The 117692-nt window shown below is 39.9% G+C and overlaps 6 protein-coding genes and 1 long non-coding RNA gene across 8 annotated transcripts; 4 read left to right on the forward strand and 3 right to left on the reverse strand.

The window, feature by feature from the left end:
* The first annotated feature begins 2731 nt into the window (after positions 1-2731).
* Positions 2732-9780, forward strand: kifc1 (kinesin family member C1). The gene is made up of 17 exons (XM_039821275.1): positions 2732-2835; positions 3799-3885; positions 4409-4508; positions 4630-4683; positions 5054-5095; positions 5528-5726; positions 5828-5993; positions 6350-6517; positions 6730-6843; positions 7062-7148; positions 7254-7451; positions 8058-8222; positions 8359-8497; positions 8742-8881; positions 9046-9119; positions 9365-9440; positions 9602-9780. Exons 2-17 carry the CDS (start codon positions 3802-3804, stop codon positions 9644-9646), a joined length of 1851 nt encoding a protein of 616 aa, XP_039677209.1. The 5' UTR covers positions 2732-2835; positions 3799-3801; the 3' UTR covers positions 9647-9780.
* An 864-nt stretch (positions 9781-10644) lies between these two features.
* Positions 10645-22730, forward strand: zbtb22b (zinc finger and BTB domain containing 22b). The gene is given in 7 exon segments (XM_039821185.1): positions 10645-10708; positions 11025-11214; positions 15255-15485; positions 18136-18915; positions 19930-20208; positions 21465-22263; positions 22266-22730. Coding segments are annotated over 5 exon segments (2373 nt in total). The 5' UTR covers positions 10645-10708; positions 11025-11214; the 3' UTR covers positions 22550-22730.
* Positions 22731-28960: 6230 nt separating this feature from the next.
* On the reverse strand, positions 28961-44878 carry daxx (death-domain associated protein). Of its 2 annotated transcripts, none has more exons than XM_039820649.1 (11): positions 44699-44878; positions 42666-42930; positions 41112-41543; positions 39145-39276; positions 38907-39023; positions 37978-38209; positions 35597-35766; positions 34976-35141; positions 33728-34292; positions 32364-32499; positions 28961-31546 (listed from the first exon to the last, which is right to left on the reverse strand). In XM_039820649.1, exons 2-11 carry the CDS (start codon positions 42909-42911, stop codon positions 31487-31489), a joined length of 2256 nt encoding a protein of 751 aa, XP_039676583.1. In that variant the 5' UTR covers positions 42912-42930; positions 44699-44878; the 3' UTR covers positions 28961-31486. The 2 variants fall into 2 exon arrangements, with proteins under 2 accessions (XP_039676583.1, XP_039676582.1); XM_039820648.1 differs by having other exon boundaries at positions 44504-44874.
* A 1037-nt stretch (positions 44879-45915) lies between these two features.
* tapbp.1 (TAP binding protein (tapasin), tandem duplicate 1) lies at positions 45916-52645 on the reverse strand. The gene is made up of 8 exons (XM_039821144.1): positions 52317-52645; positions 51041-51229; positions 49509-49757; positions 49048-49407; positions 48342-48665; positions 47289-47390; positions 46989-47017; positions 45916-46821 (listed from the first exon to the last, which is right to left on the reverse strand). Exons 1-8 carry the CDS (start codon positions 52375-52377, stop codon positions 46810-46812), a joined length of 1326 nt encoding a protein of 441 aa, XP_039677078.1. The 5' UTR covers positions 52378-52645; the 3' UTR covers positions 45916-46809.
* Positions 52646-56313: 3668 nt separating this feature from the next.
* Positions 56314-117083, forward strand: LOC120571264 (major histocompatibility complex class I-related gene protein-like). The gene is made up of 11 exons (XM_039820121.1): positions 56314-56391; positions 58791-59054; positions 60015-60293; positions 61627-61929; positions 93388-93654; positions 96621-96899; positions 97527-97829; positions 98318-98419; positions 98916-98926; positions 99100-99172; positions 116274-117083. The coding sequence occupies exons 1-10, from the start codon at positions 56340-56342 to the stop codon at positions 99130-99132; spliced, it is 1893 nt and encodes a 630-aa protein (XP_039676055.1). The 5' UTR covers positions 56314-56339; the 3' UTR covers positions 99133-99172; positions 116274-117083.
* LOC120571271 lies at positions 90514-93488 on the reverse strand. Its single transcript, XR_005641210.1, has 2 exons — positions 93396-93488; positions 90514-91614 (listed from the first exon to the last, which is right to left on the reverse strand). It is a non-coding gene; the product is annotated as an uncharacterized LOC120571271 (long non-coding RNA).
* LOC120571270 (H-2 class I histocompatibility antigen, D-K alpha chain-like) lies at positions 103127-109877 on the forward strand. The gene is made up of 3 exons (XM_039820127.1): positions 103127-103583; positions 106130-106396; positions 109585-109877. The coding sequence occupies exons 1-3, from the start codon at positions 103526-103528 to the stop codon at positions 109875-109877; spliced, it is 618 nt and encodes a 205-aa protein (XP_039676061.1). The 5' UTR covers positions 103127-103525.
* Positions 117084-117692: the final 609 nt, after the last annotated feature.

Here is a 117692-nt window from a genome sequence, read left to right on the forward strand (position 1 = left end):
ACGTGGTGTTGTCGTGAAACTTTTTTTTGAGAGATTGCTAATGTAGTGGAAGTTTCCTTTGCAGCAGGGGGGGAGTTTTTCAGAGTTTAGTATAATGAAACAAATAAGACATTCTGAGACTAGAACCAAATTGGGTTTTTGTATTTTATTAAAAGATATATTTGCAAATAGGAGCAACATGATTTCACAAAAGGCCGCAGCCCAGTGTGGAGTCAGTTTCTCAAATGAGTGGACAAGAACACCAGGCTTATATGCATCTTCAGAGTGACAGCACACACGCACTTGGATTATTATGACGCTACAATTCTTACAGGCAATCTGATACACATGAAGACAATCAGAAAAAACATAAGAGACATCTCGGAGCCATTTCGCCTCCTCCTCCCTGTACGATAGTTTTAGGGTGACCTTAGCCCCTATCTGTTCAGACAAACAGTGCTCACATTATGTTCCAGACTGGACGTCTCACAAAGTTAGAATCAAAATCTGCATGTGGGAAATGAGATAAACTCTTTCAGCTTTTGTGAGAGAAGTAAAGTACGAATTAAACATAAAAATATAAGGAATTATGCTTAAATGTAATTTTCCCATTACACTAATTCTCAACACTACTCTTGTGTAGATCATCATCTGCTGTAGGCTAACATTAACACGCAAATATCTGATCAAAGCCTCTGGAGGTTTGATATTTTGTGTCATGCGGTTTATGTAAAAGCAAATGATCTGCAGAGAATTTACTGGCCTAGAAAGCAAGTAAAGAGCTGGCATAAACACTACAGCATGCAGGCAATGAAAATATAAATATATATAAGCACACCCCATTACATCAAAAAATCCTATTCAGTGTGAAAAAATAAAAAGCCATGTATAGCCATGTGACAGTTATGTAAAAAAATGTTTTAGAAAGATGGTGTAATTACACCATCTTTCTAAAACAAGGAGGGAAGATAAAAAATTATGATTAATTAAATTATTCAATAATAGAAATTAATAAAAGAATGACTAGTGAATCTAATTTCATTAATGACGTAGCTCCAGTGTAGCGTCATCGACTAGAATCTAGAATAGCTGTGCGAACAGCACATTAACTGTCCCACCAGAGACAATAACACATCGGATCACTGCTACACAGTTCTAAAAGGGGCATAGCCTACCACTGTGTTCCCCGCGCGGCTCTTGGTCGCTCTGATTGCTTGATTCATCTCATTCCCACTGAGTAGGCCTACCCAGGGCCTTCATGTGAGGAGGGGGTACTTTTTCTTTCACCTTTCTCCTGCGCAGCGTCAACAGGCTGGCACCCAGTCAGGAGGACCTGTGATCAACCCTTATTTTCTAAAGATGTGTGTGTGTGTGTGTGTGTGTGTGTGTGTGTGTGTGTGTGTGTGTGTGTGTGTGTGTGTGTGTGTGTGTGTGTGTGTGTGTGTGTGTGGTTTCTGCACTTGTAAATAGTTTTGCCGCACATATACATGCACTTGTAAATAGTTCATATGCACATACGTGCACTTGCTAAAAGTTCATATGCACATGTAAATAGTTATTATTGCACTTGCACTTTTTAATATTGTATTAACTTCACTGTTTAGCATGCCTTCTACTTTTTAAACAGGTCTTAAGTCTAAAGTTGGCTGTGTTGTGTTTTACTTTGGTATAAATAAAATATTTAATAGAAAAGTGGGTTATTACAGTTATTTGTACATGCACCTATCTTCATTAGGCCTACCTTCTTGATTAAAAAGAGCGGCAGCAGGCTCAATGGCTGTGGTATCATAACAAAATATTGTGGTGGTTAGATGGCTATGTTACAATAATAAGGTCTGCACTGGCATTCAGACAACTTTGCTCATGATGCCCATTCAATTTCCAAGTGTAGGCCTTTTGTGTTCACACAGCCATCTAATCACTGACATTCTTGGGAAATTTTTGTGTCATCATCACAAAAGGTCACTCCCTTATTACCCCTTCTACCAGTTCCTACGGTCACTTGGCCAGTGCGAATGCATGGAAAAACCAGTTTTGGGGGAGAGTAGCCCAGTAGAACTGTCTACAGCAGGTTTGAGAGGGAAACACTCACACCCTTTCCCCCACTCCAGACCAACTGCAACCCCCACCACTCATCTGGCTCAGATTGGCATGGTTTTATTTCAGTTAACCTATTAGGTAGTTTGATTTGCATTGAGAGATGATTTTATGGAAAGTACACCATACCAATCTCTAGGTATGGTGAAGAGTATGTGATGATGTGGGGCTATTTTAATTCCAAAGGCCAAGGGAACTTCATCAGGATGCATAGTATCCTGGATCCATGAAATAACTGGCTTTTAAAAATAAAAACATGCCTGCCTCTATGGGAATTTAACATAGGGATGTATTTGCCCCCTGTATTTTAAAGGAAGAACATTTATTTATTTACGATACATTATTCATTCACAAAAACATTTGGTGTTCTTAAAGGTTGGATTTTTCCTATTTTTTTTAATTAAGGCATTAAGATCAATTTCCAAAAGAATATTTTTTATTCCTCTTTTTAGTCAACTTTAGCATGGGTTCATAAACGTATGAGTGCCACTGTATATTAGTTAACTCCTACCGAAGTCAAATTCCTTGTGCACGGACAATAAATCTGATTCTGAACTACGTGTATCCCGCCCAAGCGGGACTCTCCGTACGCCGTACCAAGCATACATAAAGACGGAGGCGGGGTCTACGCTGGCTCAACCAATCACGGTAGTTTGTCCGAAGAGCCCACCATAACAGTTCAATTTCAAAATTTCAAATTCAAACGGCCGGAGACAGAGGATTGCAGACGCACTTTTTCTAAACTCAACTTTAGTTAAGGTAAATGTTTTGATAATTTTGAGCCAATTACTTCGTTCATCTCGTTTTAAAGGGGGGTTGCAAAACTCTGCTCAGTAACGATACAAAAACGATAGTTCCTTTAGTTTAACGTAGCTAACTATTTATCTTTTATGCTCAAGCTTACGGCAACCACTAAGCTAGCTAGCTAGCTAGCTAGCTAGCTATCTAACGTTAGTGACAATAACATGAACGTTGGTTTGTCAGTGTTAGCTAGCTACATGGCAAACGGTAACGTTAATCCAGTCGAAGCTAGCTAATGTAATATTTAACATGCTCATATATGACTCATTTTGTATTTGAGTCGACCGATATTAAATGGGCATGTTTCAGTAGAACAAATCAATCAAGTCTCTTGTAAACTCACGCAACCTGCACGGCTCTACAGATACCGTAACGTTAGTGGTTGTAGTTGTTGTGTTTCCCTGTTTCCTGGCGGTTTCACAAAAGAAGAATTTATAAATCCAGGATAACCGGTACAGAGAGGCTTGACCTAGCTAGTCTAATCAGTGTAACCTTGGTGCGTTTCACGACGGCCAAGCCACTGCTTTCCTTAAAAAAACAGACCGCGGGGTGATCATATAGACTCCTTCATTTGTAAGTCTTTTGTTAAATAAATCCTCTACTCGTTTTACCTGACAATATGGGCTCGACTAGCTCTCTTTTGTTTTTCCAAATAGTAGAGATGGGCGTATTCGAGACATGAAGCTCTGAAGCTTGTTTTACTCCAGTAAGCGCATAGCTAGTCGTTAGGTGTTGGAAAGGATCATGGATGGGTATTTATTTCTCAGAGAAAGCGATGCTTATACTAACGTTAAAGAAAAAGAAAACCGGGAATAATATGCTTCTGATTGAGACTCGTGTGACAGTGAGATGTTAATGGTTGATATTTTCTGTAATATTTTGTTTTTGTCTTGATCATATTTACCTCTTAACCCTCAATAGATCATGTCCCGCTTGCCGGTTAGTACCAGTAAGAGGGCTCTTTCCAGCAGCAGCTCAGAGAATGGCCAAGACTTTGGGCCTGCTCAGGTTTGTACTAAAATTCATCTACATCGTCTCTTTTCTCTGTCAGTTTTATTCTGCTGCTAAACCTCAAGCTGCTCTGCATGTAGCACTGCAAAGTAACCTGTTAACCAGCTCATAAATTCCATCACACAGATGTTGTCCTATCACTTTTCCACATAAAATCTCAACAGTAAAATGGAGTTCTTCTCTTGGCCATGAAGCCAATTGTAATGTAATTATGTTGTACACTGTTAAGGCATGTTAAACAATTACACAGCATGTTCAATGTAATAAAGAAGGTTAAGTTCTTGTTGTGACTATGTCACAAGATGTTGATTTAAAACTAAACTACAGTATCATTTTTGTTGGTGCTCTATCAGGTTGCATTCGGTTGTCAAGCATTCATGTTGTTGCATCTATAATGGGAGTCATCAATAGAGCCTATATAATAGACTTGGTAAACATTTCTGTGTCCCTAGGTTATAGTTACAGCTCCAAAAAGTGAAATATTGCTCTAGTTTTATGCTGGTGTTTTTTGTGTTTGCAGAAGAAGATATGTAAGGACAAAGAGCCTGTTAAACCACGTGCCGCAGCTACAATCATCGGTGGCAGGCGACCAGCTGTTGGAGCAACGAAGGCGCCTATTTGTAAGTCACTAGCTCTAACCTTTTTAGAAAAGAAATCTATTCTTGAAAAGCGTAATCAAACACATTATCAACTCTTGAGACAAAATCTATACCTCTCTTTCTCACTTTGTTCCCCGCACAGCTAGGCCAGTCAGAGCTGTAGGAGCTGCCACTGTGGCTGTCGGTCCCTCCAGAGGTAAGATGAGCTGTCTGATTGGTGATGGATGAAAGTGCATACGCTGCATTCATTTGTCAGGATTTCAGGGAATGCGCATTTATTGAGCAGTTTATTTGGGGTATTATATTTTAATGTAATTGTGTACTTTTTATTGAGCCCCAGTGGGGAAATTACAATGTGCACTCTGTTTGTTAGAAATCACTACACACAGGCTAATATAGACATTATTTCACATGTGGCGTAGCTTACGAACTGGTAGTAAGAAAGTGCAGAAATGCTTTGGATGTCATAAGGACAGGGTTTTTATTTTAATAGATTCTGGTGTTGCATGTATGATTTTGATGTGATTTCTCACATATTGTTCTTAACTATGTTCCTGTTCCATCAGGTGTCCTGAAACAACCGGTTGCATCCACTGTCCCAAAAGCAGGTGAGAGATCAATTCCACAAGGTTCTTGTTCCTTAGTAAATTATGACACATTAAATGTGATTTAATGTTTACGTAATGTAGTTAATGGCTTTATTTATGTCAGAGGATAACTAGAGCTAATTGTCCAAACCATGATTTGGAGATGGGATGTAATGTTAACCGTCTCTATGGAATGGTAAAACTGTGGATGACAGTGATTTCAATTTTTTACCAACCTATATTGGTGCAAGGGGGGGGGGCAGTTTTTAATGAATGTAGGATGAGATGTTCTCCAAGTGAATGATTTTATTTAGAGTAGGCCTTTTTCACAGCAGATACTTTTCACAGGTGTTACAAATAATATAAACGATGGCTCTGCTCTATTAAAGTGTCCCAGTGAAAAAAGGAAAACATGGGAAGGCTCACACTTGTAAATTATTCTGTTGTGTACAGGTGGGGGTGGTGCCACCAAACGTCAACCATGGGACCTGAAGGGCAAGGTCAGCGACATGGAGGGGAAGGTTCGTAACTTCCAGACCAAGATCAAGTCTGTAAACCAGGAGAATGAGGTCCTCAAAGATACAGTGGTCCAGAGCAACACAAAAGTGATTGAAATGGAGAAAAATCTTGCGAGACAAAGGAACCAGATCAGGTACAAGGAACGTTTCATTTGGATTAAATTCATCACATTGAAGTGTTCCTGATTTGACATTGGAACGACATTAAATGTCCTTTTCTTTTCTGTGATTTCAGTGAGTATGAGAAGGAGCTGCAGGCATTGTTGGGAGTCAGGGATGATTTGGAGAAAGTGTCTGGAATCAAGAGCCTTCTTGAAAAGGAGCTCTCCAACTTAGAGGGAAAATACAAGGTGATGGAGACTCTCCGAGACAGCCAAGAGACAGAGCTGCAAACTCTCAAGGTATAAAGTCTGCTGCTGGAATAGCAACTAATACTGGTCATTTTGGGTGTGTGGTATCAGAAGATGAAGAAGACATATTTTTTATTAATCCCGCAAGGGGAAATTAATTACATAATATGCTATTTGGCAGACCTGACCTGGCTAACTTCAATGAAACTAGTGCCATACTCTAATCGTCTTGTTTAAATTCAAAAGGTATTTATTCCAGCAAACAACTGGGTATTTCACAACCCATAAAGGACTTAGGAGTTACTTCCTAAAATTCAATCAAGCAGTTAAGATAATCGAGATAATATGATGGCCATATTTTGGAACAGACGAGATTTAGCTGTATGTTTTCTTCTGTCTCTGTCCAGATGAAGCTTTCAGTGCAGGAGTCGGCTCTGGCCCGCCTGCAGACGACCCTCACAAACGCCGAGGAGGAGGTCTCTCTTCTCAAAGACACAGTGGTCCAGCAGAAAGACGAGCTTCATGCTGGGGAGATGGAGCGCAGGCGGCTCCACAACACCATCCAGGAGCTCAAGGCAAGTTACAATGTGGTGTAACCGCTCAACACAGCCCAGTAACGGCACCTTTAAAGGCCTTTCGGCTATTCCATGATGTTGTTTCCTTTTTTATTTTTTTGGTGATTTATTTTTGTACTTTGTTGTGTTGTTAGCACTAGACAGCCAAATCATTCTGTGCCAAACAACCAAACAAATGTTACTCCTCTCACTGACATTCTCTTTTCATGCAGGGCAACATCAGGGTCTTCTGCAGAGTGCGCCCACTGGTAGAGGGAGGCCTCAGCAAGCACATTCAGCTCCCGGTCAGTGACAACAAGACAATAACACTGGCCAAAACGGAGGAGGTGAGAATCCTGTCAGCGTATCAGATCTATAAATAAAGGCATGTTTGTGGTTAAAGTTGCAATCTTAAAGATCTCCTGTTTGTTCTCTTTGGAGGCACCTTTGGCAATAAGTGGTAATTGCAGTTGTTTTTGGATCTTAGATTTTTTTTTTTTTTTTACTCCAAGAATGTCACAATGTCATAAAAATAAAATTCTCTCTGCCCTTTTCTTCTTTTTAGTCTCACACAGGCAAAACGTCTGATACTCAGAAGAATTACAATTTCAATTTTGACCGGGTGTTTGGCCCCCAGGCTTCACAACATGAGGTAAACCAATAAATACAAACCGTTTTTAAAATAAGACACACGTGAATAATTTGTGGCTGTTATTAAAAAATCAAATTCATGGTGATTTTTGTGAACTTGTTTTAGGTCTTTGAAGAGATCTCGCTGCTGGTGCAGTCAGCATTGGATGGCTACAATGTCTGCTGCTTTGCCTATGGCCAGACAGGAAGTGGAAAGACATACACTATGGAGGGAAGCGAGTACGACGACTACAGGGGTGTAATTCCCAGAGCTGTGAAGCAAATCTTCAGAGCAGCAGACAAACTGGCAACACAAGGCTGGGAGGTTAGTGTCTAACGTCTCTAATGGAGGTCATCGTATTCAAAGTATTCTTTTTTTCTCCTTTGCCAATTTTGTGCAGCAGTGCAGCAACAACATTGACCTATCACCTTTTTAAATTGATAGCTGCTTTTTGTCTTGATTTCAGGTCTTTACTGTGTTAGTTACTTGGTAATACTTTGTTTGCTGTTTACTTGTTTGTAATGTATAGCCAGTATTAAATACACCAGTTATTCCCCAAAACTAAATACTCAGGACTTTGATTTTACACTGATTCCGATACTTATGCTTTATATGGAAAGTACATTCTGACACATTTATAGGACAACACAATGTCACAATATAGTACAAGACAGATGCACAGAGACGAGCTCCTCAAGAGAATTTCACGCTAGTGTGATTTCTCCCGGAGCACATTGCTGTAGATTTATTCTCTCTGTGCCGCTGCTGATGCCAGCCACCAAAACAAACCAAGACGTTTAATTCCACAAATGTGTGTATATATCTTATTTGCACTCAGGGACTGTGGTATACGGTGTGGAGGAGATCCAGTACGACTAGGGCAAGTAAACAATGTTATAAAAGCCTGTAACCATTTCTGTTTTATCTCAGTTTACCTTCACAGCCAGCTTTGTTGAAATTTACAACGAGACTCTGCGAGACCTCCTCTACACCGGCAAGGCCAGCAAGAGGCCCGAGCACGAGATCAGAAAATCGACCAACAACGAGGTGACGATCACCAACCTCACCTACCAAAAGGTGTCCAGCGAGGATCAGGTACATATATCAGTCGCTTGAGTTACTGTACTAAAGAAATACTCAAGTATAATATACATCAGTTAACGATGTACATGCCATGTTGTTTATACATTCTACTTTACAATAAATCTATATGATCCCCTCCACCTGCCAGGTTCTCGGCCTGATTATGCTGGCCAATCAGAATCGCTCCACAGCCCAGACTGCCCAGAATGACCGCTCTTCTCGCTCCCATTCGGTCTTCCAGCTGGATATAGAGGGAGTTAACGTTGGCAGGGATGTCAAATGCAAATGTGAGTATAACCTCGCTAATTATGCCAAAATCAGAAATGTGGTTTCACTTGTGTATTTAAAATATCAAAACTCTGTGGTTAAGATGGGATATCTTGTTCAGTTGTCTGAAATTGCTGCCATTTCTGCATACGTGATATGTGCTCTTTTTATAAGATTATTTAATTGCATGTGTGTAATGTAGTTAAACCTGCTTTTTTTAAATTTTGATTAAAGATATAATTTGTTTGTTTTTTGTGTGCATAGCCACTTTGTGCCTAGTGGACTTGGCTGGCAGCGAAAGAATGCTGAAGAGTCAGTCTCAGGGCGAGCGTTTTAAAGAGATGACGGCAATCAACGGCTCCCTGTCCAACCTGGGCATCGTCATCAGCGCGCTGGCCAACAAGGTCTGTAAGCAGCAGTCTGACTCAAACAACAATGCTGAGTTCAGAGAGGCTGTGAAGCCTAAGCTATATGGTTTTATTTACATGGTACAAAATGCTAAACATTCATTTTTATTTTTATTTTTTCAGTAGTCATGTGACATAAATTGAATTTGTTTGTGTTCCAGGAGAGCTACGTTCCATACAGGAACTCCAAGCTCACCTACCTTCTGCAGGGCTGTTTGGGAGGAAACAGCAAAACGTGAGTTCTTCAACAACATAGCTTTGAGATTTCAGCAGGTGCTGTGTTATCGTTTCTTCACAGTAAGGGGTGTTATCTAAAAGTCAGAAGCAAATTAAAAGTAAGCTCAGCTGCCATATTATAGCTGGTTACCTCCCAAATCAGGGCAGACAAATTTATAACTGTTAGCTTATTTTTATTTAGTCAAGGAGGGCTTTCTAACTTATTTTTTAATGCTTATTGTATTTCTGTTTTCCTCATTCCAGCCTGATGTTTGTCAACATCGCCCCAGAGCCGGACAGCTTTGGGGAAACCCTCAACTCCCTGAGGTTTGCCAGCAAGGTCAGTTGCATCTACGGTTGTTTAATGTTCTTTCTTGATGAGACAGCTGGTATAAGATGACAAGAGCACATTGAGAACATTAAACTATCTGAATGTAGCAATTCACTGTACCAACTTGGATTTTTGACATTTGATGTTTTGTGTTTCCTCTCTCTTTACAGGTGAACGACTGTGTAATTGGGACCGCAAGTGCCAACAGAAAGTAGACGGTGCTTAAAAAAACTTTTGATTTTATCCCATACTATTTACCAAAGTGCTCATATTATGCTTTTTCCCTTTCCTTTATTGTTCTATATCTCTTTGTGCTTGTTATAGGTTTATAAAGTGAAAAAGCCCAAATCCCCAAAGGGATTTACCATCTCAGACTGTTCTGTTGGTGTTTTACCAACAGAAAACACTGTTCACAAACTGCTCCAAACAGCTCTATTGTAGTCCAGCCTTTACTTCCGTGACGACCGTGCCTCAATTTGTAACACACTATAATGCTCGCCTAGCTGCTAGCATGGCACTCCCTCATACTCTGCTTCTGACTGGCTAGTAGTCCTAACCTAGGTACTGTGCATGTGCGACTCCCAACAAAGATGGAACAGAAGTGAGATGCCTCACTCTGCAGCTAAAACAGAGAGCTCAACACACAGGGTGAAAAGGGGAGCTGCAGCAATGTGCAGTACAACAACAATGAGGTGTTTTTTAAAAGATTAAACCATGTAAACCTATTCTGATCCAACCTGTAAATACAATGATGAACCTGAAAATGAGCATAATATGAAGTCATTACTGTAGATAAGATACTTTTATTTCTGTTCAGTGTAATTTTATTTCCTTGTTTTTTTCTTCTACTTTTATCTTTTATCTACTCTGGCCCAACAAGAGGTAAAAAATAAAGACTGTAAATGAGCTTCTTATATTTCCTTTGCGTGTTTATTTCACCAAACCATTGCAAACTCTTTTGTTAACATAAAGCAGTGTATGGCAAATGTTGTCTACTCTACTCAAACCTTATTCCAAACCAAATGATAGGGTTACCTTTTTGGATTGGCTGTTATACTGACGACTTATGATATTGGTTGTTTAAGGAGTCTGTCACAGCTAGTTGCCTTCATTACATTGCAGTTATGACACGTCAATCCCGGAGGACAAACAATAAATAAGATGAAATGAGATTGGTCATATACGCTACATTTCTAAGACTTAAAGTGGCAAAGGATGGATGTTCATTGCTTGACCAGCATGGCAGTCTCATTAGTCAATGTTTGCTTCAGTCGCAGGTTGTACACATTGGACATGATGTACTTGTCAGTGTCATGATTCTTTTTCTTTCTAGTTTTACTTTAGTCATTTTTAAAGACTGCATGTAAGTAAATCAAGAAAATTATGGGCTTTAATGTTGCGTAATATGCAACATATATTTACAATGTATGTTAATGTTCTGAGATAACTAAGGCAGGAAAAAGGAAAAAAAATATTTTAAAATCAATTCTTGTTTAATATTGTAAATAATACAACGCTGTATTTAAATAATACAATGCTGTGTTTAAATGTGTCCATTTCGTTGTGTATTGTATTTATTTGTGTCGGCCAAAGTCTGGCTCGTATGTCTGGAATCCTTTTAAAGGCGACGCGTCGCTGTCTGCCGCTGCAGAACCGATCAGATGGGGAGAACATTCTCTAAAAATGGTCCCCAAACTTAAGGGCCTGCAGAAACTGGCAGGACACACTGCCGTCAGCTCGGACAGAGACGGTACTTCTGAAGGCTGCAGTGTCAACTAAAGAGGTGAGTTTAATGTCCGCAGCTGCTCATGTTTTTTTTTTTTATGGTAGCCAGCCGTCTGAGCTAGCTAGCAGGCTAACGTCACATCTGTAACGGCATGACTAGAGTCTGAAGCTCTGATGGACTGCAACTGTTGGTGTCTGCTGTCTGAAAGCAGAAAACAACCAGCAGCGACAATTTCACAACAACGCCAGTTTCAATTTTCAGTCAACAGCTTTGCTTTTGTAGCTTGCCAACTAAAAGTGTGTTTGTACTCCAGCTGTTGATTTTTCTCATGCAATAATACAACACAGCAAGCAAATATAAGTGGTGTGGTGGGGAGTGGGGGGCTTTTCTGTTCGTTATTTACGTGATGTGTTTACGTTCACTGAAAAATACAAAATGACATTCTTGATCTGAGCTTTTCATAACTATCATTATGTTGTCAAAGAGAAATCAGCTCACGTGTCATGAGTGCAGGGGTAGTCTGATATAACCCACACGGCGCATGACATACAAACATATTCGGTGCATAGAACTAAAATTGCAAAATAAAACATACTGTGTCGCTTTTGGGTAACCTGCAGCAGAGGCTGGCTGCACAAAGACACTCTGTGACTGATATCTAACAAAGAGACTTCAAATAGACACTTGCACAGGGCTGCCTAGTTCTTGACTCTCTCAAGTAGGACTCATTTGCAGTGTATTCTGGGTAAATTAAGAGTGTTTTCTAGTTAACAATTACATCAACTGCTTCTTTGATTGGCAACTGTTCCCTTTGTATTTACCATCTTATGCTTATACATACTATGTCATACTGGATAAAGATGTGATTACACACTTAATTGCAATATTAATCTTGGGGTCCTCTTACTGTTTGAGAATTAGGTTGACAAATAACTTTGAGTTATACTTAAACCAAATTTGGATAGTTTGAAGAGTCAAATGAACTGGTAAATGTGTTACTGAATGGTGAGATCAGAGTTACAGCTTCATGTTTGCTCAAAGTTGTCTTGTCTGACAAAATCTGACTTGGACATACTGTATCTGGAATTGAATGCCTTACTGAGAGGTGGATTTGATCTACTATCAGTTTGTTGCCAGTTAAAACTAACCTGCTGTAATGCAACAGCCCTGCATTAAACCCTATCTCGATGACACTTCTAATCACTTGTAGAGAAAGTTTATTCAACTTTATAGTCATTTCAGAAAGCTGCAGTTTGTAATGCTGTTAAATGGTTGTAGTGGGCTGGGAAATATATCGCTATTATATCAATATTGTGATATGAGACTAGATATCGTTTTAGATTTTGGATATCGTAATATTGTGATATGACATAAGTCTTGTCTTTTCCTGGTTTTAAAGGCTGCATTACAGTAAAGTGATGTACTTTTCTGAACTTACCAGGCTGTTCTAGCTGTTCTATTATTTACCTTTTCCCCACTTAGACATTATGTCCACATTACTGATGATTATTCAAAAATTTAAGTGTGAAGATATTTTGTTAAAGCACGAATATTGTCAACCCTAGAATATCGCTGCAATATCTATATCGAGGTATTTGGTCAAGAATATTGTGATATCTGATTTTCTCCCTGTCGCCCAGCCCTAGGTTGTAGGCTATTATACATACTGAGAGGCGTTTCTAATATTTTGTCCTTCCTATTTATATTGGAGTGTAATATAAATATATTAAATCACTACTAACAGCACCACAAACTATAGCCTCCAAATTGATAAAGTTGAATCAAAAGCTGCAGTAATTACTTGACTTGATTGATCAGTGGATTGACAGATTGATCAATGATTTCTTTTGAGTCATTCTCTATGACAAAAAATGCCCAAATTCTCTGATTGCAGATCCTCCATTGTGAGGATTTCTTATATAATTGTCTACTAAATGTTTAAGGGTTTTGGACTTTCGGTTTGATAAAACAAGACATTTAAAGATGTTCAACTCTGGGAAACTAAGTTGAACATTTTTCTCTATTTTCTGAACAATTATGATTGACAAAGATTGATCAAGAAAATAATCGACAGTAGTGATCAATAATAATAAAAAATAATCATTAGTTTCAGCAGTAATTAACACCTCTATTATTATTATTCTTTATTTTATAAAGGACAACACATATTAATCAACATTTCTGTAAATGTGCCAGTGTTAGCCGGCCGGCTAATTTTCAACCGTAGTCCTTTAGCCAGATGATTTCAGACCAGAGCAACAGGAAACAGCAAGACATTAGTACAGGTTAAACTATACAGACAGAAGTCAACAAGCCACCATACAGATAGCTAGAGCCACAAATAAGCTGTCTCAGTAAGCCATGCAGCGCTACAGGAAGCAGCAAGACATTAGCACAGTTAAACATCAACAGTATCCCTATTCAGTATAAGAAGCCATGCACGCATCAAAACACAGGACACTTCTACCAAGTCCAATGTGGTTGTTTTTTTTGCATCCTCCTGATTTCTTTGTTGGATCAACAGATTCAGTTCACATGCATTATCATAAAGGCAACATTCCAGTTTAAAATGGGGGTTAAACAATCCCCAAGAACCATAAAGGTTTGTGAGTGCGTAAATGAGAACTGCTGCTAATACGCCCGTCCTGCCCGCCGCCATTTTTCCCATGGTAATGGTAATGAACATCATAAATCATATAACAAAAACGTCCCATGGCATGAAAATTTCACTTTATGAGTTTTTTTAACATTAATATGCGTTCCCCCAGCCTGCCTATGGTCCCCCAGTGGCTAGAAATGGCAATAGGTGTAAACCGAGCCCTGGGTATCCTGCTCTGCCTTTGAGAAAATGAAAGCTCAGATGGGCCGATCTGGAATCTTCTTCTTATGAGGTCATAAGGAGCAAGGTTACCTTCCCTTTCTCTGCTTTGCCCACCCAGAGAATTTGGCCCACCCATGAGAGAGAGAGACATCATGGCTTTCAAACGAACAAAGTGGCAGTTGGTCAATGCCACACCCCCACCCTCCACCTTGCCCCCACCCCCCTCTCTCCTCCTCAATAGCTACAGACACAGAAATGGCACATCCTAAGGAAAGCTCATTGTGGGACTGGCTCTAGTGGCTGTAATTCTGCACCAAGGCTGAATTTTGGGAAAGAGACTTCAGATACAGTTTTAGGGGACCACTAAGGTCTATCTAAAAGAGACTTCAGATACAGTATTAGGGGACCACTAAGGTCTATATAAAAGAGACTTCAGATACAGTATTAGGGGACCACTAAGGTCTATATAAAAGAGACTTCAGATAAAGTATTAGGGGACCACTAAGGTCTACATAAAAGAGACTTCAGATACAGTATTAGGGGGTACTAAAGGTGTATAGAAAAAGACTTAGTATTAGGGGACCACTAAGGTCTATAGAAAAGAGACTTCAGATAAAGTATTAGGGGACCACTAAGGTCTACATAAAAGAGACTTCAGATACAGTATTAGGGGACCACTAAGGTCTATATAAAAGAGACTTCAGATAAAGTATTAGGGGACCACTAAGGTCTACATAAAAGAAACTTCAGATACAGTATTAGGGGACCACTAAGGTCTATATAAAAGAGACTTCAGATACAGTATTAGGGGACCACTAAGGTCTATATAAAGGAGACTTCAGATACAGTATTAGGGGACCACTAAGGTCTATATAAAAGAGACTTCAGATACAGTATTAGGGGACCACTAAGGTCTACATAAAAGAGACTTCAGATACAGTATTAGGGAACCACTAAGGTCTATATAAAAGAGACTTCAGATACAGTATTAGGGGACCACTAAGGTCTATATACAGTATTAGGGGACCACTAAGGTCTATATAAAAGAGACTTCAGATACAGTATTAGGGGACCACTAAGGTCTATATAAAAGCATCCAAAGAGCACCATGTCATGGGACCTTTAATAAACTGCGAGTATCTTGCTTACTGTATTTTAGGATTTTTAAAATACCCTGAATTTACAAAGCACGTACTAAGTAAAGATTAGTTGACAATGGCAAAAACATAATTTAACTGCCAAAACTGGGAGTCATGAAAGTGTTTGTACCACCTAGATGCAGTCCCTGCCCATGGAAGTGGGAAGCAGCAGCAGCTCTGCTCCCAGCGACACATCTGGCCTGGTGGTGCAGGTGTGCTTCCCCAGCGCTCAGGCCTCGGTGCTGGACAGCCTCAACCGGCAGAGGGAAGACGGCCGGCTATGCGACCTCTCCATCCACGTCCAGGGACAAGTGTTCAAGGCCCACCGCTGCGTCCTGGCCGCCTCCTCGCCCTACTTCCATGACCAGGTGGGAGCGTTACGCTACTGATGTTTTCTAACCAGCATGAGCACATGGTACATGCTACATGGAGTCATATTCGTTCATATCTGATCTGGACCATGTATAAAATGTTACTCTAAAATCAGTGGTGTAGTCTAATGTATTGTAGAGGGTATACTGTATATGTATGGGCCTATATATATGGGCCAGGATGGGCCTGGGGGGGGGGCATATCATAGTGGGGGGTTTGGGTGTCCTCCCCCAGGAACATTTTGAGCATCAAAGACTGCTTTTCCTGCATTCTTATGCACCAATTTCCGGTGGAAATACCTTTATTTAGCCTATACGAAGAAAAAGAAAAACAGAGATGACAATTCTAAATATATCAAAATTATTATGGAAAGTATGTTGTTACGTGCCATTGCACATATTTAAAGGAACACGCCGACTTATTGGGACTTTAGCTTATTCACGGTAACCCCCAGAGTAAGACAAGTCGATACATACCCTTCTCATCTCCGTGCGTGCTGCAACACTGTCTGATGGCTCCAGCATTAGCTTAGCCTAGCACAGATCCTGCAGGTAACTGGTTCCAACTAGCCTACTGCTCCGAATTGTGACAAAAGTGACAAAATAACGCCAACATGTTCCTGTTTACATGTTGTGATTTGTAGAGTCACAGCGTGTACAAAAAACAACGTAACATGAGACACCGCCATCTTCTATCCGTAAATAAACCAGGAACTATATTCTCAGACAGGCTTGCTGCAAGCATATCACTCCGCCCAAGTACTATATTCTTCCGCCTGAGAATATAGTTCCCGGTTTTTACGCGTTAGAAGACGGCTGTGTCTCATGTTACGTTGTTTTGACTGACTCTAAAATCACAACATGTAAATAAGGACATGTATTGGTATTATTCTTGTCATCGAGCAGTAGGATTGCTGGAACCATTCACCTGCCTGTTCTGTTATGGGCTGATGCCGCTGGAGCCATCAGACAGCTTTACAGCACGCACGGAGATGAGAAGGGTATGTATCGCTAAATTCCCAATAAGTCGGCGTGTTCCTTTAAGTGGGTATATGGAAATCCTGGCGCTTTCTTAGTGGGTATACTGCGTATGCGTATACCTGCGTTACCTGCGTATCACGTAGACTACACCACTGCCTAAAATCAGATTCAGAGTCATGCAAACTGCTTCTACATGCAGCTTGTACTTGAGAAATGATATTGAATTGTGCAGCAGCTGTCTCAATTTTAAGACCTATGACAGTTTGGTTTAGCCAGACAGCATAGAGGATTTTGAGACACAATAATGGATATGACTAGGGATTCAAAGGGAGTTGGCCTGATTAGTCTTTGTGGATGCAACACACTTCGTCAACACAAAAAACAGGGAGAGGGAAGCCTTTAAAACCACATTTAACACATTTCTGACATAGCTGCCAATTTATATTATCAGGTATAGGTGACATCGTTTTCATTTTTTCACAAGTTTATACTAGATGTACAAGATCTAAGTTGTATGTCTCTTTAAAAGAGGAGTAAATATACGTTGTAAATTATGGTCATAAGTACTTTATTGCTGCAAAACGCAAGTTTAGATGTGCCAGACACATAAAATCTGTGTAAAATGGGTTTAAAATGATCTGCTTATTATTATTTCTTTGGAAGAAAATGAATGTAGAGCATATTCTAATAGATATGAAGAGTCATTCAGATTAATCAGATAAAAGCACAAATTTAGAACTGAGGAAAAAAAGCCCTTCAGCGTGACAGCAGCTCCACACAGACACTTCAATTATGTGTCTGTATTTCTTGTTTTTTATGTTTTAATTATTCTGTTCCAAGAAGGTGTTACTAAAACTGCCAAATTCCAGTTTTACTGACAGTTTTAGTAACCTGTCTGAGGGGCTGGCAGACAGATTTACCAGGGTTTGGATTGTGACCAGAAGGTTTAGTTTCCACCTTAAGTGTGTTTAAGAAATAAAGAGACAGAGACATGGAGAGAGTGGGGAGGAGGAGATGTGAAATGTTTACTTTTACTCCACTACATTTCCTAAATAAAATGTTTACTTGTACTCCACTACATTTCCCCTAAGCATCTTAGTTACTCGTTACTACAAAATAAAATCCGAAGAAATTTATTACACTGAAAAAAAGGAAGTTTGGCGAATCACTGCTCCTAAATTGCCAAGATAATACACGCTCCATTCCAGTTGGTGACGTGATGCCTGTTTGTGGCCAAGCGGCAACAAAACAACAACAACCATAGGCCAAAACTGAAGAAGAAGAGGAGGAAGCATAATGACTGATAGTGTCATGGAAGCACCTGGTGCAGGCTCTGCCGCCATGGTAACAGACGATGACCACACCGACGACAGTGGTGATGGAGATAATGTGACAAACCTTTGGCCATAAAGTTCATAATCAAAGTTTTTTTTAAACTTTTACTTCTAATTTACTTCTAGTACATTTAATATCAGAACATTGCTATGGATACTTAAGTACAGTAAATATCAGATACTTTAAGACTTTTACTCAAGTTATATTCTAAAAGGAGACTTTAACTTCTACCAAAGTCATTTTCTGGTAAGATACTTGTACTTTCACTCAAGTATTGCTTTCGAGTACTTTATACAAGACTGTTGTGATGTGTCATTGTGTCCATCCCCAGGTACTACTGAAGAACATGTCCACGGTCTCCATCCCGGCGCTGATGGACCCGCTGGCGTTTGAGAGCGTGCTGAGCTGCGCCTACACCGGTCAGCTCCGGATGCTGCGCGAGGACATCGTCAACTACCTCACGGTGGGCAGCGTCCTGCAGATGTGGCACATCGTGGACAAATGCACCGAGCTGCTGAGGGAGGGCCGGGCTGCAGCGGGAGGAGGAGGCAGTGGAGGAGGCGGTGGCGGTGGCGTCCAGGACGGAGCCAGTGGTGGAGGAGGAGGAGGAGGAGGAGGAGGCTCAGCTAACCTCGGATGCAGCAGCAGCAACGGTGACGGTGCGGCAGGCGGCGGTAACGGAGCCGGAAGCGACGGTGATGGGGTTGTCGGAAGAGGTCAGTCCCAGGTGGTGGGGTCCAACGAGCCCCAGCGTGCCCCCCAGCCCCCCAGCCGGCCCTCGGTGAGCGAGAGCCAGTCTCCCAGCAGCACCAACTACTTCAGCCCCCGGGACGGGAGCAGCTTCGGGGGAAGCGGCGCGGCCGCAGCGGGGGCTTCGGCGGACGGGGGCGGGGCTAGCAACACCCCCAGCTACTGCACCCCATCAGGAGGGGAGGAAGCCTTCCTTATCGAGGAAGAGGAGGAGGAAGTAGAGGAGGAAGAGGAGGAGGAGGTGCTGTACCACCAGAGGAAGAGAGGAAGAGGAGGCGGCAGCGGGAGGAGGAAGAAAACGAGCTCGGCGTCGGAGCAGGAAGTCGGGGTCAGCGACAGCTTTGGCGTGTCTTCCTATCAGGTGTGAGCAACCTAACACAAACGTTTCATTTTCATGAAGCTGCAGTTATTTCAAAGATCAACTTTGTTTTTATATTTTATATTTCTTTATGTCAATAATTGATGTACAGCAGGGGTGTCAAACTCAATTTTACTAAGGCCCACAGTAGAAAATGAGAATCACATTAAGGGCCAGACATGTTTAGTTTATTGACATGCTTTTATTTAATTGAAAGTCAAAAAATGTTGACTTTATTGTTGCATGTCTCATACAGCTTTGTCACTTACAGTTTGGTTGACAAAAGTCAGCAAAAAAGTTCCTTCATAGAGTTTTAGTAAATGATTTATGAAGGTCAAAGTCGGCAAATCTGCCAAATTCTGTTTTGAGTGTCGCGTAATTACAGTTTGAAAACAGTTTCTGTCTTTTTGGTTTCGGCACATATAGGCGGGCCAAAATTTGTTGTGAACCTAAACTGATATGTGGGCCGGATGAAAACTGGCAAGGGGCCGGATTTGGCCCGCGGGCCTGGAGTTTGACACATGTGATGTACAGTATTTTCATCAGCATTGTCATGAGCAGAACATAAAGTCATAAAGCAACTTCCTAAAGTTTTTTTCCAATTGGAAAGTAAAAGGAGATTATGTATTATTTTAGACAGAGGTTTTTATTTTTTTGGGGGCATTTTAGGCATTTAATTTCACAGGACAGATGAAGACATGAAAGAGGAGAGAGAGAGAGAGAGAGAGAGAGAGAGAGAGAGAGAGAGAGAGAATGACATGCAGCAAAGGGCCACAGGTCGGAGTCAAACCTGTGGCAGCTGCGTCGAGCAGTAAACCTCTACATATGTGCGCCTGCTCTACCAACGGAGCTATCCGGCCACAGACAGAGGTTTTTTATTGTATTATTTTGATCTTAAGCCAGCAGGAGCTCTGTTTTAACACGAGGACGATTCTGAAAGTACGTAAGTTTTCACTGACAACAAAGACTCGATATCCCTCGTCTACTGTATTATAAAATGAAATGTCTCATTTGAAGGACGGCGAGGACTCGGCGTTGCCGCTGCTGAAGCGTCCCACCTACAGCCAGCCCAGCATCATGCCGCGCAAACAGTGGGTGGTGGTGAAAACCGAACGCATGGAGGACGACGACCTCATCGTAGTGTCCGGGGAGGAGGGAGGAGAAGACGAGGAGGACGAGGAGGAGAGGGAGATGGAGCTGGCCAGAGAGAGGGAGAGGAGCGACTTCAACATCTCCAACGTTAGGAGCCTTTCAGGCGACCTGGGGGGCCGAGCTGAGAACGACATGGACTCACAGGTGAGCTGAGACCTGTTTTAAAGGGTTTTTCATGTGATTATCACATCTTTCTACGGTACATATTCTGATAAGCAGAAGTTTTTGTTTGTAGAAAAATGAGAAAGACCCGGTGCAAACTGATGCTGTGTGTTTTTATACCACCACCAGGGGGCGCCAATGTTGTATAATTTTAAATTGTACACAAATAGTTTAAAACGATTTCTTTCTTAAACAGAAATACAGCCATCTGAACCTGGGTGATGTTCAAAAGAAATATATATATTTTTTTAAATTTGTGCGGCTATTTTGCGCTGCCCCTTGTTTTTCTTCTCCATCTCTACCTATCTCAGGTGCTCCTGATTGGGCCATTAGTGGGTGGCCCCGCCTCCTGTACATAAGGAAGGCTGGGAGACTGAAGCAGCCCTTGCACTAATGTGTCTGTTCCTGTTTCTTTCTTTCTGTTTTTTTTATGTCTTTTGAGGATGGAGGTCTGGTAGTCTACAGTAGTTTTCGCGGCTTTGTTTCTTTGTTAGTTTAGAGACTATTTTGATAGTTTGGGGGGGGGAGTTCTGGGTCTCAACGGCCCTTTGTGGGTTGTCCCAGGCCTTCTCCCTTCTTTTGTTTTTTTTGGCCAGACCACCAGACTCCTAGCCTGGTTGACACCAGAGACTTCTCAGTTGTAACTGAGAGTGGCTCTGGGGAAGGTTCATTCACAGCCCATTTCCAAAGGGACGTCACCAACGGACGCCGCTCAAATGCCTCTGGCCGCAATTGGATAGTCCTTCAACCAATCAGAGCGATGAAGGAGATGACGTATGGACAGAAACGGAAAAACATCTCAACCAGCGAGCATGTTGCGCTATCGTCATCAACGGTTGTGATTGGTGCCTCGATTTTGAAAAATTGGAAATGGGCTTGAATGGAATCTTGGCCAGACTTGACTTGCAGAGCAAGTCTCAAATTTGCCGGAAGTTCGTCTACCAGGCTCCCATTATTATCCTCGGGAATGGTGTCCATTAATATGTTGACGGTTACAGTTGACTTGAGTTTTTCTGGTGTGGCCGTGACAGCAGCATATGAGACTTGCACCGCACATTGTCTGTCCAACATTCAGGTTTTGAGGACTCTGTGCGGTTCTATAGAGGAGTCTGTGTAAAATCCCTGAAAAGTATTTCTAAATCACTAGTTTGAAATTTTGCAAATTGTCCTGATGCAGCAAAATCCCGGCATTTTGCATTAATCGCAGATCTAAAACCAGCTTCTGTGTCTGTCTCCAGGTGGACTACTGCCATTCTTCAGAAGACTACCTCAAGTTTGAAGGCAGTTTAATGGACCAGACTTTAGCGCAGCACCTTCATGACAGCGCAGCAGGTCAGAGCCAGAGCGCTAACCGCGCTGTTTCAGCGCTGCTGGGCCAGGTTCAGTCCGCGGCCTCGGCCCGGGCCCAGCTCTTCCCCCTGGACATGCAGGGGAACCAGATCCTCCTCTACAGCCAGGCATCCGGACTCTCTCTGGACGCCGCCGCCGCCCCTCCCCTGGGGATGGCGGGCGCCATGATGGGGGGAGCCTCTTTCAAAGGTCCCAGCCTGGAGCACGGTGCGGTCCACCTGTCGGTCCAGGGCGGCTTGGGAGCTGACGGCATGGACAGCGGGGGGATTGGGGGTGGGAGTGGTGGCGTTAACAGCGCTGGGGGTTCTGGGAAAGTGTTCATGTGCCACTGTGGTAAGACCTTTACCCACAAGAGCATGAGGGACCGCCACATTAACATGCACCTGGACCTGAGGCCCTTCCACTGCCCCGTCTGCGCCAAGAAGTTCAAGATGAAGCATCACCTCACGGAGCACATGAAGACGCACACGGGCCTCAAGCCGTACGACTGCCTGGGCTGCGGCAAGAAGTTCATGTGGCGCGACAGCTTCATGAGGCACCGCTCGCACTGCGAGAGGCGCGGCGGGCTGGGAGAGAGCGGAGAAGGCGGGAGCAGCAGCGGCGGCGAGGGAGGGAGAAGGGGAGGAGGCGAGGATGGGCCGGATTTGATTTCCTCCCCTCACCTCCTCCTGTCCGCAGGTGAGGGAGGACAGGGGGTATTCTGGGCGGGGGAGGGAGAGGAGGAGCGTCAATTCCTTCTCCACATCTTTCCGGCGCTGTCATGTCGCCGCAGCACACCGGCGTCTCAGCCACGGGAAACAGCAGCAACAACAACAGTGTGATCAACAGCATGGCCGCCGCAGGGTCGCTTCTAGGGGTCGTCTCCCAGAGTCCCGGTCAGGGATCTGGGATGTTCGCTGGTCTAGGTTTAGGCCGAAGTGTGTGCGATGAAGACGTGTGTGAAGTCAGTGCCAATGACAGCAGCGTGACTTAAACCAGAAGTGTGTGTGTGTGTGTGTTATGTCCAACGGGTGCCTCTTTCTCAGCAAAACAGTCGTGCTTCTCGTCCCTGCTGCTGTTTTTACAATAGTAAACTTAGTAAATAAGTAAACTCGGAAGAAGCTCTTGTAACTGCCAACACTAAGCATTTCAAGCAGAAAGTGCGTACTTTGTCAAGAGGGGGAGGGGGGGGGGGAGGCAATGCTCCCGTTGGACACACACGCTGAAGAACCTGTACGTGTTTAATAGAAAAAAAAGGGTTCTTAAAGTCGTGAGGTCATGCTGATGCCATCTCTAATCATCCATAAATATTTTGGAAACTTAGCCTCCTAAAAGTGGCCTCATTTAAAAATGGACCTTTTGTCTCAGCGAGTAAGCTATTGTTTTAAAGTATCCGAGATGTTCTAGTCGAGATTATGGTTTTTGGTTCTGCGGGAAACTGCTCTGCGTGTCGAGAGGAAACCAAAAATGAAGAGACAAGTGCTTCACTAACTGTTGCTTTCTGTGACAACATTATAGTATCAGTATTCTAAATTGCTGTGATTTTCTGCAGTATTGAATTGTAACGTATCACTGTCATGTGATTAGAAAAACACAAATCTGCAAGAGAAAATGTATCTCAACACATAATTCATAGTCCAACTCAGAAAAGATGAATCTAAAGTTGCAGATTTGTGGTTTTTTTTTTTTTCTTCCGTACTGCATCTAGCAGTAGTGCAACTTTTCCTCAGTGTCCCACTAACAGACTTACTGTCAGCACTGCCATGTTGATGTGGATGATACTACGGTGCTGCTCTGCCTGAAGCCCGAGCTGGATTATCACAGTAAAGGCACAAACATGTATCCTCATCACACGTGAACCCTGATAGATCCCAGACAGATGTTTACCAGACAGGAACAAGTTTTGTCTTTTTGCTGCTTATTTACGTTCTGTTTTCAAAACGTAAAGGTCCAATATGTAATATATTTACTGTATTTAATAATAAAAAAATAAAAATATGTCATCAGATATTGAGGAAACATGATAAATTGAAATACTACCTTCTATGACAACAGTGCTGAAGGCAGTGTTTTCTTCTTTTCAAATTTCCATTCTGGAACACAATGTTTTTATATTGACCCCGGGGTTGCCAGACATGTAACGCAAACACGCAAAAACAACGGGCTGCAGCGATGGCAGCAGCAACTAAATTTACTGGATTAACAGAGTTAGATTCATTCTACCCGACCTAAAGAAAACTCAGCATTTTGTTAACATTTGCACGACTAGAGACGCGGTAAATAACCGGGGTAAATATTGGAGATGCATTTAAGAGATGGAGACAGCTTAGAGCCCAAAATGATGCTCACTTGTCTAATTTTCCTCCTTGAAGGTCCCATGGCATGAAAATTTCACTTTATGAAACTTTATTTAACATTAATATGCGTTCCCCCAGCCTGCCTATGGTCCCCCAGTGGCTAGAAATGGCGATAGGTGTAAACCGAGCCCTGGGTATCCTGCTCTGCCTTTGAGAAAATGAAAGCTCAGATGGGCCGATCTGGAATCTTCTCCTTATGAGGTCATAAGGAGAAAGGTTACCTCCCCTTTCTCTGTTTTGCCCGCCCAGAGAATTTAGCCCACCCATGAGAGAGAGAGATCATGGCTTTCAAAACGAGCAAAGTGGCAGTTGGTCAAGGCCACACCCCCCCCGCCCCTCCTCCTCTCTCCTCCTCAATAGCTACAGACACAGAAATGGCACATACTAAGGAAAGCTCATTATGGGACTGGCTCTAGTGGCTGTAATTCTGCACCAAGGCTGAATTTTGGGACAGAGACTACAGAGACCAGTATTAGGGGACCACTAAGGCCTATATAAAAGCATCTAAAAACAGCATGTCATGGGAACTTTTTTTCTCTACAGGTCACTCTGCAATGTATGTAACGTTATGTTATCTTATGGAATATTACTGTGGCTAACGTTACCATCGCCAGCCTTAAGGTGATGTTGTACAGTAAAATTATTTTCTTCTTTGTTACAAACTGGCATGCAACCATAATGTGTGATGTACAGTGTATAGACACGCTGTATAACGGGTCTGGAAAGTAGTAGTACTGAAAATCTCCCTGCCGTAGCCGTCAGGCGGTGACTGAGACGTGGGCTGTTGCATTGACGTTAAGCCGAGAAAGGGTGGCTGTCGGTCGGGCACAAAGCTCCGCAAGCTCGCGGTCTTTTGCCACCTGGCAAGCCCGCGAACTTCAACGCTGGGTCAAGAGCGTAGAGGAGAGTCCGGGGGGAGAATTTTTTATTTGGGCTGCACTAACCATTTCAAACGCTAGCTGTCAGTATTACATATTGGACCTTTAATGTTTTGTTGTTGAAGTAGCAAAAGATGAAATTCTCAGTCTATTTTCCAACATCGTCCAGCCCTACACAAACACTACCTGTAACTGATAAGCTGCAGAACGTCCCGTCTGGAGCTTTTAAAGCATCTAGGGGATTATTGATGAATCCCTTCAGCAGTAGAAGCCCCTGATGCTTTCAGTTTTGCTGCTGTTACCTGCTTTCACTTTCTTGTTGTTCACAGAGTTCTCGTGCTTTGAGAAGTATATTATTACTGTAAATATATAGAAATATATGTCCTTTTAATCATCAGACTTAGAACAAATACTAACTTGTAATACTGATGCGTTTGCTGCCATTTGATCTGCTTTGGAATGAGTTAATCAGTTGTAGAGAAAGTATTTGAAAGTGTTCTGCATCCAAAACATCACAATAACCTCCAGTGCGTCTCCTCGATAATGATGGAACATGGTGGTCTTATCTAAGCTATACAGTGTATAGTGTGTTTACAAGTGTACCTCCTCTGAACGGTTGACAGAATAGAAGTTATGGGCCACAATGAAAAGAAAACCTAATTTCTCAGTAGCTGTTATGCCACATATTTCATTTACTTTCTTTTTGTGGAATTATTTGTCTTTGGAGTCAAATATTTTCCGCCGGTGGATTTTTCTTCCTGCAATTGTTTTCAAAGCATCAGTGAGTCACGCAGGTCCTCACCTCCCAAAAGTTTGGAAATGTTGAGACACGTTGTTTCTTCATTGAAATTAGAGAAAAGCATCGTTTCCCTCTCTGTTCACATTAATCAGCGGCGGTGGTTTTGGTCCCAGATGTGAATGCGTCAATAGTCCAAGTACTTCAGTTTGAAATATTGTCCAAAGATTGGTTTGGTTCAAATAAATGTAAGTTTTCGGAGACGTCCAGATCGATGGATGATGATTTCAGGTAGAGTTAAGGTCAGGAATGCTTTGATTTCACTCTTTTGGAACCGTCCGATTCCAGGAAAATGTGAAAAGTAAATATCTGACTTGTCAAACATCCTGAAGATTGTATTATCAGTAGTAGTTTTGGTAATCGTAAACTACCAATTGATTTCTTTTTGAAATAAAGTGTTACTTTTAGTTCTAGTAAGTTGCAAAGGACACTAGTCATTATTTTAGACATACAGTATATATATATATATATATATATATATATATATATATATATATATATATACAGTACAGGCCAAAAGTTTGGACACACCTTCTCATTCAATGTGTTTCTTTATTTTCATGACTATTTACATTGTAGATTATCACTGAAGGCATCAAAACTATGAATGAACACATGTGGAATTATGTACTTAACAAAAAGTGTGAAATAACTGAAAACATGTCTTATATTTTAGATTCCTCAAAGTAGCCACCCCTTGCTTTTTTGATAGTGCTGCAAACCCTTGGTGTTCTCTCAATGAGCTTCATGAGGTAGTCACCTGAAATGGTTTTCACTTCACAGGTGTGCTTTGTCAGGGTTAATTAGTGGAATTTTTTCCCTTATTAATAAAAACAAAGCAAGGGTGGCTACTTTGAAGAATCTAAAATATAAGACATGTTTTCAGTTATTTCACACTTTTTTGTTAAGTACATAATTCCATATGTGTTCATTCATAGTTTTGATGCCTTCAGTGAGAATCTACAATGTAAATAGTCATGAAAATAAAAAGGAAACGCATTGAATGAGAAGGTGTGTCCAAACTTTTGGCCTGTACTGTATATATGTTTTTTTTATTTATTTATTTTTAAGATTATTTTTTGGGCATTTTTAGGCCTTTATTGATAGGACAGCTGAAGAAATTAAAGGGGAGAGAGGGGAAATGACATGTAGCAAAGGGCCGCAGGTTAGTGTGGAACCCAGGGCCTGCTGTGTCGAGGAGTAAACCTCTATGGGCGCCCGCTCTACCAACTGAGCTATCCGGGCGCCCTACTTTAGACATGTTTTAAACAATTCATTTGATAGTCGTGTTTAAAATGTCTTCAGTAGGAGTAACCCCTTCACATGCAGCATCTCGTTTTCAAGGGAGTCCTTAATGTTGTGTTAATCATAATGATAATAATAATAATACTATACTACTACAGATAATATGAGTTACTTGTGGGATCTCAGGACTTGAAGTTCATCGTTGCTCTCTCACAATAAAACTAAAATGAACTCCCTCTCAAGATGCCGAATTGAAATGCAGGTCGACCTGTCCACTTTGAGGCTGACAGGAATGTTACGTCATAGTTTCTCTTCAAGTACCATATTCTCTTCTGGGCCCTGCTGCTGTTAAAATCCATTTTGAGTTCTGTGCTGTATCCATACTGGGACCATACTGAACATCAACCAACTACTGATACACAGTGTAGTATACTTTCTGCTTTGGTTTTCCATTAATACACTCAGTAGTTCTGCCTGTTTAGGAGGTACTTGTTGCCATATCAACATTTTTGTCAAACAGGTTCAGGTGCCTTACCAGTACGTTGACTTACTTGCTCAACACTTTCTATTTGTGATAATCTAATCTTACAATGAAAACAACATACAGGCCTAGAAGTAACATGATTTAAAACCAATATTTACAGGTGTTGTAAAGTATCTCTATACCACGGAGTTCTTGTTACCTAGTATTGGGACACCCTAAACACAGTTCAACCACCATTATCTATGCGTGCACAAGATCTATTAAACTGGAGGTAACCACAGCAACAATACTAATGCTCTACACTACTTCAGTGTGCCAGTGTAGCTGCAGCACAGGACAGTTTGTGGTGGAAGAATTATTATGACATGACCTCTTAGACATTTTTACCTGTAGAGCAAAGAGATAAAGGATCGGAACATTTTATCTTCTGTGAAGGCAATGTTTGGATCATTTTTACATGCAGGTTTTGGAGCGCTGACTAAATGAAAGGACTGTTGGCTTTTGTATGCGTTCGCTGATCTGTGAGGCGCGACCTCAAGTGTTTCCTCTACGTCTGCTTCAGTTGTGTCTGTTTGCTCCTCTGCCGAACAGCTAGAGAGAAAACACTGGATGTATAAGCAGTGGATGTAGGTGAACAAGATGAGCACATTTATTTTCATGTTCGTATTCCTCAACAAACCAAACACACGAAGAGACGGAGGTGTTTTGTGTTCAGAGAAGGCTCAGTCAGAAACATGTGAACTCTTGGTCTCTACTTGTGAAACCAGTCTGATTTCTAAGCACTGGAAGACTCAGAATCAGTTCTACTGTTTACACCCAGTAGTTGAAGACGTCTCCTCTAGTCAGCCCTGATGGGAGATTCTGTTATGAATAACAATTACTCAAATAATCAATAAAACCTCAACAACACTTTATGGAAAGTATACAAAAGGCTGATAAAAAAGGCTGTTATAATTTGACGTTTGTTATATCACCTTCACATCCCTTATATTTTGTCTTTTTTTTTTTTTGAAGACCCAAAACCAAAGAGAGTTCACATTTTCTCTAATTGTTTAAGGCCCCTGGGTGGCTGCGGGGGCCCTATAAGCACCCTGTTATTTCACAATGCCTTCTGGTAAATAAATGAACATGATGGCTGTGTCTCCAGCAGCTCTGCAGCTTCACCTGCTGCTGCAGCACCAACACACTGAACAGTTTCTGACAAACAGTTAAACACCCTAAACTACAACCACATGGTTTCTCTTCTTTTAAAACGAGTGATAGGAGAGCCAAACATTCCTTAATCAAGAGAGAGTAAAGCTGTACAAGGATCTGTGTAGAGAGCTGAAAGCTGCTGCTGAAAACTAGACCGAGGTATTTCAATTATTTTTGTACATTCCACAAACTGTGTTACACAACTTCTTACACGGCTTCTGATTGACCAGTTGATTGTTGAACAGAAAATGACAATATACATTTTTTATGTAAATCCTGAGTGGTACTAATAATGTAATAAACTGCAGTACATCAATATTCACCTCTGCCCTGTATCAAAATGGATTAATAAATTATTTGGTGCAATGATGGATTTTGTCTGTCTCTAATCTCTGTTCAAGTCTGTCTGTCTGTCTGTCTGTCTGTCTGTCTGTATATATATATATATATATTTTTTTTTAAAGACTAACAGAAGCGATGCAGGTTTAGGCCTGATTTTTAACTGCGCAGGTTAAAGAGCATCTTCAGGGTCTAAATGTTCAAAGAAAATTGCAACAGCAACATTAATGCTATTAATTGGCAATATATAAATATTACAATGCGGCAAAGAAACTACAAATGCCACGATCCAACTTTTTCTTTCCCGATACCATAACTCAGGGTATCTGCTGATAACCACGTACCAATATGATGCCAGACCCTCTTTTATCCAGATTTTAAAAAACAGTATACCTCACAGTGTGTAACACATCAGAACATTTGTATCGTGTAACGTGTTAGGGAACATGAGGCCAAGGCTTGCTATGATCCCCCGCGATGTAATGAATGGATTAAATGGATGATAGTGGAAACACTGACATTTGTATTAACCTGCCAAAGAATTAATAGTCACGTTCAGTCACATCATTAAGGCAGTATTGGTGCAATTCGTAGCTATCAACTACAAATGTCGGTTGAAACAGTGTGATCTGTGAGATTATCAACCTGAGGAGACGATTACAAAATGATTGGAATTAAATGAGTAAGAACAGCCAATTTATTTAGTTTAAGAACTAAGTCCAAAATCCAAATCAGCAACCCAGAGGCTGTATAAAAACATATTTTATTTATCAAAAATTAAGAAGAAAAATTTCACAGTGAACGATGGATCACTCCTCTGCATATATGAGGCCCGATAGATCGTAGCTACATTCCAGGACTACATTTTCGTGAAATTGAAAAGGCTTTTTACCCCTAAGATATAATTTTAACCTGTGGTACAATTTAATAAAAATGGGATTCGGGAGGAAAAAAAAGTTAGAAAAAGGATAAAAGTTGAGAAATGACCCTTCGACAAAAGACTTCTGTAACAGTGCTCAATTACAGAGGGACCAGCCAGACAACTAGATATAATTACACACTGGTCGGTCACACACACAAAAAAAAAAAACTCAAATGCTAGAGATCTTAAAGTGCAACACTATATTTAACTAACTAGAAAAAATTTATTTTATTCTAAATGTAGAAACTATAACTAATGCCAAATTTATCTGAACATGCGGTGTATCGACAGGAGGGGACAGAAATTTAATAGCTGCCCCAACAGCTCTGGAACATATTTTTTATGAAAGTGAATCATTGCAAGTCAGACTAACATTTCCTTCTAGTCATTACACTCGGGTGTTTAGGATCCTTAACCGGGCCAGGTTTGGTTAAACAAAGAAAATGGCATTTATGGTTTGGATTTATACAAATAATTCCTGTGGGGAGTTGGGATTTGGGCTGTGCTTAAACTGTAGGGTAAATAAAAGTAGTTCTTGTAGCCGGGCAGAGGCAAAGGTCAGCGTCATTGGGACACAACTCTGTTTGAGATGCATTAAACAAGCTACTTCAATCCTAACTTCCGTTCTCTCTCTCTCTTTTTTTTTTTTAAGCTATCTGGAAACTATCCAGCTATCCTGCAGCAGACAAAAGTCTGAATAAAAAATAGAAACTTTATTATTAGAAACCTGAAAATAGAAATACGTTTTTTGGAGGGGAAACATAAAAAGAAAACATTAAAAAACGTCAGGCTCCAATGTCACTGCTGCGGTCCACACGTTTCGCTGACAGTAGAGTACAAACCACCGCACAGCTCAGCGTCAACGCATCATAAATAGCGGGTAAAACAAAGTCCTCTCAAGATACCTTTATACAAACCACTACCTCCCACTCTTTCCTTTATGAAAAGAAATGCATCTAGAATATAGAAATGTAAACAAACTGGCAGTGAGCTAACGAAGCCCTTGCCGGTCGAGTGTCTGTGAAAACAAAACTCCCCCCCCCCCGTCTGGGCCACACGTCCAGCTGCACAGTACATGTTTTCAGGCACTGGGTTCTTACCTAAAATCACACTAACACACGTTTCGAGATGAGGGACAATCACCCCAAGATAAGTGTTTTTAGCTCTGCGTTCAGAGAAGCAAAAAAAGAACTAATTTCAACGCTACGACCGACTGAAACGTTGCACTGACGGCAGGAAGACGCGGTGACGGAGCGTTTGCCTGCTTGGATCGTCCAATAGTCATCTTTACCGCAAAAAGATCGAGACTTCCGAGGTCAACATCAGCCAACGTTTCTCTGGTCAGACTAAAGGACTGCTGTATTCTCTAGGGAACACAGCAGAAGAAGAAGACTCCTTGATTTTCCTCAAAAGATATGGTAATATGGAATCAAGTGACACGAGGTACATAATTAATTGTTGTCCCTGACTTCCACAGTCAAGAACAGCTTTGTATTTTGTCAAAAATCATTTACTGTTAATATCATATTTATAACAGAAATTTGACAATTGTTTGGAAAAAAAAAAAAAAAAGTATGACGCTTTTTTTCCCCTCTTCTTACACGCCAGCAGACAAAGACGGTCCTTAGTAATGCGTCCTCTCAGGAAACCTGTCCCAGGATCCAGGCCGGATGTGGAAGAGTCTCGGAGTTCAGTGAGAGGTCAGAGGTAAAAAGGTTATTCTGAGTCTGACAGGACGATGATCTCATCAGGGTCACACTGGGTGGCCACGTTGACCTGGAGACAGACAGACAGACACTTTTAAAGAAAATCTGAATTTATCACCATATAATTTGAATAATAAACAGGTGAGAAATTTGTTAAACTAAGTCTCGGAAGTAAAAATCTGTTTTTAATATTTATGAAAATTCGATTTATTAAGAAAGAAAGATACCACCACCATTATTTCATTTTATTCTTAATTTGAGGCCATCTGGAGCACGCTCGTAGGCTGAAACACATTTTATCTCCAATTCTGTTGTTTAAACATTTTTATTCTTCCAGAAGGAAGCCTATTCGGAGCTGTCCTGGCTGTGAAAAAAGTTCCTTGTTTGCAGTAAACTTTGTAGCAGGAAACAAGTTTGGGGTCGACAGGAAAATCGAATCTGTGTGAACATCAGTTTAAATTGATTTGTTTCTCTCTTTAAAAAAAAAAAAAAAAATAGGGGTATTTTTTGGGTGAGAAATCAGTAATAAAATAGCCTCAAGTGACAATGTGATCCAAGATAAGATTCTTATGGAAAATCACATTAGCTGATGTAGTTGATGTGACCCAGATACTGCTGAGAAACACCTGTATAAACATACTGTGTGAACAACCTGAGGAATTATATATTTTAGTAATATTATTCAGTTAAACACATTGTAAAAGGAGACACAGGGTTGTAAACAAGATCATGTCTAACTAATAAAGAGGTACGATTTTACAAACTGACACAATTGTAAAGTCAGGATCTGCACACCTGAAAGGACCAGATTTAGGTTTTAAAAAGTTGTCCCTACGTGCAGAAATATACCATTTACACCCAGAATTCCCTTTTCTCTGTGCCCCCACCTTGTTTTTCTTTGGAGGCGGTGTCGACTGTGAGCTGCTGACCATTTCCTGGGTTGGCGTGTCTGCTCGGGTCGACTCTGCCTGCTGCGGAGAATCGCAGCTGAAAACGCCCATTTCCAGAGGGATATCTACCTCACTGAGGGGGGAGGGGGCACAATGGTTGGATGCAGAGTGGGGTGGAGGGAGAAAGAGTTGAGGAGAGAATATAAGAAGTACAAGAAAATCAACAAAAACTGAATATGGTACAAACAATGTATCCAAACCAACAGAACTATTAATCAAAAGTGTACTACGGCTTTAACTAACATTTTATATGAGCCTCGATCTAGAACTGCTTTAAAGTGGCATTTCAAATTTGGATTTGCTGCTGACTAAGTTAAACAAACTTTAAAATCAACCTGATTTTAGTCTTTGCATGTCAACACAGCACTAGGTTGAGGGTGCTGAAACCAAACTAAAAAGAGAACCAAAAGTCCATGATTTGAGTTGTCTGGCTAGTCGCCGATTACCGAACAAATCCTCGTTTCCTCATTCCCTCCATTCTGCTACATCATACTCAAGTCACACAACCCACTGCAGTGTTTGCCTGGACTACTACGTAAACAGCGCCTGCTCATTTCTTTGTATACATTTTTTATCTTACAGTTTTGAAGCTGGTTGAAGAATATTTGGGACGATTTCTTTTTTTCAGTTTACCAGCCATTAGTAGCTAGACCAAAAAGTTAATTTTAGACCCCTTTTGCATTACTCATATTGCCATCACAATATCTTATAAATGTACAGTACAGGCCAAAAGTTTGGACACACCTTCTCATTCAATGTGTTTCTTTATTTTCGTGACTATTTACATTGTAGATTATCACTGAAGGCATCAACACTATGAATGAACACATATGGAATTATGTACTTAACAAAAAAGTGTGAAATAACTGAAAACATGTCTTATATTTTAGATTCCTCAAAGTAGCCACCCTTTGCTTTTTTTGATAGTGCTGCAAACCCTTGGTGTTCTGTCAATGAGCTTCATGAGGTAGTCACCTGAAATGGTTTTCACTTCACAGGTGTGCTTTGTCAGGGTTCATTAGTGGAATTTTTTCCCTTATTAATAAAAAAGCAAAGGGTGGCTACTTTGAAGAATCTAAAATATAAGACATGTTTTCAGTTATTTCACACTTTTTTGTTAAGTACATAATTCCATGTGTGTTCATTCATAGTTTTGATGCCTTCAGTGAGAATCTACAATGTAAATAGTCATGAAAATAAAAAGGAAACGCATTGAATGAGAAGGTGAGTCCAAACTTTTGGCCTGTACTGTACATGTCAGGTATTGTCCATGTCATGCAACTAACAAAGCCTTCCGGTACCTGTCATGGATGAGTATGTGCTTTCGGGAGTTCCCTGGCGTTACTTCCCCCCTCTTCCTCTTCCTGTTCTTCGTGGCCTTGGGGCTGGGCGGCGGCGACGTCGACGTTCCATTGGTGGTTTGTGTGTCACAGTTTTCTACGACGACTGCTGGCGACAGGGGCTGAGACACTCCATTGGCCGCTGCGGCGGAGACAGCAGAGTCCTTAGCGACGTTGCTGGTGCTTACCGGCACGACCGGAACGTGATTGGAGGAATCCACGGGCTCCTCCGATCCTGCAGGTTTACCATTAGACAACGGCGTCTGGGTGCGTGTCTGCGCTGGCTCTGATTGGCTGGGGCTCTGTCTAGGGGAGGGGAGGGCCGACAGCGGGGGGATTAGAGACTCGCTGTCATCAGAAAGAGGACTGAGTCCACTTGTGACTGGCTCCTCGTCCTCATCTTTGGCGCTTCCTTCCTCCCCTGGAGAAACGCTTCCTGTCTGCTGATCCGTGGGATCCTCCTTGTTGGTACAGTCGCATGCTGGTTCCGCCTCGTTGCTGTCTTCTTCATCGTTCTCATCATCGTCTATAGAAAGGGGGAAATGAATGCAACGAATGAATGATTTTGCCGATGAAGTGAGAGAAACTGCAACCGTATAACTCGTTATGAACATATGCAATAGGGCTGCACAATTAATCACAATTTTATCGAAATCACAATACGGACTAGTGCAATAGCCAAATCACAATATTTGGTAAAGGCAAAATATGTGTCAAACCATTCTAAAATAAAGTATTGTGGTGCTGCAGAGACATCCCGGCCTACAAAATCGTATCCTACAGACTAAAGAAAAAAATTATTTGTTTGGTACAGATCCTCGCAAAAAAAAAAAACTTATTTTTCTTCTTTTAAAATTTTTTTTATTTTTCAATAAAAATTAGAATAATGATAAAAAAAAAAAAAATCATTCCCTCCAATATCGTGAACCGCAATATCACTCAAAATAATTACAATTATGTATTTTCCTAATATCGTGCAGCCCTAATATGCAACAGAGCTGCCCAGGAGATACTCATCACCAATGGAGATGTTCTAAATAAGACTTTCTTAATAACCCAATAACCATCTAGAGAATCAGGTGTTCAAAACTAAACCAAAATATGTTTTATTAACGTGCTGACATTTGTTTTTTTTACCAGTGGCAGGTTTAAGGTTTAGCGGTGGTTTAAATAAAAAAAAAAACGAAGAATGATGAACTCTGCTCTGACCTGGTCCATCCTGCTGCGTGCTGGCCTGGATTTCTTCCTCGATGTCTGGGTCTGATGATTCATCTTCTTCATCTTCATCCTCCTCTTCCTCCTCCTCCTCCTCCTCCTCTGCCGCCGCCACGCCGTTCACATCTTTTTTTGCTTCTCCATTCTCTGATTTGTGGGCCTGAAAAAATACGGCGCAGCAAGAAAGAGGGAAAGAGGAAGAGAAATAACCGTCAGGTCATACATTAATATTCAGGGCATGCATCACGTTCTGGTGTTAAGTGGAACTAAGTCATGCTGCACTTCAATTTCCTGTTTTATCCAAGTCGCAACAGCCGACCATTTTCCAAAAAATTATTGTTTCTTTTTTCCTATCGTGTTTTTCCTTCATCTTCCAAGGCAGCTACTGGCTTACATTTATTCTGAGGATATGATTTATATATAAAATTATATAATATTGTTGAGAGGGAATGCAGTTGAAAAGCTCAGATGGATCAAACTATTCTGCCACTACGGTGTAAGCATGTTTCGAGTGAAAGATCGGTCATTTAAGACAGATTCAGACATGAATAAGAAACCCAAAAACATGAAATGCGCTGAAAGCAGAAGATGCCTGTGATGGCTTTCCTCTCATACCTCTTTCTCCTTGCCGTCCTTCTCCTGTCGCTTGGCCCGTTCGTGCTCCTCCGTGTCATCTTGTTTGACGGCAAACTTAGTAATGACCTCTTCCAGGCGGGACAGAGCCACTTCTCTGTTCGTCCGGAGCTTCCGCAGCAGCGACGGGTCCGACAGAGCCGGGTCCGTGGCTTCAGAGGGCGGGGGAGGAAAGAGAGGAGAGCAAAGGGTGAGTAAAAGAAGTGATATCACTAAATTCCCGAGCTTAAAGGTGGTATTATGTAATATGTAATATATTTACTGTACTAAATCCAAAAATGACCACGACATGTCGCAGATATTAAGGTACCGCGCTAAACTGAAATGCTAGGTTTTCTGGCAACAATGCTAAAGCCAGTTATTTTCTCCTTTTGAAATTTCCTTTCCGTGACGGAACGGCCGGTGGCGTTTTGGCCTGTGTGTCGGTATCAACTGCCCGTCCTGACAGCCGGGCCAGGTTGTCGGGGTTATCACGGCTACAAGGCGACAGGCGTTTTTAGTCATTTCAACGTTTATGTACTCGCACTGAATTTTATAGAGTAGCGTTACTTGAGTTAGTTACTCGCAAAACATTGAAGACACAGCCAGTGAAGTGATGCCGACTGGTCACGCCATAACTGCTAACGTCACCGGAGGACCAGGCAAGCGGGCCACGGCCGTTTACAACGTGTAGCCTGTTAGGCGGCCGTAGCCGACAAATGGCGAGTAATTTTAAGCCAAGAAAGGGTGGCTGTAAATCGGTAGAGAGGACCGGGAATTTTGCTGTTTTTAGCGGTTGTTTCCGTAATTTTAAGTCAAGGAAGTGTGTCTGTCAGTGGGGTAGAGAGGACGGCGAGGTAGTGGCGTTTTTAGTGGCGGTTGCCATAAAGTTTAGTCCAAGAAAGTGTGTTTGCCAGTTGGGTAGAGAGGACAGGGAGGTAGTTGTGTTTTTAGCGGCTGTTTTTAGCAGCTGTTTTAACCCAAAAAAGTGTGGCTGTCAGTCAGGTAGAGTGGACGGCGAGGTGATGATGTTTTAGCGGTTTTTGCCGTAATGTGTGGCTGTCAATCATGTACAGAGCTCCACGTGAGCGCGGGCTTTTATGACTGTCAACATAGCCAGCATCTAACGTTAGCTACTCCGCTGTGCTGTGGAGTAATGTCTGGCTATGTGAGACTAGCGTCTGGCAACATTGATGCTGTGTTCTCAACCTGGCAACCTCCGAGGAGACGACTCTGTCCAGTTTTTAGAATTTGGACTGCAGTAACTATTTTAAACGCTAGCTGTCGGTATTACATATTGGCCTTTTAACAGTTATGTTACAACCTTTTTTTACGTTTTTGTATACAGTCTTTTGTATACTACCCGAAAGTATCCAAAAGCTGTTTAAATAAGAGAGCCAATGACTTAAGTTAAAAAAGGGTTGTTAATCATTGCATTTATATAAAAGTAATTTATGGCCCAGTGAGGAACTGAAGACGAGTAGCTGCAGTCTACAGTTTTTCTCTCTGTTGAAAATCTTCTTGGTATGATTCTGTGTTAAATGGTTGTTTCTAAATAACTGCAGTTTTAATGTATGACAAAAAAGGGTCAACTATAAACACTTTTAAACCCTTAACTAACTGATCTTTAAAAGGTATCTTTTTGGTGTATCACCTATGTATTTGTGTTGATAACCTCAATATCTCTTACCTCTTGTCTTACGGGGCATTCAGACAAAAAAAATCTGCCGATTTGCCGCAGGGTTGTGCGGCAGGGGAGTGTCAATGAAACGGCCCATTTGTGTGACGTCCTGTTGTGTTATTTAAACCCCCCCACCCCACCCAACAAAGCACAAGTAGACTTTTTCACAATTACTGTTTCCCGTCAGATCGTTTATAGATAAACACGTTTCCGACCGCACTTGAAGGCAGCTTTATTTAACAGGAGAGAGAGAGAGAGAGAGAAAGAAAAGAGACGAGCGAGACATAGCGAGTGCTTTGTTGTTGCAGGAAACATTCAGCTATTACCCAAACTCCCGGGCAGTTCCGTGCTTGGGTTTCATTTTTTGACCCTCATAGGGTTTTAAAACTTTCTTGTGGCAGGGATAGAGGCAGTGATGTTTCCTGTTTACTGTACAAGACTCTCACACCACCTCAAACCATAGCTGAAAACACACCGACAAGTGTGATCTCTGGTTACATGATTGGCCACCGCAGCGTGACGTGGTGTTGCGTTTCTCCAGAAGTTGAGTCCGTCTCTACTTTTCGCCGCAGGCCCGCTGTGGTTTTTTGAGTGTCCCCCACCGCAGCCTAAACGCACTACCCCAATTTAAAATGAATGGAAAGCCCTGCGTTTTTTCCGGACCGTCAGACGGCAGACTCAGGCAGTCTGAACGCGGCCTTACCAGGCTTGTAGGGGTCAGTGAGGCGCGAGCCGAAGTTGTACACCAGGTCCAGGTGACGTCTCTCCTGGATTTTGCTCCCGGTCTCCCTGAAAGCCTCCTGGGCGTACTGGTTCAGCTGTTTTCGGCTCAGGGACAGATTGTGGCGCTCATTGGCACGCAGCACCTGCTGGAGGATGTCTGGGTAATCCGGAGGGTTCCTCAGCGCCTCAGGACTGTTGATGAAACGCTCAATCTGATACGAGGAGGGAATGTGGGATATAGGATCAGGATCAAGTTTGTACTGTGCTCTGGGTGTTTTTGTAAACCTAAATAAAAAGTTCTAATAATCCGGTTCATGCGAGATTAAGGTTAGAAAATGATCGACATTCAATACCAAGGGGAAAGATTGAGCTTGACATCTTTGATTTCATTAAAGATAAATTAGCTAACACTATAACAAAACCTGCATTTTATTATATTCAAGCATATGAGACGAGTAACGAGAACACAGCACTGTGAATGAGTGAGAGGTGGCGGGCTATGTGGGCATGTAAGCAGTGTGTGTGTGTGTGTGTCAACTCAGTGATAGTCAGACAATGAGGATGTAAACCGTTTTATAATATGTATGCATCGCAAAATTGATATTTTTGACAACACTACTCCATACCAAGAAGCGCTCGAGATAGGCCTGAGAGGGTTAGAGGACATTACTTAAATCTACTATGATATATATGTCTATGGGCTTACAGTAACTCTACAGGAATGACATTGTAACTGTATAATTGTTGTAATCTGTATAATTATTGTAATCGGTGTTCATGTTTAGAGTCAGATGTCCAGTTAGTTCTGGAGTTTGGAGCAGGGCCCAGATAAAACAACGCAGTCACACCATTAGTAAAAACAACGTTTGTTACTCTCCAGGACACAAACAGTTCAAACAACTAGCTCACCCTCCTGTTGATCTCAGGGTAACGAGTGCCGCTGTAGTGGATCTTCTGTTCAATGACTCGGCCCGTTAGCGTGCTGCAGTTCTTTAGTTCACACAGCTTTTCATAAATCTTCATCATCTGGAAGACAAGAAGGATAGGGCCGAAGAAGAGGTGTGACTAGGCGTAATGGCTGTTTTTACAGCTTTGGGCAGCGTTTATAACCAGTGGAGCCCCACACCACATCAGATTCCAGTCTAACCTTGCGTTTGAGCTTGTGTTCCTGGATGTACAGGGAGTCCTCAGTTCCCAGGTCGTCTAAACTCAGCTCAGCCTGCTGCAGGCGGCAGATCTCGTCGTTGTACACCTTCAGTAGGTTCTCCAGGTACGCTATCTGAGAGAAATTGAGGACACGTGTTGAGAAAAGACATGATGGGTTAGGCGTGTTTGCCTAGAGAGATACGTTTAGGCGTATAATAACTCTGGTTGTTCTTTAAAGTCTTAAGTTGTACGTCTAGAATGAAAGGAAAAACATTTTTTTTGTCGTAATGGGTTAAAGGTGCTCTAAGCGATGTTGAGTGATGTCACTTCTTGTTGACGTTCAAAATATTGTCAAACAAAACGGAGACTAGCTCGTCCCTCCCTCCTCCTCATCCCGTTCCCTCCCTCTCCCTTCCGCGTACTAACCCCCCCCCAACCCCCCACCCCCAAATCCTTCTTGTCAGTCATTGGCTGGAACACTGTTTGTTATGTTTGGTGGTGCAGGTTGGCGCAGTTTCTTTTTGTTGCCGTTTGTGGAGCCTGGGCTGTCTACAGAGACCGCAGTTTTCAGGGGACAGGCAGCTCGCAGATAGTGAGGAGATGTTTACTGTATGTGACAAAAAATGCGTGACATCGCTCAGAGCGCCTTTAAGGGTTTCTAGGCTACCGAGAAAAAATATGAGACACCTTGGAAAAAAAAAAAAAAATTTTTTTTGGCAAAAAAAAGATGCCTGTCTCGTCAGTAACTTGAATTGAAATGGGAGCATACTAATCCTTACAACCTTTCCTTTTTCCTATTTATCTACCCGTTTACAACTTTAAATCACTGACTCAATTTATAATGATGCATAAAGTGGTTTTTGTTTGCCTTTAATAATGCTCTTTTATTATTGATACTTTCATTCTCTTTCGCTATCCAACGCTGTTCTACTTTTATAAAATAACACTTAACACTAGTCACGATTACCGGTGTAACGGTAAACCACGATAAAAATGTTGACGATAACAATTACCGTTTTCATTTAAAATATCCTTATTATCGAGGTGGATTACCACGGTGTGGAAACCCTGTTTTTTTGTTTTGATTTTAAAGATTCTTTTTGGGGCTTTTTTAGGCCTTTACTCGACAGGACAGCTGAAGACAGGAAAAGGGGAGAGAGAGGGGGAACGACATGCAGCAAAGGGCCGCAGGTTGGAGTCGAACCCGGGCCCGCTGCGTCGAGGAGAAACCTCTATATATGGGCACCCGCTCTACCAACTGAGCTATCCGTGCGCCCGGAAACCCTGTGTTTAAACCTTCCCAGCTTCATCCGAGTCTCCTGAAGTTGCCGCGCGAGCGCACTGCGTAGCCTACAACGTGCGTTTCTTGAAGTTGGAATCATGGCGGAAGGAGGAGATGACACCTTTGATGTTAAAAGTTGCACTTTTGAAAAGGTTTTGCCTATATTTTTGTAATATAATAAACACTGTTACACTTTTTGAAACTAGTTCAGCTTGTGTCAAGCAATCCAACAGCACATTATGCAACGTAAACAAAGACACGTTTTGTTGCCGGGGCCCTTTATGAAATGAGCAGGGGTCAAAGTTATGACATCATGTTATGATTGAGCGTAGCTAGCGCGTTAGCTATATATATATATATTTTTTTTTTGTCTTTTGAGAGGTGATCTGAACACTTGTGGATTGTAAAAGAGAAAACTTGACAGGCTTGTACGGCAGCTCTATAGAATGTGTGTTTTGCCCTCCAGGCTCAGCGACAGTCACATGACTGAAAACTATGAATAACCGTGAGGTTAAATTTTCATACCGTTACATCTCTAATTAACACTGAGGAAACTTTAGAAAAGTGACATTCAAATAACGTAAAGTAAAAAATAAAGTTTTAATTATAAGAATCAGCAGCTTTATTTAAAGATCATTATCAGCCCAAAACAATACTAATCACATTTAGTAGTGTTCAACACTGACCTGTTTCCTAGATGCCCTCTTGGCCTTTTTCTCTGCCTCCTCATTATTGCCATCCTGCAGCCCTGAGGTAGATGGCTTATCCTCCGCTGTCCTATTCACTCCTTCCTCTTCCTCATCCCTCTTAACCTCAGCCTCGTCTTCCCTTTTGAGCGTAACAGAGACAGAACTTGATGATGAGGTAGAGGGCCCGGGGTTAACCTTGGTGAGGGTCAGCCTCCGCTTGGCTGCATGCTGCTTGAGTGCAGTGCACAGTTCACTGATGTAGACAAAGGTTTTGGAATGGTTGGCTTGGGCGCGAGTCAAACATCGCCCCAAGGTGTTCCTGAACTCCACGGACGTCAGATAGTCAGGGGAGGCCTTGTCGTGTTTGGTTTGGAGGAAGGTCAAGACCTCGGGGCACGTCTGGGTGAGAGCTGAGCAGTGTTCCACAAACTAGGAGAAAAAGAAAACACAAAGGATGAGAAGGCAAGGTGATGGAGCTGGGACACAGGGAGACAAACAAATAATCAGTGTACACACACACACACACACACACACACACACACACACACACACACACACACACACACACACACACACACACACACACACACACACACACACACACACACACACACACACACACACACACACACACGATTCAGGTGTTTCCCAGTTCACATCCAGTTACAATGTATTGGGTCACTTTACTTTAAGTTTTCTACATAAGAGTGACATGACACTGTCATGAATGTGTCATAAAACATTATAAACAAGTCATAAACGTTTATGACATAACTCTTTTTTTAGTAAGTGTCATTCGGTTTTGTTATGACACGTTATGGTTAGGGTTCATGTGTCATGACCGTGTCATTACAGTGTCATGTGAGTGTCATGTATTCATGACAGTGTCATGTCACTCTTATGTAGAAAACTTAAAGTAAAGGTTTACCGTATTGTCAATATAAGTACAACTCTGTAGTATTACAACCATTGTCAATAGTTAACATGTACGTTTGCACATCTACAAATACTTTATGGGGTCAGGTGCTGCTGCGTACAAAGATCAACGCAATGGAGAGCAAAAGGTATTAGCACACTGGAATAATTTCATGACTTCAACACAAAGCGTTTAATTCCAGCATGTATATTCAGTTTGATTTCATACAGAAAATAACAAAGCTACCAGCCAAAGGAAAACATACTTTGGACTGGACATGTGCATTTTGTCTAGTGTTTAAGCAGAAAACCAACTATCATTTTGTGATATTTCTAAATAATAATCGTTTTGTGGAAGAGTACAAAAACCATGTTAAAGGACAATTCCGGCCAAAATGAACCTAGGGGTTAATAACATATGTGTACCGAGTCGACCGTTCTCTGGGATATGTTCTCATGCTAATCGAATGTGTCTCCAGCTTGAAAAGAGCTAGCGTAAACCAGCGATTAGCTTAATGGTTGACTCGGTACACGTATGTTATTAACCCCTAGGTTCATTTTGCGCCGGAATTGTCCTTTAAATGACCAACCACTTTGGACGAAACACTCAGTTTGTGCCCCTTAATATAAGCTCACCTCAGCGAACAACTTTTGATTCTCTGCCTGCAGAACGTGAGTCTGCTTCTTCGCTGAGGCAAAAGGGGACTGGGTAATGTGGGTAGGGGCGGGCTGCGGAGCTTTGATCGGTGAGACATGTTTGGCTTGGCGCTTAGAGGACGAGGCGGAGGTGGAGGCAGCACAGGAGGGTTGAGGACTCTCCTCTTCGTCGTCATCGTCAAGGACTATGATCTTATCCGCCATCCAGGAAGGGGCAACTGCCATCCAAAAACGATGGTGCTTTCTGCTTTCAGAAAATACAAACAGGGAGAATGTCGATCAGGCCTGAACTGAAAGATCAAGATGTCAAAGAAGCAGTAGGAAATCTAACAATATGAAATTGGCAGTGTTCTGGTGAGACATGAGTGATGCTGTGGGTTCAATGATGACCAATCACTAATATAGATTTTGTTTTAATAATCTAAATCTGCTAGTAACTAGAGCTGGGCAATATATCGATATTATATTGATATCGTGATACGAGACTAGATATCCTCTTAGATTTTGGATATCGCAATATCGTGATATGACATAAATGTTGTCTTTTCCTGGTTTTAAAGGCTGCATTACAGTAAAGTGATGTCACTTTCTGAACTTACCAGACTGTTGTAACTGTTCTATTATTTGCCTTTACCCACTCAGTCATTATATCCACTAGGGGTGGGAATCACCAGAGGCCTCACGATTCAATATCATCACGATACTTATGTCACGATACGATATTATTGTGATTTTAAACATATTGCAATATATTACCTTTTTTCCAACTTCAAATTTTTCCCAATTTCAAAATATGTCCCCAAAAGAAAACTTTAACATCTGTTTTACCTAAAAAGATAAATTTCTCTGTCTGTTCATCTCACTTCAATTTTATTGCTGCAAAATGGGATAGTCAAGCAGACAGACTGACCAACACATATATCATAAAAGATCGATACTTGGCGTCTGTGTATCAATACAGTATTGCCACAAAAAATATCGCGATACTATGCTGTATCGATTTTTTTCCCCAACCCTAATATCCACATTACTGATGATTATTTATCAAAAATCTCATTGTGTAAATAGTTTGTGAAAGCCCCAATAGTCAACACTACAATATCGTTGCGGTATCGATATCGAGGTATTTGGTAAAAAAATATCGTGATATTTGATTTTCTCCATATCGCCCAGCCCTACTAGTAACTAAAGCTGTCATTAAATGTAGTGGAGTAAAAAGAAACAATATTGGATTTCAAGATGAAGAAGTGTAAAGTATCATATCATGGAAATACTCAATACACGCACCTCAACTTGTACTTAAGCACAGTACAGTAAAGTTACTTAAGTAACGATATTATTTCTAGTATCAGTAAGGTTAAACCAAGAGTTCCCATACTTCCCGCACATGTTGCTCCCCGGTATTAACACACTGAAACACGGCCATACGCTTGGGAATTCAGCCATGATGATCTAATACTGCTCCTTAATTCATGTTATGATGTCTGTGATTTCAGAAATGAAACTACCGGCCAGGCATCAATAAGGGAAAGGGAATAATATTATGATGTCTGTGGTTTCAGAAATGAAACTAACAGTCTGGCATCAATAAGGGAAAGGGAATAGCGACCCGATCGGAGCTTGATGAAAGTAAAAAAGCCACGTAAGTGTAACTTAATGTGGCAATAAACCCTTTTTCTGATTCTGGTAAGGTTAACAGATGGGGTTACATTAACTTAGCTACAGTTGGCAAATTAGCTAGACAAAAGCGATCGTTAAGAAATTAAGCGTTGCACTATCACACATTATGCCGCACTCACTCACTCACACATACCCACCTCTTGTTTATCAGCTGCTTAACGTGACGATAAGAGAGGATAACGTTCCACCACGATGCACCATCAAAATTATGTTCTACTTAGCTGACGTTAGCATGAGCTGGCTAGTTAGCATTGCGACCGAAAAGTAAGCGAAGTAAGAAAATAACGAGACTTAAGAAAAGCCCGCATGTTGTTTTTTATGACATAACTTACTAGACAAACAAATCCGCGGTGCCGTTTGAGCCCGTACTTTCAATCGCACAGACTTTCTGTCTACCAAACGATGCTTGTAAACTTCGCTATGCTATCGAGTGGTGACCGAAACCTCTTTGTCGAAAGTGTACCCGCTAAAGTCATATCAGCACCAACGCCTCTTCTGATTGGTCGACGGATGGTTTACAGTCAGTAATGTCGTTAGCCATTGGGTGACTTGATCTTCTTTTTCTTTGGTTTGTAACCGCAGCTGGCAAACCATCTTATAGGTGCATCACCGCCTACTACTGGACTGGAGACCAGAACATAGAAATAGACGTTAAAGTGGCAAGTCTTGAGATTTCAGTCCTTGTTGATTTGGAATTTCAATTTGAGTGAAAACAGTGGAATTGAAGTTGTTTGAGTTCAGAAGTCTGGAGCATAGCAACAGAACGCATCTCATTATATTTCCTTTTCACAGATGTAAACATAAACATTCTAAATGGACCAAAGATGATTTCCTGTTGCAGTGTATGTGAATGGCATCAACTGACAGGCTGTTGCCTAGCAATGGAATTCCATTAAAAAGGTCTGGAGTATTGTTGTTGATACACAAGCTTCAAGTTTTCAGAATTGTGCGCATAGTTTTATTTGAACCATGTCGTTTTATTCTGTAAAGGACAACAGAAGTCACACTTAGTTTGAGTTTTACTTTGTTTGATAATCAGATACAGGTCAATTCCAGAAAACTTCTGGCATGAAATAACAATTTCACCAAAGCATCAAAACACAATTTGTCCAACTATTCGGACATTAGGATACACAATAACAGTAGCTAACATGAACATTACCACATCAAGATATTAATTATATATACTGTATATCTGTGTGTGTGTGTGTGTGTGTGTGTGTGTGTGTGTGTGTGTGTGTGTGTGTGTGTGTGTGTGTGTGTGTGTGTGTAAGTATGTTTATACCAGTGGTCCCTTTGTATTTTATTACTCTCAAACTTTGCAGTATGGTCATTAAGAAGAGTTGTATTTAGAAACATGTCAGCAAGTTAAAAAAAAAAAAAAAAAGAACCACCACAGCCATTACAGTCTAGTAAAATTCTTCCATGTACAGTACATCAATCTAAGAAGCCACTTTTTCTGCACACTCCTATAAAAAAAAAAGTTTCCAACAATGTGGCACACCAGCAGACTTGACGATCATTAATAAAGCGGAAACTGGAGGCAGCATGTTTTAAACAATGGTTTTTATTTCACTTCAAATGCATTCAGAAGTTATTACAGATTTTTCCTGCAGTAGAACTATGCTTTGTTTGTACCATTTCCTTCACACCTTTATTTTAGTTTAATTTTGCATTACAGGCTGTTAGAGAATCATTACTACCAAAACGTAATGAGAGTAAAACCATGACACACAAACACACATTTAACAAAAAAACGTCAGAATATCAGAATATACATAAATTATATTCTCTGTATTTACAAAAACAGGATTCAGCTCATGGGTTTGGACAGTTTAGTCTAATATTAATTTTACTGTCCTGGGTCATAAAAAGTAAAATTATTCTTTCTCTTTCTTAAACACACACACACACACACACACACACACACACACACACACACACGCATAAACAAAGGAGCTCATCTCTGGTCCACAAAGATTGAAATATTTGGCTTGTACACGTAAGGGCAGCATCATATGGAAGCATTAGCATTTCCAACTTGAAACTGATATTTATTCACATTCCTATTTCACAATTCCTCAAAGTTTCAGGCCATTTTACAGTGTCCATGACAAGATACAGTATGTACACAGTGGGAGCCCAAAATGATATGACAAGCTATATCGCTTTAAAGAAAAAGAAATATCACAACAAACATGTTTCGACTGAGAAGAAGCCCCTTCAAAAAATGTTCACTGTTACACTAGCAAAACAGTATGGAAATCCCTACATTTTATTACTATTTGAGCAAAATAGTGAAAATAACCTCTAACGCAAGCAAGCTTCTCTCAGGATCTGTGGAGGAAAAAAAAAAAAGACTCAAAAACCCCATCACCAAGATACCAAAACAGACAGGGTTGCTGGTTCGGTATCCCACCACAGCAGCTGACTTCATCATTCTTTACTTGTCTTTCTATAAGTGGAAAAAGTAGAAAGTAAGTATTGAGAGGAGACATGCACAAAAAACAAGAGCAGCTTCAGGGTTATAAAATAGAAGTGGACGCAGAAGTGGTGCATTTATGTAATATGTACAGAGATTCAGAATTATAAATTGTGTAGTATTTGAAAAAGTAACATTACCTTGTCTTGTTGACCAGCCTCATTGGAGCCTGTGTACAGTGAACAGACAAAAAAAGTCATATACAGAAATGAAAACTAAATTGAAATATCTTAATGTATCTTTAATCGTGGTCAGTGTTTAAGGCACAGCATTCATCAAATACTATGTTTTAAAAAAAATCTTATTTAATCCTAATGGTGAGATAGTATTGGTCCTTCTTGCAGTTTTACATGATTAAATGGGTGCAGACAATTATTAACTTCATAAATTATTATTATTACTGTCAGTAAACAAGGCATTTCTTCTGGATTATTTGTTACCTGAGCTGGTGCAGGTCCAAGAGACAAACTTGATAAGACCGTAGAGGACTAGCGCTACACCGACCATTGCCATTGAGTCCTCAATGGAGGGAGTACTGAACCCTGAAAAGAAAAAGAATAACATTCATAATTGATTCCCATTTATATGACTTGCATTTTTGTTGACAAGCTTGATGACAATAATTAATTTAACCTTCAAGCCATTAAAGTGATACTTTGCTGATTTTAATCCAACTCTGTGTCATCAGTTTTTTTTTTTTTTTTTAAATCAGCTAAATATCTCTTATGCCCATTCATATGAGTATGATTTTTATTGTCTCACAGCATAAAATGGCAATAATGAACGAGTAACAGTCCCTCTACAGCATATGTCAGAAGAGACATAAATGATTTACATGATGATATTCAGCATGAAGGTGCGAAAATCCTGGTTAGCTGATTGGATAAACCATCTTTCTATCACCACCTATGTTAGCGATAGACGGGCCAAATCAACCAATCAGATCAAATTATTGCCGAAACCAGTCGGGAGAAGAGCAAAAACATCTTCTCCTCCGAGAAAAGCCTCCAGTGCCGGTTTTTGCTCTTCTTTCAATGAAGGAAAACTTTCTAATTCGGATATAACTTGCGCGATAGCTACGCTCATCTCATCCGTGGAAGCTGCCATGTTGTTTAGACTGAACAGTCGCTTCTCGTTGCGTGACACCTAAACCCGCCTCAAAACCAACGCTGATTGGTCGGTTGTTTGGCGAACGGCTCCAAATTTTCTTTATCTCAAGATGCCAGATTGATCTGCGAGTAGAAAACTGGAGATCGTGAGATCAGGACGGTCTCAAGAGGCTATGTTACTGGTGCTTTTAACACTTTAACAATCTATTTTAAGTTTTCAAAAGTATCATATGTAATCAAATGCAGGGGTAGTTAATATGAAATGTTAACTTAACTACATATCCAAGCAGGTCGAGACTTTCATTGAACATTGAAAAAAGTTCAACCCATTCAAACCCCATTACCAAGATCTTGATAAACAACAACACATTTCTTCCACATTACCAATGGCGTTGAGGGTCACGCTGGCCCGTCGTGTGCCTCCCAGATGGACAGCCACACAGGTGAGCTCCCCTCCTCTGCCCAGGTCCAGCTTAGTCGGGTCAAGCTCCAGCCGGCTGCTCTGGCTATAGGTCCCATCCCAGGCCTGCCTGTGGCCCGTGACGCTGCCTGATCCCAGAGGGCTGGACTTCCCATCGGCGCCTTTTAACTCCCAACTCAGTTCCAGGGAGAGGGGGGCAAAGCCGGACGCCTCGCACTCGACGGTCAAAGTCTGGCCAGGAGCAGTGAGGGGCAGAGGGGAGGGGTGGATGGAGAGGGATGGAGGCTCTGGGTAAAAGGAAAAAAAAGGTAAAGGAGCAAAGAAAAGAGGAAGACAATGAGAGAAAGTTGATATAATAATCTGTAGTTTCCCCAATTATATTTTACAATAATTAGTTTGTTTCAATGTTGTTTGACAGCAGATACTAAACACTAGCAGGCTATATGTGACAGTGCATGAATGCTAACATAGACAGAGACTGATTAATGGTACACTTGAGCACATTTCCTCCGTGTAGCATCATTTCCAGTCCCGACTCGAGTAATGCTTCAGAGAGTGAACATTCTCTGACAGCAGAGGACCAGGGTTAGAAAAATTATTTTACAATAACCATTTTAAAGCATGCTCGTCTTAAAAACACACAACACAAAGTCAAATATTTTTCCTCACCTACAATCTCAAGCTCCACTGCCACCTGAGCCACAAGGTACGGCAGGTACACCGTACAGATATACATCCCGGAGTGATGCACTTTAGCCTCCTGCAGGATCAGAGACGCATTTCCCTTCTTGTGCAAACCCTCAAAGTCCAGTGTGGCCCCTTCCTCTCGTGTATCAGCCAAGCGGTCCGTCTTGCCGTCGTAAGCCAGAACCAATCGCCCGTCGCCTCTGAACTGGTAGCGCCACTCTACGGCAAAACCCGATCCAGATAAAGGAGAGGAGGGGTCAACCCAGAAGCTGCAATCCAGCAGAACTGGTTCCCCGAGTCTGGACTGCACTGAGACCGTTTTACTGGTCACACTGAGAATTACTGAGGAGACAGAGAGGAGGAGAGAGTCAAACTTTCACATATGACTGAGATGAGATCAACGTTTTTTTTTCTACTTTGTCTGTGTCAATATAAAACATTACCATTGTGCTCTTTGGTTGCTGTGGGAGCACGCATGATAGTGGAAATGGCCAGCTCGTCATTGAGGCCCTGAAGGGCAGTTGAAAACCAATCAGCTTGCAGGTATGCGGGGCTTACGGCGGAGTCTGTGAGTGGAGCGACCCATTTGAGGGTGGAGGGCTGCGGCAGGTAGGGGTTGATCTCACACTGGGGCTTCTGGACAGATCCTCTGGGAGGGTTCAGAGAGCGCTGGCAGAGAGTGGCAGCCGGGTCTGAGGAAAGAGGAGTCAGAAGGGTAACATGGATACAGTGTTGTGGTCTAAGTAGATCACAGATGCTGGTTTTTCTTATATGTAAAAGATATGGAATTTGACAAGAGAATGGTAGATTGATCTAAAAAGGGAGATGGTGAAGAGATAGATATTAGGCCTGATTAAAAAAGATTTGAAGAATTGAAATCACAATACTTTTTTTCTTTTCTGATAAATATCTAATCAATTATGCTGACAAATTAGTTTAGTTTAAGCCTGGGAAAAAAATTATTTTATTAAATTTAAAAGAGAGTCTTTCAGTCTTTCCTAAAGTTAGATTCCGGACCAGGAACGGGTCACAGACTTGTTTTTCTTGGGTCAACAATCAGCAGGGTAAAATGCATAACAATGCTAAGATATGTGAATTTATTTTCCTATTAAAATAGAAAAAGATTGTTATTTTTTGCTACGCTGGTCTGTTGAGCTCAGATTCTGTGTGCGGACTAGAGCTGGGCGATATGGAAAACAATCTAATATCACGATATTGTTGACCAAATACCTAGATATTGATATTGCGGCGATATTGTAGGGTTGACAATCGGTGCTTACAAAAACATATTTACAGAATGAGATTTTTGGTAAATAATCATCATTAATGTGTATATAATAACTAAGCGGGTAAAGGCAAATAATAGAAAAGCTAGAACAGTCTGGTAAGTTCAAAAAATTACATCACTTTACTGTAATCCAGCCATTAAAACCAGGGACAGACAACACTTGTGTCATATCACAATATCACGATATCCAAAATCTAAGACGATATCCAGTCTCATATCCCGATATCGATACAATATCGATGTGTTGCCCAGCCCTAGTGCGGACCTGTTTTTTAAACTCTTAACACATTCACCTCTGTTTCAATAACTATTGTAAGGATATCCTTATACTGGGATCAGCCCCAAAAGTCATACTGTGGCTCAACCAGATGTGAATGTATGCAATTCAGAGAGACATCAGGAAAAGTGCAACAATGCTCAGGTATAATAATGATTTGATGGACCAATAGCACTTACAGTATATATCTGTGAAGGCTTATAATTTACCTTAAACTACTGCTGGCTCTGAAATGTTACACATTTGCGTCACTGACTGTATACACACACAATGAACAACAGCATGTGGACAAACACTTGTACTTGCATGCAACATTATACAGAAAGCATTATTGCACACACTCATTCTCATTCACATCTAGATAAAATGTGTGGTTACACATCCGGTTCAGTGTGTCATTTTGAACTAACCGGTAATAAAGTAGACTCTGTCGGGGTTGATGTCGGATGGAGCCTGGTTGAAATCTGCACTGTGGCTGTGTGCTGTTCTGATGTGAAGCAGGGATTTCTCCTGGCTCGTAGCTGCAGTTAAACCTCCTCCCCGACCAGCTTTCTCCTGCACAAACCAGCACTCCAGCACTGGACAGCTACTGCTGCAGGCTAGACAACAGATTAAACAAGGAATTAAAAGTATTTAGGGGAAAAAAACTGTGAAACAGGAGCATAATAATACAATTACACAGTATTGTGATATTGTAGTAGATAGCATTGCGTATTCTTTAGTGACATTCCCCTAATATTTACCAATGAATCATAATTTTGTGTATCTAGTATTCTTCCAAAAACTTACAACGAAATGAATGTACTATAGTTGCATTAAATAAGGTATGATGCAGTAGTTAAATACAAAATACACAAGGAATTATGACTGACATTGAGTGTAAGGCCTTGTAGGAATTAAACAATGAGAAATAAAAATAAAAGTGCAAAGTGATTATTTTCGGTGCAACTAATACGTTGTGGTTGACTGCAGCGTTTCAGAGTTTTACTTTCATTTTTATTCTCTTGTCTTTTCATGTCAATGTTTGGACTTTAAACATGAATTCTGCTAAATGGTCAGTAGCCTATTCTGTAGAAAGTCTAAGAAGGTTCAGGCATGTTTTCCAATGTGTTTATGTATCTGTATTATTATGTATTTTAGTTGTCTCACATGTATGAATTTCCTGAGGTAAAGACACCGTGAGTTTGTTTCCACTGTTGATGCTGGGTGGAACAGTTTCGGCCATGAGAGTGCGCTACTGCAATGGACACTTCACATCAAACTCCCTTTAGAAATATACGTGATTTAACATAACCTATATTAGGCTAAAAGTATACGATGTATAGGAAATGACTGCTAAATTCGGCATGTATGTTTAATGAATTATCACATACAATAATTAATAGCCTGAGATCTTAAGTTAAAGTTGGACTCGTGGCACGGTCATCCATTGTCAAATTATAAAATGTATTTGGATTTTCATGAAATAAATAATAAATATTCTCCTAGTGCAATAGTCTACAGCCTACAACATCACGTAATTTATGTTCTAAAAATTTGCTTTCATATGCACATAGGCTACAGCTAACTATGACCATTTTTTCCACAGAGTTTTCAATACACGAGAAAAGGCGCATCCGAGTCTTTTTCGTGTATTTGGACAGCAGCATAGTTTAACAACAATCGACAGATAGCGTATAACCTTACCTTTAATGCAGCAGATTACGGCAACCAGGGACAGTTTGTAGATAGTAGAGAAGTCAGTCATGATTGTATGTCTTCCCTTTGCTGTCAGGTTATGTTAGTAGGCTACTATTCGCTGCGATGGCACGAACAAAGTAGAAATTATTGTTGGTTTTCCCCTTCAACTCCGGGTCGATTTTAGTTTCACTTTCACTAAGTCCGTCAAGTCAGCCAGAAAACATACTAATTCCGGTCACAGTTTCAAAATAAGTCGGCCATAAGAGCGACGTCAAAAGATAAGGCTAGGGTAGGCTATATCTGAAATTAAATTGACTTGAAACTCAAAGACAAACTCTTTATCAGAACTTGAAAGCAAACACTGCCTGAAATATTTCAACCGTATAGCCTACAGAAGTTATCCAATCTGACTCTGCAGGTAGATGGCGCCCTCTGCCGACAAAAAGGACCAGACTTGGTCTGAATCATAGGTCTGAACTTGTGCCACTATGTGTCCTTCCTTTGCTCCCTTGATCCATTAATCTGCTAAAGCTGTCCTGCGATTTACCACAACTACGATTGTTTAAATACTGTAGGCTACACAACTGGTTTGTGTGCACCTAGACTAAGCGACTTTGAGTCCATGAAAAGCGCTATATAAATTCAATTTATTATTATTATTATTATTATTAATCCAGAAAATGCAGATCAACGTGTAGATGGACATGTGAGGATGCAGACTTTCAGGAGTACAGGCCTACTTTCAGAGGTCAGATGAGGACAAGAGAAACAGAAACAATGAACTAACTGCACTTGAATGGACCACTCACACATACAACCATTGTTTTGATCTACCTCTTAGCAAGATGATGAGCTACCATCACTCAATTTAATACAACATATCAATGTCGTGACCCCAGAGGGCAAAACTTGGGTATAGGTCCAGTTCTATGCCGGTTGTGTAGCATGTGTTTAGTGCTTTTAACATATGTTGATTCAAATTTTTATGATAAGAACAACTTTTGCATTCAATGTATTCCCCAAATATGCTATTTTCCTTTATATGGTGCAGTTTCTTGTACATTTAAAGCCAACTGGACACACTTTATTAATGACTTTTCAGTCTAACATCATTGAAGTTTTGCTGATGTTCATCTTTGGTTATATTTTTGCAGAAAGTGTTTACTCTGACAACAGACGAATGTGGCAACTAGGAGGACCAGAAGCTTTGACGGCCTTGTAGGAACCAGAATGTGCAAATCATACAAGGTCTGTGTCACAAAAACAAAAACGAAACCTAATAGACTCATCACGTGATTTACCAGAAATGGTACAGAGGGATGTGCTGATGCTGCCCAGTGGAGGAGCTCTAACACTGTTCCTGAATAGAAATAGAAATATATACAGCAGAAATAGAAACAGCAGGTTTGTCAGGGTGACATAAGGAAGGAGTTAATCAAGTTGCATTCTGGGAATGTTCTTTGTGACTCACTGCTTCTGTCTGATACAGATAATTAGTGTTATCTGGAGGGTTTTATAAAACAATTCATAGCCCCAAATCAAAACCTTTATCTTCCTATATTCTTGTATCTTCTTTACATTTCCATAGAGTAAAATAATAAGGTCTGTGTCTTAGGAATCGACTATTGATGCCTAATTTGTCCTGAAGTGGCTGCCAGGTCAGAGCGAAAGAGTGCTTGTGCATCTGCCATTTCAAAACAACAAAGGAAGACACAAAATGTCACTACACAGGTGTTCTCAGAGTGAAGGGTGTGGCGTACTGTGGCCATCTTAGGAACTGTACAAAACCACACAGCGCTGTGTCTTGCAGAGCTTTGCTATATTTCTTTCAGTGTAAAAAAAAGAACAATAAATTATGATTATGAATCTTAAAGGAAATGCTCTTTACAAGCAGAAAAAAAATGACTTGTATGACAGACAGAAGCTTCACTGACAAATTAACAGATTAAATAGCAAAATAACACTACAGGTTGTTGACTTAATCACCAGTTCTTTCAGTCCAGTTATGTTTGTGTAAATTCTTTCTACATATCCTCCAACAGTGAAAAATATGGGAGCAGCTACTTCTGTGCATGTAAAAAAAAATTTTTTAAAGATTATTTTTTGGGGCATTTATTTTCAAAGGACAGATGAAGACATGACATGCAGCAAAGGAGTTGAACCCGTGGCCGCTGCGTTGAGAAGTAAACCTCTATATATGTGCTCCCGCTCTACCAACTGAGCTAACCCGGCCAGGTAAAAATAACTTCTTTAATCTAGTTTTAAACAGAGAATGTTTGTGTATGTGGTGGTCTTGGTATTTTGGAGACTTAAAACTGTATTTCTGAATATTTTGGGAAAAAATAAAATAAAAATTGAACACAAAATATTGTCCACTGTTGAATTTGAAACCTTTATATACCAAATGGTCAACAGTGGATGTTCCTCCAACACTAACTCAGCGTCTGTCCTGACTGCAGCACTGAGTCAAATTAGCAGGTACTTGTACTTAACTTGAGTATTTCCATGTATTTCTTCTACTCCACTACATTTCAGAGGGAAATATTATACATTTGAACAGCTTTAGTTCATTTTCAGGTTAAGATTTGACATTTAAAAAACACAAAATACTTTTACAAAATACTACACATTGTCAGAGATTAAACCTGTGGTTCAGAACTGTTTTTTGGCCTGTGACATCTTACAAAGAAGCATTGTCTTCCCCCTCTGAGTGGCTTTAACTTACTAACACGGCCAACATCATAGCACTTCTTCATCTCTTAACTTCTCAGATGGCTTCATTTAAATAACTGTTCAAGGCTCACAGAGATAAAAGTATCCAATATTGCAGAAAAAAGAATTCGAGAAAAGTCCAAAAAATACAATACAAACATGCAGCATAACTTTTATTCTTTTCTCCTCTAGGACCAACTCCAGGTTGGGAACCACTGGATTAAAACTACTTACTCTACATTATGAAGTAGAGAAACCAACTACACATGGGCCAGCTGCAACAGTGAAATGCTGCTTGCACATTAGTGATGCATCAGTACTAACAGACTTCAGAATCAGAAGGATTTCTAAGTTCTTCTTCCACTACTGCTGATCAATTCTTTTAATTTCATTTTTTCAGCTTTGATTACTCCATAGGTGTGTTCAGAACAAGTTGCAACATGAAACCTTGTCTTGTCTAACTGTCTGGATAGCTTGGTACAGTGTATTATGGTCAGGCAAGTCCAAATGATCTGTAAAGATAAAGAACATCTGTAAACATGTCTATGGTGAAGTTACTGTAAATAACAGTATGTAAGCATATCGTAACATAATTGTGTTACAGTTATACACTGTCTTTACAAAACCTACACATTTGATGAAGTCACATTTATGATTATTATGATTATTATCCCATTGTAGTTATGTATGTATGTGTAGGCCTACATACACCTTGTGCTGTTTGTCTCTTATTCTTTGATAGTCTTCTGGCTTAATTAAGTTTCACTTTCCACTACAAACCTCTGCTTTTTAATTCCGCCCAGTATAACTGATGACGTTCAACCAATGTTGAATTCCAAATGGTCAGAATCAAACTACTGCGCATGTTTCAGTCACCGAACCGAAGCTGTGTGGAAACGAGTCATGATCGTGGCGAATGATTTCGAACAATTTTAAGCTTATTTTGTCCATAATGTAGGCTAGTGGCAATCTGACCACTAAACATGCCACTGGAGAGGGAATTTGAAGCCATTTCCAACTCTTTCCAAAAAATGAGATCCGCCATCGTCGTACGGTGAGGCCTAATCCCTTATTGTATGGTATAAATGTAGCCTATTTAAAAACACATACAAAAAGATTGACTTGAAAGATTACAAACGAGCAGACGAGATCTAAAAACCATCACTCTCACACAACTGAGGTTGAAAAACTGTGTGGCTTCCCAGATCCAGATTCCTCCACCCCTCTCACCTGTGATTCCCTTTCTAACCACTGATTAGCACATACACAGGTACGCAGGTGACAAGCAAACCATCGCTGCCGCTTTATGAAACCATAATGTATGCTATTGTTATTTTACTACTGTTCCACTTCCACAATACATCTGCGGGTAAGTTTTAAACGTTTTGTAGTTATAATAGGCTAACTGTAGTAACTTTGAAGATAGGCCTACTGCGTTGGCTGATCAACAAGTCTGTTTCGGGTTATTGTATGCCTTGTGTTTCCGGACAAGTTAGTGTATTTAGATTAATTGAGATAGGCCTTCATTCATTTATAACTAATCATGAGTAGTAATATATTATACTCATATTTAGAGCTTATTTTACAGATAGCCTAAATGTTGTTAACCTGATATTTGAAGCCATTCATCAAATAATTCCACAGTTTGACTCCACAAACTGAAACATGAATATAGTTGACTGAGTTTAGCTGTTTAGAGCTTGAAGATAAATCCTCCATCCATATTATTAGCTGATATCATCTTATAGCAGATATATATTGGTATCAGTGGATATGTTGGCTGATAACAGGAAACAGTAAACTAGGTCTGAGCTCATTTAGAAACGAGTCATCATTACATAGTTTGTCCACCAGAGAGCACAAGTTGATCTTTAAACTGGGAAATGTTCTGATCAGTGTGGATCTGGCTCAAACTTATTATTTATTTCATGTGTCCATATATATATATTACCTGTTATATCAGATTTTAAAACCAAACTAAAAGTATTGATATCCGTATCAGCCTCAAAGATCCAGCATCACCGAGCTAAATATTTGATCTCTTCATTTATTGATTCTGGGACAGATTTGTAAGAGATGTTTAGGTGACTAGTGGAGAATTGTAAAGACTTTACAATTCTCCACTAGTCACCTAAACATCTCTTACAAATCTGCAGCTCCAGCCAGAAATGTGATGTGTGTGTTGATTGAGAGAGCAGAGGACAGTGGAGGATTCTGAAACAGACCATCCCAAACTCCCAGACACCTGCAGAAAGTTGACTCTGTTGATCCTGAAAATAATGTCGAATAAAGTCTGAGAGTCAGGACTGAGAGAGAACAAACATCAGCTGATGGTGGAGGAAACGCTGGAGATGAATCCAGTCTAGAACTGATACTAATAGAAACTGAACACAATGACTACATGAGGAATAGAAAGATCTATCACTTTCTACAAAGAGAACTTTCTCAAATATTAAGTTGTGTCCGTTCACATTTTTATGAGATTGCCTTCAAATTCAGAAGATTTTGACACATAATTGGTTATCAGAGATATTTAGAGTTAAATTTAAATATGATTCTAAAGTTAATATATAAACATAAAGATTAAAATAAGAAACTGAATCAGATATTTATTTCTTGCTGGTATTCCTACATCCCAAATTCCCAAACCCTCTGACAACAACAACATCCAAAATGTAGAATCCATTCTTACTGGAATATGAAAATTGAAAGCAGCAAGAAAAGAGCAAAGAATCCCATTTCTTAACCGTAGAAAGAGTTCAGAAAGTGAAGTAGAAAGTGCTGCAAGTTTTATCTTCAAAAAACTCTCTCCTTAATAATCCCCTGCAGTGGGCCTCATGTGGACTTATTGATAAATGTGCAATAACAGTATATTTTTCTTTTTTATATGCCTTCATTCAATATGTGCAATAATAATATTAATGCTGCTTTCAAACTCCTTTTTTAATTATTGTAATGTCAAATTTAAAATTTAAAAAAGTAACTAGCATTTGTATTTATTTATTTTATTTTTTTAAACTTTTTATTCTTTGTTAAAGCAGTATTTATGAGCCGAAACGTTGTTGATATGTGCATTGTGTATGTACAGTTAAATAATAAAAAGCGATCTATCCATCTATCTAAAAGCTATATAGTTGAAACTTGTTCTAAAAACCTCAGAAGAAGGAACAGAAGTTGTCATTGGTCACAATTTATAGAATCAAATAGAGACCATAAGAGACTAGGGATATTTAACCTCACGGTTATAGTGACAAAAATTATCACGGCTTTTGGTATCATCACGGTATTTTTAAAAGTGTGTTCAATATGTTCACAAAGCACTAATAGGCTTACACAAGCTGAAATAGTTTCAAAAAGTGTAACAGTGTTTATTATTAACGCCTGCAGTCATCAGGTGTTACGACGTGTTTATTTATGTGAAGAGATTTTATTTTATTTGAAGATTTATTTCTAGTTATTTTGAGATGGGATTTGTTTTAAAAATCTAATTACATTGTTTATTTTTTATTTCATTTATTTTTTATTTGAATTTGTTATTTGAGATGAAATACAATTTCAGTTATATTTTTGATAAGAGGACACATCTGTTATTTAGTAGTTTGTATAAAGGAATATTTCCCAGTCATTTATCTGCAGCTCGTTCTGTTAACACATCGGGAGATAATCGTCTCCTGAACTTAAAATGGTGAATCAGATCGTGAGTTTAGTGCATCGTTACATCCCTAGTTCTATAAAAACTGACATTATTACATTCATATTTTCTTACAGTGACTCACTCTCTGAAGTATTTCTACACCGGGTCTTCTGGAGTCCCAAACTTCCCAGAGTTTGTGTCTGTTGGATTGGTTGATGACGTTGAGTTTGTTCACTATGACAGTAACACCAAGAGACAAGAACCCAAACAGGACTGGATGAGCAGAGTCACAGAAGATGATCCTCAGTACTGGCACACGCAGACTGAGGTCGCTTTGGGTCACCAGAAGGTCTTCAAAAACAACATTGAAGTTGCAAAGCTGCGCTTCAACCAAGGGGGTAAGCTTCGCTTCAGAACTCGAACCTCCTATGGCGCCATTTTGATGCTACAAAGCGATCACCCCCCCGTTAGCATTCCACTGACTGCGATTCATTTTGACGTCACTTGACAGCGAATAACTTTACATCTGAAGTGTTTAAAGACTCTACACGACAACGTATAAAAGGCTCCATTACCTTGTATCTCACGTTATGGCTCCGTAGCAGGCGCTTTTATAAAAATAGGCTAATGATTCTTCTTAAACTACGGAGCAGGGGCCTGTAAACGGGCCACAGGCTGCTTCTGCTGGGTCCTCATATGAGAGGAGGAGCAGGAGGTTTTAATGAAGCTGCTGACAGGAGCGCATGCTGAATGTCTCCTTCACATCTCAGCTTTAAGGAAAAAAAAAAAAAAAAAAGGTTCAACAGGCACCACTCGCGGGGCCACTCGACTCTCAGAACTTCTGATCAACATTTTTCTCTATTTCATTTTATGTTGTAAACATTTATTTGATTTATCAAAAATAATCCTTACATAATCAATGATGACAAGTTTAAACACTAAATATTTAGCAGAACTACAGATTAGATTATATGTAATTGACCACAGTGTGTCTGTGTCGTAATAAACATATAAAGTGACGAAACTATTAGTCAATAATCTATTAGTTGATTACAGAAAATTAATTTACATCAATTTTGGTAATCAAATATTTATTTAAGTCTTTTATTAAAAAGAAATGTGAGAATGTTGCTGCTTTTCATGTTTAAATTTGTTTGGTTAATTGATTAATACAAATAATTCTCTCTCTCTCTCTCTCTCTCTCTCTCTCTCTCTCTCTCTCTCTCTCTCTCTCTCTCTCTCTCTCTCTCTCTCTCTCTCTCTCTCTCTCTCTCTCTCTCTCTCTCTCTCTCTCTCTCTCTCTCTCTCTCTCTCTCTCTCTCTCTCTCTCTCTCTCTCTCTCTCTCTCTCTCTCTCAGGTGCCCACATTTACCAGAGGATGTACGGCTGTGAGTGGGATGATGAGACTGGAGAGGTCAATGGTTTTTATCAGGATGGTTATGATGGAGAAGACTTCATAGCATTTGACCTGAAGACAGAGTCATGGATCTCTCCAAAACCACAGGCTGTCATCACCAGACACAAGTTGGATCATGACAAAGCTTGGATAGCTCAGCAGAAACACTACCTGACCCAGCAGTGTCCTGAGTGGGGGAAGAAGTATCTGAACTATGGGAGGAGCTCTCTGCTGAGAACAGGTAGAATCACATGACCTGTGATGTTAACATTTCTTCTTTTGTTTCTAACCAACAGTAACATTACAATAAATATGGAACAATGTATTGGTCATATTATCAGTGATCAATATCATAATCTCATCTCTACATTCTGTGAATAATTTAAACTAGGTCCTGTGTTGTAGTGTGTTGTATTGATGTTATGTCTTGTTATTATTTTGGTTGTTTTTCTTTCAGTTATGTATTGAATTGTTGTTTTTTGGTGGTTATTTTAATGTAATAATGATGCACGGCAATGTATGGCTGCATAAGCTTTGGGTGGACTCCAGGAAGAATAGCTGTACCTATGGCCCCAGCTAATGGAGATCCCAATAAATCAAATCAAACATACAGAGACCCACTGCGTCACAGTTTACACACATTCATCTTTCTCTCATGTTCTCACATCTCTTCATCTCTCTGCCTTCCTTTACTCTATTTTTTCTGTCAGTTTCTCCTTCACACTTATCACCACTCTTTTTCTTTATTTTCTCTCTCTTTCTTTCTGCCGTGTTTGTCTGTTTTTCTCTTTGCCTTTCTCTCTTTCTCACAGCCACTGTCCTCCATTTGTAATTCACCTTGCCTTTTAGTTACACTTCAGTGAGAATTATTTGCATTATGTGTGTGTGTGTGTGTGTGTGTGTATATATATATATTAAAAATGTGTGTATGTACAGTACAGGCCAAAAGTTTGGACACACCTTCTCATTCAATGCGTTTCCTTTTTATTTTCATGACTATTTACATTGTAGATTCTCACTGAAGGCATCAAAACTATGAATGAACACATATGGAATTATGCACTTAACAAAAAAGTGTGAAATAACTGAAAACATGTCTTATATTTTAGATTCTTCAAAGTAGCCACCCTTTGCTTTTTTATTAATAAGGGAAAAACTTCCACTAATTAACCCTTACAAAGCACACCTGTGAAGTGAAAACCATTTCAGGTGACTACCTCATGAAGATCATTGAGAGAACACCAAGGGTTTGCAGAGTTATCAAAAAAGCAAAGGGTGGCTACTTTGAAGAATCTAAAATATAAGACATGTTTTAAGTTATTTCACACTTTTTTGTTAAGTACATAATTCCATATGTGTTCATTCATAGTTTTGATGTCTTCAGTGAGAATCTACAATGTAAATAGTCATGAAGATAAAGGAAACGCATTGAATGAGGTGTGTCCAAACTTTTGGCCTGTACTGTATATGTGTTAATACATACATTAAATCAAACGGAATTATACTATTGATATAGGCTACAGTAAATTAATTAATAAAGGACCTCTGTCCTTGTCTTTGTCTTCACTGTGCAGATCTTCCCTCAGTGTCTTTCCTCCAGAAGTCTCCCTCCTCTCCAGTCAGCTGCCACGCTACAGGTTTCTACCCTGACAGAGCCATGATGTTCTGGAGGAAAGATGGAGAGGAGCTTCATGAGGACGTGGACCTCGGAGAGATCCTCCCCAACCACGATGGATCCTTCCAGATGAGTGTTGACCTGGACCTTTCATCAGTCCCAGCTGAAGACTGGAGGAGGTACGACTGTGCGTTTCAGCTCTCTGGTGTGGACGACGACATCGTCACCAAACTGGACAAAGCAGAGATCAGGACCAACAGAGGTGAGACTGGAATCAGACGTGATGAAGGAAACACACATCTAGTTTACTCTAACAGTCCTGTAGTTCATGTATTTGTATGTGTTGGATGGGAAGTTTTGTTTCCTTAAATGGTTTTGTTGTCAGTTTCTTTTATCTAGTTTTTTTTTTTTTTTATATATATAACTTTAAGGATTAGATCATTAAACCAATCTTTACTTTTATAGTAATGTAAACTAAAAGTTTTAAACTGCTTTGGAGAAATGACTGTTGTCCACCACCATGATGTTTGTGCTGTCTGCCCACCGGTTATATAACTTTGATTTAATGAAAAAGAAACATTTCAATAATGAAACATACAAAACACTTATTTTTTAACCTCTTTCTTTCACCTTTTCAAATGTAACATAAAGTGTCTGTATACAGGTTAGTGGTCTGGTTGATAAATGGATGTTCTTCTCTTCTAACCTGCTTCATCTGTTCAGGTTGGGACTATTGTTGTTGTTTTCTGCTCAACAGAGGAGCCCACTAACATGACCATCCCCATCATCGCTGCAGTGGTTGTTCTGGCTCTCGTCCTCCTCGCTGTGATCGGAGTCCTAGTTTACAGAAAGAAGAAAGGTGAGAGACTCAAACAGAAAGATTGCCTCATTTCTTTCTTAGTATTTAGATTTTAGACTTCAAATTAATCATTTTATTTTAAATGTGAATCGAACTTCAAACTTCAGAAGTAAGCGGTGTGAGGCTCAGTGCATATCATTATGATATGACTAGCAGAGACAAATATATATTTTAGTTAAATGTTTATTATTTGTTATTTCATCATATTTGCTTATATTCTTCATACATTATTTTTTATGTGCGTTTACTTTTAGATAATCCAGTTGTATTTTATGTATTAGCGTTACTGATAATCCACTCAGAGACATTTCTGTCCCTTTCAAGTCAGTTTGATGGCCCTCAACCAACAGCTGAGTGTGGATAGAGTTTGGTTTGGTTTTGGAACTTTAGGAGTGCCATAAAGAAGAATAAATCTGTAAAAGAGAGAAACAAAAATGTGGAAATATATTAAGAGAAATGGGCTAAATAAGTAAATACAAAATTGTAAATATAACCAAGAAATAAAAGAATAAATAAATGTGGATATTGTAGCCAAGATTATGATTTTGATACTTAGAAATTATTTTTGGATGAATTGTGCATAAACCCATTGATATTGAGAGTAAACCAGACTCATTATGAACTAGTCAGTTGTGTTAATTGATCTTGGTACGTGGTGTATCGTCACAGCCTTCTGACAATCAGCTGATTGAGGCAGTGATTGTATCAGCTGGTATATAACAGCTGAGCTCTCATTCACTTTTTCTTTTTTGTTTGTAGCCACATGGTTTTTGACCGCTCTACCACTCAGTACCGTTAAAGGGGTGATAGAATGATTATATAGATTATTTCACACTGTTCCTTATGGTCTCCTAATTGGATATGTAACATTTGTTGGGCTGAAAATGGCCTGGTTGATATTTTACTGGCCCTTATGCATCCCTGTGTTTTGGCTCTATTTGAAACAAGAGCTTTTCTTCCACATATGGTATGCTCGTGAATATTTAGATGAACTGCGCGCTGATTGGTTAAGCGAATTGCCATAGGCAGACCTTAGAGATGCGCACTGATTGGTTGAGCGAATCCCCAATACACACATTAGAGAAGCGACAGAATCTCATATTCCAGACACTGCAATGTTTCATTACCAAATTCACTTCTGAGACTTTTTTATGTGAGAAATCAACTATATAAAGCTCAAATATGGGCCGTTTTACGAAAATTGATGGCTAATTGCAAATATGGTAAGACTGTGTGTCGGACTTCAGCGGCGGTGCTGCTGCCTCGCTGCACGGCCTGCCTTCCTTCACAAACCCCGGTCTGCTGTGAGCTCCGTTAGGCTGGCAGCCCTGACAGAGCTCCAGGGCCTTCAACTCCCCTCTTCCTGCTAGCTAAATGGCCCGTTGTGTGAGAGTGAGAGCGCGGGCAGAGAGCTTGTTACACCAGCAATCTCTTACCAGATGTTACACACAATGTCACGCCACTTAGCTATACAACATCTAAATGTCTTATAAAGCTTACAACGGTGTCCGATTTCAAGTTAATATTTGTGAAGTTTAGCTAGGTGTTTCGTTAGCTGCGACTGTCCCTTCAATCCATATTAACAGTCTATGCTTCAATCCTATCTATGTGTAGCTACAAATCACGGCTAGTTAGCTTCATTTTTGGTCGTAATTCGAGTATATTTACAGTTTGAATTTCGTCACGCCACTTACACATCTAACTAAATGTCTTATAAAGCTAACTACGATGTCCGATTTCAAGTTAATGAATATTTGTGAACAGTGGGGGTTTCGTTAGCTATGACTGTCCCTTCAATCCTAGCTATGTGTAGCTAGCTACAAATCACGGATAGTTAGCTTCATTTTTGGCGTAATTTCTGTATATTTACAGTTTGAATTTCATCACGCCACTTGTACAAGATCTCCCTAAAGGTCTTATAAAGCTAACAACAGTGTCCGATTTCAAGTTAATGAATATTTGTGAATTTCAGAGGAATTCTAGGAGCTAGCTCTCATTGATAGAGCTCCATCCAGCCACAGGCTCTATCAATGAGACTCGCGGACAAGCGGCGTTTATTTCCCCAATCGTTTGTTTAAATAACTCAACACATTATAATTACAAACTTCACAAATATTAACTTGAAATCGGACACCGTTGTAAGCTTTATAAGACATTTAGATGTTGTATAGCTAAGTGGCGTGACATTGTGTGTAACATGTGGTAAGAGATTGCTGGTGCAACAAGCTCGCTGACCGTGCTCTCACTCTCACACACCGGGCATTTAGCTAGCAGGAAGAGGAGAGCTGCAGGCCCTGGAGCTCTGTCAGAGCACCAGCGTGTAGTAGTCCATTATCCAAAAAACGGTGACTTTGCGCGGGTATGGAGTGCTGTGGGCTGCCAGTCGTGACGGAGCTCCAAGTACCTCAGAGCAGGCCGGTGTGTGTGAAGGAAGGCAGGTCGGGCGGCGAGGCAGCAACACAGGCAGCACCGGTGCTGAACTCCGACACACAGTCGGACAACATTTGCAATTAGCCATCCATTTTCGTAAAGCGGCCCATATTTGAGCTTTACATAGTTGATTTCTCGCATAAAAAAGTTTCAGAAGTGAATTTTGTAATGGAATAGCAGAGATCTGCGTGACCTAGCTAGATTCAGAAGACTACCTGATCTCAGGTCAGTTGTGTAGCCTATGTAAATGTTGGGGCGTGACTGTTCTCTTAAGGTTCCGGATTTTGAGATGCTTGCGCAAGCAACTCAGCTTTGTTGGGATTCGCCCGTTTTCAGCGGAAGTTTCCAAATATGAGATTTTCATAGCAAAGGGGTGTCAGTGGGACTTTGAGCTTCTATGTATGTCCTATTTACCCACCGAACTGTCGTTATTCAACTATGACAGGGTAAAATCGGTTTTGCATTCTATCACCCCTTTCAGGGATTGTGAATTTGTTTCGTTTTAAATATATATATATATATATATTTTATGTTTTGCTGTTAATCCCTGTACACCATCTAGTAGGGACAGTTAAACAACAATAAAAAAATGTATCAATACAAAGTCTGAATGATAAAGGAAAATAAATGTGACAAACAAAAGAAATCCGTGGTTTTTGAGTGATGTTGAAGCGTGTCGACCAAGACGCGTTCCAAGGGACAAGAAAGGGAACAACGCTGCTCCTCTGGTGGGAAATATAAAGAGAAATAACAATATAAAAGAATAATTATAAGCATTGAATAATTATAAGCATTTTCTTTTATTTTCACATTAATTTGTTAATTTATTTCCATATCTGTATATTTTATTTATACATTTTTGGACTTTTGGAAAGTTTATTTTTTGAACAAGGGACAGTGGATTAATAAAAAGCCTTTTTGAGAGATATGTCTGAGAATAAACGCATATCACCTTAAAGTTTACACTCTGGAGGTGCTTTTGGATCCTACAATGACAATGACACGATGATGTAGTAATAATAATAATAATGACTTCATTCAGGACACAAATGGAAGGTCCATAGTATTTACAAAAATATAGCAATAAATATATAGTACAATTCATATACATTAATAAAAGGTCAACAACCTTCACCTGTAATATACAAACAGGAGTGCCAATGTCTCCACAGTCTAGATGTTTTCCTGACAGAACTAAAATCTGTGTGGGCTAAAGCTGGAATAATTCTGTTTTCTGAGACCGACATTCTCCACATATATCGATAAATAAGGTTTCTTATTAAGGTAGAACGGGTAGGCACACCAGCACTAACAAACATTTGGCTAGCACTACACCATCTTGGTTGTTTCAGAAGCAGTCTCATGCCATCGTTATACACTACATTCAGTCTCTGCATGTTCCTTTCATCTGAAAGAGAGAATTGATAGTAAAGAAGTTAAGTGAGATAAAAACAGAAAGGTAGAAGAGATTTGAGTGACTAGAAGAGAGGATCGTATCCACTGGGAAGGTGTTAGACGATACTCTGCCAAAAAATAAATGACTTGTTTTTGCTTTTTATTTCAGCCAAATGCTCTCACAAATGCCTACAGTCTCCTGACAACAGCTCTGAGAAACTGAATCCAGAGTCTGAATCCTAAACCCATCACCCTGCACACAGTGAGTAGCTTCATACGGGACATGAACTATTATCAGCTGTTTTTAAACAGAGCTGCCTTAAAATCTGTGAAACCTTCTGGGATTGGTTTTCTATCCACTGGGAAACCTCTGGGACACATCGGAGCTGTAAAGAACATCTCTGACTTCCTGTTGATTCTCCACAACAAAGGTCAAACTGTTTAATAAGAAGTGAAGTGAGATTATTAAGAGAAAGGCACAGATGCTTTCAGAACCCTTCACATCAGCAGATAAAATGTAATATTAAAAACTTAAATATGAACCTTTAGAAAAACAGTGAGACCAATTTATGAAATGGTGTCAAACCAATTTAAAATAAACAATTGTACTTCTAAAAAAATATATAAATACTTCCAAAATGTTAACACTTACATGACTGAATCGTGAATATTTTAGGTCTAAATGATACTGTATTTATGTGGAATTAAACTCAATATTTTTGGTAAATAATTTTGTTTACTATTTTATGTAATTTTTTTTTTTTTTTTGTGTGTCTTCAGGTTTATTTTGCAGAGGGTCAAGAAGCGGAGCCTTTTTTGGTTTTCCATTACAAAAAAAAGTCCCTGGTACCTAACAGGTCCTTTTTTTAGTACCACCTCAGTTGACGTTCCAAGCGAGCTGAGGCGAAAGGTGACGTAAAAACCTGCAGACTACAGATTGGTCGGAAAGAATCATCACTGATTACTGCGTCATCATTGCTAGCGACAGACGGGAGTGTCCTGAACATGTATATGTTGTATGGGTTCCATACAACGTACATGCATGCATCCAAGTTATTTTGGGGCAATTTGGTTGAAACCCGTATTTCTGATAACTTTGAAAATGGGAAATTTGACCCGAGGACAACAAAGGGTTAACATAAAACAGTGGTGATCAGAAATATTTGACACAAGAAGAGCTTCTCAAGGGGTTGGATATTCATCATTTCATCAGATGTGTTTTAATGTTACACTTAAACATTTAAACTCCACAAAGCTGCTGTGTCTCTGTGGACACCATGGTGGAGGTCCTCTCTACCAGTCCTCCTGATGCTGCTGTGTCTCTGTGTCCTGTCCTGTCATCAACAGCACTAATAAACTCTCTGGATGGTGGAGAGATCATCTGCAGTCTGTGCAGCTGGCTGAGTCTTTAGAAGAAGGTTTTATTCACCAGAAGCTGTTTTTATGTGATGAACTGGATTTTATTCTTCATTTAAAAATGACACCAGTCAGACATCATGTGTAAATAAAATATAAAGTCTAAAAAAGAATTGTCTAATGTGGAGTTGTAATCTGTTTATTTGAATTTATGGCTTATGATTTTTCTTTAGACTTTTTCTTTGTGTGTGTGTGTTTTTTGTTAAAGGGATTTTAAGGTTCCAGGCAGCAGGGAACCTTCATTGACACTAAATCCATTCTACATGGATCTGATTTGATTGGTCTTAATTTCAGAGGAGATACAAGAATCCTCCACAGGGGGCGCTGGCACTCTGCTGACTGCTCTAGAGACAGGTGTGACATAGACTCAGGTATTGATCAGCAGTGATATAGACTCAGGTATTGATGATGACCTCAGCACATTTACTCATACAACATCAATGAAATCACTCTTGGAGTTGGTTGTTGTTGATATTTTTGATCAGGACTGTTTTCAATCAGCCACACAGAACACAAGAAGAAGAAGACACTACTGCACCCCCACAAACTGCAGAGTATCTGATCTGTAGCTGACAGTGACCTCTGACCTCCCACAAGATTTAATACATGTCTGCACATTACATTAGATTACATTAGGCTACATTACATTATAGGCTACATTACATTACATTAGCCTATAGATGATTCTAGAGGATTTGAGCAGCAGAAGGTAGAATACTCCTTTCATATGTGAACACAGCAGAGAAACCAGAATAAAACCACGCATGTCTCTCCCTCCTCTCACACAGGATAAAATTATTATCGGAGTGTCTATTTGCACCCCCGGTACGAATATCCTTGGCCACACAGCTGAGCTATTCACACCCTGTGACGTAACAACAAAAACATGTTGCTCCTTATATATATATATATATATATATATATATATATATATATATATATATATATATATATATATATATATATATATATATATATATATATGTCAATCATGGATGTATTAAGAGAACTGGATACAGTGTTCGGCGGGAAGCCCCGTACGTTCCAATGAGAGTGCTCAAAAGCGCATTAAGACAACATGGAGCTCGGCTGGAGATCGGCAAGATGGCGGAACGGGCAAGCAGCACTTTCTAAGCTCTCGTTCACCTGCCCCGGAATGTTTTACTTAAAAATTCAATGTGATTAGTTTAAAGGTTCAAAACAGTTAACTGAACTTTTTAATAAGAGTTTGAAACTCTTTATTCCAGATATTTAAAATCGAAGTTTTAACCGAAAAAGCCATACGGAAAGTCAGACGTTAGATCAGCCGCTAACGTTACCACAGGCCAAGCAAGCACGGAGCACGGTTATGTGCAGATGGATGTTACAACCAGTGGTGGTGGGACAAAGAGAAAAGTTCCCCTCCAACTCCAACGAAAGGTGCAGTGCCTCCTTCGAAGGTAAAACCCCCACAGCATTTGTCTGAAGTGCCAAACGCGTCCCTTGTTGATGCTATAGAAAAGTTCACCTCCAGAATTGACCGATTCGGTGAACAGCTAAGAGAAAACTCTGTCATGGTGGCTAATGTTACCAGACTTGTGGAGCTGAATGCCACTGAGATTAAAGAGTGCAAGGTCAAGATTCAAGCGATAGAAAAATAAATGCCCCATCTTGTAAAGGATAACGAGGAGCTGAAAGATAAGGTCACGGAGGCGGAGCGTTACAAGAGACACTGGAACCTTAAAATACATGGTTTGTAAGAAAAAGTTGACGAAAACACCCGAGATGTTGTCAAGAGTATCCTGTCTAAGTTAGCGCCGCAGTGGGACACATCGATGGATTCGGTAGTTGATACTGTGCACCGCATCGGGAGAAAAGAAGAGGGGAGAGACCGTCAGGTTATTATCCAATTCACCATCAGATTCCACCGTGACGCCATCTGGAAGCTTTCCAAAAACTCTAAGGTTTGCAAGGATCTGGGGATTCATTTCAAGCAAGACTTCTGCAAAGCTGACAGGGAGGCTCGTGCAGCTGCATGGCCGAAGATGGAGCAGGCCAGGGCGGCAGGCCACAATGTGTATTACCGAGGACATGTGGGCTACATCAACGGTAACCGGGTTGTTTAGACAGTGCTTTGGTCAAAGGCATGTCATAAATTTCTCAATCTAACAGATAGAGATTTATCCCTCAGCTCAGCCTTCATATTGATAGGTTCTGTCCTAACCAAAATTTATTTTTCTGTAGAAATATCTGTTCAGTTAAAAGGGCATTATTATATTAGTGAGTTCTCAGTTAATAATCACTAAAGAAGGGAGGTAAAAATTAAAAAAAATAACATAAATCCTTAATGTTAGCTTGTTAATTCAACATCAGGGTTTTCTTTAAAGCTTTAGAAAAAGCCTTTAAAGTCTGTTCACTTTAGATCCTTAATTTTAAAAAAAGGGTTGTTTTATAATTATTCTGATCACATATAATAATGATCGATAGGGGCCTTGCAAGTCAGTTTACCTCAAGAAATCTAAACCCTTTCTTTACTTCTATTTCTTAATTTCTTTTTTATGTTTTCTCATAACCAGATGTTTTCTTATGTTTCACTTAACACTAGGGGTCTAAGACATTTTGTTAAAAGGAAATCAGTATTCCTTTTTTGTAAAAATGAAAGGGCACAATGCTTTTTTCTCCAAGAAACTCACTCTCTTGATATTGATGAAAACTTCTGGTCAAACCAATGGGGAGATAAAATACTTTTCTCTCATGGTTCTAATAGGTCAGCAGGCGTTGCTATACTTTTAAACAACTTTCCTGGGAAAATATTAACCACTGCCAAGGACAGTTGTGGTCATTGGATAATATGCGTTTTTGAAATAGAGGATAGTTTATTGATTCTGGGAAATATATATGGATATAATAATCAAAACCAAAACAAAATAATGATTGATGATGTTATTAGAGTTGTAAAAGATTTAGGTAAAAGGTATCCAACTGAAAACTTTATTTTCGGAGGTGATTTTAATATGGTAATAGATGACTGGCTTGATAGATCTCCCTCAAAATATACAAGACATCGTTACAATCCCATATTGCTTAATTTTTGTAGTGCGTTTAATTTGATAGATGCATGGCGGACTAAAAACCCTTGTACCCAAGTCTTCACTTGGTTTAAACCTGATGGTTCTGTGAAGTTTAGATTAGATTTCTGGCTGGTCTCTGATTTTAGATCTGGTCTGGAACCAAGCTCTACAGTTTCTGCTGCCCCTTTAACTGACCACTGTATGGTTAAACTTATTCTTAAACCTGCTAATACATATCATCAAAGGCCAAAAGGATACTGGAAATTTAATTCAAATCTTCTAAACAGTGAAATATTTTGTCAAAAAATTATAGCTACAATTAATAATGTTACTGGAGATTCACATTTTACAACGTATAGCGGAAAATGGGAGTATTTAAAATATAAGGTGCGTCAGATCTCTATATCTTCGGGTAAATTATTAAGCAGGAATTGCAGAAAAAAATAATTTGAAATTATTAAAGAAATTTGTAATAGACCTTTAAATGAAATTAACAAACAAAAACGTATTCTTTTACAATCTTCACTAGACCAAATTTATGTTGATAAAGCCAAAGGAGCGTATATAAGATTGAGGGCAAAGTGGATAGAGGAGGGTGAAAGGAGCTCTGCATACTTTTGTAGATTAGAGAAAAAGAGACAAGAGCGTAATGGTATTAAATCTTTGCTAATCAATAACCAAGAATGCACAAATCCTGATCAAATTTCTAAGGACATTTATAGTTTCTACAGTAAACTTTATTCCTCCTCTTATTCACACTCAGATGCTGATGCCTTCTTTGATCTTATTAAAGATTGGATCCCCAAAGTAGATGAGAGTTTTAAAAATAGTTGTGATGCAGATAATAGTATGCTTGAAGTTGAAAAAGCCATGTTTATCTTTAGACAAGTCGCCTGGTTCAGATGGCTTAACGAGTAACTTCTATAGGCATTTTTGGAAGGATATTAAAGACCTTGTTTTTCATATGTTAAAAGAAATATCTGAATCCCACATTCTTCCATCCACTATGAAACGAGGGATTATTACTCTCATACCCAAACCTGGGAAAAATTCTAAATTAATAGACAACCTTAGGCCTATAACCCTACTTAATAATGACTATAACATTTTAACTCCTATTTATGCAAACAGGTTAAAAACTGGAATTTCACAGATTATTTCAGAGACACAGGTTTTTTAAAAGGACGCTCAATTCACAATAATATAAGACTTGTGCTCGATTTACTGGATTATAATTATTTAATTGAAGATGAAGGTTTTATTTTATTTTTAGATTTTTTTTAAAGCTTTTGACACGGTTGAACACAATTTTATGTTTCGCACTTTAGAATTATTTGGATTGGGAGAAAATGTTATTAATTTTGTCAAATTAATTTATAAGGACACTAATAGCTCAGTTATTTTACCTCAGGGTACATCTTCAAGATTTTCAATTGATAGAGGAATAAAACAAGGTTGTCCCATTTCACCTCTACTCTTTATTGCTGCAGCAGAAATGCTTTCCATTCTAATAAAACATTCTGATTTTGAAAAATTTATAGTGTTTGGGAAACAGTTAGTCATCATTTTTCATGAAAAACATTAACCAAGTTCCAAAAATTCTCCAAACTGTAGAGCTCTTCCTAGGGCATCTAGTTTAAAGTTAAATCTGAAAAAATGTGAATTATTAGCAATTCATAACTCCACTCCACTCAACCTTTTATAATATTCCTGTTAAAGATACCGTTAAATACCTAGGTATGCACATTACAAAGGATAGTGCCTCACTTAATAATCTCAACATCTGTAATAATATAGATAAGTGTAAAACTTATCTGAATTTGTGGTCTCAACGAGACATTTCTATCATTGGCCAAATTTTACTTACAAAAATGGAATGCATTTCTAGACTCATTTACCCTGCTTACTCAATCTCATTTCCTAAGAATGCCATTAAAGCTATAAATCAAGCCAATTTCAATTTTATTTGGAAAAGAAAATGAAGGATGATGAAGGAGGGCTAAAAGCAATCGACACTGACTACGTTTACATGCAGCCAATAACCCGTTCAAAACCGGAATATTAGCAATAACCCGGTCGCGCACGGCCATGTAAACACCGGCAAAAACCTGAATATGTTCATATTCCGGTTTTTAAAAACCCGAATATGCTACCTGTGTTACCCCTTTTCTAACCCGAAATTTTGGTCATGTAAACGCGCATCGGAATATCTCCATCAAAAGGAACATTGATTTGTGTTCTGCGCATGTTCTATTCGCAAGGAATCTTGGTCTTTTGAGTAGAGGAACTTCTTGTATGCGTTATAATAATAATTATATACTATAATAATATATATATATATATGTGTATGTGTGTGTGTGTATGTCAATGCAGAAAACCTGTATACCGGAAGTAAACAAGAAGTAGAGGTAAACATGGCGAGACGCAGCACAGCACCACACTTTTGGAGCGAGGAGGAAACCAATTTCTTTATTAGTGTGGTGAAAACCATGATTATAATGGCTTTTGTTGACGGCAGAAAGTACAGAGATAGTGAGATTTATAAGAAGGTGACCGAAAAGTTATTGCATCTTAAGGTTGTCCGTAGGCTACGTCCAGACGTCGCCGTTTATGTCGGGATATTGCCATTTGATTACAAATGCCATGTATACAGGAGTAACTCTCTCTGCTCACACATGTAAACGGGTTATTCTGAATGTTTCAGAAACCCGAATAGTGACCTTAACCCGACCATAACCCGAAAATTGACAGCTTGTAAACGTAGTCATTGAGTGTATTAATGGTACTATTAAAATTAATTGGCTAAGATCCTTTTTAAAAAATGAAAATAGTTTTTGGTTTCATATTCCCAGACAAATTTAAAAAAAATTAGGAGGCGTCAATCTCCTCCTTAGATTTGATTATGACTTTAAAAAACTCCCTGTTAAGTTATCAGCGTTTCATCAACAGGTTTTACTTTACTGGAAAATGATCTACAAACATAATTTCAGTCCTCATAACATTCCTTTTGTGGAACTGTAGATGTGTGCTATTTAGGAATAAGTCTTTATTTTACTATAATTGGTGGGAGAAAGGTATATGGTCTGTAATGCATATTTTAGACAACACCGGAGTCATTATGTCTTTTGAGACTCTCTGTTCCAAATTCGATTTATTTGACAAAAAACAGTACGATAACATTATCAAAGCAATACCACAAGCTATAATCCAGATGTCTTTCAACGCTTCTCAAAGTATTGTTACCCCATGTCTTCCTATGCTTTTGGTGAATGGAGTTTCTCTTACTCACATAAATGTACCCAATATTACAATTCGGAAAGCCTTTGTGAAAGAATTATATCCTTATTCTTCAAATAAAATTTAAATTTTTCAATATTTTTCCAGTACTGAAGTTAAAATGTTAAGAACAAGATTTCTTAAATTTCCAGTTGCACCAAAAGCAAAGGACATGCATTTTAAAATTTTTAATGGACTGTACCCATCTAGAGAATTTTTAAGATGTCGATTCGGATTTGATGTGAACTGCTGCTCGTTTTGTGCTGATCAGATTGAAACAACAGAACATCTGTTTTATGAATGTAAATTTGCTTATACCTTCTGGGAGGATTTGCATTACTGGTTATTTCCTAAATTTGAAGATTTGCCTGTATTTACAAAAGGAAAATATAATTTTTGGAATGTTTATGAAAAATGAAGCGCATGACTTAGCAGCTTTCTGGCTCGTAGCTAAACTGAAGGGTTCTATCAGCTGAGCGGGGTCCATCGAGTCTATATCCAAGTTTTCGTGCAGATTGGACTCACGGCCCAGGAGGAGTTAGACAAAGTAGGTTTCCCATATATCGCAATGTGAATAATTAATAAAAAAAATTCTAACAGCGCCATCTAATGGCCGATTCACTCTAAATTTGGCTTGGATGGTCAAGCCCCTATGCGGAACAACTTTGTCGTGCTTGGTGGCAATCGGAATAAGTTTTGGTAAGATACGCAACTTCCTGTTTCGACAGCCCCCTGCAGGAAGTTGGTCCTCTGTAACTTGCGCATTGTGTCAGCTATCAAAATTCTTTTGATATGTTTTTGTCATGAGGGTCCACCGAGTCTACGTGCACATTTTTGTGCAGATGAGACTCACGCTCTTGGAGGAGTTAAAAAAGGAGGTTTTGCTCAAAGCGAATTTGCTAATTAATTACAGAAATTAAAACCGCGCCATCTAAAGGCCAATTGACGCCATATTTGGCAGACAGCCTCATTGGCACATGAGGAACAACAGTTTTAAGTTTTGTGTCCATCGGAATAGCCATTGGCAAGATACAGCCATTCCTATTTCCACACCCACCTACAGGAAGTTGGTTCTACATAACTTGCACATTGTTTTAGCTATCACAATTCTTTTGATAACTCTTTGTCACGAGGGTCCTCCGAGTCTGTATGCAAGTTTTTGTGCCGATCGGACTCGCGCCTCAGGAGTAGTTAGACAGAGTAGGTTTCCCATATATCAATATTTTGCGGATAAATTAAACAAAATTAAAACAGCGCCATCTAATGGCCGATTGCCGCCAAGTTTGGCAGAGATGCAAATTCTACCATGAGAAACGACCTTGTCAAGTTTCGGGCCAATCGGAATAATTGTTGCCAAGATAATGCAACTTCCTGTTTAGACAGGAAGTTTCTATAACATGCGCATTTTTTCAACTATCAAAATTCTCTGGATAACTTTTTGTCATGACGGTCAACAGATACTACCTGCAAAGATTCAAGAAGATTGAAAACACGGCCTAGGACAAGTTCGAAAGAATGTAAAACACCTGAAAAATGCCTAATTAAAAATGGCCGCCTTCCGGTTGGGCGGAGCTAATGAATGTAAATGGGAAATATGTCTGCAATGATTAGAGCAATATGGGTATTAAATCTGGCGAAGATCGGAGCAACTATGTCCAAGTTAAGGCCTTCTACGCATTAGGGGGCGCTATGGAGCCCGCTTACAGGTATGGGCCAAATCGCTGTACAGTCTCGCAAAGCCCCCAGGTGTTTATGTGGGTGCCAACTTTTGTGAGTTTTCGTATATATTGAGGCCGTTAAAAATGTGCCCAAGGGCTAAAACCAATTAGGGGGCGCTATAGAGCAACCGTACCACTCCCAAGCCTAAATGTGAATTCAGATGAAAGAGTTTAATATTCTGCACATGGCTGCAAAAGTTATAGAGTTTTCGTGCATCCTAAAGTCCTCAAACAAGTGTTCGTATAATGAAGATTTTTACACGAAAACCAAGATTTTGGAAATTTTTGAATTTTGAAATTTTTTCTAAAAATAGCTCCATGGAGTTCAAGATGAGACCTATGTTCCCTCAAAAGTTGGTATATTAACTTCTTACTTTTTTCGGAATTAAGGCGCACGTTAGGGGGCGCTATGGAACCCCCTGGCAACACCCGACGGCCAATCACTACAGAACTTTGCGATTTTCACCAGTTGTGACAGGTGAGTTTTCGTGCATGCTAACGCCCTCAAAAATGCGACAAAGGACTCGGAAAAATAATAATCTGATGAAAAACAATAGGTTCCTTCGAACTTTCAGTGGGCCTTGCACTTTCGTGCTCGGGCCCTAAAAAGAAATATCGAGCTTGGCTTTTCCGCATTCTTGGCCCATGACGTCACGGTGGACACGCGCACTAGCAACAATTTGTTTGTGTTGTCGTAGCAACCATATGTCAATGGTAGCAACATGTAACAACGTTAAACATTGGGTTCTCTTTGTTCCCGATCGTTTACATGCTTAGCTAAAGAAACGATAGATGTATTTAGCTAGACAACCAAGGAGATTAATCATTCCGTCCGACGCCGAAGTCCATTAATACCTGACAATGGACACCTCGAAGGGCATTAACCCGCTTATATACGACTTAGATACGACTTGCCTCCCTTAGCAACCGGAGATATTTATATAGTCCGCTCAGCTGATAGAACCCTTCAGTTTAGCTACGAGCCAGAAAGCTAACGCTATGCTAGCAAGATCCAAAGTCAATAACATTGTGTACGGTTGGCAATCAGTAAAAATTATTTGACAGTATGTTGAACAACAAGACAAGCTAGCTATCCAGCCATGTCATTGTCCCTAAAACAATGTAACGACTTTTACGAAGAATTAGATCCGCGATGTGTAACGTTACTGTCGGCTGGAGCGGCGCAGCCTGAAGCAGCGAGCTGAACAGTGAAAGGGATGTGAGATAACGTTATTCGCTGTGAAACAAAGTCAGTCCAGAGGGCCAGTATATAGCTTACTTCTTGCATCCTGTGTGTTTTAGCGCCATCCTGTGGTGTTCAGAGGACGATTTGGAAATAATAAATCCACATTTCCTTTTTGATTTAATGTAGCGCATTAATATAGAACAGTAAACAGTCAGTTTCACCGAACTCCTTTAGTAGGTGTCCTATATCACTTTTTAATGGACACCCTGCAGCCAATCAGAATCGAGTATTCACCCAGACCATGGTATAAATCCACGTGCCCTTTCTCATTCCGAACTCTCAAAATAAGTACGTTTGGTCAGTGTCCTTCAGCGTGTGATGCAACGAAAAAGGCACCCTTCGGCGTATTTGTGTAACGTACTGGGGAGAGCCGCAGTTGGATGAGATTTAGTGAGTGGTATGTAATGGGAAATTGCTGAGTAAGGACGGTGGTTGGGGTGGCGGATGGGTAAAACATCGGACTTTCACTCAGGAGACTCGGGTTCGCGCCCCGCGTTTGGCGTTTTGTTTCCCCATCTCCGGCGTGTGTTTCCCGGCTTTTGAGTCGTCCTTTCTCCGTTGTTTTTCTTTTGTTTCCCCCGTCTATGGCGTTTTGTTTCCCCGTCTCCGGCGTGTGTTTCCCGGCTTTTGAGGCGTCCTTTCCCCGTTGTTTTTCTCCTAAACCCAACCTCCGCGATTCCGTTATTGTCGCGCTTCACCCGCGGTGTGTTTCCCGGCTTTTGAGGCCTCCTTTCCCCGTTGTTTTTCTCCGAAAAAGGGACGGCAATAGTGGTGACCGAGCACGTTTATATGAGACGCTAAAGGAGACTTTTAACGTCAAATAAGAACGAGAGAGGCTCCTGACCGAACGTCCTTATTTTAAGAGTTGGGTGTGAGAATGTGTTGAACAGGCTTTACAACATACATACATCCCTTGGATGTATCATAACTTCATAAGATAATACCGTGGACGTATTAATAGAACACATGGTGAATTACAACCATTAGCTATATCCATTATTACAGCTAGCTACATGAGCTCGGGAGAACAGTCATGTGAGCGGACGTGCGCAGTCCCGTGGGTCTGCTCGCGTCCATTATGTGCGTTCATCATTTCAAATTTAATAATTCTGTATTCGCTTCTAGTGAATGTTAAAAATGTTGAAAACGTAACGTTTTAAACAATGACCCTTTCAGTGTTCGGGCTGGTAGGTTGATATACCCCGAAACAAATTATCCGCTGAAATATAGACGTTTCTTTCGCCATGTAATGTCTATGTGAAAAGTCTTTCTGGGCCATGGGGTGCAGTACCACCGTTATACGCTAAGCCCATGTTGGCATATAGACTTAGGGCCGTTACAGAGTCAACGCGAACAAGCAACGCGAACAAGCAACGCGAACAAGCAACGCGAACAAGCAACGCGAACAAGCAACGCGAGCGACGCGCTCCCTTTCATAGTCTAAGCAGCGGACGCAAGTAGACCCAAGCGTCATGGCCGATGCGTGAAATGCAATACACCGCCTACGCTAACAGGGTCGAGCGTCCCACGGTATTCGGTGTGCGAAGAGCAGAGGACCCCTCCCGGAGAGTGGCTCTTGTCAGGGAGCAGCTGGCTGGCTGATTTCTTTTTATCAGAGGCTGGCGTGTTACCCCACCAGTACAGTATGCTACGATTGGGTAGCACTGACCAATACATTGATACAAGGTCGCTTAAACATGGCTTAGCAGGTTTAAAAAATATATACATACATTTGGGTCTCTCTCTCGCCTCTTGAGGAGGGCACACAGCATAGACTACACACAACGTTGATACATACCGAAAAGTGTGACTCAGTAGTCCTATGTTTGATGAAATTGCACAGATATGTTGATTCAATATTTTTAATGTACAATACGTGCAGTGTCGCCCCCACCGACAACGCATAGTATTGTGCGCATCGGCGCGTCGCTTATCAAAAACTGGGACGACACATTTGGCTACGCATCGACGCATAATGGCGGCCCGAAGCGTAGCGATGCGTTGCCTTGCGGACGATGCGTTGACTCTGTAACGGCCCTTAGCGCTCCTCCTGGGGGCTTGATGTCAATGCGTTGCTCGCGTGCACCGAAATCATGGCGGACGTTCATCTTCCATGACCGCAGAAACTGGCATATTAGGAAAGTTTTGTCTCTAAAGTTTATAACAATTGAATTTCTAGTGGAAAATGGATACTACAGTTGCTCTTTCTGTCTTCAGTGAAAGCATACAACCGTTTGTTAGTTAGTACCTATTTCTTTTGTATACAGGCGTTCATTTTGGCCGACCTGACATGTTCGGTTGGCGGCAGAGAAATCGGGACGCACCAGGAAATGACGAGCGCAATGAGGTGACTACAGTCTCTCAAAATCTGATAAAAATCTTTTAAACTGACCTTTGTTGGGCTGAAATGAAGACAGATTCAGCTACTGCATGGCCTATTTCTCGCTTGAAATGTTTTCAGAAACGTGTTTCAGTTAACTATTTTAGTACAATATGAGATCGTATTCTGAACGGCCGCCATGACAGTCTGGCTCTCAATATCCGGAGAAAATGTCAGTACCCGATCCGTTCCACCGGCACAATCCGTTCTGCGCATGTGCAAGATGACACGTATGCCATGACGTATGCGCAGATGATAATACTGTTTTACGACCTGCCCGATCTGTTCCACGCTAGCCTCCACCGGGATAGCTAACAGCTAATTCGGCTAACAGTTAGCCGACAGCCTTCAGTCTAAAACAACGCATGCGCAGAACGGATCGTACAGGCAGAACGGACAGCTAGACTCAGTCTAAAATAACGTTAAGTCAAACATAATGGGAAAAGCAGGCTACAGCTAAATTAAGACTTTACAGTTATAACAATAAAGACAAGTATTGAGTGATTGTACTTTAAATGAGCACAAGTAGAACTGACGTAACAGCTGTTATATATGTTAACGTTTATTTTCAAGTTTTATTTTGAGGGTCTTTTAAAGTTTACATGCTGTCTCAGCTAGCGGTTAGCCGAATTAGCTGTTAGCTAAACTAACGTTAGCCTAACTGTGAAGGCTAACGGCAGACCGCTACAATCAGCTAGCGGTTAGCCAAATTAACCGTTAGCTAAACTAACGTTAGCTTCCCGGTGGAGGCAGACCGCTATAATCACCTAGCTAGCGGTCCGCCGAATTAGCTATTAGCTAAACTAACGTTAGCTAGCGTGGGAACAGATTGGGTAGTGTCGTAAATCCTCGTACCACAGCGCATGCGTGAACATCTTGCGCATGCGCAGAACGGATTGTGCCGGTGGAACGGATCGGGTACTGACAGAAAACAAACCCATGTGACGCGTTCGTCCAATCAGCTGCCGGTTTTCATTTCTTGGGCAACATTACAGATTAGCGCCACCTGCTGTTATGCAGATGTATTAGGCTACGTCTCGTCTCCTCTCGTCTTTTTGGTCTTTTCTGTGGCAGTTTTTTGGACCGCGGGGTCACGACTGATCATATCGACGGCGTTTTCTGTCAACGGTCGCCCGTCGGCTATATGTGTCCCGGCCTTTAAAGACACCAAGTGGTAAACAGTTGTACAACATCTAGTGGTTAGAACACTGAGCTTTGGCCTTGGAGTCTGGAGTTTGATTCCCCGGTGAGGTGATCTTCTTTTATTCATTTTGGATTAGATCATTTGCATGCCATTGCGCAAGTCAGGGCCCGCGAACGCGAATTTATTTATTTTTTTGCAGGGTGGTAGGCTCTGGTTGGGTTGGTTAGGTTTAGGCAAGAAGAGTGGGATTGGTTATGGTTAGGCAAAGAATGTCAGATGTAAATGAATACATGAGTAGTATGGATAAATGTGTGTAAATATATGCCAAGGTACTGTAAATGCACAGGGGGGCAAATAGCATACATTGATATTTGATGGGGTATTAATAGAACACATTGCTGTGTGCACCGGCGGGGTACGAATAGCATTCATTTCTAATTGCACCAGGGTACGAATAGCATACACTGCTAATTGTACCCGGGGTGCAAATAGCCTCACCCAATTATTATTAATATTAGATTATAAACAAGATAAGGGGAGACACCCCAGGTGAATAGGACAAAATAATGAAGTAACAGATGTCAACATGAAACTCCCCCACTTAATTACTTACATTGAGACATATATTTTTGTATTACAAGTTTTCTGAAATGTTATGTTTAAATATGCAAATGAGGCATTATTTAATGCTAACTTTTGGTGAATTAAGGAGAAATTTGCAGGTGCAAATAGACAAAGTGTAGTAAAATAGACACCTAAATGTGTATTCTGTATGTTTTTTTCCAATAGTCTGAAAGAAGACATGATATGGAAGCAAAATAACCCAAAAACTCAAAATTGAAAAATTATGGTTTTGCCTGGGGAGTCTCCCCTTAAGACAACCCATTTTTCTTTCTTTTTTCACTGTTATGTAAGCTACGTTGTGTATCTATGAGGATTGTAATAAACTAAACAAAAACAATGAAGTCCTGCATGTCTCCCCCTCCTCTCACACAGGCTGAAATAACATCATTTACTTTCTCTTTCGTTCATAACCTCAGTGGGTCAGTTTCACAGAGATACAAGAGACGTTGACCCTGGTGCTCGAGCTGTTAGGACGGTGTCTGTTTCTCTGGATAAACAAACATACAACAAGTTGTTAATACGTCTATCAAAGGTTCAGAAGCGACAGCTCACAATGAAGACCGATCTTGTTCTGCTCCTCCTGGGACTCATACATGACGCCGCAGCAGGTCATTTAAGACTTTTTTTTCTTCTTTTTAAGTTGGTTGATTGTGAAAGAACAAATGCTGTATGTCTTTAGCCTACTTCTTTTGATAGTCTTTGATAGTTCCAGCAGGACTTCTTTGCAGATTATAAAAATAGCTTAAATAAAAAGACAAAACCCAAACAAACCCATTATCTTTAAGTTCACGTTAGTAAATCCTGTCTCTGCAACTCTCTCTGATTGATCCCTGTACATCTGTTAGGTAGTCACTGATTTTTGGCAATACAGGTCAGGGTATTAAAGGATGCCGATAGCCTTCTGAAAAGGGCAGAAATGTAGGCTATATATCCTCCCAATTTTCATTGGGAGTATTAAGTATTAATTAATATTAAGTATTAATTGAGTATTAAGACTGAAACTGTCTGATCGATCTTAATGTTAAAATGGCAGCATGACTCCCAGACATGAAAATTGTTAACCTTTCGGCGAAATTCGCCGTTTTGAAGCCATGAAATGTGACGTGAGCAACGTGTCTGAAAGTTGTAAGTCTTCTGGTAGCTGTGCCAAGAGAAATCTCAACCATTTCCCAATCTTACAGAGACGGAGAGCGTAGGTATATGTAAGGAGATAACATAGGCACAGACTAATTATTGCTAACTAAAATGATAGTTAACATTAGTAATTAAACATAAACAGCTCATGTAAGTCGAAACTGCCTGCAAGCCTATCCTGTACTATACGGTAATTCCTATACGGTAAGTCACTATGTGACACAATCGTTACCCTATTTTTACAAAAACGTCTGCTACGGAGCCATAACGTGAGGTAGCCTACAAGGTAATGGAGCCTTTTATACATTGTTGTGTTTCTTTAGAACTAAACAATGGACAAATAGTAATAGAGTCTTTAAACGCTTCAGATGTAAAGTTATTCGCTGTCAAGTGACGTCAAAATGAATGGCAGTCAGTGGAATGCTAACGGAAGGTGATCGCTTTGTAGCATCAAAATGGCTCCATAGGAGTTTCGAGTTCTGAAGTGGTGGTAACCATTGACATAATGGACCAATAGACCCCGTTGCTCTGGACGGAGACCAGTGAAGGCTATTAGAAGCACTTTTCCGGTGATCTCTTGCTTTACTGCGCATCCTCCAACTGAGAAAGACAACGTAAATGTGACGTGAGCAACGTGTCTGAAAGTGTGAAGTCTTCTGGTATCTGTGCCAAGAGAAATCTCAATCATTCCCAATCTTACAGAGACGGAGAGCGTAGGTATATGTAAGGAGATAACATAAGCACAGGCTAATTATTGATCACTAACATGCTAGTTAACATTAGTAATTAAACCTAAACAGCTAATGTAAGTCGAAACTGCCTGCGAGCTTTTCCTGTACTATACGGTAATTCCTCTACTGTGTGACACAATCGTTAGCCTATTTTTATAAAAGCGTCTGCTACGGAGCCATAACGTGAGGTACAAGGTAATGGAGCCTTTTATACATTGTCGTGTTTCTTTAGAACTAAACAATGGACAAATACAGTCTTTAAATGCTTCAGATGTAAAGTTATTCGCTGTCAAGTGACATAAAAATAAATGGCGGTCAGTGTAATGCTTACAGGAGGTGATACCACCAGGGACGGACTGACAATCTGTGCGTTCTGGAAAAGTCCAGAACGGCTGTCCAACCGACCGCCGTCGGCAAAAAAAAAGTCTAATAAAGCGATATTAACAGCCAACAGCAGGGACGCAAATACAATCACTTATATACTACGTGTAAAAATAAAACTGAAGAAGAAGAGTCGGCCTAGACATGAGCAAAGACTTTCCGTAGACCGGCTTTGACGTGAGTTAATTTCACATCAGCAATACTGCTAAGTGCCAGGAGCAGGAAATATTATAGGCTGCCTTTATCCCTATCTTAGCGAATTGCATAGTCAGCTCAACATGAGCATGTGCATCATGATTATGAAAATGATCGTGCCATTTAGTGCTGTCAAACTTAACGTGTAAATAATTTCTATTAGGTTAATTTGAAACATTAAACGCGTTAGAAATGAATCGTGGGTTGACCGCAATTTCACTCCGTTGTATATGAGAGATTATTGAGATTGATGAGAGGTATTGAGCTCAGTTTTGCTGCTATAGGATGAAGACTATGGTATTAAATTAAACGGGAAAACATCAGGCATGCATTGGTACCACTCTAAACGTGCTAACTAACAGGGAATGGGGCTAAATAATTCACCAAATGTAACCAAAAGTTTAACCATAAATATCCTAGCTTGCACTTTCTGTCTGTCTTCCATCAGAGTGCAGTTTTTCCTTGTCTTTCATATCTGCGTTTACTATTGTGGAACTGGCAAAGACCCGAGGCCTGTACTACCAAGCAGGATTTGGCATTAACGAGCTAACTTCAGGTTCAACCCAGGATTTTCTGTACTACGAAGGTGGATCAGTTGTTATCGGGTTCAATCGCCGTGGTAAGTCACGCTGAACACCTAACCTGGTCGGGAGCAGGTTAAGTCGGAGATCAGAGATCAACCGGTGTAAAAGCACCGCCTACTGACCAATCACAGGGCTCCAGACTGCGACCAAATGGTCGCATTTTGCGACCAAAATTTGAGAGTGTGCGACTGAATTTTACATCCAGTCGCACACTGTGCGACCAGCAAATTTGCCCCCGTTTTTTACATGTTAAATGTCGAAATTTCGGTACCTGAGCGCGTAAGCGCAAGCTTATCTGTCCTCTCTGAAAATTGACAGAGAGCGATGCTCCGACACAAACACACACACTCGCACACACACGCAGAGGTGCGATCGGCGCAAACTACGTCGTCTGTTTTGTTGAAGTCACAGTGAGTGATGCCGATAAAGTGGTTTCAAGTATGGTTACAGTTTTTAAAAACTTCACACAGACAGCGTTTGCTGCTTTATGATATTAAAAACAGTCACGGTGCTGTTGACGTTACACTTCCTCTGAGACAAGCAGCAGGCACAACAGTGTGCAACTGTGCCCTGGTGCCTGACTGACAGGCTGAGGTTGTAAGGCAACTTTATTTCTACAGCTCCTTTCAGCAACAAGGCAATTCAAAGTGCTTTACATGAAACATTAAAGAGCAATTAAAAACTGTCATGATGAAAATACAACAGGCTAAACAAGTTACAGTGAGTAAGAAATTAATAATTATTCAATTTAATAGGTTGTAGGGATGGGTTTGGGAGGAGAGAGGGAGGGTTTTATTTTTATTTTTGTTTAATTCCTTTAGAGTGTAACAATAAAATAACATAATGTTCTAAGTACATAGGATAAATAGGTTTGGAATTATTTTTACAACTGAAATAATTGTTTTGTAATTACAGAGGGAAAGTACCGAAAAAGTTACCATAATTTCAGGTATTTGTACCAATATTGGTTCAGATAGCCTAAACAATACATGTTTAATTTTAAAGATGAACTGAACTGGAATTTGATTAAAGGTGATATAACAGATGTATTTTATTTCTTCTCGTTGGTACAATGATTAAAATGGCTGAATTTGTTAAAAGGGGTAAAATGGTACATTGAAAGTGTTGTTGTTGTTACATGGGCGCCGCCATGTTGGAATTCCACAACCTGCTACGTCACTGGCATGGTAAGCAGCCATGGAATGTAAACAGTCAGAGGCTAACGGACATGGCTGAGGAAACGGCAACCAACAGGTTTAGGGGGGTTCATACTGTATTACCCCTGGCTGCAGTAATGAATTTTATAGGGCTAAGGCAGCTGGGGTTATGATACATTTCCACAGGCTACCTTTGACAAGGAAGCCAGTCCTAAACTCATAGCTAGCTGCCTTAAAACTGGCTAGCCCTCCGACGGCCCCTGGATTTAGAGTCTGTAGCGACCATTTTTTAGCGACAGACTGTTGAGAGAGCTGTACATTTGATACAACAGGGTCACTGGTGAGGGTTAAGTCCAACAGACTGAAACCTGAGGCCATACCCTCAAAGATCAACTTTTCAGGCTACAGTACAGGGCCGACCGATAGACCAAAGGCAAGTACCAACACCAGCGATGCTATCTGCCGCAGAGACAGGGCGCTGAAACGCTCCCATCAGGCCAGAGAGGACAGAGAGGTATGTTTAGCTGTTATCCAGCATGCTAGCTAGTCTACTAGGCAAAGGGCTGGATGTAACGTTGTTGTCACATACACAAAACACGTACATATTCACTTACACACACAAAAAATAGCGTTCAACAAAAATGAGACTGACACACTTGGCCGTTCATTAAAAAAGTGGGTCACAAAACCAAGCTAGATACCACACGCTCCAACCTAGGGAAAGGGCTAGCAGCTAAACACGTTGGAAACATTTATGTCAAACTCCACAAGCTAGCACTCCGACCATAGACTGTATGAATAAATCCTGACTCCGACGATATCACAGATCAATAATAATGCGTTACTAGCTGCTAACTAAACCACAGCAGGTCTGTAAACAGACTCCAATGTCCCTTTCTACTCACCCTGATGCTAGCTGATGTCCACCGCCTCAGGGCACATCGTTGATGCAGAGGGAGTTCAACTCGCAGAAAAAGCTGCTAGTTCCTTCGTAAGAGGTATCTGTGCAGTATCCATTTGTGTAATATCCATCAACGACCACAAGGAAAACATCTGCCAACTCTACACTAGCCTAACGTAAACGGCAAAACTCGTGAATCCTCCGTGCATCTATGGTCAACCTGGGGTGACTCTCCTACGTGCAGCGAACTTTTTTTTTCTTTTTTCAAACTTTATTTATTTTGGTTTTAACATTTTGCGTGCAGGTAACTTAACAAGCGATCCCATTGGATGAATTCGTCCAATCACAGATGGATTCAGTTGCCGTGTCCATGCTCCGGCAGCGCCCACACACACACCAGTCACTTCCCCCCACACGATCCTGTACTGTAGGTGGAGCCTGAAACCATGGACTGGTCATCCTCCATGTGGTGGTAGTCAGACACTGCAGGCCTGTCCCACACAGGCTCAAATACGTAACCTATGCCATTAAAATTACTCATTTTCATGTCCATGCTCCACTGTAACCTATATACCTTCGCAGGTCCTACCATGCCAGTGACGTCATCGAAATTGTCAGTGTTCTAATACTAACAAACGTAATTTTTGTGTTGCTTAAAAAAAGCTATATTGATTTTTTTTAATTAAAATTTTTAGTGTAATTCATTTTTATTTGTCATAACCAACACATTATCAATGCAGATTATTTCAGTTCATCTTTAAGGTGAATTCATTGTAGTTGTACACCAGAGCTGGCATAGTTTTAAATATTTTGTTTACTGTCATGACAGCAATGGTGCCTTCTACGTTACATCTTCAAAAGTGACACTGAATTTGAAACGGCACATTGTAATTTCTGAATCTATTATCAAAGTATTTATTAGTAATACAGTGGAAATTAGTAGAAATGTGAATATTTGGTTAGCATGTTGATTTACAGTGTGTGCCCCTACATTTTCTGGTTGCGCCCCTAAAACTTTCAGTAGGGGGCCGCTGTACTCCTAGTGAAAAAAGTTAGTCTGGAGCCCTGTATCAATAGGTCGATTGATAACGGCGTCACCATTCTTAGAAGATCAGGCGGAGCTCGGTGCAGAGAGAGAGAGAGAGAGAGAGAGAGAGAGAGAGAGAGAGAGAGAGAGATGCGCTCATAAAAGTTAAAACATTTAGCAAAAACAAACAGGAATGTGGTTCCTACCCCCCTCTCTCTTTACTTAATGTAGACAGCAAAATCCTTGCAAAAATTGTTGCTCGCCGTCTCGAAACAGTTCTCCCAACTATAATCTCACAGGACCAGACGGGTTTCATAAAGAATCGGCAGGCTTCCTTTAATATCCGCCGTCTGTATAACATCATTTACGGTCCCTCTCCAGCCAACCATCCAGAAGTTGTTATATCTTTAGATGCCGAAAAGGCTTTTGATCGGGTGGAGTGGGACTATTTATTCCATATGCTTGAGAAATTCGGATTTGGGCCAAAGTTTTTATCCTGGGTCAAAATTCTATATAGCTCACCGTCAGCGGCGGTACGCACTAATAATAATATATCACTATCTTTTTCACTAACACGAGGGACGAGGCAGGGGTGCCCTTTGTCCCCCCTACTTTTTGCAATTTCAATCGAGCTGCTAGCCATAGCTTTGCGTAACAGTGGAAATGTTAAGGGTATTACAAGGGCGGGGTTGGAACATAAAACCTCATTATATGTGGATGATATGTTACTTTACTTGTCTGATCCTTCCTCATCTCTTTCCGCAGTTCTTAGTCTTCTGAATGAGTTTGGCAAAATTTCGGGTTACAAAGTAAACACTCAGAAAAGTGAGCTGATGCCCATTAATCCAGCGGCAAAGGAATCTCCGTTTCTCCATATGGTGCCGTTCAAAGTGTGCATGGATAAAATAAAATATCTGGGTGTCTGCGTCACGCACAAATTTAAAGACCTTTTCCCAGCAAAATGTTTTTATATTTTTTATTTGCTCTCACGATCGCTTCCCACTGCCAGGGTTGCAACTGAAAATATAGGCTAAAGCAACGGCAGTTTATGGAAAGCACAAGAGTAATTATGGTCAGATCTTGGTCCTGACTGATGAGGAAGTGATATTAATAAGCGTTGTGATTTAAACATCTACAGCGTCGGCTATTTTTTTTTTGCGAGCTTTCCTTCCTGTTTTAGGAAGCAGCGACTGTATCGCGTTTTCCCTGTAAAACCGTGTCTGTGTTCTTCATATTTATGTAGAATTATAGTTTGCTCTTCTTGTTTAAAATATGCTGCTCTGGTAGATGTTTGCGATTGGTCGTGCACAAACACCGCCTCTTTTATGTGAACGCGCGCGCCGCTGGATTGGGAAACCCTGTTGACTGAACTAGTTGATAACCAGCGTCGTAGTAGGCTACAGGTTATGCAGGACCGCGGTTACTAGGTTAGGTGAAGCTGGATTACTGAAAGAGATCCAGGCCATGTTGATCTTGCTTCGTAGTACAGGCCTCTGGTGGTTGTTTGTGAAAGCTGCAGACAACATTGATAGGGCCTAGTCATTTTCATCATTTCACAGCCTTAATATCAGTTTAATATGACATTGAGAAAATATTAAATAGGTTATTCAATGCTAATAATTTAACACAAAGCAACACGTTGTATACATTTATATTTTAATAGTTATAGTATATAAATATAACACTCTCAGTGTAGTTTTGGTCTAGGCCTACATAATATCGAATCCCCATGTTCAGGTACAGCAAGTAGCCTACTTTATCTCTGAAAGTGTTGTCAGTAATACTGCACTGTTTACTGTGTAATTTGGGGTTTCTGTAGCCGGTGACATTTAATTATTTGTATTTGAATTTCAATGCAGATGTAATGGCATTGTACATTTTTTGTTTTCATTTGAAGGCTGAGGCTTCATTAATAAACACAACCCCAGTTATCATCATTGGGTTTGAGATGTTACTTGCTGTGAATACCTTGTCTGATAGGCTACAGTATTGTGGCATAGTATCAGGACATCCTGACTAGTGTCTGTCGCGCACGGCTACGGGGCGAATGGCCAGATGATGGGCCTATTTGAGAGAAAGTCCAGGGCTGTTTTTTAGCCCAAGTCCGTCCCTGGGCGATACCTTTGTAGCAACAAAATGGCGCCATCGGAGGTTGGAGTTGGAGGCAAAGTTTATCAAACTTGGAGCATGTAGATACAGCTTTAGTTGAGAAAGGAGTTAAAACAAATGGCGCTGGGCATGAATAGAGGACAAGAGGAAAAGGGTGGAGACGGGAAGCCGTTTGGCACTTGGTGCCTCAAATTGAGGGAGCCTGGTGCTGCTTCTGCAGCGCATGTTCAAGGAAGACATTGGACGGCAGCAGCGGTAAGAAAGTGCTTGCTAGTCATTAGATAGATGCTGGTCACAAAGCTTCGTTCCGTGCACTCTGTCATACGAGTACGTTACCGGCAATGGCCGCTACCGTTGCGACTGCGACTGTGCCTTTACTGACCGACCGTGATACAAACAATACGTGTACGTGCAAGTTCATAGCGGAACATGATTTTTCATCAACGATGGCCACTGTGTAAAAGCTATCTGAAGCCCAAACTGCCTTGACAAAGCTGTTTGTTTGGAATTAGCATGGCAGGTATTTACGTCCCAGAGTCTAGACGTCTAGCTATGAAAAAATAAACAATGCAACGTTTTTAATAAATGTAAATAAAGCAGCTAATATCAACATGGACAAAATCATGTACTAATTCGCTTTTTTGATGATGACCTGGTCAAAGTAGTAAAGTTTAGTTTTCACAATGATTCATTGTAGGATTATGATATTATTGCAATATGTAAATCCACATTGACTTTATTTAACATATGGTTGGAAGGAGTAAAAATGGATCCAAAACTTTTTAGTCTTTAAAAATTATGACTTTTATTATTGTGTAATGTCAGAAGGACTTTAACTGTTTTGCCAGTCAAATTAACTTTAATGAATGCATACTGAAATATTACACTGTTGGTTGGCAAAAAATGCATCTCAAAATGCATCAGATTTATGCTTTAAAATATGGAATATTTAAAAATTTCTTCCGGGGGAGCATGCCCCCGGACCCCCCTAGAGGGGAAATATCCTTCTCACCTTTTTCACCCCTCACCTGTTTTCATGTCCGCAGAACAGCAGTCCGACACACTAACAAAATAACAAGTTAAAACAAAGAGTTTCATTTCATTTTATTAACTTATTCATGAGCGTTTTATATTAAAAGTGAGTTGGCATTAATTTATGAATTAATCATGATTGTAGATGTTTGAAATCTTGAGATATGCAATGGCTTACGCTTATAACTAACATTGTTCCAAGCAGCTAATCCCATTTGCAATGTCCATTGCAACCCAGCAACACAGTCCAATAAATCCACTTTGGAAACGTTGTTGAAATAAAAATAAAAATTAATTCAGTGTTATTAATCATGATGTTTTTTTGAGAAATTATTATACATATTTTGACGTCACTATTTGATCTCCACACCTGTACAGGCTAAATAAATAAATAACCAATATGTAGAGAATCATTTGACATAATGTGAGCACAGAAAAACAGGGAAGGATAGAATAGATAGAATAGCTATTTGTACATTAGATTGTTACACTGATTGTTTTGCTCACTATAAAATAAAAATTGCATCTCATAAAAACTAAATATTTGAAGCCATTCATCAGATAATTCAAGAGTTTGACTCCATAAACTGAAACATGAATATAGTTTACTGAGCTTGAAGATAAATCCTCCATCCATATGATTAGCTGATATCATCTTATAGCAGATATATATTGGTATCAGTGGATATGTTGGCTGATAACAGGAAACAGTAAACTAGGTCTGAGCTCATTTAGAAACGAGTCATCATTACATAGTTTGTCCACCAGAGAGCACAAGTTGATCTTTAAACTGGGAAATGTTCTGATCAGTGTGGATCTGGGTCAGACTCATTATTTATGTCATGTGCCCATTTATTTGAAAGCAGATCGACTGTTATATCAGATTTTAAAACCAAACTAAAAGTATTGATATCAGTATCAGCCTCAAAGATCCAGCATCACAGAGCTCTACTGTTGTTTAAATATTTGATCTATTCATTTATTGATTCTGGGACAGATTTGTAAGAGATGTTTAGGTGACTAGTGGAGAATTGTAAAGTGCAGCTCCAGCCAGAAATGTGATCTGTGTGTTGATTGAGAGAGCAGAGGACAGTGGAGGATTCTGAAACAGACCATCCAAAACTCCCAGACACCTGCAGAAAGTTGACTCCGTTGATCCTGAAAATAATGTAGAATAAAGTCTGAGAGTCAGGACTGAGAGAGAACAAACATCAGCTGATGGTGGAGGAAACGCTGGAGATGAATCCTGTCTAGAACTGATACTAATATAAACTGAACACAATGACTACATGAGGAATAGAAAGATCTATTACTTTCTACAAAGAGAACTTTCTCAAATATCAAGTTGTGTCCGTTCACATTTTTATGAGATCATCTTCAAATTCAGAAGATTTTGACACATAATTGATTATCAGAGACAGAGTTAAATGTAATCATAATTCTAAAGTTAATAAGTAAACAAAGATTTAAATAAGAAACTGAGTCAGATATTTATTTCTGGTTGCTATTCCTACATCTAAAATTCCCAAACCCTCTGACAACAACAACATCCAAAATGTATAATCCATTCTTACTGGAATATGAAAAATTAAAGCAGTAAGAAAAGAGCAAAGAAACCCATTTATGAACAGTATAAAGAGAAGTGCTGCAAGTTTTATCTTCAAAAACCTCTCTCCTTAATAATCCCCTGCAGTGGGCCTCATGTGGACTTATTTATAAACGTGCAATAACAGTATATTTTTCTTTTTTATATGCCTTCATTCAATAAGTGCAATAATAATATTAATGCTGCTTTCAAACTCCTTTTTTAATTTTGTTGAATGACAATAAAAAGCGATCTATCTATCTAAAAGCTATTTAGTTCAAACTTGTTTTCAAAACCTCAGAAGAAGGAACAGAAGTCGTCATTGGTCACAATTTATAGAATCAAATAGAGACCATAAGAGACTTTATATCATCAAATAGAAAATGTTTTTAATGTGTTGAATATAGAAAATAAGATCAGAATCCCATGCAGCGTTTGTATTGTGCTCCAAGGTTTGTGATGTCAGATGATGAGGAGTGTAAACTACTAAAGATGCTTCCTGATGAAGAAATGACTCTACTAACTGGAAACTAAACTAGTTTCACTTCACACTGACATGTTTTTACAAACTGCTTTCTACCAATGAAAGGCAGGAACTCAACTGAAGGACCTAAATATGGGACTTAGTCCAAGTTAGATTTCTGAATGAAAATCATTTTCAAGACCAAATCATCAGAAATATTAAAGTGAAGAGTTTCTGAAGTAAATGTATTTGTGTATTTATTGACTTCACCACAGAGATTATTAGGATGTATTTAATGTAATCTTCTTCTTTTGGATTCTGTGTGCAGGAAAATAAGATAGTCGAGTGATTTCTAGAAGTGTGTAGAGACGTAACGATGCAGCGTCAATCTGTTAAAGATCATAGAACTGGCTCAAGATTACAGCTCGTTGAGATTCTTCTCTAAATGTCCTAAAGGTCCTCATCTACTTTACATTTCACTTCTTGGACTTCACACGTTACTACGTGGTTTTACTTTATTTATGTGAAGAGATTTTATTTTTATTTGAAGATTTATTCTAGTTATTTAGAGATGGGATTTGTTTTAAAAATCTAATTATTACATTGTTTATTTTTGTATTTCATTTATCATTTTTATTTATATTTTTGTTATTTGAGATGAAATACAATTTCAGTTATATTTTTGATAAGAGGACACATCTGTTGTTTAGTAGTTTATATAAAGGAATATTTCCCAGTCATTTATCTGCAGCTCGTTCTGTTAACACATCGGGAGATAATCGTCTCCTGAACTTAAAATGGTGAATCAGATCGTGAGTTTAGTGCATCGTTACATCCCTAGTTCTATAAAAACTGACATTATTACATTCATATTTTCTTACAGTGACTCACTCTCTGAAGTATTTCTACACCGGGTCTTCTGGAGTCCCAAACTTCCCAGAGTTTGTGATTGGTGGATTGGTTGATGACGTTGAGATGTTTCACTATGACAGCAACACTAAGAGAACAGAACCCAAACAGGACTGGATGAGCAGAGTCACAGAAGGCAAAGCTGACTACTGGGAGTATCAGACTGAGCTGTTGGTGGATGAACAGCAGACCTTCAAAGTCAGTATTGAAAATATTAAGCAGCGCTTCAACCAAACTGGAGGTTTGTTTATGTTTCACTTTCTACTGATAAAATATTGTTTATATTTTCATCCTTCTATTTTAGTAAACATATGTTAACACACACACACGCGTTTCCCAGCATGCACTGGGTCCACCTGCGTCCGCCTGGCTCTTGCAGTTGGTGAAAAGCAACTGCGCTACCTGCGTCTCAGAACTGCGGCCGCCTTGGTCTCGTGAGATTATCGTTGCGTGACGTCAGAGCAAGTCGGGATCAAGTGTCAGTACCCGTGTCAGTACCCGATCCGTTCCACCTGCACAATCCGTTCTGCGCATGTGCAAGATGACACGTATGCCATGACGTAGGCGCAGATGATAATAGGCTCGTTCGAGATGAGCCAGATCTGCGCAGAATCGATCACCGGCGATCGCCGCCCAATGCATGCCGGTTAGATTTGTGTCCGACTTGATCCCGACTTGCTCTGACGTCATGCACACGTGGGCAACGATAACCTCACGAGACCAAGGCAGCCGCAGTTCTGAGACGCAGGTAGCGCAGCGTGCTTTTCACCAACTGCAAGAGCCAGGCGGACGCAGGTGGACCCAGTGCATGCTGGGAAACGCCGGCCTCTCAGCTGATCGAACAGCTGATTGGTTCAGAATCGACTCAACATGATGACGTTTTATATAAACTTTTTATTGATTTGTAATCGGAGGGATTTTAACTGCTATTTGTCTGAATTAAAGGCTTATTATGTACAGAACACATGTAGTGAGGCTGATAGTTACGTTTAGAAGTCAGAGAGACTAAATCTGTTCAGATTGCGGATCATCTACAGTCTGTTGGTAATTAAAATCAGCAACAGATCGCATGTAGAGCATTCTGACAGCTACTCTGTCATAATAAAAACAACTGGAGACTGTGTAGCAGCTGATATATGGGTCTGATAACATTTTATTAAATCGGAATCGGACCCGAACGGACCACAGTGTTTGTGTCACTTCCTGTTAAGTCTGAAGGCTGCTGGAGTCAGCTGGAAAACTGTCCGACTTGAGAGCGGACTTTTGTCACCGCCCCCCGCTGCTGCCGCCTGCTCTCGTCTACTTTACAGGCAAGGCGCAGTTCATCTCGAACGAGCCTAATGCTGCGTTCATTCCACCACCACCTTGGAATAACGGCACCGCTTCCACCTGCACGATCCGTTCTGCGCATGCGCAAGATGTTCACACGCTAGCCTCCAGCTAACGTTAGTTAGCTAATAGCTAATTCGGCGGACCGCTAGGTGATTATAGCGGTAGCTAACGGTTAATTCGGCGGACCGCTAGGTGATTATAGCGGTCGCCGTTAGCCTCCCCGGAAGCTAACGTTAGTTTAGCTAACGGTTAATTCGGGCGGACCGCTAGGTGATTATAGCGGGTCGCCGTTAGCCTCCACCGGAAGCTAACGTTAGTTTAGCTAACGGTTAATTTGGCTAACCGCTAGCTGATTGCAGCGGTCTGCCGTTAGCCTCCACAGTTAAGCTAACGTTAGTTTAGCTAACAGCTAATTCGGCTAACCGCTAGTTGAGACAGCATGTAAACTTTAAAAGACCCTCAAAATAAAACTTGAAAATAAACGTTAACATATATAACAGCTGTTACGTCAGTTCTACTTTACTTGTGCTCATTTAAAATACAATCACTCAATACTTGTCTTTATTGTTATTACTGTAATGTCTGAAGAAACAACGTAACCAGTGGAGCGGTGCCTGTTATTTCGAGGTGGCATGAACGCAGCATTATCATCTGCGCCTACGTCATGGCATACATATCATCTTGCACATGCGCAGAACGGATTGTGCAGGTGGAACGGATCGGGTACTGACACCAAGTCGCACACAAATCTAACCGGCATGCATTGGGCGCCGATCGCCGGTGATCGATTCTGCGCAGATCTGGCTCATCTCGAACGAGCCTATTGACAGGCAGATAGACCCCGCCCCCTGTGGCCCTGATTGGAGAAAATCGACCGGGAGCGGTGGAATTTTGCCAATGGCACTACAGGCTGTAGGAGGTGTCAGAGGAGCTGTTTTTATTTTTATTTTACATAATTCATGTAGTTCTACTGGAACATAGGGTCAGTTTCAGCAAATATGACAGAAAGTTAGGGGTCCTTGGCTTAAAAAATGTTGAAGACCCCTGCTTTAAACACCAAATATTTAGCAGAACTACAGATCAGATTACATTGAATGGACCACAGTGTGTCTGGGTCTAATAAACTATTAGTCAAATAAATTAATTGACAATTGTTTTTATAAACAATCATTTAAGTCTTTTATTAAGCAGAGATATAATGCAAATATGAGAATAGTTTAATATTGTAAATGAAGTAAATGGTTGGTTGATGAATAAATGAAAGAATGAATAATGAAAAGAATGATTAGTTTAAACCCTAAATATGGAGCAGAACTCCAGATTAGATGAACTTTACTCCACCACAGTGGGTCTGGGCTCAACCATTTGGAGAAAAAATCTAATTGCAATTTTCCTGTCAGATATTATTATGACGATTACGATTTGTTTTTAAGATAAATAAAGTAATAAAAGATAAATGAAAAATCTGAAAATAGGACATTCCTGTAAAGAATCATCAGCATTTATCTTCTAAAAAAGATGAATTTAATAATAAAAAGAGTAATAAAACATGTATTAGACCAAACATGTGATTCATCTCTCTCTTCACCATTAGCTGATCTATGTGAACACCATGAATGGTTCAGCCCTGGTCTGGACCAGAATAAACAGAGAAAGGGATCAAACTATTAGTCAATAATCTACTAGTTGATTACAGGAAATTAATTGACAAAAACTTTGATAATTATTTAAGTCTTTTATTAAGCAGAAATGCTATGCAAGTATGAGAATGTTGCTGCTTTTTGTTTTGGTTAATTGATTAATAAAAAAAATAATTGATAATGACTCTCTCTCTCTCTCTCTCTCTCTCTCTCTCTCTCTCTCTCTCTCTCTCAGGTGTCCACATTTACCAGTGGATGTACAGCTGTGAGTGGGATGATGAGACTGGAGAAGTCAATGGTTTTATGCAGTATGGTTATGATGGAGAAGACTTTATAGCATTTGACCTGAAGACAGAGTCATGGATCGCTCCAAAACCACAGGCTGTCATCACCAAACACAATTGGGACAATAACAAAGCTGAGATAGCTCAGTATAAACACTACCTGACCCAGGATTGTCCTGAGTGGGTGAAGAAGTATGTGGACTATGGGAGGAGCTCTCTGCTGAGAACAGGTAGAATCACATGACCTGATGGAGTTTAATGGACCCAACAATGTTAACATTTCTTCTTCTCTCTTCATCTCTACACAAACGGTCCGGTACGGTTCTGGTGGTGATTAACGCAGATATGTGCTGTTAAGCGCTCTGATTACTCCACATTTTCATTGTGATATTTTGTGATTACATTCTGAATCTGCAATGTTAGTAGTAGGGTATACAGGGGAGTTGCATTTGAAGTGGTTTGAGGTCCTTCTGTAAGTAATTTTGGGGTAGGCTAGAATTTGATTTTGATGAATTCTACAAGAAGCAATACCACAGGCCAAGTAATCGCCCGTTCCAAACAGGCACATTTTCAACGGGCACTGAACTAGTTACTATGAATATTAAACAACAGAGACCCACTGCGTCACAGTTTACACACATTTTCTCTTTCTCTCATGTCCTCACTTCTCTTCATCTCTCTGCCTCCCTCTCCTCTTTGCATTTATCACCACTCTTTTCCTCACCTTTTTCTCTCTTTCTTTCGGTTTGTCTCTCTGTCTCTTTCTGTCTTTCTCATTTAAAATACATTACATCAAACAGGAATGATAATATTAATCTCCAGTAAATAATAATAAAGTCTTTGTCTTCACTGTGCAGATCTTCCCTCAGTGTCTCTCCTCCAGAAGTCTCCCTCCTCTCCAGTCAGCTGCCACGCTACAGGTTTCTACCCTGACAGAGCCATGATGTTCTGGAGGAAAGATGGAGAGGAGCTTCATGAGGGACGTAACCCTGAGAGATCCTCCCCAACCACGGATGGATCCTTCCAGATGAGTGTTGACCTGGACCTTTCATCAGTCCCAGCTGAAGACTGGAGGAGGTACGACTGTGTGTTTCATCTCTCTGGTGTGGAGGACGACATCATCACCAAACTGGACAAAGCAGAGATCAGGACCAACAGAGGTGAGACTGGAATCAGACGTGAGGAAGGAAACACACATTTAGTTTACTCTAACAGTCCTGTAGTTCATGTATTTGTATGTGTTGGAAGTTTTGTTTCCTTAAATGGTTTTGTTGTCAGTTTCATCTAGTTTTTTATATATATAACTTTAAGGTTTAAATCAATAAACAAGGCAAATATTTTAATCTTAACCTTTAATGTAAAGTAAAAGTTTGAAAAAGTCAGAAAAAGAGATTAAAATGTTGAAGAAAGTGACCAAAACAATCGAAAGAAAACACTAAAATGTCAAATACAAAACTTTTGAAAAAAGTGACTGAAACATTGAGATAGGGACAACAAAAGTGTTTTTTTCATGGTTGACGGGAAGACAACACAAGGGTTAAATCAACAACAGCAGCAGGACAAACCACATAACAGTGTCTGTGGTCTGGTTGATAAATGGATGTTCTTCCCTTCTAACTTTCTATTTGTGTTGTTTTCTGCTCCACAGAGAAACCCGTTGACATGATCATCCCCATGGTTGCTGCAGGGGTTGTTCTCGCTCTCGTCCTCATCGCTGTGAGCGGAGTCGTCATTTATAAAAAGAAGAATGGTGAGGAACCAGGGTTAATAGAAACATTGTCTCTCTCTTTTTTCTCTCAGTATTTTGATTTCAGACTTTGAGTTGTTGTTTTTATCCAGATTGCAAAAATTAGATAAATGTTACTTCCCAGAGACACACCTAAATCTGTTTTCCCGGACTGTATGAGTGCGAACATGCCATGAGAGGGATGAGTGAGCTTATAATTTTAAAGTCCTCTGTCATGCACGGATTTATGTATTGACCAGTGGACGAGTGAAGCATAATTTTATAAAGGAATCTTGAATCAGTAGGCGCTGTAAGACTCAGACCCAGTTTGGTGATAATATGACGACAGCATGATGATGTCACTGAGATATGATAGGAAAATAAATAATCTAAAACAAATGATGGAAAGGACTTGTATCTGAGTATGAGTGAGTAGAAGAGGGCTCATCACTGGAAAGAAGGTGAAAAAGTCATTTTTAACTGTAATAACATTTATAATTTCTTTTTCTTTTTATTTCAGAAAAACGCCCTGTAAGTACAACTTGTTTTTCCTGTATTTTCTCTGACTTTACATCACTCTGTAGATTTAAAATGTTTTCTGGATTTTGTGCTGAAGAACTGTTTCCTACAGTGTTAGCTGTTTGTAAAACAGAGAGTCAGTTCAGAGCAGGATGTGGGCTAACAATGTGTTTCTGACCTTACAGATATGGACAACCGTGAGCTATCAGACAAACTAAGTCCAAATACCTAACTCCTAAACCCATCACCCTGCACACAGTGAGTAGTTTCATACAGGACATGAACTATTATCAGCTGTTGTTAAACAGAGCTGCCTTAAACTCTGTGAAACCTTCTGGGATTGGTTCTCTATCCACTGGGAAACCTCTGGGACACATTGGAGCTGTAAAGAACTTCTCTGACTTTCTGTTGATTCTCCACAACAAAGGTCAAACTGTTTAATAAGAAGAGAAGTGAGATTATTAAGAGAAAGGCACAGATGCATTCAGAACCCTTCACGTCAGCAGATAAAGTGTAATATTAAAAACTTAAATATAAACCTTTAGTGTGAGACCAATTTATTAAAATGGTGTCAAACCAAATTAAAATAAAAAAATGTATTTCGAAAGCATATAAATACTTACAAAATGCTAACACTTACATGAATAATGGATATATTGGGTCTAAATGATACTGTAAATATGTGGCTCTGGGGAAATAAACTCCAGATAGTTTTGGTAAATTATTTGTTTTCTATTTTATGTAATTTATTTTCTTTTTTTTCTTTTATGGATACATTTAGCAGTGGATCAATCAGCGGAGCCACGTTCTCCTCCATAAACTGAACTCATCATCAGATCATAAACTGATAGAATCAGGGCTGGGATCTAGTTGGAGATGCTCATTGATTGGAATACAAAGAAAACTAATTTGAAAAATGAGTTGAAAAATATTTTAAAAATATCATGAAACATAAATGGTAACATTTAAATTATTTTGATAATTTAGTTTAAAGTTTTGAAGAGGAGTAAAAAAAAAATTTACATCAATGAAAGCATCCCAGCACTCTTCATACATGATAAAGATCTGTGTGTCTATCTAAATTAAATCCTCCATAGTTACAGTTTGATACTTCTGCTGTCGGGATTTTCTGGTTAAATCAATATTGGTAACACGTTAACACATTGTTACACATAAACACACGTACATACATCCACTCCTAGGCTGTGTCAGAGATATGATGATATAAACCTTGAGATAACAGATATCTGTCAGCCAGTAGAGTTTTCTTCACTATTTCTAGTGAGAAAGTCATCCTTTGGTTCTCTGGTTGGATCAGATCACCGGGGGCAACACTGCAAATCAGTCAGCAACATGAGTCAGCAACATGAGTCAGCAACATGAGTCAGCAACATGAGTCAGAAACATCAGTCAGCAACATCCAGAAACATGCTGCGCAGATTATATACATAAGAAGCATTTATATTCCAGTTGTGTAAATAGTTAGTTTGTATATTTCTTTAAAATTGAAGATCTTGTTTTGATTCCAACCAGGCCAAAGTAAAAAATAATTTGTCTTTGAGATTTTTCTTAATTAATCAGGAGTGCGTTGTTTTTTGTAATATCTATCTTTTGATCTGTTTTGAAACATTATTGTATTTTATTTTAGCTGAGACAAAGTGTTGTGGGATGTTTTCAGCTTCTCAGCTCACTGATAGAAATGTTGTAAATATTTGCTGCTATTTTGGGAGGAGGGATGTTTTCTGTCTTATTTTTATAAACATAAAGAAACAGCAATGCTCAAATCTCTTCTTGTGTTGGGTTAAGTATGAATGTTGAATGAAGTCGTCCTGATATTTTATTCCTTTTGTCTGTTTTGTCCTTAATATTCCAAATCTTCTGTCTTTTTGTGATTCCACATGCTTCCACATCTGTGACTGTAGCTAAAATGATATGAATATTGTGGCTACATTTAGTTTGTTTCTGTCCTTTGTAGTGTAAACTTTATGATCTTTAGTTTATTGATATAAAGGAAAGGTGAATTGAATATGGATGACTCACAGCGTCTGAAATAGTTGTTTGAAAAAGAGGAGCTTCACATTGGCAGCTTGTTTAGGAACATTTTTATCATAATGAACACACAAAACCGATGGAATCGTTTCCATTCATAAGTTTCTTTCATGCATTCATATAATTCCCTTAAAAATGGTTTCTGATTATGAAATAATTACATGAATTTAGGGACAGTTTCTCTCTGTTGTGTTTCTGCAGACATTGAACAGCAATATATAATTGAGCTTTAATTCTTGTTTTGCTGTTCAGTCAAACTTGTAATACTCCAGACGTCTGGCTCTTTCTGTAAATCCACATATATGCTTACTGTTTTTTGTAACTTATGAATATTGTATTCAGTGTTCTCACAGAGCCTTAATGAACGTGACCCTAACCTGTAGATGTTGGATCATAAAGAGGGAAGATAAGATCAGTCTTTATTGATCTCCAGTTTCCAGTACCACCTTAAGAATATCTCAAGGATTAAAGGACTTATGTCTCAGCAGGATTTGGAAAAACTTGTCCATGCTTTTATCTTTAGTAGACTTGACTACTGTAACGGTGTCCTTACAGGTCTCCCTAAAAACTCACTCAGACAGCTGCAGCTGATTCAGAACGCTGCTGCCCGAGTCCTCACTAAAACCAAGAAAGTGGATCACATCACTCCAGTTCTGAAGTCTTTACACTGGCTTCCTGTGCCTCAAAGAGTTGATTTCAAAATACTTCTGCTGGTTTATAAATCTGTTAATGGCTTAGGGCCAAAATATATTTCTGATCTGTTATTGCACTATGACCCACCCAGGCCTCTCAGGTCGTCTGGGACAGGTCTGCTTGTCCCGAGAGTCAGAACTAAACAGGGGGAAGCAGCATTCAGTTTTTATGCTCCACATATCTGGAACAAACTCCCAGAAAACTGCAGGTCCGCCGCAACTCTCAGCTCTTTTAAATCAAGGCTGAAGACCTATCTTTTTGATGTTGCCTTTCCTTAATTCTTATACTGTAATATGAATTTTATCTCGTTATCAATTTTTATACTGAACTGTGAATTTTATTCTTGAATTTTATCTCGTATTAAATTTGTATTTGTTAATATTTTTATATTTATAATTTTTTTATTTTCTATTTTTGCTCTTTGCTTTTTATGTTTGATGTTTTATGTAAAGCACTTTGAGTTGCCCTGTGCTGAAATGTGCTATATAAATAAAATTGCCTTGCCTTGGTGGTCGTCCCCAGGATATTTGGAGCATCAAACGCTTAATTTCCTGCATTCTGGTGAACTTTTCTGCAACAAATTGTGCCTTTTCTGCTTGCAAATGTCTTTATACATGTAAATATTATTATTATTCATTAAATAATCTGCTGGGTTGTTCTCAACTTTCTACAGTTTCAAACATCACACGTGTTCCGGGCTGTGTTTTTTTTAAGGAATTATGCATATCTTAACAACAAATATTTACTTGCCACAGCATTTCACTCGGTCATTTAATGACTTCATTAACCTGGCCTGTTCTGATTACCCCCTGTACTTACACCTATGGTTAACAGTGTACACCAGACTGGTTAAAGTTATTTATTGTCATATTAACAACAATTACAGAGAAGCAGTCGTTGGCAATGAAAATCTGAGATGTCAGGCTCCTTCCAACAATGCTCACTGATTATGATACGCAGGTTAGAGTCAACACAATCATAGACTAAAATATATTGTGATCAAAAATGTTACTTATTGTTTGTCTGTATTAATATAGAGATGTAATATAAATATAATATAGAATATGATTTTTCCAAGTGTTGGCAATCAGGGGAAACACAAACTGTAACTAACAAAATATATAAAACTATTTAGTTTTTTTTCCCCAGAAAAGTCCATAGGCTTTTATCCCAGAAGAGTTAGTTGTGTCATCTCTGACACATTTTCTGTCTGCCATCAGACATCAGTAGGACACACACACACACACACACACACACACACACACACACACACACACACACACACACACACACACACACACACACACACACACACACACACACACACACACACACACACACTAGAAGTCCCTCCCGCTAGGCTTTTCTATTGGCTGACTAACACCTTTTTGGTTGACACAACTGCATGTGATTGGTCGATGCACCTATCAGTCAGCGGCGTCATCTTGGATCCTGCCCAAAGCAACCAGAGAAAAAAAGTATTGTCATACAGAAAGATGACTAAACAGCCGTTCATACGGAAGAGGATTAGGGCCACTAGTGAAAAATGTATTTGAGTTCTGACTTAATTCTCAGAATTCTGACTTTAAACTCAGAATTCTCTTTTATGTGAACGCGCGCAGCGCTGGATTGGAAACCCTGGGCTGATTGTAAAAATTGTTAACCACCGTCGTGACACAGCTTATGCGGGACCGCGGTTGTTGAAGCCGGGTAACTGAAATAAATCCAGGGCATGTTGATCTTGATTCGTAGTACAGGCCTAGGTTTTATCCTCCCTGGTGCTCGAGCTGAAGGACTGTCTGTTTCTCTGGATATCAAACATACAAGTAATTAATAAGTCTATCAAAGGTTCAGAAGAGACAGCTCACAATGAAGACCTGGCTTGTTCTGCTCCTCCTGGGACTCATGGTACAGGACGCGGCGGCAGGTCAGTTCAGACTTTTTTATTTTTTTATTTATTAGTAGAATGTAAAAGGAAAAAAAATGGTTCTTGTCTTTATAAACTGTATTATTGCGTGTAAGGTTTTATCTTTGATGTTTAGTTCCAGGACTTTAAGCGTTAAACATATGTGAAAAGTAACAAACCCATTAGGCTATAAAGTTGACGTTAACGTTAGTAAATCGTGTTTTTTTTGGTTGACCTCTGTTTTTTTGTTTTTTTTAAGATACCACTCTTTGATTTTTTTTTTGGCAAGAAGGATAGCCTTTAGTGAAATTCTGAATGAGAAATGAAAAAACGATGTCATGTGTCCATATATATATATTAAATCCGATCGACTGTTATATCAGATTTTAACTAAAAGTATTGATATCTGTATCAGCCTCAAAGGTCCAGCATCACCGAGCTCTACTGTTGTTTAAATATTTGATCTATTCATTTATTTCTTCTGGGACAGATTTGTAAGAGATGTTTAGGTGACTAGTGGAGAATTGTAAAGTGCAGCTTCAGCCAGAAATGTGATCTGTGTGTTGATTGAGAGAGCAGAGGACAGTGGAGGATTCTGAAACAGACCATCCAAAACTCCCAGACACCTGCAGAAAGTTGACTCTGTTGATCCTGAAAATAATGTCGAATAAAGTCTGCGAGTCAGGACTGAGAGAGAACAAACATCAGCTGATGGTGGAGGAAACGCTGGAGATGAATCCAGTCTAGAACTGATACTAATAGAAACTGAACACAATGACTACGTGAGGAATATAAAGATCTATTACTTTCTACAAAGAGAACTTTCTCAAATATCAAGTTGTGTCTGTTCACATTTTTATGAGATTGCCTTCAAATTCAGAAGATTTTTACTCATAATTGGTTATCAGAGATATTTAGAGTTAAATTTAAATATAATTCTAAAGTTAATATATAAACATAAAGATTAAAATAAGAAACTGAGTCAGATATTTATTTCTTGTTGTTATTCCTACATCTAAAATTCCCAAACCCTCTGACAACAACAACATACTAAATGTATAATCCATTCTTACTTGAATAGGAAAAATGAAAGCAGCAAGAAAAGAGCAAAGAAAGCCATTTCTGAACCGTATTTAAGAGAAGTCCTGCAAGTTTTATCTTCAAAAACCTCTCTTCTTAATAATCCCCTGCAGTGGGCCTCATGTGGACTTACTGATAAACGTGCAATAACAGTATATTTTTCTTTTTTATATGCTGCCATTCAATATGTGCAATAATAATATTGTTGCTGCTCTCAAACTCCTTTTTTAAAAATTTTGTAATGTCATATTTAAATGTTAAAATAACACTCTGTAGCATTTGTATTTATTTTATTTATTTTTTAACTTTTTGTTCTTAGTTAAAGCAGTATTTATGAGCCAGTGGAATGAAATGTCATTCTATGTGCACTGTGTGTAGAGTTGAATGACAATAAAAAGCGATCTATCTATCTAAAAGCTATCTAGTTCAAACTTGTTTTCAAAACCTCAGAAGAAGGAACAGAAGTCGTCATTGGTCCGAATTTATAGAATCAAATAGAGACCATAAGAGACTTTATATCATCAAATAGAAAATGTTTTTAATTTATTGAATATAGAAAATAAGATCAGAATCCCATGCAGCGTTTGTATTGTGGTCTGAGGTTTGTGATGTCAGATGATGAGGAGTGTAAACTACTAAAGATGCTTCCTGATGAAGAAATGACTCCACTAACTGGAAACTAAACTAGTTTCACTTCACACTGACATGTTTTTACAAACTGCTTTCTACCAATGAAAGGCAGGAACTCAACTGAAGGACCTAAATATGGGACTTAGTCCAAGTTTGATTTCAGAATTAAAAACATTTTCAAGACCAAATCATCAGAAATATTAAAGTGAAGAGTTTCTGAAGTAAATGTATTTGTGTATTTATTGACTACACCACAGAGATTATTAGGATGTCTTGATTGTAATCTTCTTCTTTCTGATTCTGTGAGCAGGAAAATAAGATAGTCGAGTGATTTCTAGAAGTGTGTAGAGACGTAACGATGCAGCGTCAGTCTGTTAAAGATCATAGAACTGGCTCAAGATTACAGCTCGTTGAGATTCTTCTCTAAATGTCCTAAAGGTCCTCATCTACTTTACATTTCACTTCTTGGACTTCACACATTACTACGTGGTTTATTTTATTTATCTGAAGAGATTTTAGTTTTAGTTGAAGATTTATTCTAGTTATTTTGAGATGGGATTTAAAAACAAAATCTATTTATTACATTGTTTATTTTTTATTTCATTTATTATTTGAATTTTTATTATTTGAGATAAAATACAATATCAGTTATATTGTTGTTAAGAGGACACATCTGTTGTTTAGTAGTTTATATAAAGGAATATTTCCCAGTCATTTATCTGCAGCTCGTTCTGTTAACACATCGGGAGAAAATCGTATCCTGAACTGAAAATCGTGAATCAGATCGTGAGTTTAGTGCATCGTTACATCCCTAGTTATATAAAAACTGACATTATTACATTCATATTTTCTTACAGTGACTCACTCTCTGAAGTATTTCTACACCGGGTCTTCTGGAGTCCCAAACTTCCCAGAGTTTGTGGCTGTTGGATTGGTTGATGGCGTTCCGATAGATCACTATGACAGTAACACCAAGAGAGACAAACCCAAACAGGACTGGATGAGCAGAGTCACAGCAGATGATCCTCAGTACTGGCAGAGGGAGACTGAGCTCCGTAAGGGTGAACAGCAGTCCTTCAAAGCCGGCATTGAAATTTTAAAGCCGCGCTTCAACCAAACTGGAGGTTTGTTTATGTTTCACTTTCTACAGAAGAACTGTTGTTTATATTTTCATCCTTTTATTTTCGTAAACATACAGGTATCTTAACACACACACACACACACACACACACACACACACACACACACACACACACACACAGAGATTAAACCGTTTGATGTATTTCCGTGACTGAAACACAGTCCGACTCAACAGAAACATTAGAAGTTAAGTTTCCATCCACTTGTCAATTGAATTATCTGAAGTTCGGTTAAAAAAAAACTCATGCGAATAAAGCCGGTGAAAGTGTGTTTCCATCCAACGGCTTTAAAGCGAATAAAAACCTGTGCGTAATGACGTCACATACTGTTTTGCGGTCAAATTGGTATATCAAATTGATTTGAGACATTCTAAGGTGTTTCCATTCATTTTCGCACTGAATCGCACAACATCCAAGCAAACCTTTTGCGGAAAAAATTTTGCTAGACAAAATGGATCGCGCCATCTACCAACAAATGATCAATATTGCTCAAGTTGTAATAGTGCTTATGTGCCAGCTGATAGCGACATATCAAGCTATAATAAGAAAACGACGAAATCAACACATTGCTATGATGATGCAGATGCAGATGCAGATGCATGTAAATGCCAGACGACAACGGAGGCGGCCTGTGGTGTGGGTACGAGAGCGCTCCAAACAGTTCTGGGAGATGAAGCATTTTCGGATGACCAAGACAACATTTGACCTGTTGTGTAATTTTATTGGCCCGTCCCTTTCCCCAGATGTCGCAAGCTATCGCCCTCCGGTTCCAATCGAAAAGCGTATCGCCATTGCGCTCTACAAACTGGCTACATGCGCAGAGTACAGAGTGGTAGGCGAAACGTTTGGAGTCAGCAAAACCACCGTGCACCGGTGTGTTTACGCCGTGTGCAATGCCATACAAACAAGGATGATGCGAAGGTATATATACCTACCTGGAGTGGATGAGGCGCATGATATTTTGCTGCGTAACTCCAGAGCGCACCTTGTGCCACAGGTGTATGACGCAATAGACGGACTCATGTCCCGATTAGACCCCCCTGCTGAAGGCTAGAGGGATTTTGTCAATAGAAAAGGCTGGCCATCAATCCTACTACAGGCTGTGGTAGACGATCGTTGCATCATAAGGGACACCTGCCTGTGCAAACAGAGCAGAAATACTGGGCAGAAATGAACAAAAACTTCTTCTTTGTTTTCTGGCGGGTTGCAACCATAAAATGACCTAAAATTTAAGTGCAATTCATTACTTATTCTGCAAATAACGTTTTCATCAGCATTTATTGCATAAGCCGTATATCGATCAAGATCAAATCTGATAAGACCGAACATATTTCCTTGAGTTGATATTCATGAAATTCAATCGAATTTTTCTGTTTCCATAAGTCATTTTTCATTCGATATCACTTAATTTGGATAAAAACGTGTGGATGGAAACATAACTACTGAGACTGAGTGGACTGGATGCTGCTATACTCCACTGATCCAGTGTTTCTGTCCATCCCATAATAAGCAGCAGAGACCATTACCACTTTATCTCCACTAGATTAGATCAGAATAAGTGGAGTGAAGCGGCCACAGTGAGCTGGTCCAGAAGAACTCTCCTGCAGGAACCAGTTCATCCCAACAGTTTGACAAACACACAGCTGATAGAGGACCATTACTGCCTGGTTTCTTAAACTACGGAGCAGGGGCCTGTAAACGGGCCACAGGCTGCTTCTGCTGGGTCCTCATATGAGAGGAGGAGCAGGAGGTTTTAATGAAGCTGCTGACAGGAGCGCATGCTGAATGTCTCCTTCACATCTCAGCTTTAAAAGGTCCCATGGTATGAAAATTTCACTTTGAGGTTTTTTAACATTAATATGAGTTCCCCCAGCCTGCCTATGGTCCCTCAGTGGCTAGAAATGGTGATAGGTGTAAACCGAGCCCTGGGTATCCTGCTCTGCCTTTGAGAAAATGAAAGCTCAGATGGGCCGATCTGGAATCTTCTCCTTATGAGGTCATAAGGAGCAAGGTTACCTCCCCTTTCTCTGCTTTGCCCGCCCAGAGAATTTGGCCCACCCATGAGAGAGAGACATCATGGCTTTCAAATGAGCAAAGTGGCAGTTGGTCAAGGCCACATCCCACCCTCCACCTTGCCCCCCCCCTCTCTCCTCCTCAATAGCTACAGACACAGAAATGGCACATCCTAAGGAAAGCTCATTGTGGGACTGGCTCTAGTGGCTGTAATTCTGCACCAAGGCTGAATTTCGGGAAAGAGACTTCAGATACAGTATTAGGGGACCACTGAGGTCTATATAAAAGAGACTTCAGATACAGTATTAGGGGACCACTAAGGTCTATATAAAAGAGACTTCAGATATAGTATTAGGGGACCTCTAAGGTCTATATAAAAGCATCCAAAGACCACCATGTCATGGGACCTTTTTAAAAGGTTCAACAGCACCACTCGACTGTACTGACCTCAGTCTGGACATCCCATAATATATAGAAATATAGAAGAACTACAGATTAGATGAACTTTACTGGACCACAGTGTGTCTGTGTCTAATAAACAATCAGTCAGTTACTACATCTGGTGATTACAGAATATTGATCGATCATCAACAAGATACATAATCAGATCAGTCTTTAATCAAGAAAAAAGTCAAATATTTTGTAGTTTCAGTTTCTCAAGTATGATAATTTTCTGCTTTTATCTGTTTAATATCATTTAATATGAAATATTGTTGAGTGTTGATCAGACAGAAGAAACTATTAGAAGTTTTCTCTTTCATTTTACATTGTAAACATTTATTTAAATGTATCAAAAATAATCCTTACATAATAATGACAAGTATAAATAGTTTAAACCCTAAATATTTAGCAGAACTACAGATTAGATTAGATTTAATTGACCACAGTGTGTCTGTGTCGTCATAAACATATAAAGTGATGAAACTATTGTCAATAATCTATTAGTTGATTACAGAAAATTAATTGACATCAATTTTGATAATCAAATATATATTTAAGTCTTTTATTAAAAATACATGTGAGAATGTTGCTGCGTTTCTTTGTTTACATTTGTTTGGTTAATTAATTAATACAAATAATTGATAATGAAAATAATTATTAGTTATCAACTGTTAACAGATGACTGTCTCTCTCTCTCTCTCTCTCTCTCTCTCTCTCAGGTGCCCACCTCATCCAGAGGATGTACGGCTGTGACTGGGATGATGAGACTGGAGAGGTTAATGGCTTTATGCAGTGGGGTTATGATGGAGAAGACTACATATCATTGGACCTGAAGACAGAGACATGGATCGCTCCAAAACAACAGGCTGTCATCACCAAACACAAGTTGGATAATACCAAAGCTAAGACAGCTTTGTATAAACACTACCTGACCCAGATTTGTCCTGAGTGGGTGAAGAAGTATCTGAGCTATGGGAGGAGCTCTCTGCTGAGAACAGGTACAATCACATGACCTGATGGAGTTTAATGGACACAACACTGTTAATATAACATTACATTACAATAAATGTTAAACAACATTGACCCACTGCGTCTCAATTTACACACATTTTCTCTTTCTCTCATGTTCTCACTTCTCTTCATCTCTCTGCCTCGCTCTCCTCTTTGCATTCATAACCACTCTTTTCCTCACTTTTCTCTCTTTATTTCTGCTTTGTTTCTGTTTGTCTCTCTCTCTTTCTGTCTTTCTCACACTCCCTGTCCTCCTTTTTAATCTAACCTCACCTCCTTTTTTTACACTTCAGTGAGGTTTATTTGCATTTCATAAAAAAATGCATTTAAAATACATGAAATCAAACCGGAATGATAATATGAATCTCAAGTAAATAATAATAAAGTCTTTGTCTTCACTGTGTAGCTCTTCCCTCAGTGTCTCTCCTCCAGAAGTCTCCCTCCTCTCCAGTCAGCTGCCACGCTACAGGTTTCTACCCTGACAGAGCCATGATGTTCTGGAGGAAAGATGGAGAGGAGCTTCATGAGGACGTGGACCTCGGAGAGATCCTCCCCAACCACGATGGATCCTTCCAGATGAGTGTTGACCTGGACCTTTCATCAGTCCCAGCTGAAGACTGGAGGAGGTACGACTGTGTGTTTCAGCTCGCTGGTGTGGACGACGACATCGTCACCAAACTGGACAAAGCAGAGATCAGGACCAACAGAGGTGAGACTGGAATCAGACGTGAGGAAGGAAACACACATCTAGTTTACTCTAACAGTCCTGTAGTTCATGTATTTTTATGTGTTGGATGGGAAGTTTTGTTTCCTTAAATGGTTTTGTTGTAAGTTTCATCTAGTTTTTTATATATAACTTTAAAGGGATACTTCACCGATTTAGCATTAAGCTTTGTGTCAGTAGAAACACGGTAGTATTTTTTAATGACCGTGCTTCCCTCCCTCACGTCCCCCTGAGACAAGAGATCTCTTGGCGTGTTCATGCCACCTGGGAATAACAGGGACTGCCCCCGTGATTACGTTGTTTTTCCGACTGCCAGCGTTCACATGGTCAGGATCGGATGCGTGTTCTTCTTCTTCTGTTATATTGGCGTTTGGAATAACAACTTGTTGCATGACTGCCACCAACTGTTGGGCGTAGCCTAGAGCCTCAGGTGTGTGAAAACATGGAGGCCACAGTAACAAAGATTTTCTGCTGTTTTCTTATACGAGCATCCAAACAGCACATCGCCAGGTGTTTGTGTTATCTGCAGGAAAATGAACGGGAAAGGACACGGATAATGTGTTATTTTTTTTATACATGGGCCTATTTATGAATAATTTGAAACATGTTATGTCTATGTAGGTTTCTTGGAAGAGGCGTTTGTCCACAATAAACAGTTTATTGGAATATTTTCAGTGAACCAAAGTCGCCTACATCAAACGTCAGTAGTCAACGGTGACCCAATTTAAAGATGTATTCAGCTTTCCAGCGGTGAAATATCCCTTTAAGGTTTAGACCACTAGTGCAGTGCCCGTTAAAAATGTGCCTGTTTGGAACGGGCTGATTACTTGGCCTGTGGTGTGGGGGGGTTTTTTAAAATTAACAAACCCCCCCAAACCCCCCACCAAAACAACGGGGGGGCCCCCAACCCACTAATTAACCCCCCCCCCTTTTTAACCTTTTATTTTTTTGTTTTTGTGTGGGGTCTTTTTACATCAGAGTTCAAGCCAAAAAAGGCGCCCACCTATTTTGTTCTTTTTTTTTCTTTTTTTTTTTTTATTTGGGGGGGGTTTTTTTTTCACAAGAAGACATACAGTACAGGCCAAAAGTTTGGACACACATTCTCATTCAATGCATTTCCTTTATTTTCATGACTATTTACATTGTAGATTCTCACTGAAGGCATCAAAACTATGAATGAACACATGTGGAATTATGTACTTAACAAAAAAGTGTGAAATAACTGAAAACATGTCTTATATTCTAGTTTCTTCAAAGTAGCTACCCTTTGCTCTGATTACTGCTTTGCACACTCTTGGCATTCTCTTGATGAGCTTCAAGAGGTAGTCACCTGAAATGGTTTTCCAACAGTCTTGAAGGAGTTCCCAGAGATGCTTAGCACTTGTTGGCCCTTTTGCCTTCACTCTGCGGTCCAGCTCACCCCAAACCATCTCGATTGGGTTCAGGTCCGGTGACTGTGGAGGCCAGGTCATCTGGCGCAGCACTCCATCACTCTCCTTCTTGGTCAAATAGCCCTTACACAGCTTTTCCTGTTGAAAAATAAATGATGGTCCAACTAAACGCAAACCGGATGGGATGGCATGTCGCTGCAGGATGCTGTGGTAGCCATGCTGGTTCAGTATGCCTTCAATTTTGAATAAATCCCCAACAGTGTCACCAGCAAAGCACCCCCACACCATCAGACCTCCTCCTCCATGCTTCACGGTGGGAACCAGGCATGTAGAATCCATCCGTTCACCTTTTCTGCATCGCACAAAGACACGGCGGTTGGAACCAAAGATCTCAAATTTGGACTCATCAGACCAAAGCACAGATTTCCACTGGTCTAATGTCCATTCCTTGTGTTTCTTGGCCCAAACAAATCTCTTCTGCTTGTTGCCTCTACTTAGCAGTGGTTTCCTAGCAGGCCTGATTCATGCAGTCTCCTCTTAACCGTTGTTCTAGAGATGTCTGCTGCTAGAACTCTGTGTGGTATTCATCTGGCCTCTAATCTGAGCTGCTGTTAACTTGTGATTTCTGAGGCTGGTGACTTGGATGAACTTATCCTCAGCAGCAAAGGTGACTCTTGGTCTTCCTTTCCTGGGGCGGTCCTCATGTGAGCCAGTTTCGTTATAGCGCTTGATGGTTTTTGCGACTGCACTTGGGGACACATTCAAAGTTTTCGCAATTTTCCGGACTGACTGACCTTCATTTGTTAAAGTAATGATGGCCACTCGTTTCTCTTTACTTAGCTGATTGGTTCTTGACATAATATGAATTCTAACAGTTGTCCAATAGGACTGTCGGCTGTGTATCAACCTGACTTCTGCACAACACAACTGATGGTCCCAACCCCATTAATAAGGGAAAAAATTCCACTAATTAACCCTGACAAGGCACACCTGTGAAGTGAAAACCATTTCAGGTGACTACCTCATGAAGCTCACTGAGAGAACACCAAGGGTTATCTATATATAGATATATATATATATATATATATATATATATATATATATATATATATATATATAGATAGATAGATAGATAGATAGATAGATAGATAGATAGATAGATAGATAGATAGATAGATAGATATTTGTTTGTTTCAGCCCTTTTGAGTTTGCAGGTATGCATTTAAAAAGGAGTTTGAGTATGATTGTCAGAAGCTCTCATTGGGCCAAAAACCAACATTTGGGACAGAAACCAACAAACGGCTAAACAAAGACAAAGCTGGATAGGGACAAACAAACGGATACAGAGACAAGTAGGGATAAGAATTTAAAGAATTTAAAAACCACATAACAGTGTCTGTGGTCTGGTTGATAAATGGATGTTCTTCTCTTCTAACTTTCTATTTTTGTTGTTTTCTGCTCCACAGAGAAACCTGTTGACATGATCATACCCATAGTCGCTGCAGGGGTTGTTCTCGCTCTCGTCCTCATCGCTGTGATCGGAGTCGTCATTTATAAAAAGGTGGTGAGGAACCAGGGTTAAATGAAACATTGTCTCCGTATTTTGATTTTAGACTTTTTTTGTGATAAAATTGTTATTTTGTTATTATTTTAAATTGAGAGACCATAAACATCCACAAACGGTTACAAACATACACTTGGACATAGGAACGTGTCCCAGGGCCAAAAAAACACAGAGAGGGAAAACGGGAGGGAGGGAGACAAAACAACACACACAAACACACACACAAACAGACACACACACACAGACACACAGACAGACAGACACAAGACAGGGGACCAAACACCTGCGCAAGTTAGAGGTCCAACCTCACAGAGTCAGCAATGTTCCGCCATGTGTTCAGAGTCTTTTCAGGCGCTCCATGTATGAGCGCTGTGCAGAGTTCCATATATACTATATCCAAGTAGGAAAGGGTCCATGTGAGAGAGACAGGTCGTGAGGTGGTTTCCAATGGGTTGCAATCATTTTCTTTGCAGCTGTAAGTCCAGCAAATACAGCACGTTTCTGAGTCCCAGAGAGCTGAAAGGCTGACAGGTCATTCAGAATCATGACATTGACAGTGACAGGCACAGTAACATTAAACAAGGTGGAAATCTTGGATGCAATATTGTGTCAGAACTGACCAACGGGAGAGCACTCCCAGAACATGTGAAGAAATGTACCCTAGACTTTTAGTGGGCAGAAAGTGCATAGAGAGCTGTTAATTATTTTCATGTGGTGCATTTTCACGGGGGTGAGATATGTCCTGTGAATGAAATTGTAGTGAATCTGCTGATGGTCTGGATTGAGCGACACCTCTGGGATGCCAGACCATACATATGCCAGTCGAGATCGACACGCAGGCCTGGGCAATTGCGTGCCCAGATCCTCTCGATAGGAAGGGCAGAGCGGCCAGATATCACTAAGAACTGATAAAGCCTGCATACCATACCACAGTTTTTAGGCTGCACAGTAAACAACTTCCGGATAGGTTGGATGGGCAAATGCCCCTGCCAAGGGACACCGTATGCCTTGAGTGCTGATTTTAGTTGAAGGTAAAAGGAAAAAAAGAGGACCGTGGAAGATTGAATACATTCTGCAAGTCAAAAAAAGGTAACAAGCCAACCTTGCTAAAAATGTCTTTTAGACAATGAAGCCCCCTTTGTTCCCATTGTGTGGCCTCCCACCAATCAGGATTGCTGTATTATTGAATAAAGGGGAAAAAGTGTGCCAGTTACAAGCTATGTGGCAGTATGTTTCAACCAATCTCCAAGTCTTGATAAGATGTGAGATAATGGGGCCAAAGCGTAGCTGGCACTGTGTGTTAGAAACATTGATTTTAGACTTTGAGTTGTTGTTTTTTTATCCAGATTGCAAAAGTGAGATAAATGTTACTTCCCAGAGACACACCAAAATTTTCCTGGACTGCATGAGTGCGAACATGCCATGAGAGGGATGAGTGAGCTTATAATTTTAAAGTCCTCTGCCATGCACAGATTTATTTTTTGACCAGTGGACGAGTGAAGCATAATTTTAAAAGGAATCTTGAATCTTGAATCAGTAGGCGCTGTAAGACTCAGACACGGTTTGGTGATAATATGACAGCATGATTATGTCACAGGGAGATGATAGGAAAATAAATAATCTAAAACAAATGATGCAAAGGACTTGTTTCTGAGTTTGAGTGAGTAGAAGAGGGATCATCACTGGAAAGAAGGTGAAAAAGTCGTTTTTAACTGTAATCGTAAGTACAACTTGTTTTTCCTGTATTTTCTCTGACTTTACATCACTCTGTAGATTTAAAATGTTTTCTGGATTTTGTGCTGAAGAACTGTTTCCTACAGTGTTAGCTGTTTGTAAAACAGAGAGTCAGTTCAGAGCAGGATGTGGGCTAACAATGTGTTTCTGACCTTACAGGTATGAACAACCCTGACGTCTTGGAGACACTGAATCCAGACTCTAACTCCTAAACCCATCACGCTGCACACAGTGAGTAGCTTCATACAGGACATGAACTATTATCAGCTGTTGTTAAACAGAGCTGCCTTAAACTCTGTGAATCCTTCTGGGATTGGTTCTCTATCCACTGGGAAACCTCTGGGACACATCGGAGCTGTAAAAAACATCTCTGACTTTCTGTTGATTTTCCACAACAAAGGTGAAACTGTTTAATTAGAAGTGAAGTGAGATTATTAAGAGAAAGGCACAGATGCATTCAGAAACCTTCATGCCAGCAGATAAAGTGTAATATTAAAAACTCAAATATAACTTTTAGAAGAAAAAATAAACGGGAAAGGCGGAGCAGTATAGCCTTTATGTCCTTTACCGGCTAACGTATTTCAAGATGGAGCATGAATATGGATTGTCTACCCCAGCTCACGCGAATGCAAATGTAAATTTCAAGCCAAAAGGGGTAAATATTCATGGTATAGGACAAGTTTGTGAATGGGCAACACAGATTTTGATAATGAACAATTTAACACGTTACACACTGGACCTTTTAAAAAATATCATCAAACATAAATGGTATATATATTGGTAACACGTTAACATGTTGGTTACACACAAACACACATACATACATCCCATCTCCATACATCCACTCCTAGGGTGTGGCAGCGATATGATGATATAAACCTTGAGATAACGGAGTAGAGTTTTCTTTCTAGTGAGAAATAAAGGTACTTTATTGTCACATACAAATAGCGAAATTCATTCTCTGCATTTAACCCATCCCTCAAGGGAGCAGTGGGCAGCCATTTACAGAGGGACCAACTCCATATCTGAGCCAGTGATCGAGGGCACTGACTGGAGAACCTAGTACAGTGGGGGAAACCGGAGCAAATCCACGGAGAACAATACAAACTCCACACAGAAAGGCCTGGAACCTAGATTCGAACCCAGAACCTTCTTGCTGTGAGGCCACAGTGCTAACCATTGGGCCACCATCCTCTGGTTCTCTGGTTGGATCAGATCACTGGGGGCAACACTGCAAATCAATCAGCAACATCCAGAAACATGCTGTGCAGAGCACCTGAAATGTCCCGGAGGTGTAAATGTTCTCTATCTGTGATGTTTTCAGCTTCTCAGCTCACTGAAATGTTCGTGTAAATATCTTGTAATATGTGCTAGTATTTTGGGACGAGGGACGTTTTCTCTCTTAGTTTTGTAAACCAAAAAGCGATGAATGTTGAATTAAGTTGCCTTGCTATTTCTTTCATTTTATATTGGTGTTTTCCTTTTTAAAAAAAGTGCCCAATACTCCAAATGTTTGTGTCTTTTTGTGAACATCTGTGACTGTAGCTATAATTATATGAATATTGCCTGAGTATCCACTAGTGTCACAGAGACTAAATGAATTTGTCTGACCTAAACTAAAGAGCCATAAGAACAAAATAATTCTTTACAAATAACTAAAGGAGGAATTTGACTTTTCACATGACAAGAAAACACATGGGATAACGGTTTGTTTCAGACCTTTTTTGTAAAACGTCTGCATTCTCTCTCTCGTATCTCCTTTCTCTAATAATACATTAAAATGTGTGTTTCTCATAGGAGGCATATAATCTTGTTTATGAAAAATAGAGCAAAATATTTAAAACTACTGATGCCTATTACTTCCAATTTCTTATTGTATGTGTTTTTATTTGATTGTTTGTGTATAAAACTTGGCCGATCCACTCATTTATGATTCAGGCTGCGCTAATTATTATTATTATTATTAGTATTATTATTATTATTATTATTATATTCATATTTACAATCTATGGTTGAAACCTGTGTTCTTCATATTTATGTAGAATTATAATTTGCTCTTCTTATATATAACATGCGGCTCTGGTAGATGTTTGCGATTGGTCGTGGTGCGCAAACACCGCCTCTTTTATGTGAACGCGCGCGCCGCTGGATTGGGAAACCCTGAGTTGACTGAACTAGTTGATAACCAGCGTTGTGATACAGTTTATGCGGGACCGCGGTTGTTAGGTTAGGTGAAGCCGGATAACTGAAAGAGATCCAGGGCATGTTGATCTTGCTTCGTAGTACAGGCCTCTGTTCTGTGGCTCCTCCAAATCAATTCTATTTTTCTAAATAGATTAAATGTGCTGTAGGTTACACCTATAGTAAAGAATACCCAAAATACATGCTATATATCATTAATAT

The sequence above is a fragment of the Perca fluviatilis genome, chromosome 13 (assembly GCF_010015445.1).
Source record: "Perca fluviatilis chromosome 13, GENO_Pfluv_1.0, whole genome shotgun sequence".
In the NCBI taxonomy this organism is placed as follows: Eukaryota; Metazoa; Chordata; class Actinopteri; order Perciformes; family Percidae; genus Perca; species Perca fluviatilis.

What these genes read in the sequence shown, in the direction of transcription:
- kifc1 (XM_039821275.1), top strand. Translation starts at nt 3,802, where the DNA reads ATGTCCCGCTTGCCGGTTAGTACCAGTAAGAGGGCTCTTTCCAGCAGC. An exon ending in ATCCACTGTCCCAAAAGCAG is followed by an intron (nt 5,096 to 5,527) that starts GTGAGAGATCAA and finishes TGTTGTGTACAG; the next exon opens with GTGGGGGTGGTGCCACCAAA. An exon ending in CCCAGGCTTCACAACATGAG is followed by an intron (nt 7,149 to 7,253) that starts GTAAACCAATAA and finishes AACTTGTTTTAG; the next exon opens with GTCTTTGAAGAGATCTCGCT.
- daxx (XM_039820649.1), bottom strand. Translation starts at nt 42,911, where the DNA reads ATGGCAGTTGCCCCTTCCTGGATGGCGGATAAGATCATAGTCCTTGAC. An exon ending in AACACAAGCTCAAACGCAAG is followed by an intron (nt 39,024 to 39,144) that starts GTTAGACTGGAA and finishes CTTGTCTTCCAG; the next exon opens with ATGATGAAGATTTATGAAAA. An exon ending in AGGACGGCAAGGAGAAAGAG is followed by an intron (nt 35,142 to 35,596) that starts GTATGAGAGGAA and finishes GTATTTTTTCAG; the next exon opens with GCCCACAAATCAGAGAATGG.
- tapbp.1 (XM_039821144.1), bottom strand. Translation starts at nt 52,377, where the DNA reads ATGACTGACTTCTCTACTATCTACAAACTGTCCCTGGTTGCCGTAATC. An exon ending in AGTGGAGCTTGAGATTGTAG is followed by an intron (nt 48,666 to 49,047) that starts GTGAGGAAAAAT and finishes CCTTTTACCCAG; the next exon opens with AGCCTCCATCCCTCTCCATC. An exon ending in CGTGACCCTCAACGCCATTG is followed by an intron (nt 47,391 to 48,341) that starts GTAATGTGGAAG and finishes TTTTCTTTTCAG; the next exon opens with GGTTCAGTACTCCCTCCATT.
- LOC120571264 (XM_039820121.1), top strand. Translation starts at nt 56,340, where the DNA reads ATGTATGCTATTGTTATTTTACTACTGTTCCACTTCCACAATACATCT. An exon ending in CTTCCACAATACATCTGCGG is followed by an intron (nt 56,392 to 58,790) that starts GTAAGTTTTAAA and finishes ATTTTCTTACAG; the next exon opens with TGACTCACTCTCTGAAGTAT. An exon ending in AGAGATCAGGACCAACAGAG is followed by an intron (nt 61,930 to 93,387) that starts GTGAGACTGGAA and finishes ATTTTCTTACAG; the next exon opens with TGACTCACTCTCTGAAGTAT.
- LOC120571270 (XM_039820127.1), top strand. Translation starts at nt 103,526, where the DNA reads ATGAAGACCTGGCTTGTTCTGCTCCTCCTGGGACTCATGGTACAGGAC. An exon ending in GGTACAGGACGCGGCGGCAG is followed by an intron (nt 103,584 to 106,129) that starts GTCAGTTCAGAC and finishes ATTTTCTTACAG; the next exon opens with TGACTCACTCTCTGAAGTAT. An exon ending in GCGCTTCAACCAAACTGGAG is followed by an intron (nt 106,397 to 109,584) that starts GTTTGTTTATGT and finishes TCTCTCTCTCAG; the next exon opens with GTGCCCACCTCATCCAGAGG.